At 46.6% G+C, this 144179-nt stretch overlaps 1 protein-coding gene across 1 annotated transcript; it reads left to right on the top strand.

The window, feature by feature from the left end:
* Positions 1–49981: 49981 nt before the first annotated feature.
* On the top strand, positions 49982–125589 carry LOC144159330 (bombesin receptor subtype-3-like). The gene is made up of 4 exons (XM_077690747.1): positions 49982–50017; positions 50665–50723; positions 50859–50925; positions 114987–125589. Exons 1-4 carry the CDS (start codon positions 49982–49984, stop codon positions 115386–115388), a joined length of 564 nt encoding a protein of 187 aa, XP_077546873.1. The 3' UTR covers positions 115389–125589.
* Positions 125590–144179: the final 18590 nt, after the last annotated feature.

The following is a 144179-nucleotide window of genomic DNA, read 5'->3' as shown; positions in this document are numbered from 1 at the left end:
TATGTCTATTGTTTACTTTTTTTTTAGTGGTTCCGAAAAGTTTTGCCTATATAAACCTCTCGTTCAAGTATTCATTTAATTATTGGCCGGAAGGCTGAATCTGGAGACAGACAGACAGACAGACAGACAGACAGACAGACAGACAGACAGACAGACAGACAGACAGACAGACAGACAGACAGACAGACAGACAGACAGACAGACAGACAGACAGACAGACAGACAGACAGACAGACAGACAGACAGACAGACAGACAGACAGACAGACATCAAAAGATTCAGGTTGAAGCAGCGCAAGAAAGACTATCGTCTTTAATATGGAAACAATCGGAGTATTGGGAGGCTCATAGACACTCGCAGAAGTCACAGACGCTCCAGTCCCGGCCCTGGAGTTAAAAAGAAGGTCCCTTTCACCCTGAGTCGCCGTAGTGGCACTGGCTACCATTACCGAGCCTAGGATACAGTTGCCTTCACATAAGTACCCAAGAAAGTTAAAGGCGGCAGCGACCTTCCGGTAGACTAATTGGTATTGCGTCGGCCGTGAGTTCCGAAGGTCGTGGGCTAGCCTTTGATGCCGCTGCCAGGAGCCGGCACAACAAACGAGCTCCGCAACTTCACCATTACTCGCAATCGTGGCACCGTGAGTGGGGGTCTCAAGGCTCGTAAGGAGGCTCATTAGTTTTGCTGTCATTAAGTGCGAAAGTAGGGGCTCTCGAGGCTCATAAGGATTTCACGAGCAGTTGGTTATAACCAAGTTGCTTCACATTAGGGAAGTGAGCGAAACATCTTTCTTTCCTTTTAATTTTCAAGCGTATAGAGGGTAGAACGCAACCTTCATGTAGATCTCCGGCCTCCCTAGTGTGATTAGAGAAAGCACGTGTACACTTATTTTTGTTTTGTTTCAGTTTGTGCACTCCATTCGTGACGAAGCGCTTTCATGTGTTCCGTTTAAAAACTTTCCAAGCTAAGGCACGACAGGAACAGCTTCGCCGTCATTAGGTGGACATCTTTGACAATCAAGGTATTGAACGATGATCCGGGTCTCGCTAAAGCGCAACTTCTGAATTACCCAATATAAGCCTGATGTCATTAGAGGCGTATGAATGGAATTGTAGTTCGCCACAATATGGTTATGCAAACCTGAAGTTTCAATGGATGTAAACTGGAATCCAATAAATACAATGATCAGTAATATAGTTTATGCCTAAAGAAAAAAATGCATATCGCACAAACGGTGGCTTAACAAACAACATAATATGCGTTGTGTAGGGAGGTGGCCAAGAAAATAATTGGTTATCGACGTCGCAGTTATGTAGCTCACACTGCATGACAGATTCACTACATTTCCTGACCAATCTTCTGTTCTTGGAACCCGCAATATTGTGCTGCCAGGGTAATGTTATTTTGTTGCAGCGAGGTCGGCCTGATCGCAGTATGCAATACCCAGCGCAGGTTTATCGAAAGTGAAGTTAACTACATTGAATCACACAATAAGCACACAATATCAGCGCATTGCTGAATAGCTCCTGATGACACATACTAGATGAGGCGCGCTTGAATCCATCAGGTTAGGTGGCAGTGCTACAAAGGCAAATACTGGTGGGAATGGCACAGTACACGGGAATACAATACATAAACGAAAATATGAGTAGACCAATACAGCCTATGTGTTAAAAAATATGCATAACCGATTAACGAATGTGCGCTTAGACTAAAAAAATCGCAAGACAGCGCGTATTACGGAAAGAGGGCCCAAAAAGGTCATGCATCGCAAGGAAAGTGCTTTTTTTTTCAAAATAAGTTTGGGCTAGCCTATTCTGAAGACATTAGAAAAAAACATTTCCTAGTATGGCAGTGAAACATTTGCTCACTGGGGAATTTTTATATATTGGGTAAGAAATTTGAGGTTCCTACCGCAATGAAAATAAAAGAAAATTAGTTCAAATTAGTTTTCGCCTTAAATAGGAGTGTGGTGCTTTGCATTGAAAGCCTAGTGTGAGCAGTGCATGCCTACGGGAGCGTTGATAATGTTATCGATGTATGCGACATTATTAAATAGGCTGTGCATAATTACTTACAATTGAAGCCCTTCGATCGCTTGCGGTTGTTCTTAAATAAGCCAAGCAGTGAAGGCATGCCTTTGCCAAAGCTCAAGAAAAACGGAAAAGAAAAAAAAGGAAGAGGCAGAATTACATATGCAACAAGAGTAACAAAATGAGGAAACTAACTTAATTCATTTCTTTTTAGTTAAAAAAATTACCGTTCCCTTTTTACGACTGAGCAGTCATATTTTCTAGAAAGGTATTCCGCGAGCGAAACATAAGTATGACGCCTTCGAGATATTAATTGCCAGGACTTTGCCATTAGAAAAGCCCAACGTGACGCCCTACATGTACGCAGCCACTAATCGATGTGCTCACGATACCAATCCTGCTTTAATAACTGGGACTGGGAAGGCGACTGATCCGGTTATATTTTAAACCTAGTACGAAGCAAGAGCAAAGTTTCGCTGGAAATCTAGACAACTGAAATAACGACGCCGATATAAGGCGGGCCCTCATGCATTCGCCAAAAGCGCCTATCGGTGCCTGACAGCCCCGACGAGCCGAACGGGTGCGTCACTTTCGCCTCTGGCAGGCCTCGACATCCCCAGCCGCCTTTCCGGCCGATGTGCACACGTCAAGCGTTCAGCCCGTTTCCTCGTGGAAACCTGGCGTGACAAAGGTGTCGACTGGTTTCGCCTTCTGGTCGCGCGAACCGAAAGCGATTCGACGTGCCGCAGAAAGAGCGCAAATTTCAGCACGCATAAACGAGTTTCTGTGCAGATAGTTATCCCCGAGAGCTCGGTGACTTGTTTCGTAGCGTTTTACTACTCGGCGAAACAGCGGGCGCCACCGCTTGTACCGGGTCTCCAATCCAATTTGTGCTGTTCGGTGCTTCGAGCTTCGAGACGAGCTGAACGAAGAAGCAAGCTGGAAGACAAAAAAAAAACGCATTTCTTGCTTTTGTGTAAAACGAGGCGGCAAGGGTGAAATACTTCCAAGAACATTCGCTTTCATTGAACGTCGTCTTTGCTTTATTGCCTGAATCGTTAAAAAAATTCCTCAAGGAAGAGAATACAGAACAGAGAGAGAAGCTTTTTTCCTGTCTAGGTGGTGTCTATTTGGAGCACGGGAAGTTTGATGAAGTGCTGTTTTATTTTTTGCATCGATGTGCTTGGAAAGCCAGAGGCATGCATATAAGGCGTGAGCCCCGCGTTCCTCCAAGCGAGAGGTTGTCTTCGACGCAGGGGTCTTGTTAAGCAGGCAACGCACGCTTCACAGGAAGTGCGCGTCCTGTGGCAGCTTGAGGAATTCTGGTGACATGATCGATTAGAACACTTCTTTTGCCACCCAACAAAACACTTTCGTCACTGTTGTGGGTTTACTTTTTTTCACGTGCTTTGTAACACCGCAACGTGTTTGGGAGACAGCGAAAGGAAATTTAGTTTTCTTGCCGGCTTTGTTGTCGGGCTTGGTTGAACTTAAACCAGGAAAATAAAACCTATGATGGGACTTCAGAGCGACACCGTTCGCTTAAAATGTTTGCATCTCATAAACCCCGACGTGATAGACCTCTACTATGCTACAAGCTGGTCTTTTTTTGCTATAAGAAGGAAGGAAATAAAAGGAAATATGCAGGAAGGAGAGGAAGAATACGCCAATGACAATGTGTGGAAGAGGTATTGGGAATGAGGAGAGATAAATAAAATTCGCACACACAGGAAGTTGTTCATTATGCTGAAGCTTCCTAAAAACTTCGCTTTAGTAAGAACAGCTCAGAAAGCAAAGCAGTGTTTCCACCACCTCGTAGGCCAGCGTCCCGAGAAGATTTTCTGGAAATAACTGCAAGAAGCGGTGCTTCCTAAACTCAATAAAGTAGCACAGCCGAGAGCGCGCTTATTAAGAATATATTCTGGATAATAACACGTTAAGGAATATATTACCTTAACCTTAATCCGAAACATGATATTCACTTCGCGATTAAAAGGAAATTCGCGTACTTTATGACAGGCGCCCTTCACCCCCGGAATAATAATTAAAATTGCAACCATAATTCTGGTTTTTTATTTCGCAATATAATTTCCATATGAAGCGCATATGTTTCGTTAAAAGTCTACCTAGATACAGCTCTCACAGCGGCTTCTTTAGAAGCATATGTCTAGTGAAGTACGGTTTCTGAAATGAGGTTGTTTTGCATTACGATTTTATTTAGTGTAAAGGCCCTGACACTACGGGCACTTTTAACTTGTTGAAATATCAGTCAGAAAGAGAGAGAGAAACAACAATATTTAATGAAGTCTGGCGTTGTTAGCCGCACTAAAATTCCTAACTTTCTACGCTAGTTGTAATATCAGTCAGTGTGAAACTAGTGTCTGTTTTCGCATAAATATCAGTCAGTGTGAAGAGAGCTAGCCTTCCCGTGTATGCAAAAACACACACTAGTTGAAAGAGCAGCTTATAAACAGGAATTGAAAACCTTTTGGGCGTGCAATTTGGTGAAAATCAGCGCTCATTCATTTATTTAGGCACGCATTTTTGTTCAGTTACGCGTTCAAACTGAACCTGTTTTACGAGGCGTGCCATAATAGGAGGCCACAAGTGATAATGGGTTATCTGGTGTGCTTGAGCGTTCAATGAAACATTTAAAAGGCAGAAAGTTTTGTATTAAGCCTCTTGTGGGAATGCAGCCGCGTGAATCCGTAATCGAACCAGTGGCCACGTGGGTAGCAGCAAAACGCCTTACCCCTGCGCCAAAATGGTGAACATACTTGTAGAATTACGCGACATGTGTTCGGAACTGAAGGTTTACGTGGCATCATGTTGACTACAAGAAAAGCTTCGAAAACAAGGAGTTATAATTGAAGCGAAGAGGGTAATGGCCATTATTCGTCATAAATGTTTTCTCAACCTGTACACAGCGCCTGACCAACCGGGGAAAATGAGAATCAGGGAGATATTATTTACTGTTTCAATTCAGTTCGAATAAATAAACATTTCCTCCGCCCTCCACTCAATGCAAACATGATGAGCTACAGTGGGGAAAAAACAGGACAAGAGAACCACATTACGTAACTTAAAACGCGAGAACAATACCAGCCAAAATCTCCGATCACTTTCTATAGTTGTATAAGCACACTAAAAGTTGATCGAGCACACGCAATACGTAGAGAGGTCCCAAACTAAAAACTATAGGTGGGATCTCCCAAATATCGCAGATGAGTAAATAATGTTTAATATGAAGGAAACAAGGGTTACGAATACAGAATTCCTACTTAATGATTAAACAGTAGTATAAGACACTAAAGGAACGAAAAGGAGGTGATACAACGTTACATCTAAAGATGTTTATAAGAAGTAGTATAAAGCTTTTTAAGACTGGGAATGCAAACTAAGTTAACATAGTTTTCAATAGCGTGGGCATAAGTGTGCACCTAGATGTTATAGGCAGATAAAATCGCATTATACAGATGGGTTATACACCGACTCAGAAAAAGAACAGCATAAAACAAGCACACACTTGAAGAAAAAAGCAAGAAATCTCAATTTTAAAATAAAACATTTGTCGTAGCTAGCTCACTCAGTATACTCAGTCGGTGTTTTTACTTCGTCCGCAGAATGAACCCGTCGTGAAGGAAAATTTGATTTAACGGAGAGTGGAGGTCCACGCGGATGCACCTGCAATTTTAGCAGTCACTAAAGTAATTGTCAGTTGAGCGGCCCTACGCGTGATGTCTTCTCGAAAAGTGGCCATTTTTTTCTTCCCCTACCGAGTTTGCGTGTACAGTCTTCCAAAAATATTTAATGCCGCAAAGTTCCTCGATAGCTCAGTTAAGTTCGTCGATCAGAGGGAACCGAGGCTTTCGCAGAATGGCGGGACGTTGCGAAAATTTTTCCGAACAGTAGACTAATCCGCGTTTTTTTTTATTGTGCCCTACATCATAAATGACCGTGCCAATTTAGAGGCCTGTGCCGATCAAACGCCTTGCCGCGCACGGCGCACGTTTGTTACAGAGCACGGTGTAGCACGTAAGCATTGAAATGTTCGTAGTGTGTGACGCAAGAATGAATGCACCCGGCCCGCTTGATGGCAGGACAGGCTCTTGAATGCTGCGTACTCCGCCTTGGCCATCACCCAGTGTTTCCTTGCGCACAAAAGAGTTTACTCGACGGAGGCACATCCCGTTTACAACCGGGTCGCTTCCTGAAAAACAAGCACAAACATTGGTTGCATCCCGCTTTCTGCCCGGGGTCGGCAACCCCGGACGACTGTAAACGCGGCGCGGGGAAACCTTAATGGATGAGAGTGGCCTGTCGACCCCCATCTCCTCAGCCGGAGTGGACGGGCGTGCAAGCGCCCGTCCACAGTAAGAAAACAAGAAAACAAAATGGGGGATGGAGGGGTGGACGGCGTCACGGCTGCATTAATCATCATGAAGACACTCATGGCGTTGCTAACCTCCAAAACGGTTGAAAATAAATGTGGGGAATCTGGGAAGCAAGACGACTTGAGTCCATACTCCTCGACAGAAGGACCAGTGGCGAAGAACTACCGGGCACTGAGATACAGCTTGAACGAAAGGAACACGGCGAGTCACACGAAGGATGTCCACGAAAGAATAAAGAGAAAATGTCGGTGCCGCATGCTACGTGAAACTAGGAAAGAAAAACGATATAAAATGAGTAGCACACGACCTAAACAGCGAGGCTTCCCACCAGAACAGGAGAAAGATAAGCCTCGCTGGACGTAGTGGAAATCTCGCCGCTGCGGGCTGCAGCGAGTTCTTTTATCGATGCCGTGCCATCAACTGTCGTATGGCCCCGTTCGTCTTGCTGTCGTCCGACTTGATTACGCTGTCAGGGAGTCAGCGAAACCCTCTCTTAGTATCACAGTTATTTAAGAACACACACGCGTGCACGCATGCTGGCACGTGCGTCACGTGCTAACAACATTATTGATTAACACGACCAGTTTAGAAAGACCACCAAGGGGAATAAGTTTCTGCGAAGGAAATATTCAGCATAAATATGTCTTAACAAGACTCTGGTGCGATTTAGTTGGTTCATGATCTAGAAACTTCAACAGCGCGAACTGACAAGGACGAAAGACGAGAGACACAAACGACGTAGACGGGCGCTGGTCTAGCGCCCGTCTACGTCGTTTGTGTGTCTAGTCTTTCGTCCTTGTCAGTTCGCGCTGTTGAAGTTTCTAGATCAATATGTCATTTTTTTTGCAACCTTAAACATCTTGCATTTAGATTCCATCATATCTCAAATAGTTAAGAAATAGAAAAAAAAAACGACATAAAGAAGATATTAGCTGTGAGTACTTCCCGTGTATTCCTGTATTGTTCTAATTTATTAACAGACTTTTTATGGATGTCTAAGCCCCAAAGTCTTTCCCCTGCCGCAGTTTGTACGAGAACTTTCGCTCGGATGAACAGACGTGCCAACAGGCAACACGGTAGATAGCCGAGTGCGCACGTGAAGGAGTGGTGGACTGAGTGGCGGATAGTAACACCACTTTCTTCGGTTATGTACATCCCAATTCTATATATTTTCAAATATCTTTTTTGACGCACATGCAAGCAGCATCAATACATAACGCAGCTCATAATGGAAGCGCCCTAGAGCCACCATTTTATATTAGGTTCTTAAAAAAAGACGGTTTGTTCGGTATTTCTAATCTTTTTTTATCTTGTTTATACTCGTTATTTTTTTTTTGTGTCATTTTGGGGGCTTAGTTTCATGACATCAGAGCAATAATGCCGCGGCTTCCTTTAGCCTGGCAGGCTACGGAAACCGAGAGGGCAAAATTGCTTGCAACAAACCGCATGAGCGGGGTGAATACGTGCCTACAACAAAAAAGAAAAAGAAAATCAAAACCTGACTCTAAAGAGAGTCTATTCACAAAAGCTGAGAAAGTAAATTGGAGATCTGTATTCCGAGCAAGCAAGCCTTCCTGGCTAGAACGATGGGTGTGTATTTATTTTTGTTGTACTTTCAATCCCCATGCTTCCAAACATTGGTACTAACTCTAGTATTTATTTTCCGAACAGAAGGTAATTTGCATTTGCTGAGGGAATATTTTTTTGCAAAAAGATTCTTCGCTTCGTAGGTGCCTTATCGCAGGTTCTCGAAACTAGAGTCTCCGAGTCAGGATCATTCTTTGCGAACTCAAGCCGTCCGGTGGACTGCTCTCGTGGCCTGCTTTGCATTGGAGCCTGCTCTCGTATGCCAGATAGGTGCATAATGTGGAACGTACAAAGCCCTCCTTGTACCAGTCGTCCTGTCAGTGACAGTGCGCCAATCGAACACTGAAAGAGTTGGCACCGATCTCACCAAAACTAGGGGGCCTTGTTGTTCGCTTCTGGCGTAAAATGGCGCTGCCGTGTAATTTGGTAACAGCACGTATGATTGCATAGAATGGTGCCCAATGACTGTCAATGCTCACAGTCTCTCAAAACCACCATGAACAAAGAAAGCTTACAGTGGCTTAGCACCATGTGCATTACACGGTGTCTCGGTGGCAGCTAATGTCGAATGAATGCAGTCGCAGAAGTTTGCAAAAAAAGGCGCAAAAGTTCGTGTTCAAAAAAACGTCACCCCCTAAATTCCGTCCGAAAGATTTTCGTGACAATAAAGCAGGCAGCTTCTTCCTGAAGAGCAGGCACTGGTTTTTGTCAACGCCTATTTGTAGTCGCGAGTTCGTCTATAGCTGTGATTGTTTGCGTAGAACTTCCGCGCCAATATTGACATTTTTTATGTTATTTTATCCGTTTTATTTTCTTCTGAAGTAGAATTCGCCGCGGCCTGGGACGAGGAAAACTCGTTCTGGAATGTAAATGCAATGTTTTTTTTTTTGAGCAGCATGAATCTATTGCATCGCGATGCAAAAGGGGCCTATCAATGAATTCAATAAGAGAAAACAAGGTTGAATAAAGTTCGAGCTCCGCCTGAAAAGCGATAAAACAGCAAAAACATTTAGTAGCCAATGAGGAGGGTTGGCGGGTGCTGCGTTACTATCCCGGGAAAGGTATTCGCTAGAAAAAATGTTATTCATTTTCCATGTTTCGTGGGATCAACATTAAAACAAAAACTTGGGAGATGAAAAGTAAAAAAAAAAATAGTGCCGTTTCACCATGTGACCAAGGATGACCTGCGAAGCTAGACGCCGTTTGTTTCCAACTTGCGATTGAGCACAATTCCTAGCTAATTATCTGAATGAAACATCGAAGGACCCGAGTTTTATTCTAGCGGACAAACATGGAGCTGCCTGTTTCACTATCTGCGCCGTGCGCATCTTCCTATCTGTGTAACACACCAACCCAATCCCTTCGACCACTGAGGACACCGAACAGGTCGCATTTGGCCTTTCGACATCCATGTTTAAACCTCCTGCCAGCACAAAAGGGCATGTCATCAGTCAGGGCACGACACCTATAGCTTTATTACGCGCCATCCTCGAACTTTATTACGCGCCATCCTCGAACTTATCAAGGTGTCAGTGCAGAGATGCAACCCTTCCTAGCCTATTCCCTGGCTTCCCAGCGCCTGTCGTATGTGTTGGCGTTTTCAACTGATCTTCTTCGCGCCGCACGCGGCGGATCATCTGAACGGGAAGTCCACTGCGCATGCGTGGGATTTCACGTTTGGTAGACGTGGTTTTACTCAGCTGCTTTCTTTCTACGGAAAGAGAAAGCAAACAAAAAAATGAAAGTCGTTTCGCTCAGGTAAATCCTCGAGTGTGGGGGGCGCCGCTTGGTTATTGTTGTACTGATTTTTTTATCTTTGACATTTTTATTCTTTTTGTGCTTTTATTCTTTGACATAATTGCGAAGTGATAAAGACGATGGAGGTGATACGGTGCCCACAAACAAAGAGATAAGGCCGGGTGAGCTGTAGACCGACAATTTATACGCTATACTGCTGTGGTCCTTTGCGCATAACTTTCCCTCCCCTGAAGGGAGGGAGGGCCTGCGATTGGCTATAAGTATGCCGTTATCCGGCAAGCCCCTTCTGGCAGCGGCTGCCATATGCGAGTGAGGGGAGAGGGACGGGCGAGGAGGAGGGGTTTTAGTGCACGGCGCCGGCAACACCGACTACGACACGAGTCAGCCAATACAAGCTTCATTTGAAAAACACTAACTACGTGCTCATACGTGCAGATAGCCGCTGCACTTCCAACACTCCGAGTCAGCCATACATTGTTTATTAACAAAAGTTGGCGTCGCTAAATGGCTATATTCTGAGTTACTGAAGCTAAGAAAATTCGGCCTAGCAGGAACGTTGTAGCGTTCAGTACTTCACTGAACTGAATGTTCCGGGTTCAGAGAAGTACTAAGCCCATCGGCATCCCTGCTTGCATGAGCTGACAGCCTCCAATCTCTGTGCAAACTGCGCTGCACAATCGGATAGTTTTAAGTGGGGCGCAAGTGGCGCTGCTCGCATATCTTCAAAGCCCTCGCGAAACACCTCGGCGCGTGAAGCCCATTCGCTGAAGCATCTGCTTAATCAGGGCACTCGTCCTGTTCAAGCCGCTGATTTAGAAAGTTCGATCGCGTGCGCATGCACAGACAGTTCCCAAATAGGTTCCCTGATATTGGCGATATCACGACATCGTGTAGGTTGATGTATACACACTGGTAGCGACGGCGCTCTGCTCGCCATGGGATAAGTACATTCAGAATTTCGTTTTAAAAAACGGCGGGTATATGTTTACGCATTTTTTTGTTTTCTCTGTCCCTATAATGAATCCTTCTGAGAGCAATTAGCAAATTCTGGGGATGCTGCGAAAATTGTATACTTCTAGATATGTCTTTTATGTTCCCTTTTTTATTTGTTGTGTGCCAAATCAAGTTTTCATTCTGCAGAAACAAAATACGGTTGTCAGAGCGGTTTTTGTTCAGCTTTCAAATAACCCTGCTGAACTGTTCCAGCTATTGGTAAAAAAAGGAATGCAATCTGCATCGGGAAACCTGATTGGCGGATGTTCTGCGCTATTTACTGCGATCTCGAGAGCAATTGAGATGACAGAATTGAGATGTCTTCCCGTGTGCTCAAAGCGATTATTCAAATGACTCTGCTTTACAATAATGCAAATATGCGCGTCCGCTATGGCTAGAATTCTTGAGCTGTTTGATATTGACAAATTATTTGCGTTTTTGGATGACCTAGTCCCGCGTGGTTAAAAATGGCACAATTGTTTCGACGACACCCCACGGCTGTTGCAAATGGCAGCAAACAGTTCTCCTGCCCATTCTTGCAGCTGAACTGGATCCATTTTGGTCATTAGGAATATTTTATAACAATGCAATCTTTTGCTCTGATTAGCTGGGTTCGCAGCCTGAATCATCCGGAAATCCCTGCTCAATCTCTACTTTCAAATACAATGACTTCCCTGGGCGGACTCTGGTCGCGGAAAACAGCTTTAACTCGAATCATGTGTATAGATATATGGATGGGGTTGTTAAGCAGCTGTTACGAAGTGTCGGACGCTCCAGAAAAGGTTGCGCTGCTGCACAGCTTCCATGCAGCCTATAGAAGGGAAGACTAAGTGCAAGCTTAGAACAACTCAGACGGTGCTCGTGGAAGAGGAAGTTGAAGTGCGCTGCCTACGGGATAGTCTCCCAGTATAGACCTGACGACTTGTATTTCTGGACTTTAGGAGTTCGGCCATACTAAACGTTAAATTTATAATCAGGCGTTCGCATTGATGATTCACGAGGTTTCCGAGTTATTTTCATGTGACAGTGCAACACAATCTGACATATCTTTATGCTTTTAAAAGGGAAATTGTTCGTGTCCGAAGTTAAAAATACCAAGAACATTCCGAGCGTGCCGACTTAGGGAGATTGGCCAAGAATGCCGTGCATACCCACAAAGTAGATTGGCCGAGATTGGCCAAAACAAGCATGCCCACTTAGAGAGAATGGCGGAGATTGGCCAACAAACAAAAAACAAGTCCAGCATCTCCGTAATCGTGGCAACACTTGCTCGGAAAGAGAAAGACACGTCATTGCGTACGCCCCTCTGAGGTGATGCCCAATGTTATCCCTTGGAAAAATACGAAGGAAGCTCACACATGTAGCAACAATGATGGAGCGAATGTCGTTGCGGTGGTGAATAAGAATCAAATAGGATGCAATAGTGGACTTAAACCATTGTGATGGTCGTGAAAGTTGCGTACAGCACCCCTCCAAGTTGAGGTCCAATTATTATCATTTCCAAAAAAAAAAAAAAAAAATGAAGGAAGCTCACACTTATAGCAACAATGATGGAGTCATTGTTGCTATTAATTGCCATTGTTGCCATTGTTGCTATTGCTGCCGCGAAGAAGGGTCCGTGCCGCAACCCTTCGCTGCGGCAGCGAAAAAGAAGCAAATTGGCTGCAGTCATGGGCTTAAACCGTCGTGATGATAGTTAAAGTTGCGTATAGCTTTGCTACCTTCAATTCTTACGCGTTAGTGTGAGCTTCCTTCATTTTTTACCCTTGTTTGCATCGTCGAAAAAAAAAAGACGTGCAATTTTCGTCCATCCAGGACGATTATGAGGTCATTCGATACATGATTCGATCACTCATGCATGCCTAGACATTCATGCTTGGTTTGTTCGGCTGGGTTAATGAGGGCACGGCCCCTTTACTTCTACCAAGTGACCGTGATAAAAGAGACAGCAGCTCCCGGTAGCTTAGAAACCAGTTTTGATGACGACAGTCTTCGGCATTACCGTTTCGAATTGAAAATAACTCCACCAGTGCCACATTTTCTCGTACGGCATAACCAAAATAAAAAAAATCAAATGCCCGTAGACCACACCAGCAGAACGTTAGCCGAGATTGCAGTTCCTTTCTGTTGCGCGTCCTCTGAGGACGGGATAGCCCCGCTGCAGTTTTGTCATGATCAGTGAAGTCAGACCCAAGCGGCCGTGACATAGAATAGGCCTAGGAGCACAGCTCAGATTAATATAAAATGCAGTCTTCGCAGCGATCCTAAGTAGTTTCCTTCCCGTCCAGAAGAAAAACATATTGCTTCATTGATACAGTGTAGCATGCCTGATATTCCAAGGGCGAGGCATTCCCTTTTCCTTCCGATTGGCCGGCAAGGAGGAAACAAAAAATGGCCGCGTATCTGTTCCTTTTCTTGCAAATGTCGACGAAACACGATATTCGACTGGCGCCCCTGCCAAGTAAATGTCTTTCTTTCCTTCTCCGCTCACCTGTCATGCTGTTTCTCTCCTGTCTCCTTCCTCCCAAGTTAACACGCTAGAGGTTTGCTCAAGACAATTTAAATTTACCGCGTTCCACTGATGCAAGTCGGGTGTCTCGATGCCAGCGCTGCCGTACGGCGGCGACGCTCGTGAATCGAGGCACCATACTCCCACATTTATAGAACCACGTGGCCGAACTCGACGAGCGTTCCAAGTGGACGAGCAAACTAGACAAGTTTCAAGTGGACGAGTGAACTAAACGTGCTAACCAATCTAGTGGAACTTTTCGTTACTGTTGCGGTTTGATTTTTTTTTTAATTCCACCAGGGGCTGTAGTAGCGTGGGCAACAGCAGGTGACGGATGAAATTATTTTTTCTTGTATAGATGTAGCACTTTATTTTCCATTACAAAAATCAAGCATGCATAAAGTTTAAAAATAAAAGAACACTGCAAATACCACTCAAGTATTGTTTTCTGCCTTATATTTACGTAGTGTCTTCTTCTTGTTCAACAATGAAAAGTCTTCACGACCCATGCCAATCCACTGCCTCTCAGCCCCTCCCTCATAACTGTAGAAGTGTTATCCGGGTTCGCCCCTTCCAAAAAATATGCACCCGGACCTACAAAGCGGCCGCCGAAAAGCGCGAAGTCAAGAGCACATGACCATCTATGGAAAGCGTGCAGATGTCTCTTACACGCACGCGAGCACCTACCCCAACGGACAGCATCAAGTAGCCGTAGTCACCACCAAGACCGCCCTCGTAGCTTCAGCAACAATCGAGACGTCGTCAACATCGATTGCCGAAGAGTTCGCCATCGCATTAGCCCTCATTCATACAAAGAACCCCGTAATCATCACAGATTCTCAAGCAGCCAGCAGAAGCTTTCTAGCCGAAAGGGTGGCCCGCTCAACTCCTGGCCATTCCTCACTGACGGGCAACAACTTCGCTCACCAGCAAGCCTGCGCCCTGTCCCTCCAGGCTACTGAGGATACCGAACCGTCCGTCCCTCTACTGACTTTTCAAGACATCACTCAATATTACCGGTTCGAACGACAGCACTTCCCTCCTCCGCATCCTAAACTCTCAAAAGATGAAGAATCCCTACTTTGCCGACTGCAGAGCAATACCTTCCCTCACCTAGTCCGCCTCCATCGCATGTTTCCAACGCAATTCCCGGCCGCATGCAAGTTCTGCTTAGGTACAAGTTCTGCTTCGGTGCTTCTACCGGTACTCTTCCCCACATCATATTAGAGTGCAAGCACAACCCCAACCTCCCCCCTCTTCCATCCCCCCTTCCCACCCCTGAGTTGTTGGAGAACCTGGTGACCAGCAGCGATCCGGACGTCCAGACACTTTTGGCCTCCAGAGCGAAGGCTGCCGGCTCATCGCATGGCTTCCTGGAATAAGGAACCACTCCCACTTCACCGCCTCAATAAAATGTTTCTCTCTCTCTCTCTTTCTCTCTCTCTCTCTCTCTCTCTCTCTCAACAATGTTGACAAGTATGAACATTGCCACCGGACTTAGACGTTTAGAGTTGGGTGTGGGGATATCAAACTATTGCGCAGCATCTGTGACTTTGGTCGGGTGGCTGAATTGAGTCACAGACATACAGACAGGCCACAATTTCTGCGTTTAAGTAGCCCAAGAGGGACTATCGTGTTTAAAATGTACCGAAGTGCTGACAGAACTCCCAAAACCCCCCAACACAAGAAAGCACCTGCATAATGTTGAGAAAAACGCAGCGACACCTACTTCAGGTATAGATGTCTTGCACTGACGCCATGGTAGCTGCCATGTTTGTGACCCACAAGCACGATGAAAGGCTGCACGCTTATCTAGTGCTCATATCTTTCGGAACTCTAAAAAACTTGGAAGTGGGTCACAAGAAAGGCTTGTGATGACGTCATGTGCAAGCTATGTGTACATTTAATTCCCCAGCGAGCCTGCCACGTGCTAATACCAACACCTACACTTCAAACGTTTCGTTCCAGCTCTTAAATGGCACCGCTCTGCTTCCAGGGAGGAAAGTTGTCATACCTAAAAGAACCTGTAGTTAAATTAATTGATTTGTTCGTGCCAAAAATATTTTATACTTGGGCGTGTTGTTTCTGGCGTATTTTTGTTGTTGTTTCTGACGGCACTCTTTTTTATTCTTATTGTATCATTGTTGAAGAAATTGAAAGGTTCCCGAACTTTATTCAGTACTTTAGTTGCCCTAGTCACTAGCGGCAAAGAATTTTCAGTACAGCATGTTTTTGGGCTAGTCGGTACTGCATTTTTACAGTAGAAAAAACTGCGTGTTTGTCCAAGCCTTGTTGTCCAACTTCGTGTTTGTCCTAGCCTTGTCCAAGCCCAAGACTTGTCCAAAGACTTATCCAAGACTCCAAGACTTCTCCATGGCCTTGTCCAAAAACAAGTAGACAGGGGGCAGGACTGCGACCGCCCTGACCCCGTTGTACTTGGCTTTTCTTTGACGCGCAGTTTTTTCTACTCTAAAAAGGCGACTGGACTGCGCCCATCCTGTCCCCTTTGTACTAGTCTTGTCTTTGACGCGCTGTTTTTTACTCTAAAATATACTACAAAGCGGACAGACAGGTTGTGGCCGTCCTGTCCCCTTTGTACTAGTCTTCTCTTTGGCGAGAAAAGAATTCTCTCATTGACCGCACACAAGGAAGGAGTACAAACAATGGCTAGGCAAAGGGCAGTTACAGACAGGACCGAAAGGGACATCTTTGCAAGCCATGGGGATATAAAGTCGCATGGCGGTGAGCTTTTACTCCATCACTGTTTTTAAACGATCGCGAATGCGGGTTTGGGCCTTTTTCCTGAAGTTGTGACCACGTTTTCTTGAACGAAAAGGAATATTAAAAAACAACAAAAAATAAACAGCCACTATCTTATTAAATTTCTCATTAAATTTCTGAGTATGCTACCTACATTTCTGGCATAAAATATTTGGCTTTTTAGAGTCATCCCTGAACACGCTGACGTGGAATTTTCAAAGGGCGTACTCGGCTTATTAGGCTTACGTGAGTTCAGTGGACCATAAGGTGGAAAAATATTGTGATTAAAGCATTAATTTATTTACAGCCAGCCCCAGTTGAAAGAGAGGCATCTCGGATAATTAGCAGAAGGGATGGTCCATATTTTTAATGTTTTCAGAGCGATGTCTATTCTTAGAGGTTTGTTTTTTTTATTTTTAATTGTTTGATTCGAATTCTTCGGTTAACTTTATAACGTTAAACGTTGCCGCTTGGTTTAGGAAGCCTTACTGAAACGGCTGAGGTTTGAGAGTTGCAGTAGTGCAAGAGTAATCATTCTAAGAGAGTCAGCTTTTTTCCTCCGTCATATAAGCGGGTATACGTCACTTGAATCTTAACCACCTCGAGGTTATTTACCTCGTTTACATTAACCTTCTACGTCTGTAACCAAAAAAAAACACAAAGACTTAAAAAAAAACTCCATAAATCCAAGCTGATATAACCCACCGGGCTCGGCAAAGAACTGCATGCCGAACTAATATAGTTTATCTAACCATTCCCTGCAATAAAGAGCAACATATATATTTGCATTAAGCTGAGGATGCGAAGTCAGCCCGTAAATCACTGCATAAGAATCTTGGTAGGGCGCAATCGCGAGTTCCATTTTTCTGCTGCCGAACCGGTTGCTTCCGACACTGGCGTGCTGGATTTATTTCTTCTTTTTATAAGGTCTTCGGTCGGCTGGACCTACCCCTAGCCTAGCACATCTCTCTATGCGCAGCCGCTGGTGGGCTAGTTGCCCCAAGCAAGGACTGATCGCGCCGCGGTGGGCTCGGATTAGGGCGCCTCCGCAGAGCTCACCCAGCCGCGAAGTTGGAAGCTGAGAAAGACGAATTAGGCTTGCTCCAAGGCACGTGGGCCAGCCAAATGGAATAGTGCGCCGCGATTGGGGACCAGGGGCTACTAGTTGGTTTCCGGGGATTGCCTCTGCACGCGAATATGTGCTGTGACCCTTTATTTTTGTTAGTTTTTCGTGTGTGTGTATGGGTGTGCGTGTGTGTGTGTGTGGGGGGGGGGGTCTGTGTGTGTGTGTGCGTGCACATGGGAGTTCTACGTAGAGCTTCTGGACTCAGCTTCGTAAATCCGACAAAGTTGCCTCATTCCGGCGCGTGAATATTGGACAGGAACAATGAAGGGACAGTGGAAGGGGAAAAACGAGATTGAATCGACGGAGCTCGCTAAAAGCGAAATAGAGGGCCAGGCCTACCAAACAAGTTACCGGGCTCTTAAGCTCCTTGCCGGCTTCTTGCTGGCGGTTTTTGACGCGGCATCAGATGATAAAATTTACGCGGGAAAACTATACTGTTCACCCGTGAAATATATTTGCATTTGCTCCCTCAACTTCGTTTAGTATAGCACTCGTGCTTACAGAAGGACTAGTGATGCCAACTAATGGGGGCCCTCAAAGGCAATCCCGTTGTTAAGCTTCGCCACAAAGCCATCGAGGGATCACTACATGCCGCCAACAAAGCAAATTAGGTGGAACAGAGCAACGTGCATACAGCTTGGCTAAAAAAATTCATCTGCGCTGTGGCACAACTTGCTCTGCATGATGTGTAAACCGAACTTTTCTATCAAGTCGTATGTTGGGCATCGTCGTCCCCCGAATTTTGTTCTTGGCTGCATAGATTGACCAATTTAGCGCATTGTGGAGAGCTGGACCCCAAGATTGTCGTATAATGTACTAGTACGGGTACAATCGACCGTCGAATCAGAATATAACTACAGGTAGTTAAAAAAATATTAGTAGCGCACTATATGCAGTGAAATGCAGATAGATAAACGATACTAGATTATCTCATGATGTTGATGATTAGGTGTTAATGGCGCAAGGCCGAATGGTGCAAAGAGCGCCAAAACAGTTGCTATTATGACAGATAAGGAAGTAAACGCTAAAATGGGTTAGAAGAACACAAGTAAAATCAGTAAAAGACAATGAGGATGGCTGGTGTAGAAGGCCAGTTTGTCATTATGCATGGTATGAATTTAGCTCTAAAAATTTTACTTCCGGTAAATACTTAAAAAGCGCTTGGCAGAATACATGGAATCGTCAGGCAGTAGAAACGATGGGTGCGGTGGGACGTGTTTTCTGTAGAGTTGGGTGAAGTGTTTGTGCCCTATTGTGTCGAGTGCTTTGCATTGAAGAAGTACATGGGTCACGGATAGGCCGTGACCACACATGCTACACAGGGGTCTTGGAGATCCCGTGAGCAGGTAGGAGTGTGTTACATGGGTGTGGCCTATCCGTAACCTAGCTAAGCTAACTTCAGTGTGTCTGTTGTGTGTGTCGGTGGTGTATGCTGCCAAGAGTGGCTGATAGTAGATTATTTCTGCCAACATGTTATGTTGCAGTGATTACGTTATGTTGTTATTATGAGGGATTACATTAAACTGTTATGTTGCTGTCATTGTAGATTACCGCAAAATTGTTAGATTAGTATTATAGAAATATCAACATACCCTGCACTTATATGTGTCGATAGACAAAGGCTAGTCCATATACGCAGCATTGAAGTTATCAGCAGTAATTCTAGTAATCGACGAGGAACGTCAAGGGCCAGCTGAGTAAACTTGTCTCATGAAAAATGCAATTGTAAACCGTAGAAGGAACATGATTACCCGTAATAACCTGGAAACTATTGATCATCAGGAGAAACGAATGACATTTTGGTTGAGGGAAAACACAAGTATTATCAATTACAGTGTGTTCTGCCTGAGTTCCGCCTGCGATGGTATATAGGGCGGAATTTAGTGCCTTACTAAGCTACAGTAGACTCTCGATAAACGGAACTTCAAGGGTCCGGAAAAATTAGTTCCGTTTAACAGGAGTTCCGTTTACTGAGAAAGATGTTCTAAGGTGCAAATTTATGTGCGTACACACTTCTAAGGGCATTTCATGGAACTCTAACCACTAGAAAGTGACTGTAGCTGATAGTTTTCAGAAAGCAAGAAAACTACAAGAAGCGTAGGCACAGCATTCACAAAGTTGATTTGGCAACAATGAGTCGCTGTGCACTACAAAATGCGTCAATTATTTTTGTTTGAGTCCTTGCAACTGCATCTTCAGGGAGGCTAGAGGTCTCAACTTCGCGAGTGCTTTCGAGCCACCGAATTTAGAAGACGGCAACGTGGTAATGAAGGACGAATAGCACAACGATGGCACGAACGAGGCGACAGGAGGTGAGCGCTGTAGCCTCGGCGTCTAGAATCGAGACCGAACAAGAACTGCGATGTTGCATTCGTTGCGCTAACACTGCTAACCACTTACGAGACGAGGCTTACGAGGCCAACAAGGCTAAAGAAGCATGGAGGAAGAAAAAAAAAACAAGAACGAAAGAACCGGAACCGTAAAAAGCTGATTCTCATGCCAGTGTATTTCACAAAAAGTTCCATTTCTGGTTCCGTTTACACGGTGATGCGGAAATTTTAGTTCCGATTACCGAGAGTTTTTTACGTTATCTCAATACAAAACCAACAAAATTCCAGGCAACTGTTCCGTTTAAGCGGCAATTCGGTTTAAGCGATTTCCGTTTATCGAGGTTCTACTGTACTGCAAAGTGAACTTAGGTCAGCTGAACGGCCCATGGAACAAAGAATGATAGGAATAACGCTTAGGGACAGGGAAACTCTCGAGCTTCCTGGGTTCAGGGAACAAACCAGAGTAGATGATATCACAGTTCAAATTAAGAAACAGAAATGGGCTAGGGCTGGCCATGTTGTGAGATGAACTGACAACCGGCGGATCACCAGGATAACAGCATGGATACCGAGAGACCGGTCTCGAAGAAAGGAAAGGCCTCGGGCAGAGAAGACTCGGGCAGAGCAGAACATCAACGGGTGGAGGTCAATGGGAGAGGCCTTCGTCCTGTAGTGGACCAAAATAGCCTGTTGTTGTTGATGATGATGGTGATGATAATCAATTACAAATAGTTATTGACGGTGGCCTAACAGTTAGTCTTTTGGCAGGTTGCCGAAACATGTTCGAGCAATTTGAAATTACTCTCGAGGAGTTAACTCCTGGTCTCCATAAACAAGGGTTGATCAAGAAACTTATATAACTTTCAGCGGTCATAGGTGTACTGCGTCGTCACGAAACACGAATGTCCGCTAAAAATATGACCCTAACGGTAGTTACGGGGGTTGGCTGAGAGGAATGGGGCACCGACAGCGCCCTTTTTATTTATTATAGAAATAACGGCCGCCCTAATTGCGGCCATGCTTACTATTTCGAACGCGCCCGGCGGACATGCTTCTAACTTGAACGAACCGGAGAGGAGCATCCAATCTAAATATTATACACATGGTTACAAAAAAAATGGCTGATGATTACGATACTCCAAAATGCGAAATTTGAGCGCAGCGCGAGCTGCAATCTTCTCGCTGACGGCGCATACCTTGTGCGTCTGAGGAAGTCATCGCCTCATTAGCGAACTATATGTTGTCTTCACTGGAGTGGCGCACATCGCGACAACCGTGTTTGTGCGCCGCGATGCCGGTGTCCTGCGCGTCCCCGTTGCCAAGGCGACGTCGTATATGCTCGGCCACCTGCCGATAGATGTTGCTAGTTTCCCAGCTAACAATGCACTCACTGCTACGCTATCCTTGTATCTCAATTGGCGTATGCGTGCGAACGGTTACAATTTCTTCGGAAGCATTATTTGGCTTTTGTACTGAACGAATCTCTTGTAGGCAAGGTGTGGAGGCACCTGTATCGATATCCGTCTTCGCAGGCGACTGCACTGCAGCGTAGGCATTTCGTGCTTCGTGCCGCTCCATTTCTCAACCGCGGCTCCATTCTCCAGTGGTGATGCGGAGGCCACAAAGGCAAGTATAGAATCACCACACAATGTAACTGCGATTATTCATATCTGTTGAGGCCCCGGCCGAGAATCGGTTGGCAACGGCGCAGATGACGAACGGGAGGCTTTTTTTCGCTGCGAGATGCGGACGCATGCGCAGACACGGCGGGCACTTTCATGGCGGGTTTCAATGTCGCCAAGAGAAGAAAACGTCCGGTACACTTTTATGTCAATACCATCTGAACTACTCTGGCGTTCTCTCGTAGGGCGCCACCGCCGGGGAGCTAGTCTTACGCCGCTCTTCATACCACCCTCCCCCTCACAATTCTTCCATACTTTCACCCTCCGCTTCCCCGCTTCTCTATCTTCGGTGGCCTCGTCGTTCCATCGGTTATCACGTAGCGTGTCGCCACCGGTGAGCAAGACTGGTGCTGTCTCCGCATACCGCCATCCTCCTCACACTTTCGTCATATTTTCCTTCTCCGCTTTCCAGTTCGCTCTACCTCGTCTATCTTCGGTGTCCCCTTCGTTCACTCAGTTACAACAAGACCGAAGGCGACGCGGAACCACAGGAGTGGGCGCCTTAGAGCTGTGCTCTAATAACAATGAGAAAATAACTCTACAGAATCTACCAACTGACAGCATTAGACATAACGCGAGATGCCTTGCAGCTGATTCTTAGAACCAGATCGCAAACGTTCTTGGCAGTTTCCCGACAGGGGCTATGACGGCTGTCTTATCTATCGCGATGACCGCTTTTTGAGTCACGTTAGAATGAACCATCACGAGCTGTTCGGGGAACACGCGTATTGGAGAAGATGAATGCGGCTGCCATTTCCGCTGAACTTTCCGCCACAATTACTTCATGATGGAAAGTAATACGCCTAGGCCGGCAACTTAGGGCGTAAAAAAACGTTGCTTTTACTGTCGTGAAACACGCGTACACCGGGAACATCATTCACAGTCTTTAGTAATGAAACAACGTACTTTTTGCGTTACCGAAATGCTAGGCGCATAATAACCGTTACATCGGTGAGATAGCTGCTGGCCATGGATTTTGTGCCTGTAGTCTGCTCTTAATAATATCCGAGTTTAGTACAGAGAACCAGATGAAAAGACGCCAGAAACCAAATTCCCAAAGGAACTAGTTGGCTTTTCTTGGTATAAATCTGAAAACCCTCTAGTCACTACAGGCAGATGGCGTTATTGAGACGTCTGACCATCTGGAATTGACGCGAAAACATCCCCGACAGAATGGGCTGCAAAAGTATGGACTTGAGCATCCTGGAAGCGCATCTGTGAAGCTTTAGAAGAAAAAACGGACAGTGGACAAAAAAGAGGACGCAACACTGACGCTACTCGTATGTTCACTGTCCTCTTCCTTGTCGGTAATGGGGCATGATTTTCATGTGGGGTTCCTAGGTTCGTGCACTTTTATACTCCGACTTTGTGAACCCCTCGAAAAAAAGAGACCGTGATTGTCAGATAACGCATGCGCGTAAATAGGGGGCTGTCAATTTTAACACCACTTACGCAGCGCTGCTGATTAGTTCATGAGTTCAATACTTATGGATATATTTGAATCACCAAGAGTCGCGTTACAAATTTGTTTATTGGACCTACTTCGTCGATTTTCGATATGTGGGCGTACCTCACACCATATCGCCAAACTCCGGCCCGCAGTAACTTTTGGTTTCCTGTAAGCTCTTTTTAGGCGAGGTTGCTGGAGTGAAAATTGGGTGAGACTGTTATATTCCGGTTATATTTTATGTTGAAACTAACGGCGTGAGCGGTGGCTAGTCAAACATTCACCGCGTGTTTCTGTGTTAATATCGGAGCTGCTTAAGTTTGAGCTTGGTCGGGTGGCGTTGGCGAACAAAAACAAAAAAAAATACAAAAAAAAAACAATCTGAGCTGCCTTTAAAGGGTGCACCCCCGCATATAGATGATTATAACGGTGAAGCCGGCTTTCCTGCAAAAGGGGAATATGCGTATGAGCACTGCTTACTATGCCACTTTAAAGGGACCCTGCAACACTTTTCGGAACTTTTTTTGAAATCTTGAATTCTTGCAGAACGTAGTCAGCCAACACACCCGGTACTTAGATTAGGGAGTCGCAAATTACCTCAGCCAAAAATTACTCCTCTATGCCCATCAGGTAACTTATAAACTCGCTCAAAAGATTTTTCTCTCTTTTCCGGTCTTCGTGTTCTTCGACGGCTCGAGTTACGTCACTAAGGCCATGTAGCGGCTGTTGGCCGGTTTTCCTTCAGTTGCAGCAATGAACGCTTTTCGATAGCAACTTAAAAATAAGCCAGAAAAACAAAGCAGCAATGGAAGGCGTATATGGTGCGCCGAGCAAATCGCGCAGTGCCTCTCCGTGCTGGCGATAACTAAAGCCTTCGCAGTGGTTCCAGACGCGAAGGAAAGAGTGAAAGCGCTTATGGAAAGTGTTGCAGGGTCCCTTTAAAGGTGGCTGTCTTTTCTAGGCTACAAAAACGTAACAAAAGTGGCCCAGCTTGCACTAGCGGCGCAAGGCTCGAGAAGCAGTGGAGCTGGGGGTCGACCAAGCTTCATCCCCCTGGGATCCGCGGTCATTGTAGGGGATCGAGTGGAACGGCCTTGTGATAACCGGGCTACATTTGGCCTCCCCTTTCAACACTTAGCCTAGGCTTGAGAGAACATTGCAAGACCGAAGAAAACTTAGGAAAGCCTAGCCAAACCGAACAAAACTTTTAAAAAATGGAAGAAGCTAGGTCGATCTCAAGCATCGCCTTTTCTCCAGCCTTGCACAACTAGTGCAAGCTGCGCTAATTTTTGGCATTTCTAAGCCAATAGAGCCTTTAAAATAACAGGCTTCCATGGTGGATATATCGGTAACTTGCATGTCATTGTTATCGCCAAATATTCCCTCCCCTTATTAACCCGTTCAAAGAAGCGTTCGCGCACATTACCATAAGTATGCCGAAGCTACTCCCGTTTCAACATAGTTGCCACCTTTAAAAGCGCAACAGAAGGCGACGACTTACTGCATTTTGTGTCCCTCGCTACGGGCTTTTCGAGCAAGTTACCTGAGATGTTTCGTCGCTCTCCGGAGAGTCGTGCAAGTGCACTTCGAAAAGTGGTATCACCTGAACGAATGGCTCACTAGTAGTTTTTGTCCCTCATTTGTTAGCCTAATTGTAGTTTGTATTATTCAAATGCGCCTTCTTCTTGCCTGACTCACAACTTTAATCTGTGTGTAAAGTATTGTTTCGCTAAAACCTAGGCTCCCGCTGTATGTCGCGGGTGAATAAATAACTGTTACTGGAAGAGAGACGCGTACACTTACTTCCATAAATACGATTTATAAACGCGGCTAAGGCGTTGTGCTGCTGAGCACGAGGTCGCGGGTTCCATTCCCGGCCGCAGCGTCCGCATTTCTGATGGAGGAAAAAAAGAAAAAACACCCGTCTGTATGAGATTTCGGGGCACGTTAAAGATCCCCAGGTGGTCAAATTTAATCTGAAACCCTCCACTACGGCGCGCCTCATAGCCTGCGCTGCGTCGACGCGTTAATCCCTACAATCAATCAACGACCTATAAACGACGCTGGTGTTTCACAACGGCGGATTTACCGATCTTCGCGTATTTGCAGCCGTGCGCCCGAATGTTACCGAGCTCGGTTGTCGCAAGACTCGCTTTTACGAACTATAATACGGCCCGTGGTTCCACACGTGGTTTCCGGTAATAAACCTACCCCGCAGGGAAGCTGTTAGGATGCAAAAAATTTGCGCGTGCGTTCCGCGACCGTAACGGGGGGGGGGGGGGGATACCACGTAATGATAACACCTTCTATACAACGAAGTAATACTGTGGTTCCAGGCTGGCGCATATTTCCTGGGGTAGTGACGAAATACGCGGTTAAGCACCAAGCCTAGACGCCGTGGAAATATCAAGAAGTTGGGCGTGATTGGGGTATGCAAAAACCTGGCTCCTGTGAGACTTTTTAGACATATTAGGGAAGAATTGGGTGCAATAGCTGAATTGAATAGCGGATTGGCTTGGCTGATATTACCATATTCAAAACTCGAATAGCCTGGAAACCACTTTTTTGAATATCTGAAACAATTTTGGGCTGGTGGTCAATAAGCGCTTCCAGGCCTCAGAGCAGGCGGGGACAAAATATCCAAGCCAGATATCACTGTCATTTGGGGTTGGCTAACAGAAACCTGCATAAAATATCTTTTTAGGCTTGTTCTGCAAACTACGGTATCTTTTGTGCGCTTCTGTGACACCCCACAGCAATAGCGTCTCTGTTGCCCAGCTTCCTTTCCGTTGGACCAATAAAAAAAAGCATTTAATAGCCTCTCTTAAGAAACTCACAGAAAAGCAAAGGCGACAGGCGACAAAAGCATCTGGGGAAGCAATAAAATTACGAATTTTGGTTTTGCGCTGCTGATAACTACACCATTCGCAGCACAGTGCTTAGAGACACGAAGAAAATACGGAAAGCGTTTCTCAGCCTTCTCAAAGGCTATCGGGTCATTGAAACCAAGTCGAGAACTCAGCGAGTTTCATTTCTAATCGTCCATTGCTGGGCAAGCGCGCAAAAAGGCAACCAGCCGCAGTAGCGACTGACGCCGGCCCGAAATATCGCCACCACATCCGACAAAAGGAGTGAACCAACGGGTGAGATCAATGCTTTTGGAGCCAACCTTTTTAATTTTAATAAAGTTGGGTCTGCCTTAGGGACCAGACGCTTGTGTGTAAAGTGCATGTGTCAAAGGCAGGCGCGCGCGCCGTAGTTGGAGGCAGCGATATGCTGCTGACAGTGCTGGGAAGCTCCCAAGTACCGTGTAATTTTGCGGTCCGCTGTACGCTGAGAATCGCAGAAGGTACTTTAAATAATTCATATTTTAGAAACTCGCTGTGGTGGCTTAGTGGCTACGGTTCGCTGCTGAGTCCAAAGACACGGGTTCAATCGAGACCGTCACGTGCGTTATCCTCACCTAAGCGAAAAACGAAAGCGTGCTTGTGACCCTTAAACCGGTCGAAGTAGTTTGGATTTAAAGCGAAGCTTTCTTAGTGTCACTGTTGGTGAGCGTCCGGTCCCCAAAACTCTGTGAACCCCTGCAACCCTAACGACAGTGACCGAATCCCTCACGAGAAATAGGAGGGCTTCAACCGTAGTCGTTACACAAAGGAGCGTTAGTGTTTTCCCGATTTTAGGAACACCAACTGTTTCTTGCATTCTTCTGGCCTAGGAATATCTTCAACGCTGGGACGAACACGGGAAATGAGAGAGTGAGAGAGAGAGAGAGCGAGAGAGAGAGAGAGAGAGAGGGAGGGAGGGAGAGAGAGAGAGAGAGAGAGAGAGAGAGAGAGAGAGAGAGAGAGAGAGAGAGAGAGAGAGAGAGAGAGAGAGAGAGAGAGAGAGAGAGAGACGAATATTATTGTCGTTTTTATGACGCGATCTTCCACAACATCTTTAGATCCACATTTAGTACCGTAATTACCCGATTCTAACGCACCCCCGATTCTATCGCGCACCCGATTTTCCTGGCAAAAAAAAAAAACGAAAAAACTTGCACCTCCGATTGTAACGCACACGGAACTTTGTGAGCAGGAAAAACGAATGCGAGAGAAACCGGAGATTTATTTCTTGAAGTAATCTCACTTATCTCACTCCTCGTCGCTCTCCGCTGACCACAACATCTCGTCCTTGGTGCCGTCAAGCGTGTTCGCGATGCCACACTTCTGAACGAACGTTCAACCATGGTTGATGGGATCGTGGCCCCCGCCTCGCACGCCCATCCCGCGGGCTTCTCCAGAGGCGCACGGTTCAGGCGACCGCTCGTTTTGAACGCGTGAGAGCCGCTGCTGCCATTGCTGTTATCAAGCGCGCAAGTGGAACGATTTGGCAATTTGTGTGAACGCCGATAGAAAAGCCTAGGCGCCTATTATTCCTGCGTCCGAAAAATCGTTGCTAAAAGCTTTGGCGCCATCTTGAGATGGCGATGGCGATGGGTGGGATGAAATTTCTGCTGTTTCGGACGTTTGGGTTTCGTATCCGATTCTAACGCGCATGCGATTTTTCGACCTATTTTTCCGGAAAAAAAGTGCGCTGCATGACTTGTGAGTAGATACGTTAGTTTTCCTTCTTATAATACGTGGATATTCAGTTTAAAGGTGAAAATAGACACAAAAAATCCGGCCCGCTTTATCACGTTCAGAAAGACAGAAAAGCACAAATTGTGTTGAACAATGTAAACCAAGGAGCGCAGTGCTCAGCTGTGGCCTGCAGTTAGTGGGCGGAGGTCGTGGGCACTCCCCGGGGTGCCACATGCACGGTTCCTGCTGCTGGCGCCAGTATACGAAGGTGGCGTCCTTGTTATCTTCTTTTAGTACTTTTGATGCAGCGTTGGCCACGGTGTGTTTCTGTTACTGTGGACTGCACCTGCAGTATTTCCTTGTTTTTTGCAGTGTTTTCGGATCCTGGGGAATGCGCATGACATCTTCGTTCTTGGAGTTATTCGCCCCCTTTGGCGATAGCTTTCTTTAAAACAGAAAAGCGCAAGTTTTTTTTTTCGCTTCATAACAGCAAATACACACTGTTTTTTAATTAAAATAACTATGCAACGTTCTGTTTTGCACTTGTGTTTTGCCCTAACTGGACCATGTGTTTTCTGAGAGCGAAGTATGCTGGCATGTGCGAACCATGACACCAGTGCTACCAGTTGTGTAACGTCTTTGTAAATGTATTCCGTTTACTCTACGGGTGTACAGGTACAGCGCTTTGCAACGGGGCAGTGTACGTATGCCGCTCTGACGTTACGATTTAATATGTTGATTTATCGTGCGAGCAAGCGTGTAGCAACATTTCGCATTGATATAAGTAACCAATAGCTGACTATTTCCGCTTAACGGTGTTCAGCACTGACGTGTCCCGTAATATGGCTGGTGTCCGTAGTTTCTCGCAGCCCAGCAACTCCCACCCCTTCTTTTTGTCACCATTACTGTTTTCCCTTCTCTTCTTTTAGATGCGACGCATCTCTTTAACTCGCCTTGTCCCTCCGGCGTCTTCCGTCGTCCGTAGTCCGCATCCCTCCCCCATTCTCCTCGCCGCGCCAGCTGCGCGCTAACGCCGCTCTCACCGCAGCGGCATCTGCGTGTTAGCGCTCGCTCCCGTCGCCGTGCCAGCTGTGCGTCAGCGCGCGTTAGCGCTTGGTTAAATATCTAACACATGCGCATGCGCTGCTTTCTCTCATTCCCCTCACCGTTAACGCGCGGTACATATAAACGCGGTAACTGCGCCGCTCCGCTCAGTCGTTCCGCCGCTCCGATGACATCCGATGACCACCGATGATTTGAATGGAGACTAACAGGCCTGCTATCGCGATGGTCGGCGCAACCGTACGTAATATAACGGAAACAACAACAAATTGACACGCTAAATGGAAACAACATAACGCAAACGCAACGGAAACCCCACGATGCGTCGCATCTACCCATGGTTCCCCTCGCGGGAAGATGGTGTAAATTTTTTCTTATCTCTTTTACTATGACCGAGAGGTTTGGCCAATCTTCCTCGGTAGCTATACGTTTACACTACAAGTGGAAACAGGCTTTGGTATACCTCACTGCCATTTCTGTAATTAGCATGCTGAGAGGCCCCTTCCCTGTAGGGCCTCAGAGTAATAATGAGCAAATGTGAGCACCCCAAAGAGCGTACGCCACATGAAGACGCCCTCACATTCATTGTCTCTAACCTACCTCTGATGAGTGCGAAAGTGACGGGGGATGTAATTCAGAATATCTGCGAAGACGAAGGCGTAGGAAGAAAATAGTAGTGAGTTGAGGTGAGGGCGAGGAAACTTCACCCCCATCCGGTTTGTTATTGCGGAATATTTTCTCATTTTGATTTCCCGTGCACAAGTTGTGCACATGTCTTTCCGACAAAATCCCAGTTGGCCTTAGCGTGTTGGCGAATTTTGTGAGTGAGTAAGCGAGAGGGCACTTCAAGGCGAACGGAATTCATAGCTTGGGCAGAGTCGAAAGTGATCTACACAACCCAGGTAAACAAAAAAGGCCGATGACCGGGGGAAAAACAGCGCACAAATTCACAACCACTCATCGCTCGTAATTAGCCGGGTGCCTGGCGACCTTTTTATTGCACGGGAGGTTCACTGGCGCCACATTATGAAGCAAGAGAATCACGCCCTGGTGAGCGAGAGTCTGGTATTGAGCACACGGCAACAGACAGTGCCTACAAATAACGATATATATACTCGGCAACCGGTCCCTGCAACGAACACTAGTTCTGTTAACAGTTCTATTACATGTTCCCAAGTGCTATTTGCAGCCAGGGCTGCCCGTTCGTATATAATTGTTGGTAAAAAGTACTGCAAAGGTAAAAAATTGGTGTTACACAGCAGGGGCACATCGTAAGGTATTCAAACTAAATATAAACCGAGAACGAAACCTCCTACTCACGAAAGCGTTATGCTTACAAAAAAATGTACGTAGAAACAACCTTATAAATCCCCTAGTAAGGTTCAGACGCGGTTCACTTTACGGCACTCGAGGGTGCAGCAATGAAAAAATAAAGGCGTTTCGGTGCTAACCAAGGGAACAAGCTTCTTGTTCTTCTTCTTGTTCTTGTTATATTACCCACGCCCCACTTCTATTTCGACTGTCACATCCCCGGGGAAGAAGCGGTGGTGCTCGAAACGCGTTATATATGTCCTTGTTGATAACACTTAATACCACTCGTGCCACTCCTTGCCCTTTTTTATTTATGGAATGTTTGAATCCACAAGTTCCCGCTACAGAAACCTTGGTCAAGCAGGCTTATTCGTCGTGTAATCACCTTTGCAAATGGGCCCAGTAAAAAAAGGCACCATCGTGCGCTTTATTCGGGGAACTTCCAATTAAAATATTTTTGTTCGTTGAGCTTGCTTGTCGATTACTAAAAACAGCAGCCTTCTTGATTAGATTAGATTATTACTGGATTACAAAATGCTGGATTATTAAAAACAGCTAAACATTACTAGATTACTAAAAATTTGGATGAGTAAAAACAGCAGCAGCAGGCTGAAAAATTTAGTGCCTAAAATTGAGGTGAGGGTCTAAAAGGGGTAACCACCCTTTCAAACTTTTTACTGCGAAGCAGTGCATGTCTACCCCCCTTCGTCGTTTTCATTCGGGTGAAGCCGATTTCTTCGGCGCCGCTGCGGCGCTCCTCCCCGCCACGGCCGAAACCACTTTCACGAATTACTCCCCTCGCCACCACGGATGCCTCTTTCTCAAGCTGCGCAATCGGCTGATAACGGTGGTAGCGCTCTTAACAGGCGTTACCAGAGCAACTTGCCCGCTTTGAACACCATCGTGAGCCTATAATTCTTTTTTTTCAGCATGAAAGGCTTTCCGATCGATATTTTCGCCCGAGTATTTCACGCCTAAGCCCGCGCCCATCGCCGGTTGCTGGTTTATGCTGCACTGGTTGGGGGTGGAAGCAGGGGGGCATGCATGCACAGCCATTCTTCATGCCGCTACCGATGACATGCGCGTTCTGCTCGCGGCAAATTTAAACGTGGAAGTCTCGCTGTTCAATGCTGACTGTCAGCTGTCAATGGGCGAGTGGTTTGAGTTTGGGTTGGTGTACATGTGTAACACAGACACTGAAATTCCTGCGAAGCTGACGGAAACGGACGGCCACATGTTTGTTCACTAGAATAAAGCTCGAGTCCTTCCAACTTTTAACTTCCCATGTACAGACGCGTGTCGTTCGCTTGGAGGATAACAGCGGCAATCGAAGGAGCATCTGCCAGAACAGAAGCACAAATGGGTGCGGAAACAACAGAATGCTGCTGCCGCCGCCGTTTTCACAGCACGTTCCAGCTCGCCGAGTAGCTGGGAATCTTTCCCGAATGAACAGCAACGTCAACCTGAGCCGATATTTCTCGTTCAGCTTGAAGTGTTTTCAGAGCGACAATTTTGGCGGTACCTTTCACTTCTAATTAAGCGCCCGCACATAACTGGTTGCCGGTTTATCAGGCACGAGTTGGGAGTGGAGGGAAGGGAGAGGGGGTGGCGTGCACACGCAGATATAGGTCTCATGCCCTCACTCATGACATGTCTGTTGTGCTGGCAAGACCTTTAAACGTGTACGTCCACCACCCCAATGCTTACTTTCCGGTGTCCTCGGTGGTCGAGCGGATTGGGTTGGTGTGTTACGCAGACACAAGATGCCTACAACGCGGGAAGGAAACAGACAGCTCCATGTTTGTTCACTGCGAAGTGCCAATTCCTCTATCGCAATTTACAAACACAAGTGTTTTGTTTCGGGCATTTCGTGTACTGCGTCCAGCTTCGAAGGTCATCCTTCCTCACAGAGTAGAAGGGCACTATTTTTCTTGTTTATTTATGCACATACGATTGGTCTTTTCATTAGTACAAGAAGGACAGGTTCTTTATAAAAAAAAAAAGAAAAACACAAGAAATCAGCGCAGCCCAATTCAAATAAGAAAACGATGTACGGGGGTCAGTGATAACACCCCTAGATTGATCGTGTGATTCTACTAAAATGCCATCTGAGTAAAAAAAGAGAGCTTACATCTGTCTGCGCGAGCAAAATATGGAGTAAATTTCCCCGAAAGACCTTGAGGCGTAGCGTTTCTTCGTAGGGTAGTCAGGTCATTTCAGGGGTGTAAGCCAAGGTGCCCGTTAATTTGTGTTCCTCATGGTATCTGTGCTGGAGAAGATGTTTGAAAGCATTTTAGAAAATAAATCTGACAGATTTTCTTTGTATGTTTAGGAGAAACTTATATGGTAAAGTATTTTTCATGTCCGCAAACGGAAACTCACGGAAGGTGTCTGAAGACAAACGGCCCGGTGTGTGTGCTATTAGCACGCGGTCGCGAAAGTCGCACGCCGTTTAAAACATGATCTGGACTTCAACCTTATTAATCTTATGGGTTGGATATGCATCTTGAATGCCTTAGTTAACAATAGACCCCAATTTTGGGATAAAACATGACAAAGACCTAAATCTTATATGTATCTGCCCTATATATGTTTTGCGAGTATATTAGTTACCAATAGGTACCGTTTTTAAGATCAGTAGAGTAAAAAACCACGACTAACCCCCTAAATTAAGTGCACGCTGAATGTCGTAGGATAAAAACCTTTGATGGCCTTCAACCTTCACGGGGTGGGTTGCCTCATGATTTTTTTCATCTTGTTAAAAATGAAACCCGTAAAAGTATCGCGAATTATGCAGGCATTTTTACTTTGTCTAGACTGAGCTTAGACAAAGTAAAAATTACTTCAGAGCTTAACCTTAGGGGGAACACATTTGCGTTTATGTCCTAGAAAGCATAGTTTGCAAAAGGCAGTTTAACATACGCATTTGTTACCTTTAATCCCAAGTATTTCACAGAAGTGAATTCCTTTTAAGGATTTGATCCCAACATGTAGTTAGAGCTGAAGGCGTTTTATAGCTTCTGATGCGCATAAAGCACTCTTTTAGTGTTTAAAACCCATACCCCAGCGGGCAGACAATTCAGTAATATTATTAAGGGGACACTGAAGTGATTTGTGAACATTATGGAATTACTAGCGCGAAATGTAGTCTGGAGTCTCTAGGCCATATTTCGACCACTCTCGCTGCGTTTACGCGACTTTATTCAGTAGAAAAATCAAAGAGAAAATGCTGTCTTCCTCTCGGCATCCTATTTCTCGACTTTCTATGATGTTTCATATGACGTCAAAAAAAGATGGCTTGGCTTGACTGCGCTACTGCACAGCTCGCCGACCCTCCTACGGAACCAGTAGGCCAGGCATTTAGTCGGCCGGCGGGCGGCGGGTCGTCGCAATTCGTTCACTCAGTTGAAACTAAGCCACGGCAGGTTTGTGCCAGAAAGAATGTGCTTTTAGTTTGTTAGTTTGTGGTCTGTATCAAGCTCTAAGTCCAAGTCGCTCCACTCAAGTGCACATGCGACTATTCGCTGACTGGTACGCTACCAGAAAAATCTAAGGCGAATTGAAGGCGGGAAAAGACTCAGCGAAGCTAATAGAGGTACTAAGGAATTGAAATCAACCGAAACTTTTATTGTACAGCGTAAAAAACAGGTTGCGGGAAGCACTTTTTGCGCTCGGTGAACTAACACAGCGGTTAGCAGCATGACCACGCATCGGCGAACGCTTTTCCGTGTAGGGAATGCAGTCGCTAGACATGAGATATTTGTGGAAATTTGGGGGACGCTTACTGCATGAGCGCTATTCAAGCAATAGTCACCTAAGCTGCTTGGAATGTTGAAACTAAATAAACATGTAAACTGGCTATACATTATATATTTTATATTTCCGCTCCGGGCACCGCTGGCTTATGACCGAGTGGTCTGGAGCACTAGGTAAATTGTTTGTTTTGCAAGTCGGGAGTTCAAATCCCCGATTGTTCATGTTTTTTTAAGTTGATTTATTTATTTTTGGCCGCTTTTTTTCTATGCTGAATTCACCAATTTCGAACTGTAACGTTCATTGCTCCACGAGCGAGTTCGCAGAACGCGCGCAGACTGACACCGACGCGCTATGAAATTCTATTTGGCGTGCTGTTTCCATAAGCACTGACTGCTTGCGGGCAGTGGGCACAGTCTTGAATCAGCCGACCATTGGCCTGGAGCGAACACGCTTTTTACGATACCGGCGTGATCCAGGCCAGCGTATCGCATTCGAGCGTCTGCGGTTACGCGGAGGGCGTTCAACCACTGCGTATAGCTCGGCTAATAATCGTTACGATTCCAAGCCGTCCTGGTAGGCTTATCTGACGCATTTTACAGCCGAAAACGAGGCAGAAGCGCGGTGTGCGGATTACTGAGTAATGGACAATGCCTATCCAACGATAAAATCGCATTCCAAGCATGTTCTTTCAAAGAACCGGAACCGAAACTGGTTTGAATCCTAATCTTGTACATCCTCCAATCGCGTATCACCTTGCATTTACGTCACTGCTATTAGTTGGTGCGGCCGGCGCAAACCGCACATGGTACTTTTTCTGCTTTCACGCTTTATAAAATAAATAACGCCTTATCGTCCGGATGAACTATGGAAAGTGTGTTTATTTGAGCCAGTCTACGCAGAGCAAGCAAAAACAGGAGCTTGACAAATTCCCGTCAGTGTCACATTAAGGTCTTTATGGATGCTTTCCTGGACTATTATTGCCCAGCTGAAGAAGTGGAAACCGCCATTTATAAATAATTGCATTTCTACACAAGATCACGTCTCATGCACAATATCACTGGCAAAAGTGACAAAAAATTCGGAGCACCTTCGCTTTAGTGGCGTGAAGACTGGGCGAACAGCAAAGCTGGCGGCCCAACCTAGGTTATTCTTGGTTCGGCTAAGTTTATGCTTGGTCATGCTTCGAGACTTGGTCAAGTTTTCTTCGCGGTGTCTTAGTTAGCCCCCCAAAGAGCAATGAACTCTGGATCATTAAAGCATGTACAATTTACGCGTATCCACCGGCTTTGCGGTGGAGCTCCAAGAGTGGCGGAGGGCGCAGCAGGACGAGCGTTTGTTCAAATTTTTCGAACTCGTTCGGCGGCCACAGTTCGGCTTGTGGGGTCTGGCGTATGGGACGGCAATTAGGAAGTTGATTAACGTTATCGATTCTCGGCCATTGGGCTTCTATAATTTTGGCATTAATTATTTTCTTTGCACCATCAAAACTGCCCCACTCATCGCAACAAGTTATGGAGCGAGCCACCCCGCGACGGGTTTCCAAACCCGTGCTTGTACCAGTTGTATCACACCTCCCACACGTGGCAGCACGAGTCCCGCCCGAACGCGAAGAGGCAAAGCTAGGGTGGTGCCGACGCGCACGATGAAGTCATCGCTCGGAAAGGTTTTCCTGCGCACGGTCGCCGACCCGATTACCAGCTTAAAGGGACACTGACACAAAAATTTTGAATCTTGTTTTTTTTTTGTTGGGATAAGTAGCTAGTGACCTACTTATAACCTGTAGGAACCTCATTTGCTTCAGCGTGCGACGGTTGTTTAATTAGAGGCATTTTCAATGCGGCCAGTCGCAGTTTCGGTTTCAGCGGGTGACGCGAAACGATGGATTTTGTGTGCACAAAGCTGACCACGTGACCGTCGGAGGGATATCACAGAGCAGAGCTGCCGTAGCAGTGTCGAATCCGCATCGCCGGCAGTTTCTGCATATGCCCCCACGTACTGATCTCGTGAGCCGCTTAATTAAAAAGCGACCGTGGACGTGACGCAGGCGCTGCGAGTGCAAATGCTACCGCGGCTAAGTTCTTTATTGGTTTACCACATCCTCCCCTTTGCTTTCCGAGGTTTTCTTGACTGGCAACCCTTATTTCTGTCTTATTACAACGTGCCCCTGATTTCCCATTCTGATTCGCTACATGCATAGCGAGTGCCTCTGTTCTGGCAGTCTTGGTGCCAGAGGAAGCTTAAGAGGGTTCAACGCTGGTCAACCACTCTCGACATGTCGTAGACATTCGAGTCACGGCTCGGGGGTTAAAAAGAAGGTCCCCTTCACCCCGAGAAGTCGGAGTGGCGCTGGCTACCACCCCCAAGCACAGGAAAAAATTACAGTGACATAAATACCCCAGAAAGTGGAGGGGAAAATGGCCCCGCCGGTAGCGTAGTGGTTATCGCACCAGACCGGTATTCTGGAGGTCGTGGGTTCGGATCCCACCTGGCGGGCATTTTTTCTCCACTTTCTTTCTTTCCAAATTCTTTATCTATTTACCGCATCCTGCCCTTTGCTTTCCGAGGTTTTCTTGACCGCCAACCCTTATTTCTGTCTAATTACAACGAGCCCCCTATTTCCCATTCTGATTCGCTATATATATATATATATATATATATATATATATATATATATATATATATATATATATATAAATATATATATATATATATATATATATATATATATATATATATATATATATATATATATATATATATATATATATATATATATGCATACATATATAGATACATAATCAACTTGGCCATGTTTGTCTAGAGTGAAAGCGAAGGAAACTATGATCTGAATTAACTGAGGTGCTGTGGAATATCCTTCCGTAAATCACTGTTGATGTGTGGTTAGTTGGTAGTAAAGTAAGATTGTTTAAAATCAGTAAGGTGATCTGAAAAAAAAATGGGCCCCCATACACTCTGACAGATGGAGGGAGGTCCGCTTTCCACAACGCTTCGGAACGAAAAATCAGCGTGACCTTACGTTTCAGTTTGGGTAATGACGAGGCCCAGCATAGGATATAAGTAAAAATTGGAATCTGCTCACGCGCAACCGCGTAAGGCGTGCTTGAGTCACCATCGTATTACCACCCACCGGCATGTTCCCTACATGCCCCTGTACTCAGTGCTTTTTACCGCTGTGTTTCTGGGGTGTGTGTTTTCATGTACCTGACGCGCGGTGATATCAGATATTCACTCCCCACATTCAGTGGGGGATATCACGGCTGTTTCGACATATACGATGATCCATTAGACCCCGAGAAGCACTGTGCCTTGCGGTCCCATGACTAATTCAGGCACGTGTAACACACACGAAACGTGTTCACATTCGTTTCTGGGAAAAGCAGTTCCCAAGGAAGGTGCACGCGCATCATTGTACAACGAATTCTTTCCGAAGTGGTCCCATAGGAGCACGAATATACGAACCAATTGTTCCGCCTCTGCGAGGACTGTGCTGCTTCGTAGAAATCCCGACTACGTTGTCCCGATTAGAGACGTGAATGCGCTTCCGGTGCGACTCATCGAAGGCTCCGACGTCTTCAATTATTCCTTCTGTAGGGCGATCCTAGCCGGTGTTCTCCTTGAACGTCTGATTGCAGCTGTCGATCTGTGCCGGATGAACTCTAGACAGACTGTCGCGATGGAAGATGGGGCAGAGATGCTCGGCGACAGTGAGTTCGCCTAATACACCGCTAACAGCTACACTAAAATAAATTTGGCTTGAGTAATTTAAGCGTGCATCCCTCTTTTCGTGCAAATGTGGCTCTAGAGAACGTTAACACAAAACAACACTAAGTTACACATGTCGCCTACTCGACAAAGGTTTACCTAAAATAGGAACAAGGAATTGAATAACTCGATTGCTTTAATATTCAACAAGATTACGGCCGTTCGTATTTCATTTCCATTCAGCCGTGGTCGAATGCTAGAGTTTGACATAAAAAAAGGAACATTCTAACATCGCACTGCCACTGTTGCGCATTCCCTAAAAATTCACGACTAAAGTGTGAAAAATCCTTGCTGTTTATGGCGGCGCGTATAGCGACGAGGGTACAAAGTAATGCTGATTTTTTTTTTGAATTTCCCATCGCAGGACGCCCTGTAGCAAATATAATGTCCATGGAACATCCAAAGCGAAAGCGAAGAGTGCAGCAAAATCGCCGTACCCTCGGAACTTTTAATGCTGTCGTCCAATCACGCACCCAGGAGAAGGGGGCTTTTATGGATACAGAACTGGCATTGTCCGAGCTCATTTGGAAAGCTATAGTGCGCCATGCGGAGTCCCCCAAAGAGAAAAAAAAAAAACCGGCCACACTATTAACAAGGCCCGTTCGTGAAAGCGGCCATGGTTCCCATCCTCGCCTCACGGTGCTTCGCTTAAGGCAAGTTTGTCGTATGGGGCACGTCCGATGGCCGCATTAAGGCTGCCGCCTTGGCCCTGCACCCCACGGGAAGCTGACGGCCGAAAAGGCTGAGGAGTGGCCCACATTCACCGCAAAGCCCCGTTCTTCTGGGGACTCAAATGAGTCGTTTTGGGCTGCGCAGTAGAGAGAAAGCAACGACGCTCTCTGCAGACAGAGCGACAAAAGAAGGCTGCTGAACGTGTCTTAGAAAGACAGAACTAAACGAACACAGAGAAAACTCCCACTTTTGCACTAGCCTTCGTTATATTGTTGGCGGTGGAAAACTTATTAAGCTCTCTCCATTAAGACGTACCGTGCGAAAATCTAGTGTTGCCGTTCAAGTATTGTTACAAAATACTTCATATATCTGTCTGCTCCAGGTTGAACACTGATTGCTAGTTGAGTGTTGAAAAGAGTTATTCATCTGAATCTACAGATGCACGATGGTACCAGTCAAATGTTTTTTTTTTTTTTTTGGCGACACTGGCCAAAATACTTTTTGGCGCCACTGGCGCCAAAAAGTATTTTTGGCAATCTGTAATAAGCGAAAAATTCCCGGGAAGACATTTATTTTGAAACTTCCAAGAACTGCCGAGAAATGAGACCGGATGTACCTTCGCGACGGTCATCTACGAGACAGCACATTGCACACAGCACTACTCTTCGCAGAATGTAGGTAACCACTTGGAGTGGTCCTTTTTGAGGATTGCAGCACTGCGGCTGCTTTTATTCTTAGTCGCAATACCTTTATGAGACGGCACATTTTTACCAATCCTTTACGTATGTGTCAAAATGTTTATACGCCACTACTGGGATTCGGATCCTATAAGTGGCACCTATCTTCATTGTTTTTTCATTCCATGGGCTCTGATCCCAGAGGCAGTGCAAGAAAAAATAATTCCGCGGCACTTAATTCTGTTTACATGCTTGGAAGGCGAAAGCCTGGCGTAACTTTTTACCAAAGTCGCTGCTGCAACATTGCATTTGCATCCCTTTCTCGCTTTCATTTCTTTGCTTTTTGGTGTAAATTACTTCAACAGACTTCATTTCTGCTATACATGTATGCGTTCCTTTCTTCGCTTTCGTTTCTTCGTCTTATGGCGCGAATTACGTCAGCAAGCACACTGGTATACGCCTATGCTTCACTAGAACCACGGTTTTGCGCAAATGGTGACCACCTGGTCTACTCACATGCCATCACGTTCAGGTGTCACGTCTCACGCATTATTACACAACTTTTACGTATCAAATTCATAGTTCTATGAATTTTGTGAAGCTGGCACATTGCCCTTCAAAGCTACCAATTGCTGGCCAATCCCTCAAGTGGGTATGTACGAAGAACACAGGGACAACTACAATGACAAGAACTTCTGTTGTACGCTAGCAACGTGTGGGGATTGCACAATTGGTGGAGGGCTGGTGTGCTACTGCAAAGCCGCGCATTAAAATTCCAGCAGATCCCATGGGATTTCTCTTATTTATTTACTCTTTACTGCGGCGGCCTTTTTCTTGACCGGACAACAACAACTACAACAACAACAACAACGGCGCTTTTTCGTAAAATAGGGCACTTAAAGGAGCCATGAAGAGAAAACACAAGTTTGATTCATTCGAAAGATTGCCTCGTTAGAACCATAACGACACCACTTATAACGCAAACTTCGCTCAAATAAGCTACATAATTAGGAAAAAAGGAAATGACCATGCGACCCACCAGCTCATTTTCCGCAACAGAACCTGTGATGTCACTTGGGAATGCTCTGCGATTGGCGGAGGCCGGCAAAAGCAAACGCATGTTAGGCAGGGCTTACAGTTTGCATAGCGAGCTAAATGCCCGTGAAACATACTGCACATTCTTTTTATGACAAAGAACGGTGGAGTAAACGGTTGAAGGTCCGAACGAACTCGCAAGCGTGTGCGCCAATGCGTACGAAACTAGCGCCGGCCGAGCTCGACATCTCGCCGTCGCGCAGACGAATTTTCGGGTTCGAGGCTCTTCGGGGCCAACGAACCGTCCCAGCACGCACAGCCGCGACCTTGCTTCGTATCGTAATCCCTTCACAGGAGGTTGGCCGTCATATCGCCAACCAGCAAAGGTAAAAATAGAAACGAGGGGAGTAAGGAACAGCAAGAAGCGACGAGATAGTGCCAGTCGTCGCGTAAGTTTCGAATGGTGTTGGCTTGCTGCTGTCGTTACGAGCTCGTTTCCAGTTTACAACCACTGAAAACTTCAGTTTGTTCGAGTACTTTCGAACGGCTTTCCATACACGACACCGGCCAACTGGCATAAGTGATACTGCTACTGAAATTGAACTATTATTAACCGTAATCAAAATTGACTGGATATAGACTGGCACATACGTACCAGTCTATATTCGTCCGTCGCGACGGGGCTGACGAGGCAGCGGTGCCGACGGCTGGGCGTTCGTCTGTTGTGGCTATCGCGGAATGGTCGCTTTCCCGTCCACCGCGTATCCCACAACTCTTGCCGCTCGTGCACTTAGAAGCATTGAGCGTTTTTGTGGTGTGAGGTTGTTAAATGCAAGCCCGAGCTCCTCGGCGAGAGTTTTGTTCTCCTGATCAGGCGATTCCATGACTAGGGCTGCGGGTGCACTAGGTTTTACTAGTATTTTTAAAATGGCCGCCGTCTCGATCGACTCCCGCGTGTGGGTGCTATATGGAGTCGACATACTAAGTATCTGTTTCATGGACCGGCTCTATGATGCCATTGTACACGTCACGGAATGTTCAATTTTAGCGGGAGATTTAAAATTTTGGCTTAAATTGCCTTATTTCTCAGTTAATAAAGCATCATTTGCTTCCGGGAAAGCGCTTGGGGTACTATGAAACACCTAATCTTTCGAATAAAACCAACTTTTGTTTTCTCTTCATGGCTCCTTTAAGTAAGCACTGATTTTTAGAAAATCAGCTCAGTTCCCTCAAATCTGCGATCGTATGCAAGCGAAAAGTAAGCTTTTTTTTACACTGGGAGTATGCGTTCCGCTTTTAACAGTAAAGTTGTTCGTAGATTTGATGTGTTAAGATTAAAATTGCTGTAGCATATTTTTCTTTGCGAAGAAAACACGAAAAAACGAATTAAATATAGCGGGCGTAATGGACTGGTTCAGTGAAAGCAAGTTGCTTAAAATAGGGATGGTTGTAAGTAACCTTTAAAAAAAGGGGGGGGGGAAACAAAAAGACAACAGAAGCACCCCCGACAAGTAGAAAAAAAAGGTTTTACGAACACAAGTAAACAAGAAAATGTCTGCAATGCCAGGATTCGCAATGCCTTGCAAATCTACTTGCATTCGAAAGAAGGCGGCTCGCTTCCTTCCTTGAATACCGCAGAGTACGCGTGGCAGCTCAGTAACCTCTCAACATCCCAATTCAAAAGGGTGCAGGTGCATAGAAAGAGCGCGTATTTATTCTCCCTTTTCTCCTTCTCTCCTGAGCCGTTTGTAGCCCTGTGCGAGGTAGCCCTGCACTGGTGCGGGACCGGACGGATCGTCCGTGCGTCAGTGCACAACGTCCGCTGTAGATGTTGCGCAACTAAGCTCGCAGGTACTCCCTGCGAGTACTCCTTGCCCAATGGACTGTATTACCAGGGCATGTACCGTAAGAGATTGAAGCTCTCTTGTGCTCTGTGGATACGTCCTTCCACAGAGGCCGCCGCTGCCTTCCATACGTAGAGTAGTCTAGTAGCTTGCCTATTTGCTGGCTGTTGCGTTTGCTCCGCCGTGTACGCGCACAAGCTGCTACGCCATGAAATTTTTGTGCTGTCGTGTTCAGTGCGCTCCGCCCCGTCATATGCTTTAACTTGGAAAGTTAAAGGGGCGTAATGGAAACTCAAGGGGCGTAACCCCGGCTGGCCGCTCTTCGGACCTTGGAGAAGCTGAAAATTGTCACGGGTAGCCTGGTCGCGGCGGTAAAAAAGCTATAATCAACATTGGTGGTTAATCGGACTCATCTGCAAGCACTTTCCCTCAAGGTGTTTTTTCTGCCCAGATAACGAATGACGAGTTTTTTGGAAAATTGTACTGTAAAAGAGCACGTTTCTGTAAAAAAAAAAACTAATCACCGCGACACCCTGGGCGTCTACGGGAAATAGGCAGGAGAGCGTATCAATGGTAACATACTGTTGACTGTAAATCGCTGCAGGATGCAATATATGTGATTATGGGGTAAACTGAACAAATACTTCATGTACTTCATGGCACGTTAAGTAACTGGTAACACGCACGTTGTAGTCCCCCGCCTCCTTACCTCATCGCCCTACTTCCGTTCATAAACAAGACTTCCGATGTCCTATCTTCCTAAGAGCCTCTGCCCCACCATAATTTAGGAATTCGTCTGTAATTTGAAATCCATAAATCAGATTAAAAACGCTTTATGTGGTGCTTATCCCTACTTAAAGGTCACAGCGGTGGCTGTCGGATGTGACCGGTTTAGTGCGACAATTGGAATACATTAAAACCCCGTTCATACGTAGTCGGACGGGAATGTCGTTTAGGCGCGCACTAACGATGTACGGATTAACCGCCAATGCCAGTTAAGCGGCTCCTTACCGGCCGGAAAGCGACTACGACACGTTGCTCTCAGACACACACCCTCAGACATGCTTTAGTTGCGGGTAGGCAGCAAAAAATCTGACATCTTCACTTGCCGCCGTAGTGGCTTGGCCGCGATGATGGCATGACGACCCGAAAAGTGCATGACGACCGCGATGACGACCGCAAACACACTGGCGGAATGAAGAAAAAAAGAAGCGCTTCTCCGGGTTTTTTTTTTTTTTTTTTTTGAAGTGAACTGGATTGGATTCGATGGCGGAAGCGACTTCACACACCTACAGGCAGCTTCTACGCGTTACCGGAAGCTAATTTCGAAGGCCATGCTTTTGTGCGCTGCAATTGGGAACAACTACATAAGCAAAAAATACGCCATGGTGGCCATGTTTTAACATCACTATCTATGGTTACCGTTGTCCGGTCGTCGCAGCTCGAGCACCGAACTTTTGCGCACATGAGATTTTGCCGATTTTGTTCCTGCGCGTGTAGAACAAGAAAGAAAATAGTACGCCCTAACTGTTTGATGGGCAATGAGCGGCTATGGTTTAAGCGGGCAGCCAATACAGGGGTTTAATAGGGGCTAGGTGGGGATCTTCGCAACTACGTTTAAACCACAATTACACATTAAGCGGGTACGTTATAATGGGGTTAGACTGTATAACTAAAAATACTACCCGTGCAGTACAGGCAAAGTGACTCATTTCAATTTAGAGTGTAGGTTTGAAGGCAGCAAAACTGCCTTTAGGTTCTCTTCACCTTCCAGCAGGTTAGACCCGCTATGCTATTCAGCGCTCTTACATGTGTCGAGTATGGGTTGAAGAAGCCTAGCCACTGTGCACCATTCATTTCTCTTTCACCGTTCCGGCATGTATCATTTCTACGAAATCCGCTGCTGCTGCAACAAAAGCCGGACTCGGCACAGGAGAACTTCATGGCCTCTCGGTTGAGATCAATGGATCAAATTTGAATTCCCTTCTCTCCTACATTAAGACAACCCTCTCCCAGGAACCGAGACCACAACGCTTTGTCCTTTTTAATGTAAGCAGCTAGGACTATTACTCCAAAACAGGTGTACCGGTAGAATACAGCTAGAAGAAATTGACAAAAATATTGAGCTGCAAAGTGCACGGTGCAAGCCTTCCAACTGGTCGATTTCTTAACATTTTTTTTATTAAAATAGGCATTACTGAAACGCTTGAACTGGGGCCAAACACGTCCGCACTATACCTGGAGAATGCAGTCAAGGGAAGAAGCAGGCTAGACCGTGGCCTAAGCACACACACAGACACAGAAAACTGTCTTAGGCCTCTCCATTGGGCTAAAGGGAAACCTATCTTCGCCCCACGTGGAGCCTTTGACGAGACGGGCGAGCAGGCAGCGCAGGCGTTTCCTCGCCTTCTCTTCTCTATTTTTTTTTTAGTAAGTAAGTAAGTAAGTAAGTATTGTTGAATAAGGCGGACGTAGCCTTGCATAGCTGCCGGCAATTGCCCCGCCTAATCGTCCCCAATATCATATCAAAACTCTCAAAGTCATCACAACTCGCTTAGTCCTAACATAACAGACACACAATGTCACCACACCTCACTTAGTCCTCTGGGCTGCAAGAATCCGAGTAGGAGATGAGACACCTCTCTTAGCACAATTCAGTGGTACCTAGGAAAAATAATCTCCTCCGATGTAGCATGGGGCACTCCTTACTTCTGGAGATCACGCGCAAGGTCATATAAGGCCAAGACTGGACTGCACTGCAAAAAAACGTTTATTTTAAGTTTTTTTGTGTGCGTGCTTCTGCGGCACTCCACACAGAGTCGGTGCCACGTGCTGCAGCTCCCGACGGAGTTGAGCAGGGGTGGTACTCTTGGTCCGGGGCTCCAACGGCCTCTGCTGCCGTGGGTGCCCTCTGAAGCAGACCGATCTGGTCTGCAGTCGCTGTCGCTGCAGCAGTCGCTGGCCAGAAGAGCCTCCCATTGCTCCGCATTAAGGTTTTTGATCTTGGATACAGCCCTTGTGTTTCGGCATCCCCGTGTAGTGTGGTAGAGAGTGGGTTTTTGAATGCACCATGGACACGCGTCTGCATATTGAGTCGGGTAAATTTGGCTCAATACGTTTAAGTTAGCGAACGTGCCTGCCTGCAGCTGTCTCCATTGCTATGATGGGATAAAAACGTGGTGTAAATTGTTCTAAATGTGCATAAAATTACGTGGGTGTAAAGGACAACTTTTAAAATATGGTTACGAATGAGGAGGGTTATGACGCATCCAATGAGCTAATGGTGTATAGGGCCATGACACGTGAAAGCGTTACGAACAGGTAAGGTTGCGGGTGTAAAATAAGGTAAAAGAGTGATTGACTGGGTCTTCCTACCCTTAACTTTGCTCTCTAGAAATCACGTGGATAAGGAGTTTGAGAGTACTTTACTCAGTTCCCTAACGCGTATTTTATTAAAGAGACTGCTAAGGAATGAACAAGATGGAATCTTGCAAATCTTGCTGCGAAACCTGGCCGGGTGGTCTCGCAGATAAAGGTCACAAAAAGGCACTCAATGCGTTGTGCGTCGCCCTGTAGTGATGGTGCAGTGTGAGTATCGCAGTTTGACTTCGAAAACGTTTCGATAGGGATTCCGGCAGATTCTATCACCTCTAGATTTCTTCTGTAAGCGTTGGCAGCAAAGTGTTTTCTACGAAAGCACACTAATTTTCACCTGTCCAACGCTGAGAGCTCGATGGCCTGTAGCCACGTTTGTCGCAACTCGCTGTCGGGTGGCCCACGATGGTAAACTTTCGTGGTCTCTCAAAGAGGCCCTGATATCAAAATTCCAGTTTGGTTATAATTAAAAAAAGGACTTATTCGTCCCGATAAGAGTGATACCAATTTTATCGAAAACTTCAAGGGAATAATAGAGTTATGAAGGGAATACACGAAGCAGTGGTGACTCCCCGGCCTCTTTCTTGCGACGTCTCTATGACATCACCTAATCTTGTTTCTGCCACTAGCCGCCGAACAAAGGCGTCGCCAAGACACATTGCAGGTGCCGTCAGAAGTAAAATGGAGCACGCGAGCTGTGGCCAAACCGCATCGGAGAGCCGTGTAGCTGCACCGGCGGTAAACTAAACGAGCAGAACACGCATGCGTGCCTGCCGACGCCGATAGACCCTCTGTACTTCTCAACCCACTTCTTTATTTCGGATTTGAGCGTTGTTCGCAGCGTGCTGGTCTCGGCGGTGGAGCTGATAGACTATTAGAAAAGAACAATTGTCACTTCAGATCCCGGCGATTGCGACGTTTCTCCAGCAGCTCGCATGCGCTGAAAGTGTGCCTGATACCCGCCTCTGCTATCAACGCCATCCCTGAGACCAGTATGCCACGAATAATGCTCGACGCCACGTTAAAAGAAGTGGGTTGAGAAGTATAGATGGGCTATCACCGTCGGCAGGCGGGCATGCGAGTTCTGCTCCTTTCGTTTACCGCCGGTGTAGCTACGCGGCGCTCCTATGCGGTTCGGCCACAGCTCCCGTGCTCCAATTACTTCTGAGGGAACCGGTACATGGCGTAAACCACCACCTGAAAAAGATTGTTAGCCGCTCAGGTGTGGATATCCTCATTTCAGCGCCAAACAAGCTGAGTGGGCTGTGCAAAAGAATCAACCAAGAAAAAGTGCGCAATAGCTGTACTAAGAGTCACGTAACACCCTTTGTCAAATGCGATGCCGCTGTAGTCTACGATATTCCACTGTCCTACAGAAAATCGTACATTGGCCAGACGGGGAGATGCACTAACGACCGGCTGCGCGAACATGCCAACTCGCTAATGACCGGAACCAGAAGCATGGTTGCCCAGCACACGAAAAGTCGCAACTTGAGCGAGCCTCATTTTGAGGCCGGACGTATCTTGAAAAGGTGCAGAGGCTAGCCCATACGTGAGATATACGAGAGATTCCTCGTTCACAGCAGAGGATCGCCATGCGTAAGCACACCGTCCGCAGCCCTGCTTGATAAAGAAGTCGCATATTTGGCGAGATAGGAAAAGTTCACGTTTCACCTAAAAGACGACGTTCGTGTTAGATGGCCGCTTTCAGAGCCTGTTTGATCTGTTTTCCACGTGCCGCAATGCGCACATGTGTAAACACTCATGCTCGTTTCGTTCCCCTATAAATATTAATTCTTTCCAAAAAATAAGCAGTTGTTAGCCGGCGCTAGTGTTTGTTAGGCTATGTTCAGACTACCGACGCAAAAGCCATATCGTGATCTATGGACGTAAAAAAACGGCGTGCCACGCAGTTCAGTTGGCTGATACATGAAATGGCGTCATTCTTTAAAGGAAGCGTGCAACACTTTCGATAAGCGCTTTCACTCCTTCCTTCATGTCTGGAACCACTGCGTATGCACGGAGCGGCACTGCGTGATTTGCTCGTCGCACAGATACGCCTTCCATTTTTGCTTTGTTTTTTGTTTCTCGTTTTTTTTTTAAGTTGCTATCGAAAAGCGTTCATTGCTGCAACTGAAGGAAAACCGGCCGACAGCCGCTGCATGACCTAGTGACGTAATTCGAGCCGTCGAAGAACGTCAAGACCGGAAAAGAGAGAAAAATCTTTTGTGCGAGTTTCCAAGTTGTGTGATGGGTATAGAGTAGTAATTTTTGGCTGAGGCACTTTGCGACCCCAAATTTAGTTACTGGGTGTGTTGGGTGACTACGTTCTGCAAGCATTTAAGATTTCAAAAAACATTGAAAAGTTATTACGAAACGTTTAAAGTTATTACGACGGTTGTGGCAACAGTCTGAACTAGGCCTTACTTTTCACTTTTATTTAGATATTATTAGGCTAGTTATTTAAAATTGAACAAGTCTCCAAGGCCCCTCAAACTGCCTGTTTACCTGGAGACTGCACAGCGACAAGTTTTTGTGCATACTAATCAGAAACGAAAGCTGCAAAAGCGATGTCTACTTTATTATGACAAACGCGTTGGTTCGCATTGTTTATTTAGATGTTTGACTCCTTCTTCAGTAGTGACGGCAGGCCTCCCCGGAACGCCTAGGATTAAAACATGCGAGTTGTCGTCATGTCTTGTAACGAGGAGCTTGAGAAGACAATTTAATAAAAAGATAAATGTGCACATATGCGCTAGGGCATAGCTGTGCTGCATGCAATGCTAATTAACTCAAGGGGCTGGCGTCGGCGGCGCCACTGATGGCGAGCCGAAAGCGCAGGGACAACGCTCAGTGGTTGGAAATATTTGAAAAAGCTGCCCGATAGAAGGAACGTCTACTGCGTCCCGCGTATGCCTGGCGTCGACGCTTAAGCGAGTAGCACGTTGGGGGACCCAAGTTTCTGAAGGGAAGGCGTTGCAGACTTTAGAGCGAAACTCTGAGCTTTTTTTTGCGCGTCAAAACTTTTAGTACTTCAAAGTTGTATGTATTTCGTTGCGTGTAAAAAGTTATACCGCCGTGTAATGGCTGTGCTATTTCTGCTGCGATTTTCAAATCAAGCTTCGGGGCCAATTTTGGGTGGTTTGCACAATGGAACGAAGTTCTGGCAAAAAAATAAAAAATAAAAATAAAACAGGCCGCAGTTACAATGAAATTCATTGATGTAAGTATTCAGCATATATTTACTTTCGATAGGCATAGCGAGTGCCTCAGCGCACTCCGTGCTCAAAATTACCGCGGCTGTGGATCAAGAACCGCCGCATAGTGTCTTTAGCAGGCATCGCTTCACATTTGCGCATGTCCTGGTTTTCACATGCCAAACATTCAAGTATCTCGTCCGTACCCGTCCGGTCGACCAAGAAACTGTCCGGTTATTTCGGCACGCGGCACAGCAGGGTGATGGTGAAGTTGTGGGCGAGGCCTAATCGACGAGTTTAAAACGTGGTTGATGCGATGCAAATAGGTGAAGGCTTCACACAGCAAATTATATCCCATTACAGAGTACACAGGTAATAAAAGAAGTTTGCCCTGTGAAGTCATACTCCAAGTGCGCATAACTCCCTTGAGCCCCTCAAGCTCCACGTTTTACTCTCGAGCAAAGTGGGCGCATCAGCCACTCTAATCAATTAACATGAATGAAAACCCGCTTCTCTCAGGGATCCCCATAGCATCCACGCTCAGACGGGAACGCCTTTTCCGTAATCGGCGTTGGAAAGAATTGGTGTCGCTTCCCCTCTAAGACGGCTCTCAAGCTCTCCTGTGTGGTCACCCAGAGTTCTGCACATACAGCTGTGAATTAGTCACTTGCCCGTACATTATAGCGAGGGATCCCGGTTTTCGTAGTTTAGTTTTTGAAAAATTCGGAGATTGTTTTTGAAGTTTATTTTTTAGCGAAATTTTCATTTTTTGCAGTTTATATCTTGTAAATATCAAATTCTCAGAAGTTCGGATTTAATTCCGCGCTATTTTAAATACTAAAAATCATAAGCGAAATGATATTTGCACGCGAACCCCTCAGAACGCTCAGAGCAAATTTTTGCCTCAAAGGTTTGAAGGGCAGACGCACATATTTGTATACAATCGCGAATAGCTAAAGAACAAGCATGCATACATCTCTACTATTAGAGCCTTAAAGAGTGTTGCAATGAACGCTTGCACACTCTGCGAGATATTTGTCACTCCTGGATGCACGCTGCTTTGGATTTATAACTCTCAGCATAGAAAATGCCCTTTCAACGAGTACGCTAGCAATAGGTCGAGCGAGAAGCCTCAGCGCGCAGCGAGAAAGCCCTGGCACTGGTCTAGGAGAGCTCAGTGTGAACTCTCCTAAACGAGACGGGTTCAGTAATGTTACTTGTTTCATTGCCCTAGAAGTTTTCACAATCTTTAATGAGCTGGCTGATGTCAAGGTAGGTAACCCTTGTTTAGGCAAGAGTACTGGTCTTGAAAGAGGGCAAAGGAGCCTCCTTGTGGGACTGGTGGCCATTCATAGTCATCTCTGGAAAGTCTAAGGGCTAGTGGTGCCGAAAACTTGCAGGATATCCTGAAGTCCGAACTTCGACCGTCATTTTTTGCCGCCGTGTGCTCTAAAATCGGTGTTTATCGGATAATTCCGAATTCTTAGTTAAAAACTGGTGGTCACGGACCAAATGTTTATTACAAGCGTACAAAAGACGTTTCGGCTTCCGTACGGAAGCCTTGTTCACTGAGCGAATAAGCCCGAAGCATGAAGCTTTTGAGTGCGCCGAAGTAATCGCCCCAGACATCTTTCATACGTCGGAGGGAGGTTGCCTGCATTGTGGTTCAGGGTTTTTTCGGTCGTTTGTATAATCAGGGACTCGAGATATCGGCGTGACAGCCTTTTCTTCTCTCCGGCTGTAACCGATGCGGCTTCCCAGTCTATTTTGTGTGTCGTGGCTTCCACTTGTTCCGTTAGCGCGTTAGAAGCTACCTTCTTGTTTCTGACGTTGTTCTTGCGCCCGCGCAAACGTCTTTGGAAGTTGCCGCTCTCACCAATGTAGCAATAATCGCAGTCTGCACAGGAAATTTTTTTGCTAAGTGAATCCAATTCCCGGTCTAATCAGAGGCGCCCTACTGATAATATACTACACGCGGAACGCCAGGCCAATTCCGATTCGGAAATAGTCGAGTCGCTAGCCAACAGATATCTACCTATAGACACTTTAGATGATGCGGACTACCCGCCTCACAGAGGTCCTCCAATGGCTGCTCTGGACGAGCCCTTCAGCGTCCCCGAGGTAAGGGATGCCCTCGCGGCCCTAAACGGACGTTCTACTCCGGGTCCTGACGGAATTTCAAACAGACTTCTTCAAACCTTGGATGACGAGTCGATCACATTCTTTGCGGAGGAGATACATTGCATCTGGGAACGCGGCACGGTTCCGGAGTCGTGGAAGCTGGCGTCGGTCGTCCTGATCCCGAAGCCGGGGCGTGCTGCAGACATGACTAATCTCAGACCGATCTCGCTCACATTGTGCATAGGCAAAGTGGCGGAATAACCGCATCTCCAAGCACATCGAAGACCGGTCTCTTTCCGTATAACATGATGGGCTTTCGACCATCCTTTTCCACTCAGGACGCTATGAAGCTGATCAAATATCAGATCGTCGATAGGGACACGAGGGACGTTAGAGCCATCCTAGGCTTAGATCTAGAGAAAGCCTTTCATACCGTCTCGCACACCCACATACTCTATTCTATCTCGGAGCTGGTCCTCGGCCAGAACTTTCACGCGTTTATCAGCTCGTTTCTTAGACATAGAAAGGCCACGCTGAAGATTGGGGACCTCAGGTCAGAGCCCATCGAGCTGGGCACGAGAGGGACACCGCAGGGTTCGGTGGTATCCCCGCTCCTGTTTAACATTGCCATGTGTAAATTGTCTCAGAGACTCTCGAAGGTCACGGGCATCAACCACACACTCTACGCGTACGACGTTGCCGTATGGTACGTCGGAGGCTGCGAGGGTAGGGTAGAGGAAGCACTTCAGGAAGGGCTAGATCGCACAGAGGCTTTCCTCGCTGGGACGGAGCTTCGCCTCTCCTTGAGCAAGTCGGAGCTCCTATTGTGCAGACCTTGCAGGAGAGGGATTAAGCCCAAGGGCTGGGTCCCACTGTCAGAGGTGAACGTTGCGCTCCGCACGAGCGAGGTACACCCCATTCCCAGAGTTGAGGTTATCCGGGTTCTCGGTATGCTCGTCGAGTCGAACGGTTGTAACAGGCAAACCATCGCCGAAATCACCGCTAAGACGGATAGCATGATACGGTTAATTAATCGGGTCTCGAACAGTCGAGGAGGTATCAAGGAGGACGATCTCTTGAGGCTATTTCATGCATTCTTGATGAGCCACATCACGTACGTGGCGGCCATGAACTGCTGGCAGAATCACGAAAAGGCTAAGCTTAATTTACTAATTCGTAAAAGCATCAAGCGCGTGCTGGGTATCCCGATGAATGCCAGCACAGAAGGGAGGGTCATGCAGCTCGGGGTTCACAACACTTTAGAGGAAATCATCGAAGCGCCGCACACGGCTCAGACTGCCAGGTGGTCGTCTTCGCCCGCTGGCAGGGAGATTCTGGCGGTTCTGGGCTGTAATCCATCCCTAGAGGAGGAGCGCAAGGTTGGCCTTACCAAGGTGCAGAGAGCCGCTATAACAATCTCCTCGTTTCCTCGCAACGTGCACCAGCAGCACAATGCGGGCAGGCGAAGGGCTAGAGGCAAGGCCCTACTAAAACAAGTTCGCGACGCCCCGCACTCCGCGTGCTGTGTGGACGCCGCGCAGTACGGCCGATCGGCAAACTTCTCGGCAGTCATGCTAGATCACAGTGGCACAGTTTTCAATTCGCGTCTTTCAGGAGCACCACCCCGGCCAGAGCCGAGCAGGCCGCGGTGGCTCTTGCTTTACTTGACGACAGCCGGCATCGAATCTACACCGATTCCCGCGCGGCGGTTAGGGCCTTTGCATCAGGTTCCGTTTCGGCCGATGTCGCTCGCATCCTAGGAAACAAGGTCATTTCCTCACACATCATCACATGGTTTCCCTCTCACCTAGGGTCGCACTTGTCCTGTGTAACTAACCTTAACGAGGTCGCCCCCACCCGCGCGCGCGAGATAACGTACCGCACCAAGTCGGACGGAGGCGGTTCCTCGGAGATTGGTTGGGAGGTCTTCAGAGACACTTTATTCACGTTCAACGAGGCTATTCAGCACTATAAGCTGGGCAGGCGAACGTTTCCTCTTCCGCACGAGAAACTCTCCAGGCCGCAGGCAGCCACGCTCCGAAGGTTGCCGACCAGGTCCTAGTCTATCCGATCTCAGATCCTACACGGACACTTTTGAACCGGACTGCCCGGATTGTGACGAACGTAGCAATTTAGATCAACTGCTCTGGTGGTGTCCCTCACTTCGGGGTCCTCAACGCATAACTCAGGAAGAGTGGCGCTCCATCCTGGAGAGCCCCTATCTACTACACCAGCTAAGGGCCGTCCAGAGGGCCCACTACGCGGCGGTGAGGCTCGGCCTCCCCGCCCGCACGTGCACGGCCCGTGGCGCTGCCGGCCTGAACGGCAGCGGTACTCCGCAGGACCTTCAATAAAGTTCATTTTCTGTCTGTCAGTCTGACCCCGGGGAATTTCTCTTTGTTGATCCTATCTTTGACTGCCACCAGCTCGGGCCTCAGCTTGCGCGCAGGGACGTGAGCGACGTGAACATCGTTGGAGCGCAGAACACGATCCAAAGATTCACTCCCAGCCGGCACATAAGGGATGGCTGCTCAGGCTCAGTAAGGACGACCAACGGGTTCTGATGGGAGGGATGACACGCCGTAGAAATGAATCCAGGAAGTTCTTGGGGTAGCCGCAATGGCAGAGTTCTCGGCGCACTCGGCGTAAATCAGCAGCCCCATCATGGGGCCGTGAGCAGATTTTTGTAGCGCGTTGGGAGAGGGAAGCTACGACAGAGCGTTTCTGACAGGCCGGGTGAACGGAATTAAAAGGGGGGCGCCGTCCTTTGTGGGTTTTTTTCCTGTACTCTTTGAACGTAAGGCGATCCCCACGACGTTCAACCAGCACGTCCAAGAAAGATAGACGGCCTGCAGCCTCCTCCTCGACATCGAATTGGATGGCTTCTTCCATGCCGTTCAAATGTTCTGTAAAGGTATATTGTGTCCCTATTCTAAAGACCCCTAATGTAAAGGACACCATAATTTCGTCGTCGTCCACCGTTACATCACGCACCTTTTCAATAAAATCCAAGAAGTTGCATATGAAAGTCGAGCCCTCTCCAACGAGCGGTGCAAAACCTTTGTGCAAATAACCGGGCAGGCGGTATAAGGGTGAGCGTGTGAAACCTACCATAGGTCGCATCGGAACATTTGGATTGTGGATCTTTGGGAGACCATATAAAAAAGGTTCCGAGCCGTTGTGACAGAGGAGCTCGTTTATGTCCGTGAAAATTTTCGCTAAAAGTGCGTCCAACATAAGCTGAAAGTGCGTCGACTCGATCGCCACACGTTCAAAGACCCAAATCGCAAACGAGAACGAATCTATGCGACCATTTTTCACGCACTAAGTAATCGCATCTACAAAGATCTGAATGTACACCGACACGTGGTTTACCAGATCAAACTATACTACTCTACTCCTTCTCCAAGATCGATGCCTGTATTGTCTTATCTACAACCGTTTATTTTTCGCGATTTTCGAGCAACCGTTTTGACACAATTGAAGCCATGTTTCACGCACGTGTCGTGTGTCCAGAGATCTTTTCAGAGCTTTTCGGTCGACCAACCTGTCTATGGAAGATGGATTAGTTTTTTGACAGGACGTTATCGGTCCTACTAAGAAAGAATCCGCCCTGAGCATGGCTGCTTGTGAACGATACGCAACGACCATAGTACGTTACGACGGAAATTAATTTTCAAAGGACATTCTGCCTAGGCAAGCATATCTTCTTTACGTAGGCCGCTTGACGCAGGGCTTGAGCGTAGGGCTGTTGTCTTATCTACAACCGTTTATTTTTCGCGATTTTCGAGCAACCGTTTTGACACAATTGAAGCCATGTTTCACGCACGCGCCGTGTGTCCAGAGATCTTTTCAGAGCTTTTCGGTCGACCAACCTGTCTATGGAAGATGCATTAGTTTTTTGACAGGACGTTATCGGTCCTACTAAGAAAGAATCCGCCCTGAGCATGGCTGCTTGTGAACGATACGCAACGACCATAGTACGTTACGACGGAAATTAATTTTCAAAGGACATTCTGCCTAGGCAAGCATATCTTCTTTACGTAGGCCGCTTGACGCAGGGCTTGAGCGTAGGGCTGTTTGCATCCTTCTTCGGGTACTAATCGAGCTGCACGAGCAACCAAAGCTATTTTGTGGTTCCCGCGGAGCATAATGCTCGACGGAACTTCGGGAAATACTTTATCGCGCTACTGTGCGTAATTTTTTTGCAATTACTTTTAATTATTTTGTGTTACTTTTTCTCCTCACCTGGCGTAGCAAGCCGGTCCCAACGCCTCGACTAACATCGCCGCCACAATTAAACGTTCTCTCTCTCTCTCTCTCTCTCTCTCTCTCTCTCTATATATATATATATATATATATATATATATATATATATATATTTGTAGCTATGCCCCCGCGACTTCCCGAAAATGTGGAGGTGCAACGTGCGCCGCGATGGCAATTCTACTCATCTGCGGGAGTCCCCGCCGGCGGTTAGGCGTCGTTTCATGCAGTGGTGACTTGAAGGCGTAGCTTCGTTTGTTCAGCAGTGCTTTTTCTCATGGAGGCGAAAAGCAGAAACGTCCGTGCGTATGAGATTTCGGCGCATGTTAAAGATCCCCAGGTGGTAAAAATTAATCCGGAGCCCTCCACTACGGTGCGCCTCATCGTCTGCGTTGCGTCGGCGAGTTAAACCCTACCATCAATCAATCAGCAGTGCTTGAAGCGCAGACATAACATTTTCGAGGCGTGCATTTTCAGGGAATGACGCCTCGAGTGGCCCTACAATCATGGATGAGATGAGTGTGACAGACACGGATGTACTCGTTAATGCAGACCACCAGTTCACTCAGGTTGACAACGTGGTAGACCAGGAAATCGGCATTGCAGGTGTGGCCTTCTGCGGAAATATAGGTCAGCTGGCATAGGTTTAGGGCAGAGAGATCCAAAGAAGGAAAGTACGGTTTATACAGCTCGACGAGCCCGTGGTGCTACGAGTTGTGCGAGAGAAGGATTCTCATCGTCCGTCACGAGGCTCCAAGATGGATATGCAGATCCCAACGGTGATTATCTCAATATGATTGACAGCCGTTTTATCACAATACAGAGAGAAGTGCCCCAGTGCATCCCTCTGAACACGGGGAGCTAAGAGCAGCATTTGTCCCTCGCCGCCTCTGCTGGAAGAAGTTCAACCAGCGCCGCTGTACGCGCCGCGCCTCAGTAGCACCGCCTACGATGTCCAAATATACGTAACCGCACATTGTTCTGACTTATTTTTCGTACCGAGCCCACCCCCCTCGAAAAGTGATGGAGAAAGCTCAGCAAAGCTAAAGGATGACAAAATCCGTCACTGTTCAGCCTGGATATTTAGTGTAGATAATAAACGAGCGCCCTCATTTAGAAGAGCGAAATATGTTATCACGTCATGTGTTTTCATCATTTATCCCTCTTGTGCTCCGTATGTTGCCATGTCCTCAATGCAAGACGCTGCCACGTGACCGAAGAAATTAAGCCCTAATGTTAGGATCGGTCTTTACGGTCGTCCAGAGAGCCAGGGAGACATAGGCGAGCTGCCACGCAGACGAAGTAGGAGGAGGAGGAAGAGAAGGAGGAGGATGAAGAGGAAGAGGAGGGGAAGCACTCTAAAGCGAAGACAGGGGGCCTAAGGCGAGCTCAGAAAGAAGACGGTGGGCGGGGAGGCTGCGCATCTCTGTCTGCCTGTTCGGCCTCATCGATAAACGATCCGCGGCCGCCTGCGCCTCTCAACCGGGGATAATTGTTTCCTCGTCTCGGCGCTACTAACGAGCTGCGATGATGCCGCCAAGAGTGGACCCGCAGGAATTTCGCTCCTATAGGGCTCGAAGCAACGGAGCCGACGAGTAAAGGCCTGGTTCCCTTCACGCGTCCTTCCCTCACTCGAGTTACGAGACTCCTCCATTAATGGTATCAGATCTAATGCATGCCGGATGCGGCGCGGATATGGGACTTTTTACTTTGCTCGATAGGTGAATTGAATGGTAAGCGAAAGAGTGAATGCCGGACGCCCAGTTCATGATATCCAAGCTGAACAAAATTGTTTAGTTTATTTTATCAGACTCGAGATGGGCGACGAACGCCATTCTGCGCAACGAAGATTAGCCGAGCATTGAAGAAGAACCTATTTATATACAGGGTGTGCCCAACTAAGTGCGACAAAGATAGTGTTCTGTCTTCTTTTTCTAACAGCAATAAGTAAGAGATATTCGTTTGGGACATATTGCAGTGTGTTCGGCGCTTTTCTTACTGTTTGAATGGTGAAGGATTAACGCATCATAGAGAAAAGTAATGAAAATTTATTAATACAAAAGCATCGCGTTACTCGGTACGCCGAAATGTGGGGTAGTCTTCAACCCAATTCGCAACCGAACTATCAAACAGCAAATACACACAATCATTTTCCGAACGTTTAAATAAGAATGGTACTAGTGTTTATTCATCGCAAGAAAGTGAAAGGGAAATGGGTAAGCGCTGCTTACGGGAAACACATTCAGTTGCTCTGGGAAGAAAATGAATGTGAACTTGGGAAGGAAAGAATTTTTGTAAAAAAGACGTTAAGCAAGAGTACAGCCCACTCGCGGGATAAGCACCGTCGTTCACTGCATGAGATGTTTTGCATTTTTTATATTTTTCCTTCCTTTCGCCCGCAACGAGATGCACAGGAACATAGAAGCAAATTTATGTAGTAGCCTGTAGAGCGATACCACGATTAAATGGCGCCGCGACGCGGGCCCTTACGTCTTCTCAGCGGGTGGTCTTTACTAAGATATCTTTTTAAAGACGATAGTCTTTCTTGGGCTACTTAAACCCAGAAATTCCGGTCTGTCTGTATGTCTATTTGTCTGTCTGACGTGATTCAGCCATCCGGCCAAAGTGAAATGAAGTCTGCGCAATAATCGTATACACTCACAGCGAAATCTAAACGTTTAAGTCCGGTTTATATGTTCATACTTGTCAACATTTTTGAACAAGAACAAGAAATTACACAAATATAAGACAGAAAACGATACACGAGGGATATTTACAGTGTTCCTTTATAAAACAAAATTCATAGATGCTTGATTTTTGCGAAATGGTATACATCTACTGCAGAAAAAAAAAATTCCCACTGTCGCCTGCTGTTGCCCGCGCCACTATAGCTTCTGGCGGCATTTTAAGAATTCAAGCGGCAAAGTTACGAAACATTCCACTACATAGGTTCCACGTTCTGCTTAAAACGCACGTGGACTAGGGCAACGCGGTTTTACAAACGTTCAAGTCGGGCGCCTCGATTCACGCGCGTCTCCGCCGTACGGCAGGGCATCGAGGCACCCGGCCTGGAGCACTGGAACGCGGTAAATTTAAATTGACTCGAGCGTACCTTTAGCGTGTTTACCTTGTTTACGACGCAAGAGGGACAACATGAGAGGTGAGCGTGAAAGCGAAGGAAGGCATTTACTTGGTAAATGTTGACGAAGACTATCGTCTTTTGTCGACATTTGCGACGAAAGTAGCAAATACGCAGCGAATTTTTTTGCTGTTATTGTTGCGGAGTAATGATGTTTGCTTACTGTGCTGCTACGCGGAAACTACCAATACGAGGAGGAAAGGCTCGTTATTAACTTTACAAATTCATATTCTCTCCGTGAAAACAAACAAAAAAAAAACATTATGTGATTTATTACAAATGTATAATTGTCGTCCGGGTGTTTCATGTTCACGGAAATATGGTGCGCTATTGAGGCGCTGATTTCGTTCTATTGAATTCATTAAAAACAGCCAGAGAGAGAGAGAGAGAGAGAGAGAGAGAGAGAGAGAGAGAGAGAGAGAGAGAGAGAGAGAGAGAGAACATTTGAATGAGCTCGAAATTGAGAGTGCCCAAGTCCGGGAATTCATGCGTTGCACTAGCCGTCTTGTCCGGTGTCACCAGGAGAGTCTGGTCCTCCAGTTGACAGCTGGTCAACAGTGTCTCCCACAGCTCAGGAAAAGAACGGGTAGAGAGGGGTGGTAGGGCTGGATCGTGAGCGCATTCCAGAATAATATGCTGGAGGGCACCTAGCTGTGGGCAATATTTGCATAGAGTGGTGTACTGTGTGGGAAACAATAAATTCATTCGAAACGGGTGTACGTACGTACCTGCTTGTAAATGTCGGAGTGTTATTTCCTGAGTTTTGTTGAGTTGTGGGTGAGGGCACGGGAATTCTTGTCAGGTGTTCCTGTAAGCTTATGTAACCTCCTGATAAGTGAGAAGTGGTGTCGGAGCTGCGATGACCTCGTGGGCCAGTTCGCGAGCCTGGTGGGTGAAGTTGTTGCCCGTTTCAGAGGCGTGGGCAGGTGCCCAAACGATGGCCACTCGGTGCGGTGGACGGTAGCGTTGAAGTACCCGTGAAGCGTTGGTGCCACCCTGCCTTAAAGGAAACGGCGGCCGACTGCGAGAGAGTCAGTGATGACAAATTTCCTGGAGCATTTGATAAGGGCTTAGGTCATGGCGAGTTCTTCAGGATCTCGAGGGAATGCCGTCCGGATGAACGCACGTGCAATTAAATGGCTTATGTATGTCTTCACTGCAACCATGGCTTTTTTCTCAGCGTAGCTCGCCGCATCGGTGTAGCACACCTCAGAGCAATTGCCGTATAAGCGTTCGCGGACTTGGCCGCGGGCGGTCTTTCACTCGGGAGGGGACGTTAGGGTTCATTTTAAGGATCACGAAGCCCTTTTTCTGTGGTATAACAAATACGTAAGCCTTTACTGTTATCACACAGGTCTTGAAGTGGAAAGAATTTGTTTTAAAAATTCTCCTTAATTTTTCAGTGTTGCTCCGCGAGTCAATTAAATTTATTTGTTAACAGCGAAGCTGTTTTACAAATCGTAATTTTTCGCGACCGAAGTTAAAAATACCACGAAATTGCCAAGTGCGCGTACGTGAATGCGGGTCTCGCGGCGGCCGCCCGGCAGTTAATAAAACGAAGAAAATGCCTAGCGCTCGTGTGGGCGTGCGTCGCGACGACTGCCCAGCGTCCCCTGCGCACGTTCGTCAAGCCAAGCATACTCACTTAGGGAGAATAGCCAGGACTGGCCAACAATAAATAAATAATTACTCCAGCGTTCGCCGTAATCGTAGCGGCACTTGCTCGGAATGAGAAAGAGTCTAGCATTCACCGTAATCATGGCAACACTTCCTCGGAACGAGAAAGCCACGTCATAACGCACCCCTATCCAAAGTGATGTCCAACGATTAGTACATTCACAAAAAATGAAACAAGCTCGCACGTACAGCCGCAAAGATGGAGTAAAGGTCGTTGCGGCAGCGAAGAAAAAGCAAATCGGCTACAATCGTAGACTTAAACCATCGTGGTGGTCGTGAAGGTTGGGTACAGCTTTGCTACCTTCAAGTCTTACGCGATAGTGTAAGCTTTCTTCATTTTTTAAAGCAAAGCTTTCTACCTCTACCCCCAAAGAGTTCTTTCGCGACCGTTGGTGTCACCAGAAAACTCCAGCGAACAAATAAAAGAATTTACTGGTACTGCCGGGAATCGAACCTGGAACTAATAGACTAACAAAGCGAGAGCCCGTTGTCTTACCGATTCAGCTACGAGCCCACGCCAACACGGGAAGACAAATGGTGTACTCACCAAGCACATCTACGGGTTTACCCCCTGCCTTCTCGCTGAATGCCACGTGAAAGCGTCACACGACCACTCACGCCCGTCTAGGGGCCCTCTGCGCACCTTGCTCATGTCCTAAGAGTTACAAAAATTAAAGGAAGCTCACACCAATGCATGGCATCTCACTTCTAGTGCGCCAATGTGCTAAAGCCTGTGGCCTCCAGTGTTCACGTAAAAAATCACAGCTCCTTGTCGTCCGCCCTCACGCCAAATCAAGGAATACAGAATTCAAATACTCCTTGATGACCAGGCCATCACTCCAAACCCCAGCATCAAGATCCCGGTCCTACATTTCCAGGCCAACACCAAGAGTGACGTCTCCTTGCACCGCCTCAAAAACAGCATTAATCTAATCATACACGTGATCAGGCGAGTTGCCACCAAGAAGCGAGCCCTAAAGTATCCGGTACCTTTCGATTAATTGAAGCTTTTGTCCTCTCGAGAGTTACTTACGACAAACCCCTATCTTCTTCTCGTCGAGGAAATCATAGAGATGCTTTATATAATGATTAGAAAGGCGGTTGAGCAGGCCATTGGTCTTCTCATGAGTGCGTCCACACTGAGGCTGCTGAGCACGGGCTCCACAACACGGTGGAAGAGCTGATAGAAGGCCATCTTTCTAACCAGAAGGTCCGACTCAGAACTGCGGTGGGTAACCGCATGCTTCACCAGATTGACTGGGCAGCCCAGAATGTCACTCAGCTTGACGTACTCCCAGACTCTTGGCGACTAAAACTAAAGATGCTCCCTTTGCTTAGAAATATGAACCCCTCACATGACGAGGGTCAACGAAAAGCACGGGCTCAAGCGCTAAACACCACCCTCGGTGGGGCTCATGAGTTATCTACACAGACTTCTCCTAACATCGAGGGCAGCAACACGCCATCATCGTGGCTACCTCCAGAACCAACCTCATTGCGTGTACCTCGCTTAGGACCCAACAAATGACGGCAGCAGAAGAGGCAGCCATCACCTTGGCTCTCACTCAACCAGGGGTTCGGAGGGTAGTCACCGATTCACAGCAAGCCTTCTGGAATTACCAGTCGGGTTGGGTGTCCTGACCTGCACTGTGCGTGCTAAAAAACCACTCCCCAAACGGTTCCATTTAGCTCATCTGGACACCACCTCACGCTTCAATGTAGGGCAACAAATACGCCCACCCAACAAGCCTGGGCTTTTACCTCCCGTGCTATGGAGGTGCACGAGGACAGTCACCCGCTTGTCACGTCCAGAGAGATAACCCAGCATTATCGCCTTCTGAGACAGACCGTACCTTCGCCTTAACCTGAGCTTTCCAGAGAACAACAAACTACCCTACGGCTCATAAAATCCGGGCTCCTTCCCACAGCCTACGCGTCTTCACGTAATGCATCCGAATAGCTACGACGCTGAATGTAAATTTTTCTCAGAAGTAGGAATACTCCGCCCCGTAATCGGGGTGTACGACTTTAGCCCTGAGCACCCTCTTCTCTTTCCGTCAACTACCCAACAAGAGCAATGGGAGATGCTGCTGTCCAGGCCCTCTCTACCTACCCAGCTTCAGCGGGTGGACAGAACACAGGCCGCACGGACTGCATATGGGCCCCACAGAAGAAGGAATCACTTCCCAAGGCTGCACTCTGGGCCGTTCAGAAATCTTAACAGAAGTATTTCTTCCTCCTCCTTCTCAGCAGCAAGTCTCGTCGCCTCCGTCCGCGGCGCAGAGACGGAGAAGTCAGATCGTCTAACACCGGGTTGGAGCTTACTTTGATTTTATAAAAAAAAGTTTCCACTCTTGCTACACCAATACAACTCAACCAAACACCGTTCATGCATCATGCATTGATTTAACTTTACCAAGAATATCTCTTTGAAGTAATAAATGGTGTGGTTAAGTGGATTTCACTTTTCTCTGGTTTTACTATTTGTAGAGCGATGTGAGTGATTTTAAGTGACGTCGCATGAGTAATCGTTATGGGTGCCGTTTACAGCTTTGCTTTCCAACCACATTCACGGGGTGGATTGGCGCGAGATTTTTTTGGACAGGGATTTTATTTTAAGCCGAAGTGCAATGATATCCACGTCTCTTCTCTTACAAACATCAATCGATCGGCCAGGTTTAATAACCGGTTTATTGTTGCTATTCTTGTCCTGGGATTACATCCCCAACAAGAATCACTTCTTCAGACTGTGCTTCCGTTGAGCCAATCGTTAGCCTTACTACCATTGCGCAATTGTGAGCAGAAGTGCAATACTTCAGTGCGCTGCGTCATGTCATCAGACATGAGCCACCACTTACCAGTGTTCGTGTCGCTTATAAAACCATTCTTCATAAAAAGTACGCCGACTTTTCTAACTAGACTAGCTGATTCCGTCCCTATTCATGGGAGCGCTGATGCAGAATAAAACGTATGCTAGAAATGAATCGTCTGCAACACTTGGTCCGTTTCGATTCGAGCTCATCACACAGTTGCGCTTGCCGAGGAGGCTTGCCCCAAATCAGCGTTTTGGTTGAGCAGCAGGAAATGAAGAACGTTTTTTAGGCACGAAAATAGCCGGTGAATAGAGGCGATACTCGGGCGCTTTGGCCTTCTTTCCTGATATGCGTAATGTTAGAGACACGTGGTGGGAAGGGGTCACATTTTACGGACAGCAGGAAGAGACGGACAAAAAAGAACGGACACGAGACAAAGAAAGAGCTGGGGGACCGCAGAGGTTACTCGGCGTAACAGGCGCATGTCTTCGCTGCGGTGTACTCATGCGGAATAGAGGTATGCAACCGAGAATCTCGGGTAACATCGCAAGACGTCCCGGCAAACGGCCAAAATAATACGCATCTAAATGAATACCTGACGCTCTCCGGTGGTTTTATTTTGCATCGGGGTTGCAGGAGAATGATGTGCGCATAAATTGGATCGGCTTATTTTTTATTCCCTTTTTTTTTAAATCCCTTTAAAGAACTTCAGGTTTTATGTTTGCGATCAGACCTGCTGCTTGCTCCGGCTTTAGCCGCTTACCACATTTTTTTTTTTTGCTTCCCCTCTAGTTTCTTCGGCTGGCGCTGTTTTCAAGAGACTCAGATTAGTCACGCAGCCTGCACCTACAGCCTCTTTGAAGCACGCGTTCCCCCCCTCCCCCCCACTTCAAAAAAATTGAAAAGAAACACGCCCTTCGTCAGTGCCAAAAAAAGTGGGCTTATGCGATTTGCATGAAGGCAGAGAGAAAGGAAGGAGAGATTGCCGGAGGTTGGCTGCAAAAAAGCGATACGCCGGCTTAACGCGCGCATGCTCCGATGTGTATTACATTTTATCACTAAGCGTTTTCAATCGCTGAACAAATGTGCTCCTTTTACTGTTTCGTAATTTTCCTTGGCACAACAATCAGTTTAAGTTTGGGAAGGGCTGATAAATGATTAGCCACTAATTTGTGAGAACAGAAGCGTGGGCAGCGCAATCCGTCGGTTGTACTCCTTCAGCAGAGAAAACTTTTTTTTTTTATTAAAGCCACGCGGCGTATTCTAGAATCGCGGCGCGAACTTTATGCAATTTAAATTGCCAGCGCTCATGTTTCTTTTCGGCACAGTCTTTGTGCAAGTGCGGCAGTAGATGTTCCTGTTTTTTCAAGCTAAAAGAGTTTCGCGGTGCCGCTGTGCAGGCGCGCTCATCGCTGTACGACTTGCGCCTCAGAATGCAGTTTAAAATTTCCGTCTGCGATGTTTTTGTTCAAGCATTTCTAGTCGGTGGAAGTGACCCCAATTTTGGATCATTTTTGGGGTGCAAGATCGTTGTTCCCCGAGATACAAAAACTTAAATCGGTCATTTTTTCCTCGACCGAGAACCACGCTCCGGGCTCATTTTTTTTTTTTTTTTGTACGGGTGTGTTTGTGTGCAAATATCTGAGTTTGTGCGTGTGCTGTGCAAGGCCTGCTCGGCCGAGGAGCGCAAAATTGCAACATAAAATTTCTTTTGCACCCGTTGCCTACCGAAAAATATGAAGACCTCGAAGAACAACAATTTGCAAAACAAGTCACGCATTTTACGCCTCATAAGAGTTGACCTATATTTTCTGCTCGGAACCGCCTTCATAACCGCCTGAGTAGCCTTTAAAAGTCAGTAGTTTATAGCTGGAATGCCACTATAAGCAAATCGCGGACATTGTATTCAAAGCTTTTGTTTTCTGCCGCAAAGACAACTGTAACCGTTCATGAGAAATTCAGAAGTTGTATTTACGAGAACAAGAAAGCGGATACTTCAATCTTGTAAAGCCGCTAGTGACATGTATAACGTCATTTACATAGCAAAAATAGTTTGCAAAATGCTGCATTGATACCTAAATCTGTTGCGCGCACTGAAACAGAGAATTAAAATTATATCCGAAAAAAAACTAGAGGCGTCAAACAATGTAGGCAAGCACTGTTCATTCTAACAGTGCTCCCGTGGCAGCCACATTTAATGCTATTTTGGCGAGCCAAATGAAAAACATTTTTGGCTACAGGCGTGGGGCGTACAACGATATGCAATTGTGGGGATACTCACCTGGCGTGGGTACGCCCACAAACTGCCCGCACTGAATTTATGAACTGTTAGTAACGGGTTCCGTAAAAGTAAAACGTGAGCAAGCCGCTTTTTGCCCACCGCACTCTAACCCGGACAGTGCTTACCAAGAAGGTGAGGTTCCGTCACTCAGTCTAGATGTGAGGTACAACGGAGACGGAAACTGGCGTTCAGTGAGAGCCCGGAAATATGAAATTGCTGCAAGAGCATAAAACACGATGGCGACTCCAGAGAAGGTTGAACGTTGAACGAGAAGCTCAGCGGGACAGGCATATTTTACAGTGACCGATGTAAAAGAGGGGGCAGGGGGGTGTAGCCGAGCAGGTCAAGCTGTCCGTACGTGCCCGTTTGATTTGGACAGAAACATAACTCAAACGACACGACATGCGTGGCACGGACAAACAGCCTAATTTGTATTTCAAAGGGTGCTTTTTAGTGTGTTCATTTACACTCAGTTATTACGGTCTAGTGAGAAAACGTTATGAGCTATTCCACTCGGTGAAACTGGATGACCAGCGAAGCTTAAGCGACACAGAATTTTGACCAAAAGTACGGCCTCTTGACGGTAGTAGCGCTGTGACTGGCCGTTCCTCGGCGTCATTCACTCTTGGTATATGGTATGGGGTCGGGTGTTAGACGGAGGCCTTCTTGGCGGAGAATCTGGTTGCGGCACCTTTCAACAGAGAGTCTTTAGGCGTACCGCGTACTCAAAACTTTCCGACGGCCGCGGTGTCGGCAAGGAGCCCGACAGAACGTGCAGCACACGAGGCCATTTTGCAGGAACCCGCGCATTGCCGACCTTGGTAAAGTCGCTGTTGAACCACATCCGATCACACGCTGCACAACTACCCCCAAACTGTGAGCCTAGAAAGTTCATTTTGAATTCAGCGCATGCTCCATTAAAATTTTCTTGTTTAGCAGCACAGTACCTGAGTCTCTCTGGCTCGTTTTGCTGCATGCGTTTGGCGTTTTATTCACAACCTTCATTTGTGTTTGCTGCTCGCCGGCGACGATTACATTCCTTTCTCTGCTCTTGCCGCCGCTCTTTGTAGGTGGGTTTCTCCTTGGGAGTCCGGACTTTACCCGGCCTCCCCATTAGGACGGCTCACGGAGAGTGAAATTCAATCAATCAATCAATCAATCAATCAATCAATCAATCAATCAATCAATCAATCAATCAATCAATCAATCAATCAATCAATCAATCAATCAATCAATCAATCAATCAATCAATCAATCAATCAATCAATCAATCAATCAATCAATCAATCAATCAAAGAAGTTTGTTTTTCGCCATACATACAGCGAAAAAAGGGGGGTCGTAGAAAAAGCCGCACTTTCGCAGCTTGACGAAGCTCCATCCACCCGTACACAGCAGTGGTAGGTGCGAGAAAAAAAAGAAAAAAAAGAGAAAAAAGACGAAAAGGGGAAGAACAAAGGAAATAAAGAAGAAGGTAAACAAAAATGCAGCCTGTAAAATTCGCTTAAAAGTACGCAGCGAAAATTTCACCCAGGGTACAACACGATAAAACCGCAATGATGCAATTAAATATACATTAAAACACGTCGAAATGATATGAATCTCACTCGTGAAGCGAAGCGTACGCCTCATCACTGGAATAAAAAGGTATACGCACAACCACACACACACACACACACACACACAGACACACACACACACACACACACACACATATATATATATATAACTATATATATATATATATATATATATATATATATATATATATATATATATATATATATATATATATATATATATGGGTAATCGCACCAGACCGGTATTCTGGGGGTCGTGGGTTCGGATCCCACCTGGCGGGCGGGCATTTTTGCTCCGCTTTCTTTCTTTCTTTCCAAATTCTTTATCTGTTTCAATGACCTACCACATCCTCCCCTTTGCTTTCCGAGGTTTTCTTGACTGCCAACCCTTATTTCTGTGTTATTTCTACGAGCACCTCATTTCCTATTCTGATTCGCTACATGCATAGCGAGGGCCTCTGTTCTGGCAGTCTTGGTGCCATAGGGAGCTTAAGAGGGTTAAACGCTGGTTGACCACTCTCGACATGTCGTAGACACTCGAGTCACGGCCCGGGGATTAAAAAGAAGGTCCCCTTCACCCCGAGAAGTCAGAGTGGTGCTGGCTACCACCCCTAAGCACAGGAAAAAATTACATTGAATACCCCAGAAAGCGGAGGAGAAAATCGCCCCGCCGGTAGCGTAGTGGTTATCGCACCAGACCGGTATTCTGGAGGTCGTGGGTTCGGATCCCGCCTGGCGGGCATTTTTTCTCCGCTTTTTTTCTTTCTTTCCAAATTCTTTATCTGTTTCAATGACCTACCACATCCTCCCCTTTGCTTTCCGAGGTTTTCTTGACTGCCAACCCTTATTTCTGTGTTATTTCTACGAGCCCCTCATTTCCTATTCTGATTCGCTACATGCATAGCGAGGGCCTCTCTTCTGGCAGTCTTGGTGCCATAGGGAGCTTAAGAGGGTTCAATGCTGGTTGACCACTCTCGACATGTCGTAGACACTCGAGTCACGGCCCGGGGATTAAAAAGAAGGTCCCCTTCACCCCGAGAAGTCAGAGTGGTGCTGGCTACCACCCCCAAGTACAGGAAACAAAAAATACTTAACATAAATACCCGAGAAACTGGTGGGGAAACAGCCCCGCCGGTAGCGTAGTGGTTATCGCACCAGACCGGTATTCTGGAGGTCGTGGGTTCGGATCCCACCTGGCGGGCATTTTTTCTCCACTTTCTTTCTTTCTTTCCAAATTCTTTGTCTGTTTCAATGACCTACCACATCGTCCCCTTTGCTTTCCGAGGTTTTCTTGACTGCCAACCCTTATTTCTATATATATATATATATATATATATATATATATATATTGTCACGAAGCCAGAGATGACGCTGTTGTCTTGAAGGAAAACACATTTATTGGAGCGAACTTGTGCTTCCTTAACAACTCAAATAATACACAGGCGGCGAAGCAGCAGTCAGCAAAGTGACGTACTCAAGCGAGCGTCGGAGATCGAATGCCGCGGCGTCTGCTCTGCAGGCTTTTATCTTTCGGCGCAAGTGTTTCTGGAACCGTCGATTCACATCCAGAACATTGTAGATCACAGAAGATTATTCTGGGCTAGTGACGTTAGGGCGAAACAGTCTGCTTATCTGAATGGGATAGCCCATGCGGCATAAAAGTAAAGAATGGAAGACGCGCATCGTTTGGAACGCAGATAACACAGCCGGGCGTGGCCCGGCAGTAAAAACAAACAATAAATAAACAAACCCATACATGGTTCGCGGCATAATATATACAGCAAATGCCGCAACTCATATCCATACAAAGAAGCAATATTGGAGAATGACACAGGGCATAAAACTCACAGCACTGCATTAAATAAGCAAGAAACAACCAGACAACAAACGAAACAAGAGCAATAAGTGAGCACCAGGAAAAGGTATACGTCAGGATGCTTGCGGTACAGCAAAGTATTTTCAGGCATTATACATTATTAGAAACATGTGATGAAAGCATAACTTGGGAAAAATAAAAATTAAATTTTGTGCTGACAAATGCCCTCAAAAGAACAATGCAAAAATACCTTTACGAGGCATGTTTAGGATGCCTATGCATCTTACATCCAGGTAGTTTAGTGTGGCGGGTAATACGTGCCGAATTCGTTCCGTTCCGTACGTAGTACGAGAAAATGGTATCCGCCACAGTGGTCTGTACCGTAGGGGATATATATTGTTATGTATATTGAGATGAGCATGCTCTAGAAACATGAACAGCCTTCACTTTTGTAGGTACACAAAAGTCTTAATATGTATATTCTGACAAGTTACCGTTCAAGACGCAGAACGGTAACTGGTCGAGTGAGACCAAATACGGAGTCAAATGAAAGCAAGCGGGCAAGCAAGCAAGCGAGCAAGCAAGCAAGCACGCAAACGAACCAACGAACGCAACGCTATGGAGCACATCGCGCTTGAAGGACAAGCAAACGTACAGAAACGACCGCCTCGCGCTATCAAACGCCTCGCGCTTCAAAGACATGTGGTACTTCGGGAGTTTTCTTCCACGCACATAAAAACTTCCCGGAACCATAACCATAAACAGCTTCGTCGCAAGATAAAAAGGGGGAAACTTGCGGCTGAAAGTGGGACCTACGTAAGGGCCGCATGGCTGCATGGCGATTTTTTGAGGCGACTAGTGACGTACCAAGGAATGAATTTCGGGGAGAAGCGGACTACCCCCCCCCCCTTCCCCCCGCTCTTCTTGGAATATTGTTACATAGCCCGCCACATGCCATGTACATACATGATCTGGAATCTGGCGACAATGAACTTGCTACACACGCTAATAGACGCAACGCGAAACGACCGTGCCTTCTACTCCACGAGACAATAGGACTTTTAGGGACACGAAAAAAAGGTAAAGCGCGAGAAAGTACGTTTACGATGACAAGATCCCGCCGTAAGGTTTATGTTCGAAAACTGAAGAGACATCGTATGCTTGAATTGCAAGCTCTTTATTTACAACCTAGTCACTGCTTGTTCGAACGTTCTCAACACAAGTGAAGCACATCCCAAGTGCATCCACTGGTACCCGTTATCCTACTCTCTTCATTTTTCTTTTTATTTCCGCTCTTCTTCGGAGCGAGGAAGAGCCCTCCGCAAACTCTCCCAAGAATCCGCAGGGTGTCAATCCGCGTAATTTGACAGCCGGCAACTTGTACGGGAGGACGAACTGACGGGTTGCAAGTGACAAAAAAAGGAGGAAAACAACCAAGTATTTACAACACTCAGCACCCTATGCATGTACACTTCCAAATTGTGAGTCAGTGCAGTCAGGAATAAACTGCCAGTAGGGATCACGATACGCGTTCGTGATTTCGGCAACGAAGGCAACCGGCGGTGGAGGATGACTTCGCGGCTGCTAATAGCTGTCACTGGCGTGTACATTGTGCCTGAAGATGCGACTAAACAGGAGATCTCTTATTAGGGCTCTTTGTGTGACTGGTAGTGGAGTTAAGAAAAAAAATGCTCGAGGATCACGCTACGTGATGAAATCACAGCTCCGCTACAGGCACTACTATTCTAGCCACTGTACAGGCACGCTGCACAGCACAGAGGCCGCTGTGAGCGCAGCAGTTTTCCTACTAAAGTTGTCTGCAGCGCACGCTAGGGCATCGATAAAGAAGCGGGGATTTCTCGAGCAGTTATCACCCATTGCCTGCAGCATGCCGTGAGAACAATCTATGGGGTTGACACCAAGACACGGTGTAAATATAGACGGCTGTGATGAATTCATCGGTTCCTCCCTGCCATTTGTTCCTCTGCGATCTGACTGGTCGGCTGCAATAGCAGCGACTTAAGTATTTTCGCCTGCGCTAATTAGACTGTTCATTCTTCTCGGCCTTGTTATCATGGCGTTACGTTAGATGCCTTCTTTGTGTGGGCGTCCGTGCGTGACTCGTGATAATCCCGGCTGTTAATGTCTGGGACAGAGCGCCGACACTTACAGTTAATCTTCAAACAGGTATCGGTCGACAAATGCTCGATGATCGAAGCGATGATCCGATGGGACGACGACTCGCTGGCTCGTTGGCAGACGGCACATAACCGACGACGGTCTACTCCAAGTAAACTCAAAATGTACAATATGTACACTTTATTTACATTACATATTTACAACTCATGGCTCGTGAACGCAAACAAGAGGTCGGGCAAAGCCAGCGTCAAGCGGGACTCGCCGCTATACACCCCCTGTCTCTGTTCTCTGTCTCTGTTCGTCTCTGAAAACACTAAACTCTCAGTTTTACCAACAAAAGCCCCGCCCACAGAAGGGACGTCACGACTTGAGAGTGAGGATGGCTCATTCATTAGCCCACAGTAGCCCACTGATTGGCCACAATGACAAACAAAGCTACGTGGGTTCAAAATAGTCACGTGACCCACCTCTCTCACTCTCGTACAGAAACCCAAAGGTATTCCGCAAAACACAAATATAACAGAAATGAAAACCAACCAACATAAAGCAGACCCAACATAAATCGGCTCTCGGGCGACGCGTCTTAAAGTATTGTCATACCGTGCACACCTACGTTTGTGCTCCGCGCCGCCAGAATTCCTTTCCTTTGTTAACACGTGGAGCGCCTAACAAAGCTTGGTCGCCTACCTATTGACGCATACCAGCCGCCGCGTCGCTAGTTTCAGACGCGTGGCGAACGCAAACTTCGCGCAGTAACTTTTATCAGAGCAACTATCACAGACAAAACGTCTGGTGACCTCTTGCTAACTCTGAATCAATGTTTGACCCCTTGATCGACCTTCAGCTCCCGTCCGCTTCTGTGATTCTCGCAAGGAAACCCTTCTTCGAAAGCTTACATCGCTTTCAGCTATAATGGAGCGTCGTCTCCGGGCCAGCTCGTCGGGTGGACACAAAAGCGCGGCGAATAACAAAACCCTCCGCGGTTGCTCCCTACGCCCTTCGCGCCTAACTCAGCTCCGCCGGCGGGGAAACAAACAAGCTAACCCCAGCGGAAGATATCTAGTTGCCGGGTAGTTTTAATTATCAGGTGAGGGGCCCGAACTTAACACTTACGTAATATGAAGGCTACGAACCGAGCCCGTGATATGCGTGGCATCTTTCACAACAGATATGACCCCCCGAACGAGCAGGATATAGAAAACGTCGCTGCTGCTTGCGAGGAAAACATCCGCGCAACGTGCCAATGGTGATAGAAACGTAATAACACGCAAAGTGGTCGCTTGCTCGGCCTTATTTCTGCGTAGGCAAATTTAAAGTTGTGAATGTTCCCTCATACTACTCCAAGAGCATTTCATAACCGATCTGCGGTGGTTGGAAGAGAGAGCGCTCGCGGCCACGTCACGTAATCTTGCTTTCAGTGCCAGCTGGACCAAGCTATCGCAGAGAAATTTCCTTGAGGTACTGTTTCGTTGGCAAAGAGGTGAGCAGGACGTCCGCTTCGGAATTATCCTCAACGACGGACAGCTCTTTCTGCTGTGCTGTAAAAATATGCACTGTATGCTTGTTGGGCCTCACCCTCCTTAGCCTGCGGAAACCACTCTGCAACGTTCACAAGCACAAAATTCCGTATGAAATAGAACAAAATACTGAGAAACATGCGCAGAGGATAGGTTGCACTCTCAGAAGTCCCTTTAGGGCGTCTTCACCACAGTGTTCCAGTAAGACCAATAGCAGCACTGGCCTAGTGTGCAAATTCGGCAAACGACGTGGCCGCGCATCTAGTTGAGTTAGGGTGCCTTGATTCACGCGTACCCGGCGCTGTCATCGAGGCGCCCTAAGTTGAGTGGAAAAGGGGATCTCCGCAGGTACATTGCGCAATGCAAAACGCCATTCACACCTTGCATGTCGTCCGTGCGCACATGTACTTTAGTCAAATCATATCTTGGGCTTCATCATTCACCGAATTTTCACACTTGGTCGCTTGGACGTGGACTGGTCGTCGCAGCGAAATGAATTACAAATACGTCGCCCCGCGCTACCTCACGGACAATCATAGCGGGACTGCTGAAAGCTAGAAAACTGGCGATCGTGTGAATAAGGAAGGACACGCATGCGCGCCAGGTAGGTCTCGACAGCAGGCGCCGTGCTTCCAGAGTGCGCAGAGACGGTTTTCGAAGCGCCCTGCTTGCGCGAGCAGCCAATGCGAGCACTGCACACTTGATGCAATGCGGGTGCGTATTACTCGCGCATGTCTCGACAAGTACAGGCAGGAGGGAGCGAGCAGCCACGCATCACAGACCCGGGGCGCCAAGGAACGTTCACGCCTAGACATGTCCAGCGGCGCGGGTGGAGCACACACTGTGCATGCGCCCCAGGCACCGGCTTGTAAGAAATCCCATGTTTCTTCGCATTTCGTGGGGCTGTTTTGTATACATTTCTACTTGACTCCGGTTTGAAAACTTCTGTGTCGTATGCAACGTTTGACGGAGGAAGGTTTAGGAACCTTTTAGGAAATGTTACTTTGTAGCTTCGAGTTATCGTGTTGTCACACCCCAGTGTGCTGAATCTCCTTTGTTTACGTTCTTATTATTCGGAGGATCGCCGTATGAAATTGTCGCCGCTACCACGAGAGTGACAGATCGATGCGAGACAGGCCGAGGTCTTGTCAAGAAATTTATGGTAATTTCACACTAAGCAGTCTGAATCAGAATCCAACCGTAAATCATTGATTGCTGATTGTAGGGTTTAACGCGCCGACGCAACGCAGGCGATGAGGCGCGCCGTAGTGGAGGGCTCCGGATTAATTTTGACCACCTGGGGATCTTTAACGTGCGCCGAAATCTCGTACACACGGGAGTTTCCAACCGTAAATCATACATTCGAGTGTTTGCAAGTGTGTTGCACGGAACTCAATAAAATGTTTGGATGGATTGCGGTTTTATTATTCCGAATATTGTGTAACGCATGGCGTGTGGTGCGTTGTATTTTGTGGCGCGCTGCAGTGCTACCGTTATTTTATTCGACAATGGCGTGTAGAGCGAGAAGAAAAGGCACGGGATGGTCGCCTATCAGGCTACTTAAATGCAGCTGTAGGAAGCCAACAAAGAGATATTAATGGTATACCAACGGCGAGATTTAAATTGGAATTTTGCAAGCGTTTACAAGACGTCTTCTACGCCGATTCAGTAATACACCCAAAAAGTATCTTATACGTTATTTGTAATACCTATTCAAAACCCGACTTTTCTGCAGGTTTGCAAAACCGCATTTAGATCATCTAGAAACGGTTGAGCCGGCCGGACAATAGCAGAGATATAAGACGTCGTCCCAATCGCGTGAGTCTTTTCCGAGTCATTTTGTAGCCATTTTTTTCGTCTGGGATATACGCAGCATATATGTATTGTAACCTTTTTGTGCTAGCTGTGTTGTTTATCTTCAAGATGTTGATGTCACTACGAGCTTCACATTTACGGCGCACAAGCGAGAAGACAAATGGGTGCTTCTGGTGGCGGCTTGTCATGGCCTCACTTTGCATTGCGCAATAAAAGTCACAAACATTTTGTAGCAACTAGTCGAGTTGTTAAACATGCAAAAATATGTGACCTAATAAGCAACAAAATTTTGTAAGTGTACATAACCTGCTAACTTGGTTTTAAATAGTTTTTTATGGCTCCCGCCAACTAGCGGCTGCGCAGCACGTAGTCTTACACCTGATCATGACGCACTTACTGGGGCTAGATTTGCCAGTGTCCTCTCTTTGAAAGTTGTTCTTTCTCTAAGGGCTTTCCTTTGGGCTTTCGTGTAGCCATGAGGGGATCGCGAAATGCTTACTTTGCAGGGTTGTCAAATCGGTGTTCACAAAATCCGCGCCTGGCAAACGTCCGCGAAAAGCATCCACAAAAACATTACCCGCGGAGGGCTCAATTACAAGTAGCTACGACGGGTTCCATAGCGCGCATCAGTAATTAAGTCTCAACTTTCGCCGAGGAAGCCATAATGCTTTCGCTTTCAAAGCACGTAAGCAGACGTAAGTTGCCTGGAGGAATTTTTTTCCTTTTGTCTTCCTCTCTTCCTCTCTGTCTCTTTACCTTTGCCACATTCCTTCCCTATGTACTAAGATGCCGAGCAACGAAATCCATACGATAGTTCCTTGGCTTCACCACTATTTTTAAGATATTATTTCCCGCTGGTTGTGCATACAAGCATTGGATGTTTTGAAAAACAAATAGTAAGATTGAGCGGTATTCACTTACGAATATTCTGTTCTGTTGAGCCATAGGGGCTCGTTTTCGTCAGATTCGCTTCAGTGTCAAGACGTGCATGCAAATGGAAAGTATAAAAAAGTACAACCTCCTCCCTTCGGAAACAGAGGTGCACGCACAGATTGACCTCATTGAAAACGAAAACAACAAAAGTCGAAACGCAATGACCGCAAAACGAAAACGAAAACACGCCTGCTAAAATGAAAACGCAATGACAAATGAAAACGCAAAACCATCGATGGACCAAAACGAAACCCTTTCATTTCGGAGATCTCTACCCGAACGCAAATGTTTCGTACACGCTATTGTAGATCGTTCTTCTGCGATTCTCGGGAACGTTTGCGATCTTCAATAGCTACAGCCACTTCCGCGGAGCGAACCGCGCGTGGCCTTCCCATGCCGCTCTAAAAGGTGAACTGCCTGACGAGAGCGAGCGGCCGCCCCTACGCTGTGGCGTGAGGCAAGGGACGACTCTGAGTGGCTCCCGTAATGGCATGATATAGCGTGATACTTTAGCGCGCACGCCCGCTCCAGCTGCGAACGAAGGGCGACAGCTGCGCCCGAGAAGGGGAATCCCCTGGAGGGTTTCAATCTATAATGCAATCTATAAGCTTCAACAGGGGCACAATCAACACTTTATCCCTGCCAATTCACCAGAATGGGCACGTGAGAAACTCTTCAAGGGCACCATCCCCATCATCATCGTCTTTAAAGCACGGGGTTAAGTTGGCTTTGCCACAAGGCATTCTGGAGTATGGCACCACCGACGGCGCAAGTCAGCCAATACAAGCTTAGCTAGAAAACAAAGAAAAATGTTAAGGCGTATTCAGCTTAGCAATATCCACACAGTATTTGGATTGTTGTCGAGGCTAGCAGAAATACGGTGTTGCACTGTCTATACTGTCTAGCTTTGGTTTATCTGCTATGTTTGCAGACTTTATAATCTCATGTTCAGTTTCCGGTCGTGGTAGCTTAAATTGGAGATTTCTATGACAGTTTGTGTTTCTTTTCACTCACAAAGGGATATATGTTACCAACCTTATGCTGCGCATGCGCTTCGTCGTAATGTTATCTTATTTTGTTTGTACAGCGACTTCACTGAATGATCGTACAAGGTAAAGTTATAATTCTAGGCACCCTTTTTCGGAGTGTGGTAGTTTTTTTTTACAAGAACACTAGCTACGTCACCCTCCGGGAACACCATTTATTGGGAAATAAATAAATACAAATTGTGTACGCAAACCCAGCTCCTCTTCCCTGTTTAGAATAAAGGCTATAACAGGTTGCTTTTTCTGATAGAAGCATAGAACAAAACTAATCACTATCACAGTACACAACTCCACGGCTCATAGCGCTGATGTTACCTCAGTCCGTCAATACCCAAGCTGAACTTATTGACATTGAAGATGAGTAGGTGTCCTTTAACCTCTTTGTTTAGGCCCCGAAGAAATTGAAGGCTAAAAGTCTAGTAGGTGCTATCATTCGGGGGTGCTATGCTTGCCTATGCGATATAATTCCATGCATAGAATTTTCACAGTTTGCACCCGGTGTAGAAGCCCCGGCGTTTTCCTGTGTGACTGATCTGGAGCTCTCTCAACGGCTTCACTCTGTCAAAATAACAGGTTTGAATCGAAGTATCCCACATTTTTTAAAGCAAATATTGTGGTTGCTGATAATGACGTGATGGAAAAACTTTAACGGGGAACTCGATGGCTTCGTTTAGAAGTGTGAATTTTCTTCTGCACCAAAGCAACGTCTGGTCAAGCTGCATACAAAGATTTGGCACACATTTCGAGACGAACAAGTTGTCCCTTCTCGCTTGTCTGGAAACAAGAGATAAACTAAAAACACATTTTAGAACAGAAGAGTATGGACCTAATAGCTAGAAAAACACAGAGAATTAAAGGCACCGAACGAACGGCACAAGACGGTGAATTTTCTGGCTCTGAAAAGGCCCTTGAAGTGATCGTACAGCTATCTTGTTACCTCGTTCTTTTTCGCGCCGTCGTCGGAAACTACTTCCAGTCCAACGAGCAAGTTCGAACCGTAATGACAGCGTGCTAAATATCGCCGGGACATTTCTGAAAGCTACATTGTGGGCTATGATTTTTGTACAAACTGAAAAGCTTAATTTTCGCTTGTGTTCGACCATTAATCAGTGAAAGGAAGGTAAAAGCCGTAGATGGTTGAAATTCAAGTTCCTCCGCCTGGACGGCTCCAAATCTTCGTCAGTTCACCGACTGCTATCCCTATAATTTGTGAACCTTCAGGATAAGTTATGAGGATGCGAGAAAAAAAAAAGTACTCAGGGAGACACGAGAGCTTACGTTTTTTTTTTTTACAAGTGGTACGGCTGCCGTGATTAGGTCGTTTTCTGTGGCGACAATGCGTCGTCATAAGAGGGATATGTCTCTGGCGCGTAATGTTCGCGCCGGGACGGGTACAGTGGTGTTGTCTGGTGGGAGTTTTTAGGCGATAGCCTTAAGCACCGCATTCTGCGTTGTTGTTATCGCTGTAGTTGTCCAGTCAAGAAAATGGCCTCTGCAGTAAATAGCAAATAAATAAACAATACGTGCGATTCTATGGGACGACGACACGGGTATGCAGAGTAGCAACCTGGGGCTCTACCAACTGGGCTATCTTTTTTTTCCACCTGCTATTTATTGCAGCACAAGTCAATGTACGAAATAATATTTACAACACATATTTACAACCATGTACAACGCATGTAGCCAGCGTAGACCAAAAGTTATTGTTACTTTCTTCGTGGCACATACCAACTTGGGGGATGATGGCCAGGAATCGAAAGGTTTGAGAGGCAATGTGCCCATTTCGCAAAATTCACAATACTACTACCAATTTGAAACGTAAAAGTTGCATAATATTGGGTGAAGCGTGAAATCTGAACATTACGGTAGACGTCTGGAACGAAGGAACACCCGCCCCACAGAACACTGATTCTAGGGAAGCTGTGGCGTGTGCCTGTCTGCTTGCGGAGGAACTCGCGTCGCAAGATGAAGAAACGAAAGCAAGGAAAGGGATGCATATACGGTGTAGCAGAAAAGAGGGCGGGTGAAGTAATTCCGGCCAAAAGACAAAGACACGAAAGCGAAGAAAGCGATAAGAATACGATGTTGCAGCAACGGAGTGGTTACTAAGTATCGCCGGGCCTTCGCCTTCTGCGCACATAAGCAGGCTTAATAGCCCCGAGGAATTTTTTAGCTGCTCCTAGAGCCTGCCTCTTAGCAATCCATTCGTGTGCATTGTTGTGTTCCCTTACATCTTTTTTTTAAAACGCAGTTCCATGGACGACGATGTTTAACAGTACCGCTGAGGTACACGCTTCATTGTCTACCGCAGCAAAAACAGAACAGAGAGCAGAAACGCATCCAGTGGGGCTATTGTCTTCGGATCACCATTGCCATGATTATTTTCCATTCCGTGGTTTTCTTCTTCTCTCTGTTACTATAACTGCGATGCTTGGAAAAGTAGGCTTGTTAACCCTACACGCACGCTATGCGCGTAGACGTCTTTTGCTACTCTTGTAATTAACATGTTCAAATTTCAGTCGAACTTCTGTATAACGAAGTAGTATCGGGACAGTCACTTATTTCCGGATATCCGATATTCATTGAACCAGCAGACCTAAAAATTGGTTCAAACCATTCGAGAATCTGGCTCCCGGAAAAATGCTTGGTACAAAAACGCAATACATTCATCTTAGAACCTACTATAAACAAGGTAACCCTTATCTTTCTCCTTGTGGCATTTCAAGCTCAGTGAACCACAACATGAAACTGGAAATGACGACAGAACAAAGTTCATTTGATAAAACAGGCCTGCTTTCCTATTTTTTCGAAGTGTGTGATCTTTGTCTCGTGGCTATTCACAGCACTGAGCAGGATGAAGTTTTCCACGGTGACTACGAGCAAATGGGCCTTTTCTGCTTCTGCAGTTTCGGACGCCGCGAGTTTTTCGAAGTAGCTTCTCCGCCTACTAGTCAAAAAATTCTTCGTTATATCCAATAATGTGCGCGGCTCTCACAGTTACAGTTTCGTTATAAAAGAATAAGTGTCACTGAAACGAAGCCTGACCAACCAAAGTTCGTATTTAGTTCGCTATAGCCGATAATTCGCTATACCAGCGTTCGTTATAATGAGGTTCAACTGTACTCCTGTACAGAAATCGGCGGAGTAACTCATGAGTCCACTCACTAAGCCTCATTTAGGCTCAAACTCACGCGTGAGTTTGTTTGAGTGAGCGTGAGACTAGTGTGGCATCATGAGTTTGAGCCCAAGAAAACCCGAGTGATTTTGAGCACGTGTGAGCCCGAGTGATCCAAAGTGCTCCTGAGAGATCCCGAGTGAGTTTACGCCCGATTGAGTTTGAGCGCTTGAGTGTGAGTTCAAGTGAGATTTTGTGGGACCGGTTGAGACTGCTTGACGCTAAGTCTGTGTGCTACTGGGAGAGCTGAGGCGGTATTTGTGTAGGCATGAGCCTCAGGGAATTTCCTCGAATATAGCCTCCACTTGTGTGCAACGGATGTCATATTAAAGACGATGTAAATCCGTCAGTTCAAATAAACCAATGAGATTATTACATACCCGATGGCTAGTTGCTGATCTTGTCTATTCCAGGTGAATGAGGCCACTATTCACAAATGATTTGTGACCCGGAATGCTGTTGTGGCTGTGAGGGAAGGCATACCTTCCTTGACACCACGTGCAAGTCTGGCAGTGTATTGAAATTGAGTAACGCTGCCGCGGCTCATGATAGTACTTGTGATACGCTTCTTGATTTGCATATTGCGTAAGGGGGATGTGATTGTTAAGCCCTTCATTACAGGTTTGGAGCGCGGTAGAATTGTGATGCTGAGCTGCAGTCACAAAGATTAGGCATATGCTCTCGTTCGTAGCGTTGAGCAACTTGGGTGATTGTTGGGCAACTGTGTGCGTCCGCTAGGAGAGAGCTATGAAAGTTGGCTGTTCAGTTTCAAGCTTCGCTTTGGGCTCGGTATTCGGGTTAGGGGCGGGTGCAGAAGCATTCGCGATCCGCATGATCTTATGGGGCAGTGCCTGATGTACAGAAGATTCTTGTCGAATTTTGATGACGATCGGCATTTGCTCTCTACCACTTTTTAGCGGCTTGGCGAGTAATAATTGACAAGTGAGGTCAGAAAAGGATGCGTATCTTGGCTTTTACTCCTGAAGGAGCCTCTGGGAAGGGGACAGAGGGCGGTAAGAAGACACGCGGCTGTGCAGGCTTGCTGGTTGTTTGCCTGCTTCTTTTAACGGTTAATAATATGTTAGGAGTCAAGAAGGAAGAGGTGAGCGCCGGGTAAGGAGGGGGCGACGGGGGAATAGTAAGGCATGCTTGTTTCGCGTGCCAGGAGCGTTGCGCTCCGCTCCACTTCGGAGCTGTTTGTCCCGCAACTGTAAGACGCGCTTGGAGATGTTGGCTTTCCTGTTCATTTAGGCCCCCCGTTTCGTCCAATAAATAAATAAAGCAAGCAACCACGCCAGTATGAACGAACAAACGAACGAACGAGTGATGGAATGACGGGCGGACGACCGAACAAACGAAAGAACGAACAAACGAACGAACGAACGAATGAAGGGACGAACGAACGAACGAACGAACGAATGAATGAAGGGATGAGCAAAAAACGAACGAATGAAGGGACAAACAAACGGATGAAGAGATGAACGAACGAACGAAGAAACGAACGAAGCGACGAACGAATGACTGAACGAAGGATGAAAGAAAGAACGAACGGGCGAACGAACGGGCGAACGAAGGGACGAACCCATGAACAAATGAAGGAATAACGTTACGGGTGCCTTTATCGGAGATACTGAGTCCCCGAGTAAAGCGTCCACATCAACGCGAGATCCTGGGGGATTATACATATACAGCTTCTCTGTAAAATGTTTTCGAATTTCACCAAAATTTAAGCAAAGCACAGAGGACACGAAAACACTGATCCCGGCGCGTTGACGCGGCGTCTCAGTACTCTTCCTGCAGCCTGAATACAATGCGTTTCTGGATTAAAATACATAACTGAGGAATTCCAAAGACACATCCAGAAACTCAGGCAAGAGTCAGTGTTGCGTTGGGTGCATTCAACCCGCCACAGTGACATGGGGCACACTTTACAGCATGGGGTATGTCGCGGCGCCTACAGCGCACTACACACCCAACTTACGTAGACCCCGAAACTACGCGAATGCAACAAGCAAAACGTATTAAAAATCATGATCTATTTCAGTCTACGTAGACGGATGACCAACAAAGCTGGGGTGACAAAGAATATTAAACAAAGGAAGTGGTGCTGCGACCAGCAGGTCATCGCCGTTCTTCAATTTCATAAATTGTCTGTATGGAGGGGGGGAGACATCCGTTCGTGGTGGAGAATATGAAGGCGGCGCCCTTCCACATGCTCGCATATTGTCGGCGCCTTCAGCGGCTTGGATTCCGAGCTATACGCCTTTTAGCCAATACGACGAGACAAAAAAAAAGTGAAATGCAAAATTTAGAACGGCGTCTTCATGATTTACTCTCACGTGCTCTTCCGGCAAGGTAAGAATTTGTGCTCCGGCGGGCGCCTGGTTCGGCATCAGCCGCCTACACGCAAGCAAGCATGCAAACAAGAACCAAGGTACACACGAACGCCTCGTGCTTCAGGGACTCGGGGAACAGATGGTTTTACCGCAAGACGTATTTTGAGGATGTCCAAGAGGAATGCACGGGACCGCAACCATAAACAGGTTCGATGTAAATGAACTGAGCGCCGGCCACCTTGCTCAATGCCTTATATTTACGGGCCCCAGCACAACCTAGAGCCTGAATCATCTCTGTCATGAACATGCAGCCCAAATGAAGGGTTCGCCATCAATTCATACTTACTTTTGATTGTGAGCGCCGCTAATCATCAAAGCCTAGAAAGTATAGTCGCACCAAACGCAAGAATTCGAGCCCACGAGTTTGCGCCCGTATGATTCGTGTACTAGAGTGAATTTTTAAAACTACGAATCCATATAATTTATCTCTGACTCTGTCTGAGCTCTGGATCCAGTCGATTTTTGAATCCTATCTGTACCCGAATGAGTTCTGTGTCCATTTTGAGTTCAGAGCCAGAGTGAGTTCTGAGTCCATTTTCAGTTCTGAGCCCGAACATGTTCTCAGTACATTTTGAGTTCTGGGCACAAGTGGTTTCTGAGTCAATTTTTGTTCATAGTTCATTTGAGTTCTGAGACCGAGTGAGTTCTGAGTCTATTTTGAGTTCTGAGCCCGAGGGATTTCTGAGTCCATTTTGATTTCTCGAGTGAGTTCTGAGTCTATTTTGAGTTCTGAGCCCGAGGGATTTCTGAGTCCATTTTGATTTCTCAGCCAAGTTAGTTCGGAGTATATTTGAGTTATGAACCCGAATGAGTCCTGAGCCCGAGTGAGTTCTGAGCCCAAGTGAGTTCTGATTCCATTTTGGGGTCTGAGCCCTCGTGAGTTCTGATACCATTTAGAGTTCGGAACCCGAGTGAGTGCTGAGTCTATTTTGAGTTCTGAGCCCAAGTGAGTCCTGAGTCTATTCGAATTCGGAGCCCGAGTGATTTCTGAATTATTTCTCGCTTGGAGTTTGAGTCTCCATGAGCGTGGATGAGTTTTAGGGGCGAAGCTCCTTAAGTCATGGGTCTGTCCATCCCTTGTGTCTCGTGGTACGTGACCGCCGCATGCTTTCAGAGATGTCGCAAAGTGGGCCGCGTTGCACGCGCAAGAACCGGCTGCAACCGGCAGCGCAAACTCGGCACCGGGAGCGCGAGCTTGTCTGTGTTCGCCAACGGAGGCGCGAGCGCACGTGCACTGCGAGGGGGAGATCACGCAAGAGATCACACCACGAACGCAGGCAGTCGTTCTCGGAGATCGAACGAGACGCAAGGACCTTTGCTCGTTTCCTCTCGTCTTTTCGGGAACAAGTTCGCCCTAAATAAAAGTTCTTTCTTTACCGTTGTGTCCCATCCTACGTGACAAATTGTGGTGGAGGTGCGGGGTAGTCCTCGATGGCGCGGGGTCTTTCACCAGGTCTGGGCCTGGGAGTATTGACTCCGAAAATAAAAGTTGATTTGTACAATGTACGCACAAAGTCTTACGTCTTTCTTAATGATGTAATGGGCGAACTTTCACGGGAGAGTTACGGTTACCGATGATCTCCCCCTCTCGAACTTCGCCCCACTTATCATCATTCATTCCGTGGATATGGCGTGATTTTTTTTGAGCAATGTGTTCGAGTATGAGTGAGAGATGACTCCCAAATACATTTGTGAGTGAGTTTGAGTTAGCCGGTGCAACTTCGATGAGGCATGCCCTGTAGGCATCCTTACATATCTCTATCTCACGTTTTTGTGTCGGGGGCCGCAATGCACTCTCCAAAAACTAAGCAAAGTTCAAACACCTACATATACAAGTCTAGGCTTGCTCTGATATTCCAGAACACTCCAAGAAATGTAAGAAATGTAACACTGCAAGAAACAGTGCAAGAAATGCAAGATGAACACTGCAAGAAACGTGAAGAGGGAGCGAATTTCTTCTATACGTCCTGGGAATGCCCCATTATACGGCCCAGATAAAGCCCACGAAACTAATACACTGGGAGGCAGCCCTGGCCAACTTCATTCTCGAAACTCAGCGTGAGCTAATCCGAAGGACGAATATCAGAACATCTGAAACTGGGACATGGAAAGAGAGATCCATTCAATACTCTAGCCCAACCCTCCCCTTCCGCTCTCAAATCAATAAAGTTTACTGACTGACTGACTGACTGACCACCTTTAGTTACCTATAGCCAAAGATTTGCTGTGGTGTAGGAGATGCATGCTGGATTCACAATCTCTAGGCCCCGGTTCCGAATGCCATACCCGAATTTTTCTTTTCTTTACCTATATGTTCTTAGTGCCATCGGACATTTTAGAACAATCGCTTAGTAACCACGACACCGGATTTTCGTCTTACTGGGCATTTGTTGCTTATCCGTTTAAAAAAAGGTGCTGTTTTGCCTTAAGTGGCGAGTGTGTTAGAAGTATTTTAACTGGACAGATGCTTTTACCCATACGAATTGATGCTGAGAGAGGAAAATTGTTTTCTTGTAGGAGGTAAGCAGGGTGTCCCAGCTATCATGCACCAAGATAGCAATGGTGTAATTCGAAGAAAACCTATTGCATAATGTTTGCAGTGCTGTGAAGAAGCGGAAAGTAATTTTTTTGGTTAATGAGACAACTAATTATTCGTAAGTAATTATCTGACTAGAGAATTCCGGTCCTAATCACTGAAATGTCAATGAGGCATTTGTAGGTACCCACGAGGGGCATCTAACTGCGGTATTTTCAGCGGCGAACTAATTGCGTACTCATTTATTCTGGCTGATAAAGATAACCCGCGAACTATGAAAAATACCCCGTGACGCCACTTCCACGCGCATTGTAATGCAGCGTCCCCAAATAAGCTGATTGAAAGCGACTGCTTCTCGTGTTACCCGCTCGAAGAGACAGCGCATCACATTGATAATGACATGCATGGAAGGAGCAGCAACAGCAAGATTCGCCGGGCGTGTGTGCAGATAAGGCACAAACTCGGTCGCGATTTCTTCTTTCTTTCTTTTGTTTATTTCATTCTGGCTAACTCAGAGGCAGCCAGTTTGAGGGCGTTGCTTTAGGATGTCCGCGGAGGCGCCGTCACGTGGTATTTTTCGTATTTCGCGAGTTTTCTTTATCAGTCAGAATAACTGTGTACGCTATTAGTTCCTCGCTGAAAATACCGCAGTTAGATCCCCCTCGTGGGTACCTACAAGTGGCTCGTTGACACTTTAGTGATTAGGAGAGTATTTCTCGAGTTAGATAATGAATTACAATTAATTAATTGAGTCTCATTAACGAAAAAATACTGAGCGCTTCTCCACAGTACTGCAAACATTATGCACGAGGTTTTCTTCTTCTTCGAGTTACGCCAATTACTCTTTTTTTTAAATCTTGGTGCATGATAGCTGGAAATACCCTGTATACGCCCAGGGCTGAAGGCGCAGGGAAAAGTCGTTTGCGAGGTATTCCTACTGGATTATTTGCAGAAAAACACTACTTCGGCATTTTTTTTCTTGTGGAATTCCTCGAGGTATTTGTTTCTGCTCATTAAAAAAAATATTCGAAGAAAAATTTCAGTGAGAAAACAAGTTGGGCCATATCTCTAAGTTGGAGCGTGGTATTGATATTTAGCGGTGCAGCGGTCATTCAATACCGTCGAAAACACAAACAAAGGAATAAACGGGGCATTATTTCGCACACATTTCCCCGCAATACGTCTCGTGAAGTCGGAATAATCGACTCGCAAAGTGAGATTGGCGGAGCTTGTTGAAGCATTTTTATGCGAAAAATCGCAAGTTTTTTGAAATGTAAATGTTAAATAACCGCATAATCCCATTTTGAATCACATTCTTCATAATGACAAGAACGTCACTTACTCTGGCAAATAAGGTTGCCTCCCGACCATGCGTGGTAGGATTTTTTTTCAGTTTGGATTTAGGTAAAGCTAGTGTTGTGACTTGGTGCGCCCGTTCAGTAAAATGTCCACAGGCGTGAGCGCTGTCGCCCCTTCTCAGTGGCGGCGTATGCATACACAACAGTCAGGGGCAAATCCGGCGAGATAACCGGAACAATCGACTACGCGACAAAGCCAGCCGTGAGTGTGACCAGTAATCGCTCCGGCCAACAGCTGTTGTCACTTCCTAGTGTCCCCAGCTACCACTCAGGTTGGCTTCTAAGCGCTGCTAAAAGGGATCGGCTCGGTGTTCGACTGGCTCCTTTACGTTGCAGAAAAGGCTAGGAAATTCATGAGATGAATGCCGCATTTAATCGCTTCTAAGGAAAAAAAAACAATGTTCGTTGTAAAAAAAGAAGCTGTTTAACTTTTGGTGTACCCTTTGCCCTGGAAAACGTATTGTTAATTCACAGTGAACAACACCCCGACCACTTACAACAACAAAAACAACAACAAAATAATAATAATAATAATAATAATAATAATAATAATAGTAATAATATTAATAATGTACTTTATGGCGCAACACACGTACGTAGGCTATACAGAAACGGGAGAGACTAAACCATCAAATGCTTGTGGGCGCCACCCGGCAGTGGCGAAAATAATCTGCACGCTTTACGACGCACCAGAGTCGCTATTTGCAAGTGTTACAAAAGGCAAGATTGGCTCCCAAATACCCCCCCCCCCCCTAAAACAAAATGCTGGAACAACGCTGTTTAAACCATAAAACTTAAGTCCCAAATGGCAAGAAATTATTCCACAATGGCAAATGCTGCAGCATTTTCAAAACATGTGCTTACAAGTTTCGAAAGAAGAAACCAGGCACGCCATTGAATACTTTAGACATGTAGCGCTAACAAACATTTTCGCCATACCCTGTGCGAACTCTTGGCGCGATAACGCTCTGGAATTCTGCCTCGTCACGTGTTTATCTTCAGGCAGGTTTTTAGTGTGCCTGCTTAAAGAAATTGTCCCCATTGTTTAAAAAAAAACACAAGCAAGAGATTGATTTATTGTAGGGTTCAATGTTCAAAGTCTGAATAAGAATCCAACCGTAAATCATTGATTGCTTGATTGTAGGGTTTAACGCGCCGCCCCAACGCAGGCGATGAGACGCGCCGTAGTGCAGGGCTCCGGATTAATTTTGACCCCCTGGGCATCTTTGACGCGCGCCGAAATATCATACACACGGGCGTTTTTCCTTTTCGCCTCCATCAAAAGCGGCCGCCGCGGACAGGAATCGGACCTGCGTCCTCGTGCTCAGCAGCACAACGCCATAGCCACTGAGCTACTGTGGCGGGTCACAAGCAAGAGAGGCGATTTCCAAGATATGGAACCGGCTTCCTGCTGGCAACGAGCATTGCCTGCGGCAATTTTAAGTATGTTTTTTGCTTAATTCTCCTGATACTACAATGCCACTTTAGCGAAACATTGAAAAACAAATTATAACATTCGTATGCCTACACTAAGACAGCGAAGTAGTGACAAGGTTGCGGACGGCAAAATGCAGCAACACTTTTGAATTACACAGCATGGTTGCACAGCGCGTAGCCGGTTGCAGAGATGCAATGTATGAGATGGCTGCGGCAGTGACTGTCAGAAATATTGCCTGAATATTTTACGAATGAAACGTAATTAACGCTGGCTCAGCGGATAAGAGGTTGAGCTTCGTGTCCATAGATGTAAGGTTCGATCCAGGCCGCGATGGGAATTTTTCTGTAGGCTAAAAGGAAGAACCCATGTGTCGAAATTTCGATGCACGGTAGAGGTGTCCAAGTGGTATAAATTCTCCGTAGCCTTACACTACGGTGTGCCCCGTAGCCCGTGTATAACTCTGCCCCGCAAACTCTCCCATAATTTGTATTTTGTACCTACCGACCAGTGGCATGTGCGCCCTTCCAAACGTTTAGTAATATCGCGGGAGCGATGACCAATCGACATGTCAGCGCCTTAACACGGTGTCCAGCGGCGAAGTAGGAGAGTACACGCACGCGCATTCAACAGTCTTCTGGATCTGTGCCGTCTACTAGGCGGTTCTCCTCAGAGCAACAATCGTGGTGTTTTCTTATCTGCGAAAGGCGTTTCGCTAGCCGCCGCAGGTAGCAAGCAGCCTAAATATTTCTGACGCACGTTCCGCGCAAGCGTTGAGAAATAAAAATAAAACGTGCATTGGAGATGCGCGTGTGCTTTAGGTAACCGCGGTTTCTCTTAGAGGAAGTCGTGCTGATGCCGTGGTAGGGGGTAATTTACAGTGTTGTACACGTTCCTCCAAAATAGGAACTAAAGCTCGTTCCTCGTTCCTTGCCAATTTTGAAACGAGTTCCCGTTACAAGTTCCTTTATTGCGAAAGGAACGCGTTCCAGTTCCACTTCGAAAATTGGAACATGTCGTTACATTAACGTTACAATTAGGTTTTTAAATTAAAATATAGTGTCGGATAATCCTGGGTCGAAATTAAGTGAGACATTTAAAACTCACATCGAACCACGTATATTATACGAATATTAACACCACCGGCAGCAGATTATCTGAAGATAAAGATAATCAAAAGAAAGGCTCCTAGGCGAATTTTTTCAGGGAGCACCGGACAAACTCCAAACGGCTCGAGGACATTTCGGTGCAGGATATTTCGGTGCGGAAATTTTGGTGTACGGACATTTCGGCGACCAAATTATTCGGTGCTTGCCTGTTTGCGACAGCCGTTATATTTTTATTTCCGCTTAACGTGGGTTATGGACAACAATCTGGAGCAGTGAATTTATTTTTTTGATTGATGCCATGTTCGATCTTCGCCAGGTATTTTTACAAACTCTACATTTATATATTTTTGTTTTATACCTTTTCCTGGGGACACCTGTTATGCAGCCGATTGAATTCTTTAGCACACGTTTTTTTTTTATTTATGACAGGTTGTTAATTTATATTCGCTCTTTTTTAGCTAAGACAATTACCCGTGTTTACGATGGTCTACCGCCTCTTTTGTATTTTTTTAATTACACACCCTCAAATTACATAAATTACATGCACACGCTCAATATCCAAAAAGTAACAAACATTACCTAGCCCACCAGAATGTAGAAAACCTTATGCAGAGTATTGCGTAGGCTGGGCTGGCATGCTAAAATGAATTCGCGAACACTGGTCTACGATATTCTCGGGGAAGAAAAACGGGCCTTTTGGAAAATAGACGCAGGTTCTAATGTCCTAAATGCTGATTAAGCGCGTACCGGTTGTGCATGCAAATTCCACCCATTGTGTTCGGGACAACCAACCTTCGTTTAATGCTTACGAGCCTACATTTACCACACTTTAATTCTTCGTTCTAGCACCCTCCCTCCCCCCCCCCCTTCCACCTCCCACCTCCCGCCTGTACGCTCGAATGTAGACCAGATTTCTTTTCCAGCCATATTATTTTCGGTTTCCCCTGAAAACGCTACTGGCGTGGTGGAGTTCACGGTCTCCGAAGCGTCACCGCAGTGATTTTTTATTGTTTTTTATTTAGAACATAATGCTAGCCTCTTACGGGAGGCTTTTGCAGGAATTTGGTGATATGATTCAGAACAATGACATAGCACACTTCGCACTTAAAACAGACATTACATTACATTCAGACAGACAGACATTACATTCACCATTGGCGCACGAAACCTCTATAATGTGACACAAAAAGCCACCCAAAAACCCGATGAGAACACAATGGCCACTATCGTTTGCTGGCTACGCCCTTCCGCGCGTCGCGGTCATATCGACGGCGCCCCCACTCCAGGAATCGCTCTTTCTGCGCCTTCAGTCGCTCCCTTGGGAATTAACTCATCAAGTCGCGCATATCATGGATACCCCAGGTATACATCGCTTCCTCCCATTATAAGGAGCAAACCCGCCGCGGTGGCTCAGTGGCTAAGGCGTTGCGCTGCTGAGCACGAGGTCGCGGGTTCGATTCCTGGCCGCGGCGGCCGCTTTTCTGATGGAGGCGAAAAGCAAAAACGCCCGTGTGTACGAGATTTCGCCGCACGTTAAAGATCCCCAGGTGGTCAAAATTAATCCGGAGCCCTCCGATACGGCGCGCCTCATCGCCTGCGTTGCGTCGGCGCGTTAAACCCTATAATCAATCAAATCAATTATAAGGAGAAAAACAAAATGAATAGGCTAGTGTGACGAGGGCGGCAACAGTCGTCTTATAGTTTTCGAATTCCAGTAGACGCAATGCTGAAGCACAAGTGACACCCCTGTCTCTCTACTTCGGGGGATGATTGCCGGCGGGGCTGAGCTTTCCCCTCCCCTAAGTAACGCCACCGGAAGTGCGATCGTTGGTTTGTTAGTTTTAAGTAGAACTGACACCGAATGCAACGAAGGAGATATTGATTGAGAGAATAATTAAAACGAAATGCACACGCGCCTAATCGACCTCGTTTTTCTGTTGTCTTTTCGCGGAAGTTTTGCTGGGGGGGGGGGGGGGAGGAATAGACTAAAAGCAGCAGCGTCTTGCACCGTTGGGTGAAGTGAAAGGAAAGCGCTTTGGTAACACTTAAAGTATTAGGGTTGTTCACATGAATGTTAAAATAACAAAAAAGGGTTGAACGGATCCAAACTAACAACGTTAATTTTTACCATCTACTACAGAAATTGGGTTTCACGTGGCAATGCTCCGCCAGGGTTTAGCGTTCGTTTCCACGAACGGCGGAGCAAGCACAAGTCTCGAACGTAAAATCATATCAAGTCACGAAATTACAATATTAAAGCTAAAATGTTCAAAGAATGCCTGGGACATCCCCTCACTCAAAATGTCTGGGCCAAGACGTCATATACCAAAATGTCCGTGCACAGAAATGTCCACACCGAAACGTCCTGGACCGAAACGTCCTGGACCGAAATGTCCGACACCGAAATGTCCGGATCCCGTTTAGCAGTCCGTCCGTTTCGTTGGCTAAGTTGTTACCGGGTTGACCGGGGCCGGTCTGCTCCTGAACGCGCGGAAGGGCGAGTAGGAAAGGTGCGGATGCACGGACATGGCCAAGGCAGGCCCGCGGAACTAATCACGAATGCCCAAGTGCCCAGCCGGGTCCCGGAACGCATACGACAGAACGGACGGACTGCTAAAACTCTCTATTCTTTCCCCGCCAAGGAACAATTCTATCGGCCAGACGCGCATTCTGGCCTACCCAGACAAACGATGAAGGGTGAAACGCATTCTCGTGGCTACGCTATTCACCCGTCGAACGCTGCGTAAGCAACCAGCATGAAAGCAAGCACAAGCTGTGGCCTGCTGCGTGGTTATCCTTCTGCCTTTGACCTTCGAGGAAGCACGTACGGCTGAAGGGCGGGCAAACTGACCATCTTATAGGAAGAGAAACGCAGTAGCGCTTTGTGGATTTTTGTACTCGAGCCTTGGCATCAAAAACAGCCAAATCCTAGCGATGTAACGGCAGGAACGCCGTTCCTGCCGTTCCTTCAAAAACGTAGCGAGTTACCGTTACAGTTCCACCGACCCTTAATGGAACGGTGGCGTTCCTCCGTTCCTCCAAAAAGGAACTAGTTCCAGGAACGCCGTTCCTTGTAACGCCGTTCCGTACGACACTGGGGGTAAATCGCCTTCAATGAAACAGCTTAGCAGAGGATGCTCGCACAGGACAGGGCCTCTTGCTGCTGCGCGTACTCTCGCTCATTTCGCCGCTGGACACCGTGATAAGGCGCTGGCATGCCGATAGGCCGTCGCTCCCGTGATATTATTAAACATTTTGGAGGGTGTGCTTAAAAAAAGTTCATTGATTTATTGTTGGGATTAATGCACCGACGCTACACAGGCGATAAGGCCCGCGTAGTGCAGCGCTCCGGATTAATTTTGACCACCTGGGGATCTTTAACGTGCGCCGAAATCTCGAACACATGGGCGTCTTTGCTTTTCTCCTCCATCAGAAAAGCGGCCGCCGCGGCCGGGAATCGAACCCGCGTCCTTGGGCTCAGCTACTTAAAAATGTTGTTCGTTGCAATCCGGAGGCATATTAATCAGGTTCGTGAAAACGTGCAATGGACACGAAAGCTTCAAGTAGGAAACTGGGGTTACAATCAGCAGTGCAAATGGCGGGGTATTAAGCTTTCCCACCTCCAGCGACCAGCTGTTTTGAGTGCGCTCGAAGGTTGAGTCGTACACGTGCACAACGCGTGGGATAATTCAAAGAAGCCGGTTTTCATAGGCGTTTCGGGCTTTTGCTGCTTCGGGAAAAAGTTAAACCGGAAGTTCCTGAATTACGGAGCAGATGCTACGCGTCACAAGACGGGGAGACTAAACCCAGGAGAAGGGTATATTTGACACCGCAAATAGCGGCCTTGCCAATATTTCAAGTACTTCTGGCTTGACTGATTATATACCGAATGCTCGGAAATTGAAATCGCACACATTTATTACAGCATGCGCTGCGACAATGGCGTGCCGACTCACGACACTATTAGACCATGTTTTTCGCAGCACACAATAATACCGCAATGAGCTAACTATGCTGCGATTGCATTGATAACCACGTGGAATGCGATTATGCCTTGGAAGGAAGAGGGACTTTCTTCACTGGACCTGTGCGAAGTAATGCACGTTCGGCGGGTTTACTTAGAGCACAAGGTCTGCAGACGTTTAATAGCGCTTATTGGTTGTTAACTGTTCAGCGTACTTCAATAACGCTTCATTTTTTTTTATTCAGCTTACAATTTCTCACTCAGGCTCTATATTCAGCATGCAGTACGTGCTGAAGGCTGCGAACACACAAAGTTGCTTGGGCTCAAAAATTCTCGGCAGAGAAAAGAAAAAAAGATCAGGCAAATAAAGTTAGCGGGGCCGTTTCCACCAGGATGGTCAATCAGAATGATGTTCCGTGATGCAAGAAGGGCCTTGCCTCTATCTACCTTAATTTTTTGTTGCCATGAACAGCACTACTAGCGGTTAGTCCAGTGTTACTCGCTTTCCCTCTTTAAATATTCGGTCCACTGATCAGGCGAGAAAAATGCAAATTTCTCCTGCGTGCGCCCAGGTCGGCGCACTCTGGCTCGGAACTTCGTTCGAAGCGCATTTGCATCACGACACAGAATGGGTGGATTTCGCCCTTGGCGAAAGGCGCGCGAAGTGCCATTGTCCTAAAACAAAAATAAGAAGGTATTTGACAAGAAACATTAAAGCGATAAAGAATTGCGATAAAATCCCGTAGCTGGACAATTGAAATCGCAAAAGCGGGTATGGGCGGTATATGCAGAAAGTTGGAGAGCCGCAAGTGGCCATCTGCTGAGTCGGCTGACAAAATGGCGCCATGGTGAGCGGCCGACCGTGGTGTCTACGTGGTCACTGCTGGCGCCAATTGGGAGCAGTGGCTTTGTTATGATTTGCATCGCTGCCTTCGAGCGTCACTTGAAAGAACCTTGGTAGGAAAAAAAGGATAATGTATTCTGGCCCAGTAATTGTCGCTGGAACTGCGGATCCAGCGCTACTGTGCAGCACGCGTTGGCGGTGTAGAGCTGGAGCCCCCCTGAAAATTGTTAATAAAAATACTGCTAGCTAGCGTAAGCACTCTCAGAACAAAGAAAATGCTGGCACAGATGCTTAAGCAACAAAGCCACTTCTTTTATATACAAGCAAGATAGCAACCCACTCCTAGAGACAATTACAAGAGAGGGAGTCACCCCACCGCAACGGTGCCTCCCTCTCTCCCTCCTTGTTTTACGCACTGTTCTACATTTCATCACGCTTCAGCTGATAGCGCAAGCTTCCAAGTTCGTCAGTGCTGGAGGAAAGCCACGGCTTCTTTGTTATGGGTGGTAGGGATGCACCGCTTTAGTTTTTTGCCAACTTAACCGAGGACAAAACAGTGTTAAAATATGTGTTTACAATTTAGCCATCCCTTGCATCTGGCCTCAAAATGTTGGGAAATTTTTCTTGCGTAGGAGGAGGAGGAATAAACGTCCCTATAAAGCAGTTCGCCTTGGGGAAGAGTCCTAATTCCAGGATTCCTTGAGACCGTCCGGCTTCTTGAGCCCTCTTCACCAGCCAAAGCTGGTCATCAGGGTCCGAGCTGGAGAGTGCTCTCTCGCAGTGCTCAGGGGAAGGGAATAGTCGTCGGATATCCTTGCGCAAGGGGCATGTAGCTAAGTAAGCATAGCTGATTGAAGTAAAATCTCCCGGTTTTTTCCTTCTACTTCTTTCTACTGCCCCCTGTTGGAGTTCCTTGGAGGCCACGGCGTTCTCCACATTATGAACTACCTTATGTCGGCGCTTTCTGTTGGGCCTAAAGAGCACAAAATGCGCACAACACATCTCAGTTATGGCCTCACCACAGAAAGAAGAATAAGCGAAGAAGAAAGTGGAAGCACGAATGTGGGGGAAATAAAGACAGAAAGAACCGCTGTTCCCTCTAAGTAAGAACCTGGATAAAAAAATACTCCCCCTAAACGGAAAACAAACATGTTAAAATTAACTGATGATTTGTGAGTTTATTTTGCCCGTTTCAACCATCCCTCTTTCACGTGCTGAACTTGTGTCCTATCTTGAATACATATGGAATTTTTTTTAACACAAGAAGAGATTTCTAGCTGGTTCGCAGGTAATATTTCGAATCTCCCGAAGAAAGCTCACAATACGCTAAAAAGAAATGCCCTTACTTATAAAAACGAAAAGGCTGCGTTACTGAGGATGATGCAGCCCGCTGTGACATGCGCGTCACCTGTGCTTGCCTGTCTGAAAGATTCACTTGTCTTGGTGAGAAGCTGGCGAGCTCAAAATTACTGTGCAGAGACAAAAAAAAAAACAGTTTGATTTGCTCGAATGATAGCCGCGTTGCAAAACAGTCATGCCGGCTTTAATGCAAACTTCAAACACTTAAGCGAAATATTCAACAAATTTGGTGAAAGGTAGAGATTCACCACCGACTTTCTCGCGCTGCGCCTATGACGTCATAGTTCGTGAAATGGGCGGCCGCTGATATAATATACCGCCAATAAACATGACTGCACAATTTAAGGGGTGCCACTTGTTTCGTTTCATCGCACCTCTTGATGCTGACATAAAGTTGGCACATTGAACGTTCTGTTGTGTTACGTGACCAATGACGACACAAGCATTTTGTAGAGGCAAATTTGAATTTTTTTTCGTAGTTATATTTTTTTTCGTAGTTACTTTTTGTGAAAACAACGCCCTCTGGACCGGAAAAGAGAGGAAAAAGTTATCAAAGGCTAATTGTTTCAGAATAAACAAGAATATCTGCGGTCGTCATATGTCCCTTAGGCTCGAGCGGGCACTCAAATGCTATAGATATCTGATTAGTTTTTTTAATGTATTGGCGGTGGGCAATCTTGGTTTGCTTAGTGAAGCAGAGCTTTTGAAGGCATAGAATAAAATAAAGCAAATTCTGCGTCATTTTTACTCAGCAAACGGCACAAGCCCGCACATATGGGGGGACCTTCGCTTCAGTACATCCGGTCTTTGCAACAAAGCCACTCTCGATTATAAGAAGCAGCACGCACCAAATTATGTGCACTAATCGTTTCGATGTGTCTCTAATTGCAACAGCAATAAACCAAAGACGTAATTTTTTAGATTTTACCTAAAAGACCGATACTGAAAACTGTCTGGCTCCTATTCACTGGCATACTATTTAGCAAAGTTTAAGCACGAAATGCGACAATCAAGCGAGCCTCGATTATTCCGAACCTAAGACTAACACATAACCATAAGATAACTCAAACCTGCACCAGCAACCATAGCGTAATTGATAATATTTGCTGATTTATAATTTCCTCAAATTGCAAAATACATTTTTCGCTGCCAATATACAGTGCAAAACTGCTATAATTTCCTGGCGCAGTCCGTGCAGTGTTTCAGCTAAATGCAGCTCGTTCGAAATTCAAATTAGCGGCTTTACGCGCTGTCAAACTACCTGGATCACGAAACGCGCGCTAATAGAATGCTACAAATCAATGAAAACCATCTGCAGCGTTCCCTGAAGAGGGGAAAATGCTTGTAACGTTGAAGGGCATTTATGTTCTCTTGCATTCCCACAACCAGCACAATTGCGAATAACGCCCCGAGAACCCGCATTAAAAATGCTTCCCTGCGAATCATAGCGGTGGGCATTCACAAGATTTAAAATACTCAAAATAGAGCTTAGCATTTTTTGCAGTTTGGACTACGCAACTGATATCATTTGTCCAGACCCTTGTTTTGAGAGAGAGAGAGAGAGAACAGTCTTTAATGAAAACTGGCGATGTCAGCCCAGCTAAGAGGCCTGGCTTGCTACGCCAGATGAATGCGATGTCGATGATAGTTATAATGATGAAGAGGGATACATATGATTTTAACTAATTGCAAAGTCTGATCAAGATTGTGTCTTTTAGGTATGCCAATAAGGCTTTCGTACCCTTGTTTTGTTCAGTAAGCTATGTCACAGATTCTCATGCAGCACGAACTAATGCGCCTTGGTCTAACGACAATCGTTGAAACGATGGTGGAAACGATCAGCCTTTTCGGGGAGGATTTGTTTGCTGTCGTTTGGGTTGTAGCGGATCACAGAGTTTTGGTGACGGGACGGTCGCCATAAGTCAGGCCAAGAAAGCTTCCTTTTCAACCGAAACTACTTCGATGGGGTCGGAATGGCGCAATCGGACACACGTCGGCGTCAGAACGCGAGGGGCCGGTTTCTATACCGACCTCAGCAAACGTTTTTTCTCGAGGCGCTTGATGTGCCTTCGCTTATATACTTCATCATCATTTATTTTGTGAAACCTGTTGTATAAAGTTAGCTTCCCTGTAGTGTGTTTTCGTGACGGGACGGCCGCCATCAGTCAGGCATAGAAATATTCGCTTTAATAACGTGATAAATGTTCGTGATAACGTGATAAATAACGTGATAAATATTCGCTTTAAACGTGATAAATCCTGCTGACGTCGCCTGCAGAAACGGGCAATGTGTCCCCGAGTACCGCAGTAGTAACAGACAGCACAATCGTTCTAGAAAGCCTGGCGGTGGGGTCGCATGTTGGCGTATTAATAGTACCGGGACGTAGTTGCTGGAGAGATCGCTGTGAAATGCCCATGAGCCAGCGAAGCTTCTTGCGGGAAGGGTGGCTTTGAGGCGATCGCCGACTACGAAAGAGCTGGAGCGTTAGGAATAGGATACGAGGTTGGCAACAGACTGGTCATGGATGCCAACTCCTCCTTGACAAGGTCGCGCAGCTGAGGTCCATCCTTCCGAAAGGAATCACGTGGAAGGGTAAGCTGGTTATGGAGCTACAGCTCTTCACGGATGATTTCGCAAATAAGAGCCATTAATTCCCAGTCATATGCGACTGAGTAGCTCGAGCGTTCTGTGGCAAGCGAATAGACTGCAGTTAATCTTGGCGTTGAAACAATTCGCGCACATCGCGGACACTTTTAGGAAGTTGAACCGCCAGTGCATTGAATGCAAATGAAGATATTCCTTTGAGAAGGTGGCGTACCTTGTCGGCATCCGGCATGCTTTCATCAACGCCGCGACACAGGGTAAGGACGTCCCCGATGTATGAGGCATACGTCTCTTCAGGGTGTTGAAAACCACCAGACAGCTTCTTTTTTGCCACGCCCGAACGATTGGATGGAGAGCCGAAAACCTTACGCAGCTGCTGGGCAAAGTTGGCCCAGTCATCAATGCCGGCTTCATTGTTGAACAACCATATTTTTGTCACTTCCCTTAGGGAAAAAGACACGTTCTCGAGGCTGGCCGTGTCGCCCTAGCAGTTGAATGCACTGACGTGAACATAGGTGCGGAGCCAGTCATCGACGTCTTCGCCGCGGAGCCAGGAGAAAAACGGTGGGTCACGCTGGCGGCTGGTCACAGAAAACGCCGGAGGCGCAGCAGCAGCGCCAGTGGAGTTGCTCCCGGCTTCACGCTGCATGGCTTGTGACAGTAAACAGAGACCGGAACGGAGCTCCAGGCGTGCGATCGGAAGGCGTAGAGGACGGGATATAAGTCGATCTCCACCACTTGAGGCGTGCTTGAGAGACAGGTGCAGGAGCACGTTTAATTGGAAGCCTTGCAGCCGTCGCAGATGTGGAACCAGCCTCCGATGACGACGATATTCACTTAAAGAATATGGGAGGAATATTGATTAGGGTGATTATGAGGGGAAGATGAAGTACCGGATGTTGCCCATAATGCACGACCCGCTCGCTGTAAATAGGACGCGATGCGCAGAGCATGCTTGCAATATGCGTAGGAAGAAGGTACGATAGCACCGGTAAAAATGTACTTAAACGACAAGACTAACAGGTAACTTTCGTTAGTTACCCGTTAGTCTTCACGTTTATAGTATATATATATATATATATATATATTGAGAGACAGAGCTCCGAGGTGCTGAAGGACCACTTTTAATTAGGCTCCCGAGCACAGGCCACCGAAAGACGGAACTGTCCGGGGATGATGATGGTTATACACAGATGACAGTGGCGATGGGTTTGGATGGGTAGAAGGAACAGAGGGATTGACCCACCGTGTTCCACACTGGATATAACAACGGTCATGTCGCTTCCAGGCACAAATATCACAACAGTACACCCCAAATGCCCACAATATATATATATATATATATATATATATATATATATATATATATATATATATATATATATATATATATATACATATCAAGGTTGCAGTCGTCATTGCCAGTGCTATTCGGCTTTTTTCGAAATATATAATAGGGCCGAATGACGTGTGCTTGTCACGTTTCTTTGATTCATTGATAAATAAGCGAAAAAAAAAAAAAAATATATATATATATATATATATATATATATATATATATATATATATATATATATATATATATATATATATATATATATATATATATATATATATGCATCAGATAGGGCACTAATAAATCAATAGCAAAAATAGCCGGTTCCATTTTTCTGCCGTCAGTGTCTTCACTTTTACTTTTTTAAGTTTCATAAAAAAGTTTGCTATCTCAGTTTGTTCCGTATGGGTAATAGCAGTGTTGTACGCGTTCCTCTAAAATAGGAACGAATAGTTCCTCGTTGCTTTCCAGTTTTGAAAGGAGTTCCCGTTTCAAGTTCTTATATTGAGAAAGGAACGCGTTCCAATTATACTTGGAACATTGTAACGTCTCGTTACATTAACGTTACATTTGATTTCTTTAATTAAAATGTGGCGCCAGATAATCTTCAGACGAAATGAAGTCAGCAATTTAACACTCACATCACACTTACACAACTGCTACGTATATTACTACGTATATGCAACACTACGTATCTTATTCGAATGTCTACACCACCGGCAGCAGATTATCTAGAGATAAAAATTCAATGAAATGCTCCTAGAGGATTTGTTTTTTTTCAGGGAGCACCCGACAGATTTTTAACTGCAAGCGTGGTGCTCGTATATCACAAGTGCGACACATATGGCGTATTCCACTTGGGTCTTCAAAGACGCAGTCAGGATACTGCGCTGCAGATGTGCAAATAAAAAGTTACTCACGTGCACGAACATAAATGTCTTGTACTAGAAACCACATCGACAGGAACAATGCATAGGCGTTTAATGATTGCTGATTCAATATTACAGTGTGGGTGAGAAAAGAATGTCCAGAATACATATTCGCAACTTAGTAGGGTCATTTGTTCGAACTCAGCAAGTGTTGCAGCTCGATGTTTCTGTCATTCAGACGAACCCATTTTTTTCGACAACACCTTGTTGGCAATGTTGAAGAGCCCTACCACCAAAGCTATTGAAAGTGCTGCCGTGTTGTACTTGAGGATAAGTTGTACTTGAGTGCGGATAAGTGTTGTACTTGAGGCTCAGTCCATCAGGCTCAGCAAAGTGCCTCCGCATGCTCTTATAGGCGTGTGCTAGCATACAACCCGCACTCTCCACGGACAGTGGTTGTTTCGTGTATATTAAGTGCAGAGCACTTTATGGGCTTGCCTTTTCGTTTTATCTCGCTAACGGTCGGTGCGACTGCCGGAATCAGGTGGCGCAGGGAGATAACGGACCTAAGTAGAGCCTTCTGTACCGGCGTCAGGGAGTCACGCAGAGGCTTCGATGACCCCGCAGTTTAAATAGTCATAACCGTTCAAACGTCGCGAACTGCTGGCGCTTGTCATACATCTCCCCGTTATGTAGCGCAAAGAAAAGTGCAGGTACATTTCAGGCAAAATCTGCGCATATCACCTTCAGCCCCCACGTTCATTTAGTTAGGAACGCTCGTTGGATTGATTTTTACGATAGTAAGCGAAAAAAGCGGCCACGCAAGAAAGAAATAAAGCGTTCGAATTTACACAGAAAGGCTCCAGCCGCGCAAGAAAAAGAAAATGCCGCTTTCGAAAGGCCGCAGCAAGGCTCCAGCTGTGCAAGAAAATAATGGCGCGTTCGAAATGTCGCAGAAAGGCTCCAGCCACGCAAGAAAAAAATGGCGCGTTCCAAATGACGCAGAAAGGCTCCAGCCGCGCAAGAAAAAAATTCCGCGTTCGAAATGACGCAATGCAGCTCCAGCATACGAAATTAAAGCAAGCGCAAAAAGAACAGAACTCCCGCTGGAGCAGTTTCAGGCAGGGGGCGCGCGAGCACTGCGAAGGCTCGAAATTTGAAATTCAGTGGGTGGCAGCAGTGAACGGATACGCTGCAGCCCATTATGGCGAATCACTGCTCTGCACTTCCGATAGCTTGCACATTGAGCGGAACAGCTTTAACTTTTTCTGTCTGACCGCCGTTGAAACACTCTATGGTGCCGTGCGCATAACTTTGACTGTTGCGGTTTTCTCCCTAAATTCTCGCATGCGCGAGCATCGGAGCCAGTGCGTCAACAACAGAGCCTCAGAGCGTGAATTCGCCGAGTTCATGGTTGCCTTTTTTGCCGCAGCCTTGTTTGCTGTAACTTTACGCTACGGTGTTTAAGTTTGGCCTCCGCCTTCTCGTTGTCTGAATGGAGGAACTCTGTGCCCGGCAACAGTCACCAGCTTAGGGTTACCGAAGCCAGGACCCGGGGGGGGGGGGGGGGGGGGGGAGGGGTAATCAAGTTTTTATGCCGGTATTTTCCAGGGAAATCTTTTTTTTCTTTATTGTGGCGGCTCCTTGAAGTGTACTTCATCTGACTACATGACACTCGCAATAATTTCTCTTGCTGGAGAATGTACTTGTAAATGTTGTCGCGCTTCAAGCGAAGTTCAGCTTTACCTGAAGCTCTGCCTGGACATGCTCGCGCTACCTTTGTGTTCCGGAGCGTGACGCGACTTGTTGAACGTGCTTTGGATTGCAAAATAAGTCCTAACTAGACGGTCCGGAACATATCCGGGACATGCAGCTGTCCTGAGAGGAACGGCGCGTTACCCGGGACGTTGTATGAAAAGTCGGCATAGTCCCGCGTAATCCGGGACGGTTGGTAACCCTACGTGAGTATACGCTACTCGGCTCGCTATCAGTGCCCGCCTGAAGCACTGGTCGGAACCGGTCGGTAACACACCACAGTGGTCGCACTGCTCTGATCTGAAGGAAAGGTGGCGGCATAACTCCGAGCAAAATTCGAAAACCAATCGTCAGAGCAAACCTGGAAGTGGACACATTACGAAACCGATGGTCCGCTCGTTGCGGGACGAAGTTTACGGCGGCGCGTTCGAGCGCAATGTCCGTGCCGTAGGGCGATCGAACGTCCGAGGTCAGATTCGGCTTCCAGCTCTCAGGGGTGGTTGCTGTTCCGCATGAGATCAGATAGCTCTCGCATCGCTTTGGGCGGCAGCGGCAATATTTAAAGAATCTGAGGCTAAGAGCTTCACGCCTTGTATTTACACGTGGTGAGCGCAACGCCGGCGAACCTGATGTCCATTGGCAGACAGCAGAGAAGTCTCGTACGGCCCCTTCGACTGGCACGGCTGCCTGTACTCTGGATAACATGTGTGCGATGAACACGGTACAGTCGCGTCTTCTGCTGAGCGGCTTACGCGTTCCACTGTTATGCACAAAAGAAGAGTTCGTGGAAGAAGACGAATCAAAGGGGCGCCGGAACACCTGTCTCATGCGCATCTGCAGCCGACGGGGCGACCAGGCCGTGTGCACCCGGTGCAGCCTGCCCGACAGTCTGCAGCCCGATGTGTAGTTATTCTTCTGCCTTTGACCTTCGAGGAAGCGCGCTCCGAAGAAGGGCGGGCAAATTGGGCAGCTTATACAAAGAGAAACCCAGTGGAGGATTGCGCCTTTTTGTTCTAGCTTCAGCGCCCTAAAGCCTTGGCATCAAAAAACAGCCAAATCCTAGCGATGTAACGTTTACAGAAGGAACGCCGTTCCCTCTGCCGTTCCTTCGTAAACGTAACGAGTTACCGTTAGAGTTCCACCAACTCTTAATGGAACGGTAACGTTCCTCCGTTCCTCCCAAAAGGAACTAGTTCCAGGAACGCCGTTACTTGGAACGCCGTTCTGTACAACACTGGGTAATAGATATCGACGGGGCTACAGGCAATGGCAAGTAACGTAGCGCATTTTCGTCGTAAGTACTGTAGAAGTAAATTAGCCATTGAATTTATTGGCTAATGCTTTTCCTTTAATTATATGCTTATCAAAGGTAATTTCGTCGACACCGGGTGCTCGTTTACTTGAAGATATAATTTTGTTTTGTATTTTCCACATTTGCTTGGTATCTATGATGCCATTGAAAATAGTATAGTATTAGTCGTGTTTGGCTTGCTTTAACATTTTCGCAAGACTCTTTCTGTGGGCCTTGAACGCTTTCAGTGCACTGTAATAGCGATTTTTCAAGAACACCTGGAATAGCCTTTTTTTTTTTACTTGTCATTTTTAAAAGACCTAACGGTACCCAACGGTTACGTGCTCATTCTGGCTGAGTTATTGTTTTGTACAGAAAGTATTTTTTAAGTGCGAATGCACTTCTTAAGCGACCCTGAACCTGCGTCCACCGGCGATGTCCGCGCACGTGGAGATGGGCGCGCGCAGCCTGGCCGCTGACATGGCACATACCCACGTGGGGGATTGGCCAGGAATCTCATCGTCTTCCTTGGCAACGGGGGGAGATGGGCGCGCGCTGCCTGGCCGCTGACATGGCACTTACCCACGTGGGGGATTGGCCAAGAATCGGGCGTGAGAAGGGCTAATGCACCTGCTTAAAGGAGTACTGACACGAAATTTCAAAGCTGAGATCCGCTCTAGCAATCAAGTACAACGACAACACAAATAGGTGTCTGTGAATAAATGCATCTTTCTTTCTTTGTAGTTGTGTGTGTGTGTGTGATCTCTCTTTCGCGAACATTATCGAACCGCGCAAATTTAACTCGTGCATTCGCACTTTCACATTCTTCCCCTCAGGGAAATGCGGGGAATTTTTTATATACAGATGAAAAATTTCAATGAAATGTTTATTTGCGGTATGAGCCGAAGAGCACAAATAACCTCAAAACTAGTAGTGGCGAGTTCATCTCGGAACTGCGACAGTGTAATCGCGTTGATATCTTGGTTTTTCACGGGGACTTCTTTTGCCATATTTTACGTATTACTTGCCAAATAGATAGGCAAATGGTCGCTAAGTGTCATATTATTGGTACCAGCAAATATGTAATTATGCGATAGATTGGTAATACAAAGTTCTATAAGTTTTAGTAGTTGCGGTGACTCGTGTAGGGCTGGTTATTACGTTGGACAAAAAATGGGAAGCGAGAATGCCAGATAATTCAGTCTGTTTAGGACTTCTTATCAACATATCAACGTTTATGTCCTCGCCTAAAATTAAAGAGTATTGATTTGCGGTGACGAATAATAAAATAGCATCTAGACACCCGAAGACTTGGCTCGAATTACCATCAAATAGCCTGCACACTGCAGAAAGCACAAAATTGTCGCATTTTGCACAAATTAGATCAATGTCTTTTGTGGACCAAGAAAACATCGCGGAAGTTGCAGGTAAAGCCCAGTTTCATAAACATGCAAACGACGCCACCCCTTTTCGAATTCCTGTTTAAAGAAACGGCACAGCATCCGTTCAAATGTACCGTATCATGATCCGTGCACCACGTCTCAGAAAGCTCTATAACCGAGAAGGAAAATCCGAACTCGTTCATAAAAATACAAAAGTAATCGTATTTTCGCTGTGCCTAATGCATATTCGTATGTTAAAATGTTACTCGTGATTTACATTTTTCAACAATATATGACCTGAGTGTGGTCAGCAATGACAAAACAGTCACGTTTGATTTGTGTGCATTCAGTTTGCAAACAAGTCGTGACATACTGCCAATTAGTGAACAGAAAAAGAAAAAAATATATCACTGTGCCGACAGGTTTTATCAGCAAAGGCAGAAAAAGCAGCATAGATTTTTCCCAACTCGTGTCCCGATCGAGGCATAAATGAGAACCACCCAGAAAAAAGCAAAAGAGGCAACTACACAATATTACTTCGAAAGTTAGGATGTTGGAGACAGAGAAATAAAAAAAAAACAGGCAGCAACTACCGGAGAGAGAACAAATGCGTTGCGAACAACGCATGCGCATATGCACTCTGCTTCTTGTAAGCTATCAAGTCATGTGTCAGCAAGTCGTCAAAACAAGTGTGCGTATATGAACAACACAAGCGCAGTAAACGCCTAAGCAACGGTCGCTTTCCATTGATCATTTTCATTTCAAGCCGTCGATGCAGTCGGCGCGAAAGTTTTACGATTGTGCGACAGGCGGCTAAAATGTGCGTTACGTCATAAACGAGGGCCTGACTCGGGCCAAGATTAACGATGCATAAATATATGCTCGCAGGCGCACCTGTTGACGTGCGAGGGATCGACGCTGCCGTTATTTTCAGGACTGCCAGGGCACAACCGATTAGCTCTGCCACGGGAAATGTGTTAACCCACTGTAGGCTTTTTGGCATTTCGGTTGATACGATCAATGCTGAGGACGGACGTTTCCACTTGTAATCGATGAGCAGACACGCCTTTAAGAATGTAAAAACGCGAATACCCACCCATTGACCAAGTGTTCATAAGGTGCGCACGGAAAAATGGCGCAACCATGTGCGTCCGGCACCACTTGCACACCGCACATAATACTGGTGCGAGTTGTCCGTAATCTATGAATTCAGAGTAGGTCAAATGTGTTAGAATAGTAAGCTCCAACTAAGGAAGCTTAGAGATCACGCAGGGCTTTATGAGACAAATGAGGATTTAAAATCACTTACATTGACCTGGGATGCAACGATGGGTCAGCGAAGCTGTGGGGTGACACAACCTCGATCTGGACCAGGCAGCGCTTATGATGACGACAAACCCTTCAATTGTACTTATTATGACAATGCCGACACTTTGAAATTTGCTATATTTCAATTGGAGTCTTTCGATCGGAACGTCGCACGAGGTTAATTCCGATAGGACACAACACGCGCCCACGAAGCCCCTAAACGCTACATGAAACACCGATTCTGATCTCAGTAGTTCGTGACTGTCGTTTCAATTCACAACAGGGGATGGTTAGCGCTACCTGTATTCTTGTGTTACCTTATTTCCGTTGACTGTTGGACGAATGTGTCTAGTGAAGACACATCGCCATCCTACTGCGCTATAGTTCAAGCGGTTGGGTCACGCAATAGCAGTCGTTACGCAGTTTGTCACTTACGGTGATCTGTTAAAAGGACGCTTGAAATGCGATTGAAGCATCAGACGGCATTTTTTCAGTGTTCTTTACTGCAAGGAAACCTTTTAGTACTATCACCTGGTTCCAGGCGAGAACGATATTTTTTCTTGATTTTTTTTTTTGCTGTCTGCAACAAGGGCATGAAAGATGCTGGCGAAAGTGACATAGACAGCTTCGTCGCAAAAGAGCAAAAGTAGATGTCGGGAAGAAGGATTGGGCGCACCGATCCTTTGGATTCGGAGCCGGTGTGCGGCCGTCGTAACGCATTAAGCAGCGGAGGCACTTTATTCAATGCGAACGCACTTTTACTCTTCTCGCCCGACCACGGAACGAAAGATGGCCACACAGGAAAGCCCCTGCAGCGTTTCCTGTACAAACCCCGCAAGCCTGCGATGCAAGACTCTACAGGCGTCCCGGTATAAAGGACGGCTAATCCCCGGCGAACACGCCGAGCGCTTTGCTGGCTCGTGTGCCTGGCGAAAAGTAAGAAATGAGCGTCATTGCTCCCTCCTGGGATTCCTCGTGCACTGTAGACCTGATCCAGTGTTGTCGCCTGGTTCAGAAGAGTAGATGGCCGACTGCTCGTACAGCGATACAGTAAGCGGTATCCACAAGGCTTAGATACTGATTATCTTTATTCCGCAAACGTCACTAGTCGGAAGTGTTATCGAAATAAATAATTCAGCGGAACCTTTCTCTTGAATTCTGACTTATAATTTAGCTTTGTTTCAGCACGTGGCGTGGTGCGTGAAAGCAAAACAACGGCGGGGAAATTTGTTCTTCCTACTACGGTTCCTCCGTTCGTCCGGGAGAAGATGTGCTTCGGCCCTATATAGGTTGTACCTCCAACAATACTTTGAGCGTAAGTTATATAAATGGTTTATTGCACAAATGGATGATAATGCATGCAGCATTCATGATAGCGGAATGTAGAATGGAGGGAGGCAAGGATCAGTGCAAGATCTGGGAGGAAAAATTGGAAGATTCATGTAACAGGATCCGCCCGATGAAATGTCAGTATTTTTTGTTCTCTTTGTTTGATGAGCGGATGCAGCTTTTCGGAACTCGCCCATCAGGATTAGAGCGGACAGCGTTGGATCGTGATTTTGCAGGATAAGTCCCCCGCACTTACGACGACCCGCTTCTTACGACGTATCACCACGGTCCCGGCAAACTCCCCATAGAAACAATACACAAAAACCCCGATGCTACGTCGCTGGGGTTCACGCGGTTCGCTTCATACGATGGACACTGGCGCGGATAAACTGGTGTTTTTCCCATTTTTACAACACTTCCCCGCCAGGTCTCGACCTTTTTTTATTCTCAACGGCCGTTTGTCGCTGCTTGATGTGCAAAGTCTGCAGGCAGGCCAGACCACTTGCTGAACAGACGCAAGAAAGCAGGTGGTAGATAACCTTCGACGGCCCAACGCGGCAGCAGTACGCCAATGCGCCACCCGCTAGAAGTCAAAGTTCAGGTGGCTGGCGGACCGTAAGTTTGAACCTCCTATCGAGCCGCCGCCGAACGTGAAAACACATACGACGCAAACCCACGGCAATGACTGAGCACCTGCTTTCCTCCCAGGCTCTATCAAAGTTTCTTGTTTTTCACGACTTCCTCTCTCCCTCTCTCTCTGCTTTTTGATTATCAGTGTCTTTCAATGTCGCTCCTCTCATTTCTGTGCCGCCTTATTTCCATCGCCGTCTCGTACTGTGGTTCGTTTCGCTTGGACTTAGCAGTTTCACAATCGCCGTTTCCACTGTCGATTTGCTCGACCACGTCGACCTTATCTCTCGAGCGGCGGCACGGGGTCGCGTAGCCCACAGCGCGTGGCTGGCGGGCTAGCTCACACGCCGGGGAAGCGGAGAGGTGCAGAAAATAGGAGTTTCTTTTTTTTGTTTTTAACATTGGATTTGCTCTAAAGGTTCGCAAATCCCGGGGGTACGCGCTAATTTTAGCAGTTTAAATAAGTTGTTAGCCCACCTGTCACGTGAGACCGTCTATTAGGCCGGAATATACCAGCAGCCCAGTCATACGACCCCCGGTCATACGACGCTTTTGCGCTGTCCCGTGAAAGTCATATTATCGAGGTTCCACTTTAGCATGAAAAGCATCATGGGAACACAATGCCGACAATAAGATTTTTTACTCATATTTTTTCTTCAAAAATGTTTGTTCACAAGAAAGGTAAAGCAAGCTCACCAAAATATTACCGCAAATTTAAACTTAACATTAAGTGTCAAATAAGAGGCTGCAGAACCTTTATACATGGCTGATCCCTCTCCCGACAGGTTACATAAAAGTTATCAAGTATCATGCGACGCTTTACTACCCATCCTATATTCAACGATGACGATTGCTGCCGTCTGTGTGTTGCGCATTGAACAAGGTTTCAGAAGAATCTTGTGAAATGCCACCTTGGATCAAAATGGTCGCCACCGAATACACGATTTAAGAGTGTCCTTTAGTCCTCTTATCATGTACGTCTTTTACGTCATCGATTAAAAACTTTACTTCGTGTAAAATATTCGCTAAGCTTTCTTCTTATGATATTGGAATTCCAGGATTTTGCAACCAGTCTTTCTCTCTTTAAGCTGCTTTGGCACCTTGGCAGACTTCATGTATTGTACTTTTATGTCTAAGCCCAACGCACCGACGTATGACCCGGATAACGAATCGCAATCAACGCTAGCCTCCCGTACTATGTGCGTCCCGGCAAACATTTCGGACAGCCACCTTCCCACACACCCTCTTTTCATTATTTCCCGAATGCCTTGCACACAGGGAGTATGTCGAAAGTATTTCGAAATTTACATCTCTCACGAGGGTTCACGGTTACATTTAATTATGTGCCTATTACTGGCTGTGGATTTCACAGCATGCTGATATAGGAATTGATCATTAAGACCCCTGTGCAGCGGGTCTTTCCGTAATCAACATACTCATTCAATGCAAGGCACTTGACCCCACATGACGCCGCAAACACTTCCCACAACTGTACAGACAATATATTCTACAACGTCCATTGTACTTTTTAGGAGACGAGCAGATGTTTTCCGTCAAACGCGTTTTTAAGCTTCGCACTTATGTCAAATTTTTACCTCTCATTTCTTATCACACATCTCGAGGACCTGGCCCTTTAGACCAGTCATCTTTCTTTCCTGCTATTTCATTTAGCATTTAATTTTACTGTAATCCTCTACATTTACTGTCATTTTATTCTCATGAAATAACTTTCCTTTGGCGCTCTTTGCCCTTAGTCGGCCTTGGAGCATAAAAACCCGAACATCATCATCTACAGATCGAGAGAAGGTCCAACTAGACTTTCGCATTTGCGTTTTCAAGAAGTTTTACAGCGGATGCGACTCAATCATCTCATTAGAGTGTCGCGAAGTAGGAAGTACGTTTTTGTATCAAAAATGAACTTCCTCAACGGTATCATAATTTCCTATGAGATGGAATGGACTCATTTCAGCGCTGTGTGATGGCACGTGTCATCATAGAAGATGGAAATGGCAAACTACCATAACAGATGTGTCTACCGAGGGGACTGGCCCCCTAGGTAGCAATTGGTCATTTGTATGATAAGTGATTCCTCCCTTCCAGATGAGCCAACGTTGGCTACGAGGTTGGCGTTGTCATCGCCTGGAAAACAGCCGGTGATGTACGATGCACGAACAGACCGTGTACTCCTGACCCCGGTTGTCCACATTATACCCAACACTACGCACGTTTGTGGAAGTGTAGAAGTTTTGTGTGAAAGTATACAATTACCTCTAAATTAATTATGCAGGCGCTGAAATTCTCACCCCCTCGGTGGGGTTCTATGAATTTCTTTAGATACAGGAGGACAGAAAAGTAATGGCAATTGCTCCTCTACAGGGGCACGACTGTTCTGAGTGCGTTTAAAGGGTTCTGGATTAGGAAAAAATCATCGGTGTCTAGTAGCAGGTTGTGTCTATCAGAAACAAAAGAAACAGGCAAAAGAAGTGATCGCATGACAAGCCACGACTTAATTTTTAGCGTAACGAAATCAGACAAAAAGCCCGCCATAGTCTAAGAAAGCTCCAAGAAAGCGGACAACGGTAACTTGGCAATTAATGTGCCCTCCCTCAACTCCCCCTACAACGCATTATTTCTGTGACTAAGATCATATGATAAAATATTAAATAAAAAACATAAATTAGAAAACCCGCGAAGAAGAGAAGAATCTATAATGGGAACGTAATCTCGAATTCGGTTGGGATCAATAAAAAATATAATGTCGGCTTGGACATGAAAAGTTGCCATTAGGATGTGTTTACAGAGCAGTTTTCTGCTGCCGAAAGGAAGTGCTGTGCTAACTCTCACTGTGACGTGCTTAGGATTTTGTATAATTCTATATTTCCTTTTCGCAATTTGTTTTCTCGGTTCCCGTATTTGAAAAAGCAATTATTTAAGGCCGCCGGTGTTGCTTCGCTTTATGCGAAGGATAGGATAAGATCTCTTCAGAATCTTATTTTGAAGCTTGACCCCTCGCGTCTGGTTGAAAACTTATTGGGGTAAACGGAGTTCTAAAAACAAAAAAATGATGCAGATGTTGTGTCGGGATTTATATTGCAAGCAGTACTGGCACTAGGCACTGCCGGTTCAATGCAGCAAAACTATCAGGTAGCAGACTTACGGCTTTGACAGAAACCCTGACGTGTGCGTGTGCGTGTGTGTGCGTGTGTGCATGCGCGTGTGCGTGCGCGTGCGTGCGTGTGTGTGTGTGTGTGTGTGTGTGTGTGTGTGTGTGTGTGTGTGTGTGTGTGTGTGTGTGTGTGTGTGCGTGCGGGTGCGTGTATGTGTGTGTCTGCGCGCGTGTGCGGGTGCGTGTATGTGTGTGTGCGTGTGTGTGTGTGAGATAGAGAGAGGTAGAGAGAGAGAGACCGAGAGAGAGGGAGAGAGAGACCGAGAGAGAGAGAGAGAGAAATAAAACACGGTTCTTCTTAGAGAAAAACCGATTGGTCCGCTGACATAATGTCACCGACATGGTACGCTTCGGGGATCGAGAGCAAATAATAAGATCCTGGACGGAGTGGGGTGCAAGAGGAAGGGGACATGGACATGTAAAAAAATTGTTGTTACCAGTTAATGCTTTCCGTAAAGGTTAAACCCAGTGCTTCAGTTTGTTGGATCCCACCCCCTTTCAATTATGAGCTCTATGGATAATTGGACATTTTATTGCTGTGTGTTTGATACTTTCCGTATATTCAACCACCCTCATCCCGTTCGGGCATTTGTTTGCACAGGTCCCGGTTCTGGAGCAGCCAGGTCGTGTCTCAAGAAAACAACACCCTGTCTTTAGTGATGTAAAAAAAATGTTACGAATCCGTCGTTTCGCTGCTTTGTGGTCCTCTAACGACTTTTTTGTTTGCCTCCTGTCTCCCCACATTGCCGACTCGACTTCCTTCACTTCCTTTTTAAAGGCCCCGATTGTTCGTTTGCCTCGTTCTTTTTCGTCAGCCTGTTCCTCCTTCACCATGGAGAGCCCATGATTTAAGATACATGCGGCTGTGCACTCTGGTCACTTGTTTCTTCTCACCCAGGTTTTAAAGCGTCTCCGCAAAGCGTATTTTGCTTCGTTCTTTTATGGCTTCAAAAGAAGCCCCGTCAAAATTGACCTCTACAGCCTTACTCCTTGCCTTACTATGAGCTCCCGCTGTTGGTCGGCTAGCTTTGAGTCTGGTTCCCTTCCAGCCCCGATAAGGCGTGTGAGTTTAAGCAAAGTGCGATATTCGAAAGCGTGAGCGCCGGTACCATTACCCCTTTCGAAACGCCAGGCACACCCTGGAAGAAACTGCCGTTCTACCCTGACAAAAGGTGACGAGAAAGGCAAAACCAATGTTCGAACACCACCTCTGCCACCTGGATATCACGTTACCCCAAGGAACGACGCTCGTGTAAGATTGCATGTCGCGTCACATGCTTTCCAGTGGGGACGGACTCCTACTTCAGCAGCACACCCGCGGTTTGGCGCGTGAAGGTGGACATGCCTCTACGTCGCTATGCAAATTTTTAAAGACGATAGTCTTTCTTGGGCTACTTAAACCCAGACATTTTGGTCTGTCTGTCTGTCTGTCCGTCTGTCTGTCTGTGACTCGATTCAGCCACCCGACCAAAGCAAAACAATGCCGGCGCAATAGTCTTATATAGTCACAGCTAAATCTACCCGTCTATGTCCGGCGTAATGTTCATACTCGTCAACATTGTTGAAGAAGAAGAAGACATTACGGAAATATGAGACAACAAATCAATACAGAAGTGATATTTGCAGTGTTCCTTTATAAAAAAATCAAACATGCTTGACTTTTGCGAAATTAAATACTTCATAAACTGCAGAAAAAGAATTCACTCCGCCGTCACCTGCTGTCGCCCGCGCCACTATAGCTTCTGGCGCTACTTTAAGAAATCAACCGGCAACAGTTACGCAAGGTTCCACTAGATAGGTTCCACTTTCTGCTTGCAACGCACGTGGAGTAGGGAAACGCGATTCTATAAACGTTGAAGTAGGGCGCCTCGATTAACGCGCGTCTTCGCCGTACGGCAGCGTTCGCATCGAGACACCCGGTTTGGAGCAGTGGAACGCGGGAAATTTAAAATGATTTAAGCAAACCTTTGGCGTCTTTACCTTGGGAGGAGCGCGACGCAAGAGGAACAACATGAGAGGTGAGCGGGAAAGCGAAGGGAGGCATTTACTTGCATGGAGGCATTCCAAGATGTCCAACAGTAACTAAAAGTCCTAGTAGATGGCGTGCGAACATGGAGCGTGGTAAAATTGAATTGACTTGAACACACCTTTTACCGTGTTTATCGTTGGAAGAGTGGGACGAGGGGGAGAGCGTGAGAGGTTGGCGGGAAACAGAAGAGATGTATTTAAGTGTCAGGGGCGGCAGACTAGTGTTAGGTTAGGTTAGGTTAGGTTAGGTTAGGTTAGATCATAGCTACGATCGCTTTTTGACTATCTTTGCAGCGAAATGAGCAAATAAGCGGTCAATTTTGTTCTGCGTCGCCTTTAAACGAAAATGCGTCTTCGATTCAGCACTTCAGTTGCTTTTGTTCCTAGTAGACTGTACAAGGAGTGAAAGCTTCCCTGAGGTGAAAAATATAAAAAATGACGCTACGGTCACCACCTGCGCAGGCGTGCGTGCAAGAAATTTCCCTCATGATGTATACGGCAATAATGTTTCAGTTTCACGTGCTGGTTTGTGTCACGTATGCGGGTAGGCGTGCGCACGGTTTTTCTTACGAGGCGCCAATTCGCAGCCTATACTCACGCTAATTTCCAGTAAATTAAAATAACAATAAATCAAAGAAACTTGTTCTTACCTGTGCATTACTTCTACAATTTGTACTTACTTAAAAGCAAAAGTTATTAATAATTTGACAGTTTTTAAGTGTCTTATCTTTCCACGCGGCTTTTTATGCTCGCCACGGCACGTGACATACGCGGTATTGTCGAAAACAGAAAACGGCTGCTTCTTTTTAAGTGCACAGCACTTTAGGCGCTCGCCTTGTCGTCCTAGCTCGCTCGCTGGAACCAAGCATATCGCCACGGCGTTACGGTGTAGCCTGTCACGCTCCCTTCGCCGCGGCGTAACCCAGAGGCTTCGAAAGGCAAGCGGGTATGCCAGGATATACACAGCGTGAGCGAAGGTTCAGCTTGTTATTCTTAGCTTTCCTGGTTGTCTAGCATTACCTGATTATCATGCTTACTGCTGGTTATCACCCAATCCAAATCCAATCCAATGCAAAGTCAATCCAATCCAATCCAAGCCAATCCAATCCAAGCCAAGCCAATTCAATGCAATGCAATCCAATCCAGTCCTCGCGCTTGCGCAGCATGGCTCTCCAGGAGCTACGCGACACTGGTCAACCTCGGTCAGTGCAGCCAATCCAATCAAATCCAATCCAAGTACCGCTGTTCCTTCCATATTGCACGCACGTTGAGAGTCAAGCACTCAAACGCACTTAAAAAGCGACGGGCCAATGCCGGATTTAAACAACGTACAAATGGGCGTAAACAGCAAAAGTATGCGGCTGTAGCGAGATAGAGAGAGAGAGAGAGTAAACTTTATTTCAAAATAGGGAGAAGGTAATGTGGAAAGAGTTATAGGTGAAATCCTATTCCCAGGACTCCAGTAGCAAAGTCTTCCACCTTGGCTCTCTCTAGCAGCTCGCGCTGTGTCAAAAGGTCCGAGCTAAAGGGCTAAATCCCACGACTCTCTAGAGGTTTGGTAGGTGTTCTGTTGCCTAAATATAGGGTAGTTCCAGACTTTTTTTTTTTTACAGGCAAAAAAAAAAACTGAGGATGGCAAGAAAATGAAGCCTGCTGTTAATTTGCATTTTAGCAGTCTTCGTTATATCTGTCTGGGAACATGCGGGACAGCCTGGATTTCTTGCTTCTTCGGCATCTACCACCTGATGTGATTGGGGCATGGTCTTTCTAGCTTGTCTTTGTATGAAAAGCCTTAAATTAAGCGACATGAAGGGGGGTGGGTGTAAGAGTGGTCCGTTTCCCTGCGGCTGTTGATTTGCCAGGCGAAGGAGTCGGCTCTCTCGTTTCCTTTAAGGTGTTCCAGTGCTGGGCTCCATACTATTCTATGTCTATCATTGGGTTCGGCTGATAGGATCTTCCTGGATTCTGTGGGAATGCAGCCACAAATTAGCTTTCTAATGGCTCTTGTGGAGTCCGTGATGATACGTGGAACAGCGCGGCGCGACCATCGGGTCGGAGTGGATTGTGTATAGCCACAGTAACAAAGACGATATGGCGCCCAGTTTCGGTTTCGTTGATCAATGTTGCCCCCAAAACAGTGTTAAAATTGTCGAGCCCAACTTAGGCCTGATTTTTTGCAAACCAATTTATTTTTTTATTGCGAAGAAGTATATATCTAACCCCCCAAGTCTCCCTTGTTTTCATTCCAGTGAAGCCGATTTGCTCGGGGCCGCTCCGGGGCTTTTGCTCGCACCCGCCGACCCAACTTTCATAAAAGTTATCCCAACGGTATTCCCTTCGCCGCCACCAATGCCTCTTTCACAAGTTGCGCAGTCGGCTGAGAGCGGCCGTAGCGCCGTTAGCAGATGCTTGCGGAGAACACACAAGCGCGAATGGGCGTAAAAATCACCGAAAGCCGCCGCCGCCGTGGGCGCCTCAAATTCTACTTCGCCGAGTAGGTGTGAACTGAAGAGCCACGTGCCCAGTTAGAACGCCGGCGGGAACCCATAATTCTTCTTTAACTTGAAAGGCTTTCCGAGAGACATTTTCGCTAGTGTATTTCGTGTTTCGTGCGCCCATCATCGGTTGCCGGTTTTTGCGTGCACGGGTGGCGGGGGGGGGGGGGTGCAGAAGTGGGGCGTACACGCACAGCTGGGTTCCATGCGGCTGCCGATAATGTCCGTTGTGCTGGTTCGAGATTTAAACGAGAAAGTCTCATGGCTCAATGCGTCCTGCGAGCTGTCCTCCGCAATCGAGTGGTTTCGGACTGGGTTGGTGTGTTACACAGACAGTAAAATTTCTATGACGGGGGAGGGAAACGGACAATCTCATGTATATCCGATGGGATAAAGCTCGATACCTTCCAGCTTTAACTCGCTATGGGACGGACGCGTGTCGTTCGCTTGGAGGAAGAGCGGGAATGGAAGAAGCGTCGGCCCGAACAGAAGCGCGAATAGGCGCAAAAACAATAGGAAGCCGCTGCTGCCGCCGTTATGTCTACTAGTTCCAGCTCCTCGAGTAGCTCCGAATCCCTCCCGGAACAGTGCCAACTTGCCGGCTTGGAACGCCGACGTGGGGCAATATTATGTGTTCAACTTAATGGGCTTTTAGAGCGACATTTTCTACGGTTTCTTTCTCTTCAAAGCCCGCGCACATAACCGGTCGTCGGCGTGCAGGGTCGAGGGGGGTTAGGGCGTGCACGTGAAGCTATAGGTGTCATGCCCTTACTGATGACATTTCCGTTGTGGTAGCGGGAGGTTTAAACGTGGAAGTCAAACGGCCCAACGCGGGTTGTCCGGTGTGCTCACAGGGATCGACCGGTTTGGGTTGGTTTTACACAAACAGTAAGATACCTACGAAGCGGAAGTAAAATAGACAGCTCCCAGTTTGTGCGCGAAACTGTCCCTCGGGTCCAAGTTTCATTCAGTGAATTGGCTACAAAGTATGCTGAATCGCAAATTACGAAAAAACCTGTTTTCTTTCGCGCACTCCGTGGGCTGCGTCCAGCTTCGCAGGTCATCCTTCTTCACAAAGTGGAAGGGTACTAATTTTTTCGCGTGGTTTCGTATAAGAGACGTTTTCGTTTATGCGAGTTTCGGGTAGCGCGTGTCCACTGTATACAGTTCTTGGAATGCGACATAAGGGGTCCTTAGTCGCTTTATTGTCGGAAACCCGCATGGCCATCACCGTGTGCTTTAAACGATGACGGTGTCTGGTTCGCCTGAATAAATTTATGAGGCAAACATGACGCAACCCCCCGTTGAGTGATTAGGGGAAAGGGGGAAGTTTGGTGACCCCGCTGCCCCGCATGTGCACACGCTTGTGCCAGTGAGCCCATGTGAGCAATTTGCAGTCCCTATGAAGCTGAAAATGCTCTAAAACGAATGCTGTTATAGAACAGGAGTCTGTGGATGCCGAATTTACTGAGACAAAACAAATGCCGCTTTTGTCAGCAGAATATCCCGAACAAATGTTTCCAAAAAACACAATCCTTACTCACAACATGGCGCTCTTCTTTTCTTCTGGTGCTCGCAGGTGGTGAAGATGCTGTTCGTGGTGGTGGCCGTGTTCGCCACCCTCTGGCTGCCGTATCGCGTGCTGCTCGTCTACAACTCGTTCGCAGAGAAACGCTACATGGAGCTGTGGTACCTCATGTTTTGCAAGACCATGATCTTCATCAACAGCGCCATCAACCCGATCCTGTACAACGCCATGTCCATAAAGTTCCGACGCGCCTTCAAGCGCATGCTGAGCTGTGGCGCCGCCCGGGGTTCGCGAGACAGCCGCACAGGAACCGAGCGTACCGTGGCCGGAACATACTCGAGCGTCGTCGGTGGCGGATCGGTGCGTCTCAACCGCAGCACTTTCGTCGCTCCAGCGAGTAAGTGCGGCACGAGCAAGAACGCCCTGGTCGACACGAGCCACCAGCTTGTCTAAAAGGACACCGCGCAGGCGCTACAAATTGGCCCCAGCGTGACAGTCGCCAGCTCCCGCCCACCAGCGTCGGGCTTCTAAAAGAGCTCTACGGTCTCCTTATACGTAACGTCCGAAATACGCGCGTCATTGTTCGTTTTACCAGAATCACCTACAAGGAGTGCTGGTGCGTGCAGCGGGGGCTATAGTGCATGAAAACTGCTGCCCATGGCGACGAGTGACGCAGTTCGCGGAATAGAGGGAAGAACTGCTGGCAGCGCGAGAACTGAGAAAACCTCTGCTCTAGTTCCCGAAGGAGTGACGTTTTCGATATTGTAATTAGGTTCTTCGCCCTGTCGCCGCAGCAACGTAACCGCAAAAGTCTGGAGCAGGACCGGTTGGATACACCTACAGATGACAAGGCGGAAAGCCGGAACCTGGATAACCTTGAACGTCGGGTATGGGCAGAAATATGAAAGAATGCAGCGTTACGTCCTGCTATTTACGCTTTGAATAGCCATTTAACTTGGCTGGAGTAAGTGTACAGATGAATTGCCGAAACGTTTGTCTACCAGGTATTCATTTCTTTTCAAGAATTGATAGCCTGCAGCTTTTTACATCGGTCACGCTCCGCTATGGACATGAAATGGACCTTTGGTGAACTTCATAACGACGGCTAGGGCTTGTGTATGCTGTCTTGCGTCGTGAACAAGTGACATTGTGGAGTGCGCCAGAAAACTCAGAAAGAGTGCACAACATCGTGAAGAAAAATAGACAAAAGTATGTCAAATTATGTGAAGTATTGTGTGTGTTGTCTTGCCCGAAGTTGGTGAATGCTTGCTGTTGGGTTTCCGGGATCTCAAGGTGACTTCGCAGCCACAGAGCTTTAAGGACAGACAATATGCGATCCTCAACCTCCGGTCGCCAACGCCAGTGTACGTGTGACACAGAACCGATTCTCAGTGCACGTCTGCCCCAGACGGCCTGACCACAAATGTTGTGGCGTTCTGGTGCATCCCTGCATGCGCCAGTGTCGTTAGCGCTTCGCATGGATATTTTGGTGTTACCAGCAGATCTCTCTGTCATGCTGTTTGAATCACCGCTGTTCGTTTTTCGACATGTACCCACTTTTGCTCATTCTGACATCGCTTTATATGCTACGATAAAAGGCAGGACATTTCCTGTTTTTTGTGATTCTGACCCGCGCCTGTGTTGTGCGATGTAAAAGAAGCAGTGTATAACAAAACCTTACAATTCCTGCTTCACAGCTTGTAATTTCCTCTGATGTTAGATTGTAGAACTTGATCGCTGTGCGCTGTGCGTATTTATTGAATGTCGTAAATTGCTTGTCTTCCCACATTTCCCGTCATTTCGCTGCACTTCAATGCGTGTGTCGCTGTGACGAAGGTTGAGAATGCAGTGAAAGCAAAGTGGGGTGTTCGTATTTCTTCCTATGGTGACCATGGCTCTTCTTGTCTCATCGTGCCCAGTGAAATAGTCTGACTTATCTTGAACGAGCAAAGGTGGTAAAACGTTCATACTAGCAACAAACATTCTCAAATACCGTATATTCAGCGCCCCAAACACCCGAACAATTTAATGCATGTGCATGTTACTGGGAGGAACTGCAAAGCGGCGTGAAACTTGTCCTTTCTGTTGAGCACGGCAGTTTTACTTTTAAACAAGAATGTTATTTGAGAACTCTGGATATAAAAGAGGACCTTGTCGTTTCTTTCCTTAATATGACGTGAATTTATTTAGGGCGAAGAGCTTGCTTCTGTAACTAAAAAAAATGCAAAGAGGCCATGTTATGTTTAGGGCCCTAGTCGCATTGTGTTTGCGACAGGCCATGTTCACCTTCCTCAAAGTCCTCTGAAATTCATCAGCCAAGTGTTTCGCAGCCTTTATAAATCATGAAGCAGTTGCAATATAATGTTGGTGTGTGCAATCCCAAGAAGCTGTGATGGGAAAGGAAACCACAAAGTGACATACGTATGTGGCGAGGCATTAGTGGCCACATCTGCCCAGACACTGCGCGAATGCGTGATCACTATTGGGAGACGCTGAAACACCTAAAGCGTGGTCATTCGAGGTTATGTGTGTCGTGTGTTTTGTGTGTCACATATATGTGCATAGCACCCATCTTTCTCGCGCTAACTTACGAAAATTCCAATGTGACTAGTTGTTGTTGTCTTGTAAATACATCTGTGGTGGGGTTTAAAATAGGTGCAACCAGTGGCTCCAATGAGCACGCATTTCTGTAACGCGGTTAGAGGAGAATGAATCGATACTGGTAGGTGTTTGCATCAATAATAATGACAATGCGCTCACAGTGAATTTTCGTTACGTCTTCAACTGGGAAACCTTATAAGCGGAGAAGAAAAAACTTTTCTTGATTAAATATATAAACATTGAACCATTATTTAGAGAATAAAATATCTCTAGTTCCGGGAATTCGTTTTTAACATTGTTGTCAGAAAACATTAGGAAATATGCACGACCCTTCCATTGAAAGCCTAATCGCTCCTCATCGTTGCATTCTTCACCAGACCACACATCTTCTGATCACCCGCGGGGACGACGTCGGGAACGAGTGCAGAGTTTCCCGTGAAATATATTTTATCACCCTCAAATTTAGCGAGTTCTAATAAAAAGCGAAGTCCCAGTTTTTATGCAGACTTGTTCTTAGACCCAATATGTCCAGTAGGTTGAGACATCGCGCTACTTTCCAACTAATTTGGGATTCTTTAGTATTCTGCCAAGTTTACTTTCGCACTGAGCTTTAAAGGTGCAATCTTGCTTTGTGTTCAATATGTCGACTGAAAGGTGATCGTTCTAGGCTTATAAAAATATAAGTCATGGTGTGTCACGCCACTGGCAGCAAATTTTAAACCTTGGTTGCACTCTAGCCCTTGTGATTGGTACGAAATTCCCACTGAGTAGGTTTTAAGCTAACATGGTGGTGGCGAAATATCACCCTCATAAAAATGTTTTGCTAGGTTTCTAAACGGGCCCTTACTTCAGAAATCGCGGAGTAGGACGTGGAAATGGTACCCATTATCAACACTTTTTCTGCTACCCTTAACTCTCTGGCACGACCCACAACCCTACAGGGATTTCAATTCATTTGTATAATTTTCGCAATAGAACTAGCACATCAGATCGTTGACATTGATTCATACCAAAATCATTCACAAATGTAGGCTTAAATGTATGATATCACAGACTTGTACGTGAGCTCTAAAGGCTAAATTGCGAAACATTTCATTCAGGTCCCATGCAGTTGTCTAAGACAATATTATAACGAGAGCGCTGCGTGAGTGACAAAAACACGTCTTGCTTTGGCTGTACAAATGTCGGAGTGCAGTATTGAAGAAACACTTAAAATTACTAGTTTTTAGCAGTCGTCCCGTACCCGCGCCTTTCAATAGCATTGCAGATCAGAATAGCCACAATGATACGCATGAATACTTCATGCGTATATCTTAAGCCCAATTGCGGTGGTGGGCTTCAAACACACTATACGGGGCAACCATTTTGAGGCTCTGCAGCTTGCACTCCCATTCATCAGAAAGACCATCATCGTCTCATGTGCATGCATGGGCGATTCAAGAATACGTCCATATTTTATGGGTGCCCATTTGTTTCCGCGTACCATACAATGCTTTAATGGTCGGCCACTGCCTTCGGTACAGACGAGTGCTCTTGAATGTGGCGTATAGCTGCCCGATGATTCAGCCAGGAAGCAAAGAATTTGGAGCGTCGGCATTATAAAGAAAAAAGAGATCTGGACGAAAAAATGCCTTGCGACGTCGAGAACACTTAACGGTCAAAAAATTGCTGGCAAAGACCGGATGAGGGCGAAATAGTGCTTCGCAAACCCTGCATCTAAACGCAGAATACCGCAAAGCTGTCCTAGAGGTGCCCCAGTTGTGGTGTACGCAGCATCCGTAGACTTTGCCTTTCAGATTTTTAACTCTAGCTGTGGACTGTAAGCGGGACAATACGATAATATCACTGGTTAAAATGGGGCATGAGAGAAAAAGCGTGCGTTGTATGAAAATAAAACCATTTAAATATGAAATTATTTAGAGTGCTCTTAGGGTTCTGAAGAACGAAAAGTTTTGTTGCAATTATACCGTTTTCTGTTATTTTACTAAGGTTACCTACAACAGTATAAAAGGGTTGGTAGTCTGTGTTTGCTTTGCCAATTGATCCACGTCCAGGAAACATCGCAGGAAAATATACCGATTACACCTGTATAATGGCACGTTGAGCCTTTCTCTCTTAATATACGTTGGATGCAGAATGCATCACATTCCCTGTGTGTTGAGGTTTGACGCTACAGGTCTCTTGTTTACTTAAGTTTTAGGAAGGCGAAGAATGCCTCCACCGTACCAATATATACTGGTAGTGCAGTCCATGTACAAGTGTCAAATTTAAAGCCAATTTTAGAGGGCTACCAGTTTTACGCGCAATGATATAAAAAAATCACTGAGAACAGTCGCCTTTAAACGGCAGAATATTAAAACAACTTTGGGAGTGAAATATGCAGTACACATGCTCCAACTTTTTTTAGTTAAGAGAGATTGCCAGTTTGCCGAGTATTTTCAGTCATGAAGAAAACACAAACACTTCACAATTATAAAAATGCGAATGGCTCAAGCAAACGCTCAATTGCGGAACTAAGCAGGTATAAAATTCCACACAACTATCCCGAAAAGAAAACTGCAGGTAAGGAGGTAGACGCTTGCTGCCCACCTGAAAAAGGGTCTTCTCAGACGAACACGATAAGCTTGGGTATGCTCTTCAATCGGCTGCGTTCATATTTCGTCGCGAACGCGGAGCAAGTCTAAAAAGTTCGATCGTCTGTAACATTCAGTAACATTATTTTTATTTCACGACAACATACAGTTGTGGAGTCTGTATGATAACTGTGGACTTTGATGTCCTGCTGCACACTCCACAACTTTTAAGAAAAACAAATAATTCCCCTGCTTACACTTCTTTTGGCGTTTACTTATGTTTTACTACAAAAGAATTCCTCAAACAGTTGGTATTCTGTGAGAACCGAGCAGAAAGAAGTAGAACTGGACAGCTGCTGAGTAAAAAAATTGCTTTATTTTATTGACCCGTCAGGTGTGATGAAGGCCATATTGATGATGGAGGTATAATGCAAAAATATTCAGGTGTACCGGATTTGTGCGCAGATTATCGAACCGTAGGTGCCAAAAATGATTTCGTATACCCAGTTTGTGCCCACTATAGCACATTCTCGAACGAACGTGTGTGGGAGTGTGCCGCGATAATGCAGTGCATGAGCGTCAGCAAGTTTTTGTCTTGAGGGGAAAACCCGTTGTGTTGTGTGGGGAGATGGAGACGGTGGGAAGGGACAATTGAGCTGGTGTACTTGGGGAGGACGGGGGGGGGGGGGGCAAGAGCCCCTTTTGCGCCCCCCTGCCGATGTCCATCGTGCAGTAGAATGACCAATAGTTGCGCACAAGGAAAAGAAATTGAGGAATGTCAAGATCCGGCATCCTTTTCGACTCAAAGATGTGATCAGAACTGGGGTATCATGCAATAGAAAATATTGTTAGCGTTTCGCAGTGTCTGCGTGCAGGCAATTTTTCAAGTGAAATGGTATGCTGAGGCTTCTCATCAGCCTCTTTTGGCTTCGATCACAGATAATGGGCAGTCAGGTGCGTTGTTTAAGAAGAGCTACTACTGTGATCGTTTGTGCCCCCCCCCCCCCTCTCCACCCTCTACACCCATATCCGCCAATTGCCGAAATTCTAATTCTTTGTCAACACAGTGAACCTGAGCGGGGCTTTTCTAAATTGAAGGCTTCGTTATACTTTGCTTAGAAATACCAGCATTCCATACGTATTCGCTCAAGCTGGGTAAACTTCGGTCGCATTCTTCCACTTGTTTTTATACGCCCAATGTTAACGCACTGGGGACTTCCTTCATCACAATGCACCTGAATAACCAAATATTGGGACGAAACCAACCATGGAAGCCAGTTATGAGGCTAAGAATACAATTAAGCCAGAAAAATGTGCTTAACGAAACGGCACCATGCAATGGCACCATTGGGTGTTTGATTGTGTAGGGTAGCCTCAAGAAATATGTGCCAAATTTTTTATCAGACCCCTTTATTGGTTGAATTTTCTGCCTAAAACTCAGTGATTGGTCATTCTTGTTGATTGTGGAAAAGCAGACAAACGAAAAGTTGCATTGAAGTATAAACGATTGGCTTTTGGGACATTTACATCGCCGCAACTACACAGGTCACAAAACGAAAGAATAACAAGAGAAGACACATTTAAAACAAAGGCACTGCTCAACCCCCTTAACGCGAATCCGAGGTAAAAACAAACAAAAAAAATTTCGTATTATGAGTAGGCTACTGGAAGGGATTCTTGGGGATTTATTTTGCAGGCAGTGGAAAAAGAGAAAACTGACCTTTAAAATATGGCATACCAAAAAATCCTTGGGTAAACTTTTTTTAAGAAGTTGCAGGCAGGTGCAGTTAATATTCAATGAACAACTCGTCATTCGGAAAATTACCTCTCTCGGGAGTTCGACTTTTTCCTAAGGACAAACCCTGTTCCCCTTTGAAACTATTCCCAAATTATTTCAGCAAACGAAAACTTGATCTTTTTCAGTTGCCTGCACATGCTACTTGGAGGGCAAATTACTAGTAATAACTGCTTTGTTTTGCTATAAAAACGATACGGCTGGTCGTAAACACTTCATTAAAAATAAGCTATAATATTGGGATAACCTTGCAATTTATACATGCAGGTTCACAGCTTTAAAAGGGTGTCAGATTTAATCCAAATATTCTAATATGTAGACAAACCATGGAAACGGAGACTTTAGTGCAAGAAGCACGGAGCACCTCAAAATATTCAAATGTAGCCATATGCCTTGGAAACAAATTCCAACTCTTCTATAAATGTAGGAAAGAAGTACATTGGTTTGCGCTGTGCGCTACTATTGCCAAATGAAATACGATTGATGATAGTTCAAGATTATTATTAACTATGTCGAATTAAATTAGCCTGTGGATTGATGTTCTTGTAGATTGTTTTTTTCGTCAAATCATTACGCCAATAAAATGATCAAAATTGGAATAATTGTTTTTGTACTTGAAAGTAACGTCAAGCTGTCATCGAGAAGTGCTTTTACGTGAATTCCACCATATGTGTCAACTTGGTCAGATTTTACACTCAAAGCATAAGCAGTAGCATCCTCCTCTCTATGTACAAGCAACTTGCCATAGTTTTGTGCCTTTTTCTATTATCGGTTGTTACTTAACCTTCACACCATCACGCTTAATATATATATGGTACAGGCCACACTTTTTGCCGCATATCCATATAGTTCCAGCTGAAACTATGATTTGTTTGTGTTCTCGTAAAAGCAACAAATTCTAAGCGTAAAGGTATTATTGCACATTACGTACGTTCCCAGTTTATTGCCGTCTTATGGCATCATAAATATCGCCCAATCACTGGCACTCCACAATATTTAGGGGAAGGCCGCTGCTTGTCTTGACTGGATGCGCCTGGCTTAATAACAACATAGTACAATGCCATAGCTACACTGTAATATATTGTATAATGGTAGCAAGAAATAATGTTGTAGTGCCAGACAACGTGAAGAACAAGAACGGGAGTTTGTGTCACTTCTATTCACGAATTTCTTGTTCACGATACAACAGAAAAATTTAGTCGACCTAAAAACGGACATTGCCTTTTTTTGCAGAAAAGGCAGATATACAGCCTCCGCTCTACACAAGACCATTTGGCCCTTTTCGCCTTTTACAAAAGGAAGAGAGCGGAGCGGGGTGTCGGGTAGTCCCGGGTAGCTTATGACCTTAGGGACCGAATAATTGTTACAACAAAGCGACTGAAGATGCAAGAAAGCATCCATATCCATCGTCTCTACATCAAATCTGTGAGAACGTTTCCCACTCGTCGTATGCTGTTCACCTCCTTTTTTGTATGTAGCTTAAGCATATATCTTGGACAGATCGCAGGATCAAGTGTTTAAATATAGGCTGAGGTGAACGCATGGCTGATAGTGGAAAAAAATGAGGCTCCGAGAACGAATTTTGGTTCAGGTTAAAGGTATCCTAGTAGCCGAGTTTTTTATGTAGCCCATCACTGCAGTTTGCTCCGTAGTCCAACAATGATAGCCTTGGCGAGTTTGAAGGCCCCAATTTTGGAGCCCTTAATAAACTGTGCGACGCCGCGTACATGCTCGAAATTATGTCGTCCACATTTATAAGTCACAACGCTATCTTAGAAGGTCAATTTCAGAAAGATTCCGTGAGCCCGAATCTCCAAAGGTACAGCGCACGTGTGTATATACAAACTAACGTCCTCTTGTTCTTTGGTGTCACCAGAAGCAAAAGCACTGGCCACGCCAGGAAGGTGCTCCGGCCTCGACAAAAACTAACCTAATTCAATGAGCGTGCGCTACGCTCATCGAGGAACATTTCCTCCGTCTCGTAGACCGTGCCCACCCCAGCGAGCCAACTTTATTGCTGCATGCTCGAATGGAAACTGCGTTGAGTGCGCCGGCCGTGATGCATAAGCGCGCCAAAAAGGCGAAACTACTGTCGGTAGCTTCCCTGGAAGCCTTTATTGCTCACTAGCCCGCTTGCTCGTTTGTGTGTCGTAATTGTAATGTTACCAGCACGACTATAAATGCTAATTACTTCGAACACCGCCGCAGCAAACACCGCCGCATATTTACAGCCAAAGCTTCGCGTCGTGATAGACTACCCAGCGTTCGCGCAATTCACCGCGGCGGCCGAAAACCACTACTTTGATGCCGCTATAAAGAATGCTTCGCTGCACGTACTTGCATAATGAAGGAAATTCAACCTCCTAAAAAACGTGTTAGCACTGGAAGTAAAGCAAAAGCAAGTTCTGCAAATGAATTAGGACTTTAAAACTCACCTCTGCTGTCTAACACAATATGCCAATGATCTCATAACCTCACAGGGCATTGGTACAGAAGCTGAAATTAACCAACAGCCACATTTATATGTATACGTGAACTCCAAGTTGCTCAGAATGCTTTCGTGGTTTCGTTTTCAAGGCAAGTACAGAAAAGAAGTGGTCAAGATGTTGCATCGCCATCAGTCATTCTTAATCAACACGCATTCAAGATGTGCGCCCGAGGTGTTGAGGGTACTTCCCAAGGTAGAAATGATTCTGTCAGTTCCTGGTGTGCTTTGGTGATGGTGTATACTGTAATTTTAGATGGGTATGACAGAAATTGTGATTGTATTTGAGATATGAATGTCACATTTACTAGTGTTAATGCTATGCTCACCCTGAAGACGGTGGGGGGGGGGAGGGGTAGTAGATTGATTAATACACTCTTGCAGAGCGTACTCTAATTGAAACGTGGTGCTGGTATGTTTGAAAAATGTTATATTTTTTACCTCGGTTGCCTTACTTCGGCTGGTTATTTTCGCCGCACCAAAGGTTTGAGACGAAGTCTATAATCTTATAAACTATAAAAATCATAAAGATACTCCTCTCTACAGTGCACGTACGTTAGCAATCGCTGTTTTGGCGCTGCTCTCGGAATGGTCCGGCGCTACCGCCTCGAAGTGGTTCTCTGGCAATACTGACGATGTACTGCGTCGGAGTTCTCTGTGGTTTCTCAAAGGCTCAGTGGATTCTCAAATACTGCCCTAGTATTTGGCACCGAAGTCGTACTAATTTGACGCTAACTATACTGTGGTTCGACCTCAAGCATTTTGATGAGGGGCTTCTGTTAACTACATTCAGCCAGTAGCGCACTTAGGTAAGTACTGAAGAACGTTTCAAATTTCAGATTCTGGCACTACAGAAGGCTGCAAAAAAGGTGTAGGAAATGCTATTCCACACATTGTGTTTTCAACTCAGATGAGAATGCAAAGAGGTGAATGCAATGCTGCGTATTTACTCTCCGTAAGATGAGAAGAGATATACCACATGTGATTCTGATGATGTATTACTGACCTCTTGCTGTTTGCTGTGTTATCTGCGCATGCCCCATAAATGCCAATAAAATGTGTTGTCCTTAAATATAGATAAGACCGATTTTATTCAATCCATGGAAATCGTGAAGTGGACGTCCTCGTCGCATTTCGTCTGTATTGCTCTTCATCAAAAACGCGGAGCAGCAGCCAAGTGACCTGGGAGCTGAGATTGCACTCGGCCTTGACGTGAAAGTGACGGCGTTACACTAATTGGAATACCATTTCAACTGCACTGAGTTGACCATGTCCCTTCCTCCGGAGTTAAAACTCAAGGTACGATCACTTGACGCGAGCACAACAAGCAAAAACGTCTACGCTTAAAAGCCCACACAATGTAGAGCAGTGGACCTTTCTACGACTTTTATGCCAGCATGCACATCCCGGCACTTCCGCTAAATTTGCTGTCTCGCTCTTAGCTCAGTCGTTGGCGACGATGGATGTGGTGGCCACGCTGGGCCCAGCTCCAAATATAATCTTGCAGGCATACGGGTTAGGGGAATAGTCGTGTACAAAGCGCTGCCTAATCCGACGTACAATGACCGGCATTAGGAAACGTATTAAAATTCGTCAACAGCACACTCAAAGAGCGTCAGGAGAGCATGAAGCTAAAAATTTACACCATCTTCCCGCGAGGGGAACCATGGGGTAGATGCGACGCATCGGGGGTTTCCGTTGCGTTTCCGTTATGTTAGAGTGTCCATTGTTGTTGTGTGCCCATATTTTACGCAGCATGTTCACCCCCGACGCGTGGCATCTACCCCATGGTTCCCCTCGCGGGAAGATGGTGTAAATTTTTATCGGCGTGGCCGGTGCTTGTTACGGTTGCACCGACCATCGCGATAGCAGGCCTGTTAGACTCCATTCAAATCATCGGTGGTCATCGGAGGATGTCATCGGCGGAGCGGCGGCGGAACGACTGAGCGGAGCGGCGCAGTTACCGCGTTTGTATGCAGCGGAATGAGAGAGAACACCGCATACGCATGTGTTAACCGAGCGCAAGCTGCGCGCAAGCTGCGCGCTAACCCGCACCCACGCACAGCTGGCACGGCTACAGGGCGAGCGCCGGCGAGCGCTAACACGCAGATGGAGCTGCAGTGAGAGCGGCGCTAGCGCGCAGCTTTCGGGGCGAGGAGAATGGGGGAGGGATGCGGACTACGCCAAACGACGCCGGAGGGACAAGGCGAGTGAAAGAGATGCATCGCATCTAAAATTGGCCGCCATCTCACGCCCCTGCCGTCACTACAATTGCACCTCCTTAGCAGAGACCCACGCAAGGCGCCATGTGATATTGCCGCGAACCATGTATAAGTTTATTGTTTGTTTTTGCTGCCAGGCCATGCCCGGCTGTGTTATCTGCGTCCCAAGCGAAGCGCGTCTTTCATTGTGTATTTTTATGCCACGCGGGCTATCACATTCAGATAAGCATACTGTCTAGCCATAATGTCACTAGCCCAGAATGATCTTCTTTGATCTACAATGTTCTGGGTGTAAATCGACGGTTCCAGAAACACTGGCGCCAAGAGATAAAAGCCTGCAGAGCAGACGCCATGGCATTCGAATCACCGACACCAGTTTACGCACGTCACTTAGTTGATTGCTGTATCGCCGCCTTGTATCCTTTGAGTTGTTAGAAGAGCAGACGTTCGCTCCAATAAACTTGTTTTTCTTGAAGACAACTGCGTCGTCTTTGGCAACGTGACAATATATCGACCCACGCTGCCGCGAGCAGAACAGCCGAACATTTGGCACCCTGCGAAGAAGCGCGGGAAGACGACTACGTGGAAAAGAACACACACAGGACGGCGCGCTACTAGCAACTGGTATGTTATTAGGAAAAACAGAAACTTACAGGGTTTAAAAGCGCCAACTTATCGGTATTATCGCACGCGTACAAAAAACGAAAACACGAAATAACAAAAAACAGAACATTAAAAAAAACAAAAAAAAAAAAAACAAGGTACACAGCATAGTCACTACACGTGCGGTTCCAGAAATTAAAATTCAGCATTCTGCAGTCTCAGCGATGGTTCACTAACACACATCGATCCCTCCCTGCTGATCTGACACGCTTCTATTATCTCTCTGTGTTATCTGGCACTGATCTGGCACGCTTCTATTATCTCTTATAGACACCTAAGTATGCGCAAGGTAGGTACAGCATCCATGTTTCATTTTTCAGTCTGTGTTGTTGTGCTGCGCATGGGTTGCAGTATGTGCTTTGCGCACACTCAGTTGCCTATCCTCCCCCGCTTGCATGCAGGAAGGCCTACATCGCGCAGACCGGTCGGTGCCTTAACATCCGACTACATGAGCACAACAGCTCTTTGAAGGGCAGGCCTTACACGAACTTGGCAGTGCATTTAAAGGTACACTGAAGTGTATTTGTCAAGCTCCTGTTTTTGCTTGCACTGCGTAGACTACCTCAACTTAGCACACTTTTCATCGTTTATCCGGTTGACAAATCGGTAATTATTTTACAAAGCGCGAAAGAAGAAAAACTACCATGCGCGGTTTGCCGCGGCCGCACCAACTAAGGCTGTGACGTTGGGAGGAGGGGGCACCGTGATTGGACGATGCCCAAGGTTAGCAATCAAACAAGTTTCGGTTTCGGTTCTGTAAAACACAACCAATGGCGTTGTTGGATGGGCATTCTCTATATCTCAGTAATCATCGTACCGCGCTTCTGCCATGTTCTCGGCTGTAAAATGCATAAGATAAGCCTCCGAGGACGGCTTGGAATCGTAGCATTCACTAGCCGAGGCCTACGCAGTGCATGAACTCCCTCCGCGTCCCCGCAGACGCTCAAATGCCATGTGCTTTTCCCCTATATTTGGAGCTTGCCTCACTCATGCCTGTATCGTAAAAAGCGTGTTCGCTCCAGGCCAAGGGTCTGTTGATTCTGGCCTGTGCCCACTGCCCGCAAGCAGTCGGTGCTTATGGCAACAGCACGCCAACGAGAACTCGCTAGCGCGCCAGTGCCAGCCTCCGCGCGCTCTGTGAACTAGTTCGTGGAGCAATGAACGTTGCGGCCCCAAAAAAGGTGAACTCAGTATAGAAAACATCTGCGGAAAACGAAAAAAGTTAACTTATAAAAAAAAAGCCCGTACCCGCCGGGATGCGAACTTGTGACTTGCAAAACACTTCCGCTGACATACCTAGCGCTCCAAACGACTCAGCCACGGGCGAGGACTGCCGACCTCGGAAATTTAAGGTATATAATATATAACCAGTTTACACTTTTATTTAGTTTTAGCATTCCAAGCAGCTTAGGTGACTATTTGTTGTTTTGCGCTTGTGCAGTAAGAATCCCCCAAGTTTGCACAATATCTCACGTCTAGCAATTGCATTTCTTAGACGGAAAAGCGTTCGCAGATGCGTAGTCGTGCTGCTGGCCGCTGTGCTTGTTCGCCCAGCGCAAAAAAGGGCTTCCCGCACCCTAGTTTTACGCTGTACGGTAAAAATATCAGTTGATTTTATTCCCTTAGTACCTATATTGACTTCGCTGACTCTTCTCCCGCCTTCAAGAGGCCTTATATTTTCCTACTGGCGTACCAGTCAGCGAAGCGTCGCATGTGCGCTTGTGCAGCGCTTTGTGTGAAGCGACCTTGACTTGGAGCTAGATACAGTGTACGTACTAACCAAGTAAAGAAAGGCACATTCTTCCATTCACAAACGTGTCCTGGCTTCGTTTCAACTGAGCGAACGAATTGCGACGACCCGTCGGCGGCCGGCGGATGAAACGCTGGGCCGACTGACTCTGTCTGAAGGCCGGGGAGCCGTGCAGTAGCGCAGCCAATTGCGAGCTCGGCTCCTCCCGACGTCACACGAAAACGCCAGAGAAAATGGGCGAGCGTAAACAGAGGAGGTCATCATTTTTGAATTAATTTTTCTACTAAATAAAATCGCGTAAACGCGCCCAGAGTGGTCGAAACATGGCCTGGGGACTCCGGACTACAATTCGCGCTAGTAATCCCGCAATGTTTCAGTGTCCCTTTAAGGAGTGAAAAAAGATGGGAGCAGGACTCTTTTTGAAGAGAAAGCAGTTGTGCACTGATGTTAGGGAAGGACACAAAGAGAGATAATTGAAGCGGGCAATATCAGCCAGGAGGGGTCGATGTGTGGTAGTGAATTATCACTGAGACTACAGAATGCTGAAACCGAATTTCTGGAACTGCACGTGTAGTGACCATGCTGTGTACCTCGTTTTGTTTTTGTTTTCTGTTTTCTGTTTTTGTTTTCTGTTTTTTTAATTACGCGTGCGATAACATCGATGAGTTGGCTTTTTTCACACTATAAATGTCGGTTTTCGTATAAACTACCAGTTGGTAGCAGCGCCGTCCTGTGTTTTCTTTTCTACGTAGTCATTTTCTCGCGCTTCTTCCCAAGATGTACCACCAACTTGCCGAATGTTAACTTGAGCTAAACATTTAGCACCTTCCTTATTCTTTAGCGAACATGGTTACGCTGGCGTGAAAGAGCACAGCAACCCTTCCAGCGTACTTTCTTTCTATATTTTGTTTTCACCGACTATCCTTAGGTTTGGAGTGCTTTCAGGACCGGAAGAAATATTATCCAGGATATGCGAAAGAGAGCACTAGATAGGGCATGCTATACAATGAAGGCTATTCCTCATTCAAGCAGGGCCTGGTCATCCTGGTGAAGTACTAAGCCACAACTTCTCTAGAACTGAACAACCCAAAGTTTCGGCCTTCAGTAGCCAGCAGCTATAAAGCACCTGACCAAGGCTGCGGTCAGGCCAATGGTACAGCAGATGGTGCTAAAAATTTCTGTGTCAGAACAGGCTACCTCTAGAACTAGAACTTAGCAAAGTTCATCGCACCAACTCTGTCTGGCGAGACAGGCTGGTGATTTATTGGAGGGTTTAACGCGCCGACGCAGCCCAGGCGATGAGGCGCGCCGTAGTGGAGGGCTACGGATTAATTTTGACCAAATGGGGAACTTTAACGTGCGCCGAAATCACGTACAAACGGGAGTTTTTGCTTTTCGCCTCCATCAGAAAAGCGGTCGCCACGGCCGGGAATCGAACCCGCGTCCTCGTAGCGAGACAGGCTCTACTGTGCTATTAGAGGAGCTCTCGGGAAATAAATGGGATATCATAGGATCACGTGAGGTTACATGACATGGAGAAGGCTACATGGAGTTAAAAAGAGGGCTATCCTGTGTTATTGAGGACCGCAAGTAAAAGGAAGTACAGATTTCGATCATTTATCTACACAAAGTTGGCAAGGAATGGGGAGGTATTCTTCCGCAGTAACGAACAAGTTGCTGTTGTGGTAATCAAACTTAACCACAGTACAGGTTAAAGATAGTGCGATAATGAGGCCCTAGCCAGTTCGTACAAAGTTGTCGAGTCAAGGAGCAGAGCACTACACGATGCTGATTGAAAATTTTAACGCGAAAGTAGTTGACAAGCAAGACGGCGAAATGGCTGTGGAAAACTTGGAACAGCCAGACGGAATAATCGAGGTTATACATGGGTTGATTCGGCGGAGAGAAAAAACCTGATGACAGGAAATGGAGATGAAGGAACCCTTATGCATGGTGCAAGAAAAACGAAATCGACCTCCTTCTATGAACCATCCGTGTATTGCGGATGAAGTCAATGTACTAGGCACGGTTAAAAGCAGCAATCACAGCTTGGCGAGGCGTCGGATAGGCTAGATATCAAAAGGAAAAAAATAAAGCTAACAAAAAAGAAGAAAACTTAATTTTCACTGAGTACGATCCATAGCCCATCAGTTCAAAATTATCTTTTGGGACAAATTCGCGGCTGTAATCTGGAAAAATCAAGATGGCGTAGACACTCCAAATGACTACATCACGGCATTGATCGCAGCCTGGGAAGTCGCAGCTGGCGGAAAAGCAGAACATTTAAAAGAAACCAACAAACCACCTAAGAAAACAGGCAAACTTGATGCAAATCGTAGAAATACCACTGTCAATTAAGGTATATCAGACTGTATAGGCGGAGTTCTCGAAATTTGCTTACAAAATAAAACGCAGTGACATTCGTGGCTACGGAATGGCAAAAATTGACGAAACGTTAAAAAAAGTAGGAAGCTTAAAAGCAACTAAAAACGTAGCTATGGGCATAGATAGAATATACGTACTGAGAGATGAACAAGGAAACAGAACGCACAACATGGGTGAAATAAAAAAGTAGCGCAACGATTCTGTACTAAGCCTTGTGCTAGCAAAAACAACCTGGTACCGGTGGCTCGGATGATATATTTCTGGCTGAGGTAAGGGGCGCTAAAAACAGGCAAATAATATCAAAAGAATGCGTGAACCTGAGCCCTGCCTCGTCAGGAGCAGCTCTGTTCACGTGGATGATGTGGAGACGTGGTCGACGGCGCCACGTACCGCCCCGTTGTCTGCGCTGGGGGTTCTCCGCGGCATGGTTCTGTTGGAACATGCAGGAAATTATGCTTCCCTCCATGTGTTGCATGGAGCCTGCCCGTCTGCATATTTACTGCGAGAAAAACAATAAATACAAATTAAATCACAGCAATCACGTGCTTCCGCTTGATTGAGTGCGGCGCCGCTGAATGTCCCTTTGATATGGTCCATGGCACAGTGGCCATAAAGTCGTCCAGGAAATTAGGCGACAAACGATCATAAATGGCCGCATTTACATTTATTTTCCTTGGCCCAGACATTCATCAGCCTGGTACCCACTCATGTAATTTTGTCGATAACCCTAAGAAGCACCAAATAATCTGATCAACTCGTGGGCTCAGAGTTTCTTTCTGTGCAGTCAGAGCGGACTCACCAGGTCATTTGTCTTGTGCGTGAAACAGGCTGGAAGTTACGCCAAAACGATGGTCTTTAAAGAACGCGACATAATGAGTGAGGCTGCAGGCCCGTTTAGCGACACAGAACGTCTTGGTCTGATACTTCATTTCGAGGACTCGCGTCTGGGCGCCAAGCAACACTGCTGGTTTATTAATGCTCGGCATATTGCTCGTGGTGTGCCATCAATTAGGCCCAGCAATACGTAAGTTCAGCGCCTTTAACGTAAACAAAAAAAATGAGCTCATGGGCCAGAAAGTTGGACTGGAAAAGTATACATCACAGTCTAGGGTATTTGCGGTTTGCCTGGGAAAAGTGCTTTGCGTGTTATAAGGTTGTGCCATGTGGGATTATTAACGTAATCCAGAAGTCAGAAGAACCATTCTTCGATGTGCCTTAAACTTCCTTCGGCAATGGCGATACGGTCGAGCTGTGCTGCCTAAAAAGCTTCTGAAGCTCGCACAGCCAGTTCGGGTAAGCTAGCCGCCGAACTGCTATTCAAAGGGCCTCGTCGCCAGGAACTGACACCGTCTGAGGCGATACTGCTTCATGTATGCGCAAGGTTCGCTGTGCCTGCGCACGTCTTTTTTCCCAAATCGAAAATACGCTCTAAAGACGCCACTGTCAATCGCATGAATACCCAGAAGACCGCGAATTGAGAGGGGTAGCCCCGTTTTTCACCGGTGTCTACTAGGCACAGGAAGCGTAATATTTCGAAACATTTCAGCGGAGACAGGAGGGGTCGGTCCTGCAGTTTGCTCTTCGGCATTTTGCAACAGCAGTATTCAGCGGAAATAGGCGGCAGTGGCTGACGAAAAACACGCACTGCCGACTATTACAGCACGCGAGCCTCTTTCTGCTTTAACATCGTCAATGCTCGAACTATATCATCGCTAAAATGAGTACGCAAATACCCAAAACACAAAATATTTCATTATTTGTCAGTTGTAGCATAATAATATCGATCTTTGTTGTTATTCCTGGGATAACTCTATCATGATTGATACATGACGCCGTAAAGGGCTCTCTGGCGCGTGCGGCCGATCTGCTGGATAAAGCCTCGTTCTCGTGCCGCCTCCGCTGGAGACCACGAACCGAGCGAAGCGTAAACGCGCTGAGCTGAAATTCCCTAATGGAGGTGTGCAGTCTCGTCTTTGTGAGTCCTTCCGTGCAAGACCATCACTCGCGGAGTACCTTGCAAAGGCTCAGGAAATAGGCATTAATACCGAGCGTTTCCAGCACACTAAACCGCTTGCGCGTCGTGGTGTTTTCGCCTGTTCTCGCCGCCAAACGGGTCTGCAGCCTCGATCATTTTGCCGTCTGCTTCAACGACCGTTGTTTTGACGTAGCTCCCCACCTGTTTCGCGCACAAGACAGATGGCTAGACGAGCTCGCTCTGACTGCAGCGGAACAATTCCTCCGAACGCGGAAGTTGATCAGTTCGTTGCGCGCCTTCTAGTGTTATTGACAAAATCCCACGTGTGCGCAGACAAATGCCTGGGCCAAGGTAAAAGGGAAAGTAAATGTTGCGTTTCTTATACTCTTGCCAACGAAGAAGGCAAGTCTAAGAAGGCACACAAATAATTTTTGGCGCTGAATTACAGATATGGAGTATTGCACGCATAACTGGCGGCCCGCAGGCATAGGCTACGGAGACTTTCTTTATCGTTGACAATCAGAAAATGGCCTATGCTCGCGGCAGCAGGGACGGGTTGCAATAAATGTGGCGAGCGACCGAAACTGGCGGTTGGATTTGCTTTGGACTTGTCCGGGATGTTGAAAAGTGGCAAATTACTAACAAAAGTTGTTTTAGAGAGAGAGAGAGAGAGGAGAGAGAGAGAGAGAGAGAGAGAGAGAGAGGAGAGAGAGAGAGAGAGAGAGGAGAGAGAGAGAGAGAGAGAGAGAGAGAGAGAGAGAGAGAGAGAGAGAGAGAGAGAGGAGCACCTGGAATAAAACCCGAAGAGATTAGCCCTGCTGACAGAGCTTGCCTCTTGAGATCGGGTAACTATAGGACGGAACAGAAGGAGCAAAATAGAATTTCATTTTACAACGCACTCTCGGGGGCGCCTCTGAAAAGGCATCGCTGGGAGCTTGGAGAGAGCCGGAGGGCTCACACTTAACCGAAGCTTTTCTACTCTAATAAAAAAAGGTATTATTGTGCAGTTCTGCCGATCCATATCAAATAAAAAGTATTATTACCACCACAATGTTGAAAGTATCGCGAATGTGTTAAAACGATCATTTAGTCTGTAAGTTCGGCAAGAGTGTACTAGTGAAGTATTGTACAACGTTGTTGAGAGCTACACACATGTTGCTCATTGCCGCAGCAAGCACGCGTTCGACAACCTTTAAAGTACGCCAAGTATTGCGTCCAGTTCAATAATGGCCAATACAACACCGACAATCTACGCCCACAAAATAAAAACTAAAAGAAGAAAACAGATTGAAAAACCAAAACGTTTACTACTCGCAAATTGCCACCTTATCACTTTTCGATCGTTGCAATTTACACCCATAATTGGTTCATATTCGTTTTGATTGAGATGCTCTCTGTATTATGGGGCACGCCCGTCGGTATGGTGCTAGTACCTATGATTGGTGTGGGTACAAAGGTGTTTGTGGCCATAGAAATGACTACGCTTTTATTGTGGAAGTTGATTTAAGGGACAGATAAGACAGCAAAGGTGACTTATAAATTCCTATCATATAAATTAAATAATTATTTCGAAAATCATACCCCCAAAACCGCAAATATTCCACATTGCAGACGGAACTGAGCGTTATATCGCGCGCAAGAAACATCCCAAGTATATCTAAACACCGCAGTCCTTTTTTATATACTCTCGCACGGCGTTGCTGCTTTCGCATGTCGTCGACCGTGGCGCGAAACGTGTTTTAAGTGCGAATGCACTTTATAAGCGACCCCAAACCTTCCACCGCCGGCGGCGGCGGCGGCGGCGTCCGCAGTCCTCCTCTCCCTAGCAACGGCGTGGAGCGGAGAGGAGCGTCGGTAGCAACGGCGCGGTGACGTCACTTCACCACGTGACCGCGCTCGCTCCGCCTCCTCGCCGTGGCTGCGCGGGTGCGCGCCGCTCCCCGCACCGCTCCTCGCGCCGTGACGTCATGGTATGACGTCACAGCGCGCCTCCTCTCCCCAGCAGCTGCCGCGCGCCTCTCTCTCCACCGTGACGTCACACTCTCTCCTCTCCCTCTCGCTCGGCTGCAGCTGCCGTGCGCCGCTGTCCCTCTCCCCTTGCGCTCACCTCCTCTCTCAGCCACCTGGCTCGGCGCGCTCGGCGCGGCGTACCCCCCTATATATGCAGCGATAAACTGCCAGACCTCCGTGGGTCGGCTCGCGCGCGCTCACGGGCGAATGCCAACGGATTTTAACTTTACTCCCCCTCATAGCATCACCCCGTGCATTCGCACTTAACCATGTTCACCCTCGGGGAAATGCTTGGGAGTTTTGTTTTCCCCTGAGCTCCGCAGCACGAGCACCACAGGAGGTGCCGTTCTGAATAAATAGATGCGGCTTTCGGGAAGGGTATGAGTTGAACAGTGCGTTCACTCATTCCCTAAGCATACAGCTTATTTATTAGTACATTGTGATTCTGTCAGCCGAACGCTTTAACTGTAGTCGATAGAAACTGCTGTGTGGATTATAATTCGCCACTAATTTTAATGATTAATTCTTTGTGTACACATTGCCGTTTTATTTCAATTGCCTTACGATATCTACGCTTCGAGTCTGTGGGGTGTTGTGTTTTCAAGAAAACTCTTGTCCGCGCAGACGAGAAACTTCTGCGGTACCTTTAAAGCACAGGTAAAACGGGATCAGGTACGTAACCGCAGGCGCCCTTCCTATCACCTGCGGAAATATTCGCCATTTTAATATCGTATTGGTCGTACTAAATTTTAAATGCAAGCCTGAACTTATTTGATGCTGTTCCCTTATTCCGGTTACGTGCTTCAGAGACTGACATGAGGCTAGTGAATGTCAGCAGAATTCCTGTTACTTGCGCCAATAACGTCCGAACAATGCTTATATTATTGGCTGGTACGAGAAAAACTTGTAGTGACTTCATAGAATGAAGAGACATCACCTAACTTACCAGATGGTGTTTTGATATCACAAAAACATTTATTAAAATATTCCGCTTCAAGCAACCCAAAGTTTTTAATTATATTTATTGATACCTCAGGCTTATCATATACGCCATGTCTTGGTTTTATTATTTATCAGATAATTTTCGGGTACTAACAAAATTACCGTGTCCTGCTTGAATATATTTAAGGTAAGTGCATGTGTGTCACATAGTAAATGTTTCGGTTTGAATATTTGTCTCATAACCTTCCAAGCCGTCTCGGGGTAGCCTTTAACAAAAGTAGAAAAATAATCTCTGCCTACTTACGCTTGCTTTCATTGCAGCGCTCTAAAAAACAACATGCAAATGCTTGCAGGAACAACATCCATGCCCATGTTAAGGTGCACACCAATCAAATAAGTTATATAAAGAATACAACAGAACAATGGATGGCGAATTACTAACTATTGCTTTCCCGCACTCAACTTGTTATGCACAAGACTAATTTGTTGGATTCGCGGATGCCTAGTAAGTGAACCGAATATTGAAAACGTTTTATTGGCTTGCACCTATAACACAGTATCGGAAGTAAAACGTGACGCGATTTTCGTGATAACGCGGTTAACAAACGGCAACAGGGAAAGAAAGTATACGGAAAACCACAACGAATGGGAAACGAAGTCTACGAGCTGCAGGGACGTTGCACCATCCTTTGAGCACCCTTTAAAGGGGCCCTGAAAGGCGTCGCGAGCACACTAAATGAACTAGCACAATCGTTAGGTTTGGGGGTCGACGTCATCTGTGCAAAGTATAACATTTTTACGTCCAGCGGAAAGCTCACACTTTTGTTGCAAAGTCTTGGGTGTTTTTGGGCTCCGCCATTTTCCTGGGTGTACGTCATCTATTCTGCCACGTGCGCCACGAAGCAGAAACCCTGTCATTGGACGGCCTTTTCTCGCACTTCCGGCGAAGATAACCGTCGTCTGATCAGCGTCGACGGGTCGCAGCGGCGCGTTCAGTTAATCAGTACTTCCTGCAGCACGCCTAACGCTGTCGTGTTCGTCCATATTTATCTTTTTTTACTCTATTGTCACGCTTCTCGTTAGGGCGCGTTGGCTAGGATGACACGACTACACTACGGCGACGCCGATTCCGAGATCGCAGAGGGCCTTGTCACTCGACGACGACGGCGACACGAACACGTCGGCCGATTGAAAGTCCGCGTGGTGTGACTGGGTCGCTGACCGAAGAAGCCGAAAATACTGATCGGTCGCCGGGAATCGATCGAGAAGCGAAGACTGCATGCGCCCCGACAACATTCGGGATGTAATGAATGTGGCACTGTTCTGTTAGTTTCTAGAGTGTAATAAACATAGTACGGTCCACAAAATGCATACAAGTCAACACTAGCGCTAATGCAATCCGTAGTTCGGCTTATAATGCTTCGGCCGTTCTCTTTGGCAACAATTTGTTTCCCGAGGTCGCAAACTGCATATTCGCGTGCGACCAGCAATGTTTCTAGAATATATAAGCTCAGTTAAGAGCACAAGAGGGGTTACGGAATGCTTATTTGGTAATAAGGAATCAGTATCGACCGAAGTTTTTAGCGGAAGCGTAAAACAAAAGGCTGTGGCTAGCGTTCCGTCCAGACGGAACGATATACAAGTGCTAAAGTTCCGTCCAGACGGAACGGAGCGCTGCGGGTTATCCTTCTGTCCAGACGGAATACAACTGAGAGCTTAGCGTCCCGTACGTGCCGACGGAGCCGGCGTGAAATTTGTACAGTTCCGTCGACCCAGACGAAAGCAAAACCGGCTGATTAGACCCCTGCTCAGTCTTCGGATATGGAGTAGAGGTTGCGCCTCGGATAATTGAACTAATGTGCCGGGTTCGACTCCCCTCGAACCTGAGTTCTTATTTTTTTTTTTGCGCGGTTGTGCCAGCGTTTTGTAACACCGTCTTGCAACGGCCTATCATCTGTAATCATTGAGAGTGACTATTAATCAAATGTGACTCTTGCTACTCAATGAGCCGAAGCGGTTTGAACGGTGGGGTAAAATTCAACAAAACTCAAGAAAGGCGATCGGGCTAACTCTAAAAGGCCGAACCGCATGTAGCGTTTTGTCCCGCGCTTCGCGCGCGTCGGCGTTGCGCGTGCGTTTTTCCGACGCCGCGTTGACGATTCCGCGCCCGCGGCAGCATCTGCCCGATTTGTCTTGGCTAGAAGTCGCGCGCGGCAGTGGGAGGACTACTACTACAAAGTGATTCGGGTGGAAAAAGGAAAGGAAGTGCACTGGGGTATTTGATCCCATCGGGGGGCTCACCTGCATACAACCCATTGCAGGGGGAGGGGGATGAAAGATTAGAGAGGAGAAAGAGGGTGATAAGAGAGAGAGGTAAGCTAGAAAAGGAAAGATTGGGGCCTCTACGCAAAACTAAGCGAAGCAGCAGCAGCAATGGCGCGGACAGCAGCCTGCCGTCTGCAGGCGCTTGGTGAGTCCGGCTGCCTCAAGGTAGAGCCTGGCGACTTGCGCCAATGGGGAGGCGCGCTGGAGACAGCCGGCTGGCTCCGCCGGGGATATATAGGCTTACCACCCCAGCAGGTATTGAATGGGCGCTTTCACTAGTGGCGCGGATGATGCTTTATACTACGTTTTCACCCACATTATAAGCTCCTTTACCGCACAAGCAACTTCGTGCGTACCTTGAGCGGCATTTTAGAGAGCGCTTAGAAGCGGTCGCTCGAGCTCCCGTCTAGCCACCATAATTTCGCTGCCGAAGCCGCCGCCGGCCGCGGCGCGCGCAGCGTGCGGGTGGTTACGCGGCAGCGTCAGCGCGCCTGTGGCGTGCGCGGCGCATTTTCGCGAGCAGAAAACGAGAAAACACTCCATGCGGTTCACGCTTACTCCGTCAAACGGAACTCCAAGCCGCTACCTCGACCACGCCCGCTTCGCAACAAGCAGCGACAGCAGCCTTGATATTTACCCAGCCGAACACTAGCGCCAGAATAACCGTTACTTAGTAATCACCATTACGAACTACAGATGAACAAAACTCTGGCGATGGATACGTCGGCCTTGGCTCTAGTGAGCGGTAGCGGAGCGGCCGGTTGCCGGTTGAGTGCAAAATCAAGACCGACTGCTCTCACCACGTCAGTTGTAAAGTATACGGGCGCCAAGTTAGCTGTTACAAAACGCTGGCAGAATTAACCACGCAAAAAAAAAAATCGAGCATGGGGGAATCGAACCCGGGGCATTAGTGCAATTTTCCGAGGCGCAACCTCTACACCAAATCCGAATTTTTTTTTATTGCCCAAGACATAACACTTACAAAGAAATAGGGGAGAGGTCAACCAAGATGGTTGATTGTCTCAAACATCACTGCCATACTTTCAGCTGGCAGCTATTTGTGCACTTTCATTACAGTAAGTTCATGCATTACTGACAGCAAGTCATGATCACAACCTTGCTTAACGAACACTTCGCGTAATTTACAAATATTTTCCACGAAATAGGAGCCCACTGAACGCGCATCCACATCCGCATTTCTAACAGCCATGCGGCTCCTCCAGATTCCGTGCAGCCCCAGGAGAAAAAACAAGTCATGCGGTACAGTTTCAGGCATGACAGATAAGTACCGAATGCCGTGGGATGTTAGAGGAAGGCCTTTTTTAAGAGTTCGTTGGAGGACGTCCCAAAAAAAGACGGCATCCCAACAATCCAAGAAAACGTGTTCTACACTTTCGGGCTTCTTGCACAAGAAGCAATCGGCACCCCATGGCAAATAAATATCCTTGCTTTGCATCCACGTTTTAACCGGTAGTGTTTCTGTGTGCAGCTTGTAAAAAAAGGTTTTTACCCCTCCCGGTGCTGTCATTTTTTTAACTCTTTTTAAAACATCCTGACCTGGGCCAGCACGGAATAGAGTCCTATACAGGGGCTCGGCAAACAGGGATTCTGTTAAATCTCTGGACAATTTTTTTGCGGGTTACCCGCCGCGGTGGCTCAGTGGCTAAGGCGTTGCGCTGCGGAGCACGAGGTCACGGGTTCGATTCCCGGCCGTGGCGGTCGCTTTTCTGATGGAGGCGAAAAGCAAAAATGCCCGTGTGTACGAGATTTCGGTGCACGTTAAAGATCCCCAGGTGGTCAAAATTAATCCGGAGCCCTCCACTACGGCGCGCCTCATCGCCTGCGTTGCGTTCAATAATTCAATCAATCAATCAATCAATCAATCAATCAATCAATCAATCAATCAATCAATCAATCAATCAATCAATCAATCAATCAATCAATCAATCAATCAATCAATCAATCAATCAATCAATCAATCAATCAATCAATCAATTTTTTGCGGGTTACTGAAGACAGGTAATCGCGAGAAAAACGAGCAGTCAAGAATCGGTATGCAAAAACCACTTCACGGAAGAAACAACTGACATTAGTACGTGACCCTTGAACTGTGGACACAACAAAATCAGGTAAAGAATTGACCAACTTAATGTGCAAGAAAGCACGTACAAAAGGGTGAGACTGGTCTCTTAGAAAGGAAAAACGTGATACAAGTTGGCGAATAAATAAGTGGGGCAGTGCAAGTCCACCCCCTTCTCGCCGTCTAAAAATATTGCTCCGACTCGTCCTTTCGAACTGGAACTGCCATACAAACACTGCAAATATACCAAATACGAAGACTGAGCTTATAGTTTAATCAACCGATTTTGCTTTTGTCTGGACGGAACTGTACAAATTTCACGCCTGCTCCGTCTCGACGGAACCCTAAGCTCTCAGTTGTATTCCGTCTGGACGGAAGGATAACCCGCAGCGCTCCGTTCCGTCTGAACGGAACTTTAGAACTTGTATATTGTTCCGTCTGGACAGAACGGTAGCCACAGCCAAAACAAAAGCACGCCGAGTATTCCCGCAGGGCAAAAGCACAGTCTCAGCCGAACTGGAGGTCAGATATGGTGGGGGCTACATGGAACCTTACTGCGCAACTTTAATTCAAGAAATGTTCAGTTAACCGTCCAGGAATCCCTAAGATTAAGTAGAAACATTGATGTGACAGAAAGGGTGGGCCTCAATGTAGTATTCACGTTATTTCCACGTAATGTGCAATTACTTTATGGCGCAGTGCGCTGTAGCCTCACGCCAGCGTAATCAAAGTCGCGGATTCAAATTCCGGCATAGCTCTGTGTTTTTTTTTTCTTTTTCTGCCTTCTAAGCGGCACGATTCACGAATCACAAACAAAACTTTCTGGTTGAACTGTGGAACTATCATATCAAACGTCAATGTATTTGCTCGATACGCACGATAGGCACGTCTGTTCAGTTCAAAACTCGGGCTTTGTATATATAAAAATGTAATTGTACTTTTAGAAGACGAAATTCCGATGTGTGTATTTTGCAAAAGTAATATGTCTTTATATAGGTAAGCATAGTTTCCTACCATCCACTAAAACAAAACACAAGGTAGGCTTGCGAGGGGGGGGGGGGGGAGGAGGCGCGGAATGTAGGGCCGCGTCAGGCAACCAAACCCTCCGCATATCGCATTTGGTAGCAGTGAGCACGTACAAAAATGAACGAACAGCCTTTATAGAGAGAAAAGGGACTCCAGGTCATCAGAGGATGCAGCGAGGGTGGAATAGTTGTTTTGTGTAATCATACGCAGAGTCAAACAAAGAGGCAGGCGAGCACGGCCCCAAAACTCGCACTGCACTGCCGAGACCACTCGTAATATCTGTTTTACGGTGAACATGTCTAGCAGTTGATAAACACTGGGTCGCTTAGAAGTTTCCCGGAAATATATGGGGGGACGGGGGAGGGGGGGGGGGCAGGGGAAAGGGATGGTACAGCGCTCTCTAAAAAAGTCCCTGCGCCGTACCGCGTAACCCTTCGGCTGCTTTTTTTTTTATTACAGTTATAAATTATAACCGATAGAATAACAGAATTGGATACTACAAGTGCCTTTGTACTCGCGGGCATGGCGTCAACACAACACGACCAAGCTCGACATTGGCGCGAACGAGAGGTCAATTAGGCAATATATAAACCCACGTCGATTTGGAATGCATGTAAGTGCTCAATCTAACAAATTTTGAGGCTAATCTTTAGTCATTCTCTCACAAATTTTAGACTCCCATATGTATGAATACATGCCGTCCCCACGAACGCGCGGTGACAGGGTCATTCTTTGTTCGCGTGATCTTTCTGCATGGCGTGGAGGCGTATAAAAGTATAAAAGTGCCACCCCATTCCTTCCATCTTTTCCAGAAGTAAGCGGAGTGCAGGATTCATTAAGTGGTAAAAAAATTACGCCCACCTCCCCTCGCGGGAACCCTGGTGTGATGCGACGCTGAGGGGGATTCAAGCGCAAGCGGAGAGCCACCGTCGACCGAAAGGCCGCCTGAGAGCGGCACACCGGTTATATGCGCATCGCGCCCGAAGGAGAGGAGACCGCGGAAAGAGAGAGTGCCGCGGCTATGACGCAACACAATCCAACACAATCCACTTTAATCCAATCCAAGTCAAGCCAAGCGAAGCCAAGCCAATTTAATCCAATCCAATCCAATCCAATGCCCCTCGCGAGAGAGCGTTCGCAATCGGAGAGGAGAGGGGGTGAGTGGCTGCGGACAACAACGGACGCACGCGGACAACAACGGACGCACGCAGGAAGGACAGGGCCGTCGACAAGAGATGCTCTGAGCGTCGTATCTAAAAACGGCCCAAACGGAACGCCGATAGTCAGTCGGCCGCGCCCCAAAACGATGCTGCGGCACAGAATATAGCAGCAGACGACGCGCGCCACCGGATGTTCTTGCAGACGTTACCGAGAAGCAATTGCTGATATCATGGGCAGTCACGCTCGCGCGAGGTGAGGATGCGGACGGAACGAGGGAGAATCGCGGTTTGGGCGAAAATGCGATGTGTTCCTTTGCAATAACTCCACTAATACTCGTCGCTGTAACAAAATTTTTGAAGGAGGCGATTACTAGGACATTGTTTTACATGAAAGTGTGAACATCCATGTATCGCTAAAACTTCTTTCAGGGACCCTTCAAATAGCGTGGCAGCTTTTCATACAGAACAAAAAGCACGCCAGCCATTTTCTCAGAAGGCATTAAGGATTCGGTGAGTCCAAGTCGGCCAATTTCAGTCCTTTTCAACAGCCCGAAACGATGGCAAGGCTCACTCACCACTCACTCGTGAGTGGTGACGGGGGGATGAGGGCAGTCGTGAGTGAGCCTGCCAACCTATGGTCATTATTGCCGGTGCTAAAATTTCCTCCAGCTTTAACAGCACTGACTAGATTTAAAATAAACTTGCCGAAAACCGATTTTCAGTTCGTGACACCCAATTGTGTTTTTTGATAACCCCGGTGAACCGTTTAGAAATTGTGTGGTTTTGGAGACGGGCTCGGGTCTCCGTTGTCGGCAGCGTGGCCGACTCCAAAACGCTGCTCAGGAGGCCGAATGGGGCTGAGGATGAAGAAGACATTACACAAATAATTTCACAATGAGTACTACTTCAGATCAGGATTTAGAATCTCTCCAGCTGCGCACAGCACCGTCTTTTTGTTCACCCGACAGTCCCCTGGGGAATTCGACTCGAAAAGTGTGGTCTGGCCTCCAAGCTACACTTGGTCACTTCGGCACCAGCCCCCCTCAAAGACGTCCCGGACGCTCTGCCTCGTGACCACAAGGACTAGAAGGTGTGGGCGCGGCTGGGTCGGGAAAGCCTTTTGTTCATACACTGGTACACGAGAGTCCACTTAGCTTGCCCCTGGCCAGTTTCACTGTACGCGCCGGGAGGTCGCCCTCTTTTGGTCCATGCCATCGCGGTCTTTTCAGTGCCGCAGATATTCGTGATAATG

The sequence above is a fragment of the Haemaphysalis longicornis genome, unplaced genomic scaffold, assembly GCF_048455015.1.
Source record: "Haemaphysalis longicornis isolate Haplotype H1 unplaced genomic scaffold, Haemaphysalis longicornis Haplotype H1 scaffold_1, whole genome shotgun sequence".
NCBI lineage: Eukaryota > Metazoa > Arthropoda > Arachnida > Ixodida > Ixodidae > Haemaphysalis > Haemaphysalis longicornis.
This window is presented reverse-complemented; position numbering and strand designations above follow the sequence as displayed.

Excerpts from the sequence above, each read along its gene's own strand:
- LOC144159330 (XM_077690747.1), top strand. The coding sequence starts at position 49,982 with ATGGCTGCTCTGGACGAGCCCTTCAGCGTCCCCGAG. Across the intron at positions 50,724-50,858 it reads GCGTACGACGTTGCCGTATG|GAGAGGGATTAAGCCCAAGG; the intron begins GTACGTCGGAGG and ends CAGACCTTGCAG. Across the intron at positions 50,926-114,986 it reads TTGCGCTCCGCACGAGCGAG|GTGGTGAAGATGCTGTTCGT; the intron begins GTACACCCCATT and ends TGGTGCTCGCAG.